A 121,896-nucleotide genomic window follows, 5' to 3' on the forward strand; every position below is an offset into this window, starting at 1 on the left:
CAAGAGCCAAGTATGTGCTTGTAATGCTCATTTAATGTCAAAGTCACTGCAAGCCCCAGCACCTTGCTGATGTAAAAGCTGGGAAGTGAGCTCTCATGTTCACTTGAGTGACTTTATGATGAAATGTAGCAGAAAGTCTTCAGTAAGAGCAAAGCAGATAGAAAGAGAGATGCAATACAAGTGCTGAATGCATCTCCAGTCCCCTCTTTTCCTCCCCATCTGCTATCTTCCATCCACCTACTCTCTTCTCCTGTCCTTTGTCATCTCTCTCCACCCTTCTCTACATACTTCTCAGTTTGGCTTGCTTCCTCTCTGCCCAACACACACTCTCTCTCTCTCTCTCTCTCTCAGATAATAGGGAGGAGGCCTGAGCTCAATCCAAGTCTCATTACAGCAGACAGCCCACACAGCATGGACCGAGTTACCTGTGGCTGCCTCCTGCTCGTTGCTACGCTTATTTTTTTCCCCTCAACTCACATCCTACGTTATTTTCAGTCTTTTCATATACATTACCAGTTTATCCCTTTTGTGATGATGGCGTTACAGCACTACCAACTTCGAACAAATAACCAACTCCACAAGATGTAAACATTTTGATGTTATCCTAATTTTAATTACTTGTAACTTGTTAAGCACTAAATAAATAAACAAACAAACAAACTAAAAGGACACGCTGAACACCCGAAAGGCTACCAAAACTTCATTAGATATTCTTCATGCATATTTACAAGAGAAAAACATGCCAACGAACATAAACCTGGAAAAAAAGAGGCACATCCGAGACGTAAAACTTCCATGCTAGCGAGCAACTGACAGTTTGTTCACAAAAATGGCAGCAAGGTTTGCTTCATTAAAAGTTGAAGATTTAAAGAGAAAGATGTGCTGAACACCCAAAAGGCTACAAAAACTTCACTGGATATTCTTCACACATACGTATTTACAAGAGAAAAACATACCAACAGACATCAAAAAACTGGAAAAGAGACCAATAGCAGAAATATAAAGTTCTACTTGGAGGTGAGGAAAACTGATGGAGACTTTTACAAGAGGACTTCACTCAGCAAAGCCCTTTTATTTTGAACAACTGCAATGGAACTACGACCAAAAGTAACTCTGGACTTGAACTGTCTACCTGTATATAGCTTGTAAACAAGTTGGGTTGTTCAGGCTGTTTAGACTTGTACCATTTTTATTGTTAGAACTTTGACTTTGTACATCCACATTGGATTGACAGAACATTGAATTATATTCGATCAGAATCATCATCATTCAATATTGGTAAGTTACCCCCCTAATCTTAACTTTTTTTTTAAATCTATAATTGATCCATCAAATATGTATAATAATAATAATGGCTTTTTTGTGGTATATCAGATATATTCCATTCAGCTCCTCATCTTCAACTCATTCAATATCATGCTAGCTGAACAGAATACATCTGATATACCATGAAAAAAGCCAGCCAATATTATTTAAATAATCAATACATATAATAAATTATCTAGATAAAGATATCAAATATGGGCGGCACGGTGGTGTAGTGGTTAGCGCTGTCGCCTCACAGCAAGAAGGTCCTGGGTTCGAGCCCCGGGGCCGGCGAGGGCCTTTCCGTGTGGAGTTTGCATGTTCTCCCCGTGTCCGCATGGGTTTCCTCCGGGTGCTCCGGTTTCCCCCACAGTCCAAAGACATGCAGGTTAGGTTAACTGGTGACTCTAAATTGACCATAGGTGTGAATGTGAGTGTGAATGGTTGTCTGTGTCTATGTGTCGGCCCTGTGATGACCTGGCGACTTGTCCAGGGTGTACCCCGCCTTTCGCCCGTAGTCAGCTGGGATAGGCTCCAGCTTGCCTGCGACCCTGTAGAAGGATAAAGCGGCTAGAGATAATGAGATGAGATATCAAATATTTAAATAATATTGGCTGGCACCGAGTGGTATATCGGATACATTTCATTTAGCTAGCATGATACTGAACGAGTCGAAGACGAGTAGCTGAATGGAATATCTCCGATATACCATGCAAAAAGCCAGGCAATATTGCTATTAATAATAATAATAATAATAATAATAATAATAATAAATAAATAAATACACATTCCTTTCGGGTGTTCAGTGTGTCTTTCCCGTTCAGAATTCTCTCAAAAATCTTCCGTATATAACGAAGCAAACCTGGCGGCTATGTTTGTTTACAAATTGTCACAGTCGCTCCACTTGCTAGCACAGAAGTTTTACGTCTCTGATGTGTGACATCATGTTGTCTTGACAACCATGCAATATTGTAAACCATAATTAACGCTCATTTTCCATTGGGTAGCGTGACGTAATACACGTAGGATGCGACATGCTAACAATATCGCATGCTATCAAACCAAATGAATGAAACCCGCAAGAAGGGAATAGAACACATTTTTATTCCATCAAGAGTGTCTTGTATGTATAATAATTAATGATAGGTATGTTAGGTGATAAGATTTTATGAACCATAAATGTGCTGATAATCTGTAATACAAATGCTGTGATGATTAATGCACGCAATATTATGCAATTATGAACATTTTAAAATGTCATTACTATCTATACGTTCCATTTGGATGAAGCGCTCTGGGAAAATTGCATTTTGGGGTAATATTTGTGCACTTCTAGAGGAAAAAAAAAAAAAAAAGATAATCTGTCCCATTCATAATGCTACATGACAGATTTGGGAGGCATTTTAAATCTAATTGCGCATATCCTGCTCAGTTAAGATAATCCAATCATTCTGTTTAGACTTTCCAGAATTCTAGCGAGATAAAAATCATGCTGGACAGAATTGCTGTCAGTAACAGTGATTTAAAAAAAAAAGGATTATGAAGTTGTAAGATGAAAATCTAATATCAGCACATATCCAGGTGAAAGCCTTACACTGTGCGTGCCCTTCCACACTCCGCTAGCTCACTTTGCTCGTGTAATTTAGTTGCCCAGGGAAACAGGGAATTATTTTCCCCACAGGAGCAACTCTACCTCAATCGGAGAGGAAAATGACATTAAGCCTGCAGTGGCTTGTAATGACAGATAGCAGGCAAGGAGAGAGTGATGCACCATCACCCCTCGTTCCTCTCTTCCTCTGGGTTTTATTCACAGTGTTTTGCAGATGGGCCCTGAAGTGTGTGGTGACACAAATCCAATTACACCATGCTGACGTTCTTGTTCTGACGTTTGTGGAAAAAGAAAAAAAAAAAAGACCACCGACTGTGGCATTTGCATCTTCATCAATCAGTCTCTAGCCCAGGCGCTAGAAATACCAACACCCCCCATATCATACCCTAATGTCTGGCCTGGCATTTAGCCAGTAAAGCAGCACTGACTCTGACAATCCCAAATACCAGACAGGGTTCTGGAGTTCTATGAAATAAAACAGCATTTCTATGGAGTAGTTTTGGTTGAAAAATCTTTAACGTATATTAAGTAGTTGCAAATGGTCTTTTAGGATGTTTTCACATATGTAGTGCTGATTCCATTTGAATTCAACCTTCACTACAGTTGATGTGATGCACAAAATTATTTCAACTATCCATCCATCCAGCCATACCACTTATCCGTCAGGGTCGCAGGCAGTGGTAATCGCAAACTCTGGTGGACCCCAGGAAAAGACGGCTCAAATCACTGCCTCAGTCATAAGACTATGCTTGGAAGCCTGCTAAAAAATTTATTTGCCTGTTACACAAGGCGTCTTGCTTGCCAGCGTTTCACCTGCCTCCTGATGGTACCTTCAAAACATGGCTTGATCATAAAAACAGCCAAGGCAAATATATAACTAACAGCATGTTCAATTGTTAGCACATCGTGAGTTCTAATTGCGGTCATGTCATACCAAAGACCATCATAAAAATGCCATCTGCCAAGCCACGCCGTAATACAAATGTGAGTAGGGAGTCAAACTCTCATGGTTACCAGATGATCAACCTCCCTACTCCAACCTCAACTCTGTACAGTCTCAGCATTTAAGTCTAGGCTGAAAACATATCTGTTTAGTCAAGCCTTTTGTTAATGGTGTTTATGAGGTAAAGGAGTAGATCTGGAGGGTCCTCAGACATAGAGTGTTTTGGTAAACTGGGATGTATGGATGCTGTCAGTCCCCACTCGCTTGCTCACTCGAGTTTGTTGACGGTGCAGTGGCTGGCTGCTTTATGTCCCGGGGCTCCCTCATGCCTGTGTTACCTTCTGGCTCTCTCCTTTTAGTTATGCTGTCATAGTTAGTTGCCGGAGTCCCTGCTTGTACTCGGTGCAATATGTATACTGTTCCTACTTATTCAGGTGACATTGGGCATACCTAACCACCTGTGTTTTCTTTCTCTCCCCCCCCCCCCAAATCTGTCCCTCTGAGTTACATGGAGTCAACAGGAAATCTTTTGGTGGAGACGGTGGGGACCTCGACTGGCTATCGTAGCCTGCAGGGAATCGGCCGTCAGACATTCTGTCGCATGTCCCAGACCCGGTGAAATGTAACTGAATTGTCTTGGCCAGGCCTAAGGGTCCCATCTGCATCTCATCATTGCTGAGGAGTGTGCTCCCATCACCCAATCAAGCATCCAGCCAGAGCAGGTCATGATATATTTTTTACCATATTAACATGCCATTGTGCGTCATGCCTGATGTAAAGACTCTCGTCTCTGCGAGCCTACCACACAGATTTAATACTTGTCATTTTTAGGGCATACCTAACAACGTGTTTTCTTTCTCTCTCTCTCCCCCCCCCATCTGTCCCTCTGAGTTACATGTTGATCCTGGGATTGAGATGCTGGCCTCTTCTGCCCCTCGGACCTGCTTGATCCATCCTGGTGCCCTGTGTCTGGTCGGAGTTTTATCGCCCCACTCCTGTGAAGGACGGCCCCATGAGGACAGTTGAGGGTTATACCTGTTAAAACTGTTAATATTATAGTCAGGCTGTCTGTTGTTGCCCAAATGAGGATGGGTTCCCTTTTGAGTCTGGTTCCTCTCGAGGTTTCTTCCTCATGTCGTCTGAGGGAGTTTTTCCTTGCCACCGTCGCCACAGGCTTGCTCATTGGGGATAGATTAGGGATAAAATTAGCTCATGTTTTAAGTCGTTCAAATTCTGTAAAGCTGCTTTGCGACAGTGTTTATTGTTAAAAGCGCTGTACAAATAAACTTGATTTGATTTGATTTGTAATAGGCGAGAGGCTGAGAGGTACTGAAATGGAAATCGTCGCTGCCCGATGTGCCTTGTGGCATAGGAAAGACTTTGATTTGTGTAAAATTGTTAGAATTTTCTCTCAGCCAAGACACTGATTTTGCTAACGCTAGAGCAGAGGTGGAAAGTAACTAAGCACATTTACTTGAGTACTGTACTTACAGTAAGTACACTTTATCTGTATACTATACTTAAGTTGTTTTTTTTTTGGGGGGGGGGACTTATGACCTCGTTATTTGTCACTATGAAGCAGCTTTGAAAGTGGATGCTTTTTTCTTTTCTAAAACATGATTGGCTTTTTCGCAGGGGACACTGAGGCAACCTAGCAGTAATCACTAGGGTCACGTCACATCTACAGACTGTATAAAATCAAGTTCAATGATTTCTCAGCAGTGTTATTTGAACACAATCAGTTAATAGCAGAATGGAAGGAGGCAGTTCTTCTGGGGAATGCACGTACCCATGGCCCATGTTTCAGTTTTCTGAAAGGATTAAAGATTAATTTCGTTTTAAATGTTTGCTTTGTTTGCCGAAAACGAACCACATCAGAGCCTACAAAAACTCGCCGTCCAACCTGAGGAAGCATATTGAGGTATGTAAAGTTTTTATTCCAAGAGAAAGCTTGCAGTGAAGTTGTCGGTGCTTTTAGAGCTAGCGATAACATTGCAAACGTAGCTATGCAGTCTGGTTAGTCAAATGATTTTCTATGGATTTGCCCACCAAGTTGCCATAGCTTTGTCCACAGCTAAAGTTAACACATAGGTAGTTAACTTTGACACTGTCAGTTAGCATGTAAAAACGGAGTTATGCTAACATGAGTAATGTTATATTTCTGAAAGTACTTCAGATAAGTTGTTTTAGCATTTTTATTTTCTGAACAAGTTGCATTTACAGCTATTCCATTGTCTTCCTGATTAACATACACATACATGCACACACTGCCAGAACAACTGTCTCAGAAAACTACCATGCTGCTTTATGGGGGGGGGATAGGAGTGTTAAAATTAATTTAAAAAAAGGGGGGGGCGAGGGGGGGGGGGGGGGGGGGGGCGCTATTTTTTTTTTGTTAATTCAGTTGCATTTCATTTGGTAACATTCTACCAGGCATTTATTCTACTGGTCTTACAAGCTAGTCAGGAAATCCAGTAGGTTGCTTCAGAGGCATTACAACAATGCACTGACAGAAAATGTACTTTTAATACTTAAGTATTTTTTAAAAGCAAAATACTTCAGTACTTCAGCTTAAGTAAAACTTTGACTGCACAACTTTCACTTGTATTGGAGTAACATTTGATCAGTGGTATCTGTACTTTGACTTAAGTAATGACACTGGGTACTCTGTCCACCTCTGTACTAAAGCTAACACTCACCATGACTTCTTGTCCTCTAAACGGGTCTTTTTGCCTCTGTGGACGATGTGCCAAGATGTTGGCTCATCGAGATAAAATTTAAATCAGAAAATATACGTTTGTTGTTTTGGTTTAACTGTGGTTAAGCCTGCTGCCCTTCCTGAAACCACGGTTCAGGTTCTAGCTGCAAGTATATTTTTTGCGAGAGGGCTTTTAGATGCTTAGCGGGAATAGAAAAGTTGAAAAGTGGAAGGCAAACATTTACAAGGTCTTACACAACCAAAGCAACTTTATACAAAATGAGAATTTCAAGAAATAGATGGCAAAGAAATCACAACAATTCACAGGTTCGAAGGCTAAAAGTTTTTGTATTTAGTTTCATTGCGCCTACGGTTACACCTCCGATCCTCCATGAGAGCTTTAGATGCATTTATAGTTGTCATTGCAAAACGTGCCCACTGGGGACCCTTCCCCCCAAATTATTTTGGCTTTATTTTTTTGCTGTCTCTCCTGATGGCATGCCCCTTTCAGCGGAGAAGCTGAAGACAATCACAGCTGACTTTGGGCAAGAGGTGGAGTACACCCTGGACAGGTTGACAACCTACTGCAGGGCTAACACAGAGAAAAACAATCAACATTCATATTCACACCTCTGGGCTTGCCTTGAGAATGCCTTGGAAATATGAATTAGTATAATTTATTACAGTTTTAAGTCATAGTTGATTGAAAGCAGGCTTGGTTTGTTATGCAACAATTGCATCAATCCACAACCAAATTCCAGCTACTTTAATTAAATGCATTTTTGTTGAACATAAATCAAGGTGGTTAGTCAAGTCCGCTGATTTGCTTTGTGAATATCGCAGCTTAAAGTCTGAAAATAGAGACCTCGATATACAGAACATCAACTATACAGTTGCTTAAACTAACCCCAGGCTAGAAGCCTTAAGTTACAATACAACAGAAATATGAAATGCTGACCAGTGGATTAGTACCAGCCAACATCTGAAATTAAATTCAGTAAAATTACCGAGTGATTCTATGCTCAGAAAACATAATCTTCCTGGTTAAAATAGTCTTTTTCATACAATTGAATTTGCATATAGGAGCAGAACTGTGAGTGGGAGGCAATCAGGATTATAGAAACAAAAGGGCAACATATTAATATATTCATCCTTTACGCTTGTCCCTACTGACGGTATACACTGTGCCTTGCAGCACTGAACTTGAACACCTCCTTGAACTTTTGACTTTTTCCACAATTTGTAGTATTACAACCTGGAAATGAAAGATTACATTTGGATTATGTGACGAATCTACACAAAATAGCACATAATCGTGGAAAATTAATGTAGTTTGCAAAATTATTTCCAAATAAATAGCATAAAAAGTTGTGATTACATAAATATTCGTGTCCATTGCTCTGACACCCTTAATGTATTATATCAGTATACAGTATATTTTATATTCATACACAAGTCAGTTGTAAGTCTTAGAATATAGTATCATACATACAGGACACTTTCAATAGAATAAAAACACGCATTCTATTCCCTTCTAGCAGGTTCCATTCATTTGGTTTGATAGCATGCAATATTGCATCGCTTATCCTACATGCATTACATCCCTCTACCCAGTGGAGAAGGAGTGTTGAATATGGTTTATGATATTACATGGTTGTCAAGACATGCCACACACTGGAGCTGATGCGGATATCCAATGAGAAAGTTTTCTGCTGCGCATGCACAATCATTTCTGTGTTCATCGGGAAAGAGAAAGATGTGTTGAACACCCAAAAAGCTACCAAGCCTTCCTTAGATATTTTTCACACACATTTACAAGCAGTGGTGAACCGTTACCATCAGACCTGGGACTTCAGCTCAGCCAAACCTTAGCCAGACACCAAAAAAGCAAAAGGGCAAAGGATTTTGCAAGGGATTAGCAGTAGGCTGCCAGGTAGCTCCGTTGTGTGTAGTTGTCGATGTTGATTTTAAAAGTAACTATGTAATTTACTTAGGGAAATGAATATTTAAAGCAGATACACAGAACCATGGCCTCATTTTGGTTTATCGGTCTTGAGACCTCAAGAATGGCACAGGAATAGTTTTAAGCGTCAACAATTGTTACACACTGATGTAGCAGTGTAACATCTATGACAAAAGTCACAGGGCTCGTTTAAGTCTAGGGGTATTTTATTGTAAAATAATAACAGAACAAACCAAGGGAGAACCAACAAAGAATTAAAGTATATACCAAGGGAAAACCAACCACAAAGGAGAAATAAGCAGGCATCAGATAGGCGTGGAGCCAGCCCCCGAGGAGAGAGAGCGTGTTCAGGCTCCCACCCTAGTATTTATAGGGGAGACATCATTGGCTCTACACCAGCCACCTGTAAAACAATTAGGTGCAGCAACCATACAAAAATGTACTGAGGGCCCCTAGTGGTAGGAGGACATAACACCTCCCCACTAAGTTGGTGACATAGTTCCCAAATTACTAACTCAAAAAAAACAACGTCATACACCACTAAGGCACTCTGGACAAAGCGTCTGCTATAACGTTGTCCGTACCCCGAATGTGTTTAACCTGCAAGTTGAAAGGTTGCAAGATCAAACACCACCGCATGAGCCGTTGATTTGAATTACGCATGCGCCAGATAAACTTCAACGGGTCATGGTCGGTATAGACAACGATGTTCTCTGAGGCACCCAAGTAAACCTCAAAGTGTTGTACAGCCAGGACCAGGGCTAGTGCCTCCTTCTCTATGGTCGAATACGACCGCTGCGGAAGGCTAAATTTCTTAGAGAAATAAGAGACGGGATGTTCAACGTCATCAGCACCGAGCTGGAGGAGGACAGCTCCAACACCATAGTCACATGCATCAACAGCAAGGGAGAAGGGCTTTGAAAAGTCAGGCGCACTCAAAACTGGAGCCGCAACCAAAAGCGACTTCAGATTTTCAAAAGCCCTACTGCATTGCTCCGACCAGGCATACGGGACCTTCGGACTTAACTAAATCAGTTAACGGGGCTACTACAGCAGAGAAGTTCTTGCAAAACGCATGATAGTAGCCCGCCATGCCAAGAAATCTGCAGAGCTCGCGGCGATCAGCAGGGGCAGGAAAATTGCAGATGGCAGAGATTTTTGCATCCAACGGACGCACCTTACCCCCTCCCACCAAGTGGCTAAGATATGTAACAGTAGCCTTTCCAAATTCGCATTTTGCCAAATTAATGGTCAAACTTGCAGACGAGAGACGCCGAAACAGTTCTCGAATTTGGACAAGGTGACTGGACCAATCAGGACTGTGCAATACAACATCGTCAAGCTAGGCCTCACAATTAGACATACCCGACAACACTGTATTGATCAGTCTCTGAAAACTCGCGGGACCGTTACGCATGCCGAACGCCATTACGCGATAAGACAGAAAATTGTCCGGTGTTACAAAGGCAGAAATTTCCTTGGCTCTGGCTGTCAACGGAATTTGCCAGTAACCTTTGAGCAGATCAAATTTGCTCACAAACACAGCTGACCCCACCCTGTCAATGCAGTCATCAAGCCTCGGAAGAGGATAACAGTCAGGTACCGTGACTGCATTGACACGGCGGTAATCAGTACAAAAACGGAACGTGTGATCAGGTTTAGCTACAAGAAGACAAGGAGAACTCCAGGGACTCGAACTAGGCTCAGCAATGCCATTCGCCAACATGTACTCCACCTCCTTCCTCAAAATCGCCCTCTTTGCAGGATTAACGCGGTATGGATGCTGCTTGATGGGAACTGCAGCACCAACATCAATATCATGCTCGAGAACTCGAGTTTGTTTTGGTACATTGCCAAAGAGCTCAGGGAACTGGTTGACTATTTCCACTATGTCAGCCCTCTGCGACGGAGATAGGTGAGGAAGGTGAGAGTCAAGCGCCGAAATCATAGCAGAATTGTTCAAGCACCCCTCTACCACTGCACGACACGGGCTACTCCCAACGTCATCGTCCACCTCTTCCACCGCAGAGATCAGCACCGCACCACTGGACAGCACCGGATCAGCAGTCGGTTGCGGGTCAGGTGGCACAAGAGGAAGAGCAGAGGAGTCACGCTCATGAAACGGCTTCAACATATTCACGTGACATAAGCGCTTCTGACACCTACAATCTGGAGTCGCAATCACATAGTCCCGATCAGACACTCTTTCCAAAACTTCATATGGGCCACTAAATCGAGCCTGCAAAGCAGACCCAGGAACAGGTAGCAACATCAGCACTTTGTCGCCCACTACAAAGTGACGATCGACAGCCTTACGGTCATACCACTGCTTCATTTTACATTGAGTTTGTTTTAGATGTTCACAAGCAAACTCACATGCCCGATGTAAACGATCGCGAAAGTCAGATACATGAGAAAGTATGTTCTTAGTGGGGTCATCACTAAAACACTGGTGTTTCAGGACAGCCAACGGACCTCGTGGTGAGCGCGCAAAAACGAGATCAGCCGGACTAAATCCCAAAGACTCCTGGACAACTTCCCTACATGCAAACAACAACCAGGGAATAGCATCAGCCCAATCCCCACCAGTCTCTAAACAATACTTCCGTAACACACTCTTCAAAGTCTGGTGGAAACGTTCCAGTGCCCCCTGACTCTCAGGGTGAAAAGCACTGGAAATATTGTGCTGAATGCGCAACTGCTGTAACACACGGGCAAAGAGATGAGAGGTCAAATTAGACCCACGGTCGGTCTGCACAACCTTGGGTAGACCGAACAGCGAGAAAAATTTTAACAGCTCCTTAAGTACAGCCTTGGTGGTGATAGTATGCAGAGGGATTGCCTCTGGGAAGCGAGTCGCTGCGCACATCATTGTCAACAGATACTGGTACCCACCTTTTGCACGGTCAAGTGGACCAACAATATTAGCGATGACTGTATCGAATGGCTGGCCTAACACAGGGATAGGATACAACGGCGCAGGTGGAATAGTTTGATTTGGTTTGCCAGCTAACTGGCAAACGTGGCAGCCTTGCAAAAACGAACAACATCTCTCCTAACACTAGGCCAGAAAAAATGCTGAGTAATACGATTTAATGTCTTTGCTATCCCCAAGAGTCCAGCCAAACAATCATGAGCTATACTTAAAACCTTACCTCTATACATCTCAGGCAACACAATTTGACACACTTCTTCCCCAGGTTTGGAGCATGAGGAGGTCTCCACTTCCTCATCAACACTCCGTCTCTGAAAAATAAACACTGCGGTTCTTTTTCTATGTCAACATCTGACACAAGCTGCAACAATGGAGCAAGCGTTGAGTCAGATTTCTGAGCAGAAATCAAATTTTCACGAGACAAGTTCAGTGTGCTTTCAACTTTCGCCAACGGCACAGAAGTAGTAGATGAAGGAACAATACTACCTAAATCATCAAGATTAGCAAAGAACGAATCAGACAAATCGGGCGCATCAACAGCGGAGGAGGACAGTGAGCGCTTACACTCCTCAGAAGCTGCGCGCTTCATCATAGCACGAGTGACGGCACAGACGGAGAACACTTCGGGATGCTCCCGCACATACTCGTGGACAACAGATGGCTCAGGGACAGAAACCTTGGGCAGCACATTTGAATTCGGTTTGGCCCACACATTACCAAATGCGATATCATTCCCAAGAATAAAAGTCACTCCCGGAATTGAGGTTTTTCACCCACGTGACCAAGTCATGTGAGCCTGCCATTTTGGACGGCACGGCTCGAATCAGTTTGAATGCGAGGAAGGCGACAAACGAAAAACATAAAAGAAAAAGGAGCGAGATGCAGAAAACACCTTCACTATCCAGCGACGTAGGGCATTTACAGGGCGAGCAGAGGGAGAGGTATTTGCAAAAATTGAGGTTAGCAGGCTTGGAGAACGACGTTTACCTGCTTCCACCAGGATTGTTCACTGACGTACGGAAGTACACGAAGCCCTCGTCTTTACCTGACTTCGGCCCACATGATCTGTATACCTATGTCATTAAAAACCCATCGCCATACACAGGTATTGATCTGAAAGCGTATAAGAGTTTGGATGCCTACAAATATTTTGTGTCAGGCTGGGTAACATGCCTACATCAGTGGGTCGTCCCTGGAGCCGGTGGTCACCATCTTATTACAGCTAAGGTTTGTTCACATTTTCATTTACTTTCGGTCCTCAGGATAAACAAAATGTTACTAAATGTCATTGAAATAACTTCTTAGTCTGTTGAGACATGGCCCGTTATAAATTTGCTGTTACCAGGCAATGACCAAGAACTGTATTATTAGGGTCGGTGTCTGTGTTGTAGCAGTGTACTAGCAGCTAGCTGTTAGCACTAGCTAATGTCAACAACATAGCTAGTATGTTACTGTAGCAATGTTTATGTTCAGTTGTTTGGATGACTGTTAAAACCTTTCAGTCTCAAGTTTTTCCTTTACTGTATTTACTAGTTTACTGTACAGGGTTTCCGCTATGTACAATTGGCTGCGGCGGGCCGCCGCACCTTCAGGAATTCCATAGCACCCTTAGGTAGTCCTATTTTAAAAAATAGGCTAAACCAATATATTTTGACGTTGAGCGGACTCGAGCCTGGCACGAACCGCTCCGACGCGCTATAATGACACCAATCTATCACCAGCCAATCAGGAGACTTAATCAAACGCATCCCCCGCCCACCAATCTATCACCAGCCAATCAGGAGACTTAAACACATACCCCACCCACCAGTCTATCACCAGCAAATCAGAAGACCTAATCAAACGCATCCCCCGCCCACTTGTGTCCGCGTCCGAGACGTTGAATTTTCACAGAAGGAGGGAAGAAGTTGACTGAGATAAGACTGTGTGATAAATTAATGAACGAATAAGAGAGGAATTTCAACATATAGGGCTTAAGTTTGTTACCGTTAAATAAGCATTGCTTGTACAGTAACGTTATGTCATTACAACGCTGACCCACTTTTAACGTGCCGAGTACCGACTGTAGCCGCTAACATGCTAATTAGCTTGCTGTCAAAAGTGCAAAAACCTTAAATTGCTCTGTGTAAATTAGAAAATGGCGCAACTTCCTCTGTAGCCGTCAACTCAACTTGTCTTGAGTTTTGAGCCGATCACAACAGGGCAGCACTGTGGCCTGAGGTAAAACATGATGGTTTTAGTTTGTTTAAATTACAAAAATGAGTACACCCAATGACTGTCTCATATACTGTTCATATACTCATACTGTTTAAGTAATGCAATAAAACTAATCTATAAAAGTGGAATTTACTCAAACTGTTTGCACAGAATGAACTTTCGGGTTAACAGTGTAATAGCGTTGCAGTGTTCTGCAAATTTGCAATTTAATATTTCAGATCTTGAGACATGAAAGTGCTATTTTAAAAAATAAAAGGTCAGAAATGTTTTCTTTGTCGTCTATTTAGTTCATTTTATTTCCTCAATAATTTTCCTTGATTGAGAAATCGGTCTGGGCTCTTATGGGTTAATCAGTAGCCTGCATGCTAGTATATGTTCCATTTACAGTCAAACATTTTGATGGACTCCAGGCTCAATTTTGATGACTCAAAAATCTGCGTAGTAGTACAGTCTGAAGATGCTCTTGCACATTTGGTGTCAATTGAACAAAAATTATGGGAGGATATAGGTTTAATAAGTTTTTTACAATTTTTGAAGTGAGTGATGGATTGATAAGTTTAGATGTGTTCAATATTTTCTTATCTTCAGACATAATATTGTAGATGTTTCTTTACCTGCTTGATAGTTTTGACCGGGACTCCAATCTTCCTCAGAAGAGTCATTAGTCCTTAAATTAAATTCATTATAGACATGAACTTAAAATCATTGTTTTATTTTATGGCCTTCGTGCCCTCGGCATCAGCAGAGCGTTCGTTTTCCACACTTCGTCGACTGAAATCATACCTCCGATCCACAATGACACCAAAGAGACTGAATGACTTGATGAACTGCCATATTCACCGTGACATTCTGGAACAAACTGACATGACCGCCATCGCAAAGGAGTTTGTGCAGGCCAATGACAGACGCAGGCAGGCCTTTGGGAAGTTTTAAGGGCAAGTCATTGGTTACTTCGATTAGCACCGCCGAGTGCACTGCTTCCTCTGTTTTCAATGTTTCAATACTGCATTGGTACTGATACAAGCAAGTTGTTTAAGTTGAGTTAGCCTACTACCGAGGTGCTTTTGTTGTGTACTGTTGGCTGTTTTAGCATTTTATTCTGCGCAGTTATGTGCTGGCATGTTGTGGGCCAAAGTCATGACCGATGGATTAATCTATGTATAGCCTTCTGTGCTGTTGGCTGTTTTTATCCTCGTATTGGGGTGGGACGTCCGAGCGCAGGTCTTGCCACCGCACCTTCAAACATTTTCTAGGAGAAACACTGCTGTAATTATGATCCGGCAGCTATTTACACCGGATCCAGTGTAAATAGCTGCCGGAGCGCGCTCCGGCTTGCTCCCCCTCAAATTAAAGCAGCGCGCTCCGGCTTACTCCCGGAGTGCTCCGGGAGCAAGCCGGAGCGCGCTGCTTAATTTGAGGGGGAGCAAGCCGGAGCGCTCTCCGGAACCTCGGCCGGAGCACTCCGGGAGCAAGCCGGAGCGCGCTGCTTAATTTGAGGGGGAGCAAGCCGGAGCGCTCTCCGGAACCTCGGCCGGAGCACTCCGGGAGCAAGCCGGAGCGCGCTGCTTAATTTGAGGGGGAGCAAGCCGGAGCACGCTCCGGCAGCTATTTACACTGGATCCGGTGTCTGTAACACATTTTTTTTCAAGCTGGTTCTCCCTCTCTGTCTGCAGCATTAGTATGTAGCTTGACCTTCAAAATGGTGGACACTGGGGTGTCACGTGACCCTGTGACGTCAGGTGAAAAACCTCAATAGGCAGTGAGCCACGAACCCCCACAGCAACAGTACCAGTGACCAAATCAGATTGCAACTCAATTTGGTGAAGTGGAACGGTCACCAACCCCATTTCAAAGCCATACACAAGGACACTAGTCCCCATCTTCGTATTTTCGGACAAAGGCAAGATTCCCCCCAAGATAAATGACAGTGCAGCTCCAGTATCACGCAAGATACGCACTGGCACACAATTTTGATCGCCAGCCAGACACACATAGCCATCACTTAGAAAGGGTTCATAGCCAGTTTTCGACCCAGACACAGCTTGTAAAGCAAAGGAGGAAGGACAAGCTTTAATTAACCCCACACTCTTGGCGTCCAACTTTCCGTGCTTCTTCTTTAACACTACACAGTCAGCCACCAAATGACCGGACCTCTTACAATAATGACAGGTTTGTTCACCACCAGGCAAAGTTTTAGGCAAGTCAGAACGATGTTTGTTTTTAAAAGTCACGCGATGTGTCAGCGCATACTCGTCAGCCAGAACTGCGGCTTGATGTAATGTATTTACCTGACGCTCATGGAGAAAGGTGGCAACAGAAGGAGGGAGGCAATTCTTAAATTCTTCGATCAGCACCAGTTCGCGCAGTTGCGCTTTACTGTGCACCTCACTAGCTGTACACCAACGATTGAACAGTATCTCTTTCTCTCGAGCGAATTCCATATAGGTCTGACTGTCTACCTTTTTTGAGCACCGGAAGCGCTGCCTGTAATCTTCAGGTACTAACTGGTAACCCCGCAGAATTGCGGCTTTAACCACATCATAATCTGCACTTTCCCGGTGAGACAACGAAACGAATATTTGTTGGGCATGTCCTGTCAATACAGATTGAACTAACAGAGGCCACACATCCTTCGGCCAATTCAAGGTGTGAGCAACCTTCTCAAAGTCTGGAAAAAAATTATCCAAGTCCTTTTCTGCAAAGGGAGGTACCAATTTGATGTGTTTCGTAACATCAAACGGCACTGACGCCAAATCAACACCTCCCTGAGCAGCCTCGTTTCCTAGTGCTTTTAGCTGGAACTGATTTTCAGTTTGTCTTAATTTTAACTCCTCCCACCGATTATCTAATTCCTTCTCTCTAATGGAGAGCTCTTTCAACCGGATTGTCTCCGTTAGATCAACGTTAGGCAAGATTCCTTTCTCAATCAAAAAGGGATGGACTACACTCTTGATTGAGGTCTTCAACCGCTTCTCAGAAGCGCTGAGTTGAATGTCAAATAACCCAGCTACTTCAATCAATTGATCTTTCGTGAGACTATGAAAAGCCTCCAACGTCGGATTATCGGCAAAACCTTGTGCCGCATACGTCATGGTGTCAACTCCAAAAGGTACACAAAAAAAAAAAAACCCCACACAAAATCGCACCTGCTGCAATGCGAGACCATAAAAAACTACAAAGTAGTCACTAAAATTCCCCACAAAAGCGACTACAGCTCTCTCCCCATACACAAAAGGGTGGTCCACCACCCAACCACTAGGAGGACACAAGGCTAGACAGACCAAAAGGGCAAAAGACCCACTACAGCAGCCCCGAAGTCCAACCAGAACCCCTAACCACCAGTAGCATGGGAGAGGAAAAAAACCCACGTAAAACACCAAAGTGACAGAGCACACGACCGGAATAATTTGCACTGTACTGCAACCTGAACACTTACCTGTCAAAAAAAACTAACCTGAACTAAACCTTGCCACTAGTCTTCAGTGGTTCCCCTAAAAGGCGTAGTTTAACCGCAAACTCAAGGGGTGAATGATGCCACGCCCCTGAAGCAGGCCGACTAAAGGCTACCACCAAAAACAAATAACTAAAAATAAAAAAGTGGTGGACTCTGTGTCCACCCGGCGGCTTCCTATACACAGTACAGCAGAAACCACTCACAGCCGAACAAAAGTGCTCACCAAAAGTCGCAAACTTTTTTAAAAACAAACAACCCACTTCTCTCAGTACAAAACTATCAAAAAGATCAAAAGGGTGCAAAAACGGACGAGCCCCCAAATGTTACACACTGATGTAGCAGTGTAACATCTATGACAAAAGTCACAGGGCTCGTTTAAGTCTGGGGTATTTTATTGTAAAATAATAACAGAACAAACCAAGGGAGAACCAACAAAGAATTAAAGTATATAATCAACCACAAAGGAGAAATAAGCAGGCATCAGATAGGCGTGGAGCCAGCCCCCAAGGAGAGAGAGCGTGTTCAGGCTCCCACCCTAGTATTTATAGGGGAGACATCATTGGCTCTACACCAGCCACCTGTAAAACAATTAGGTGCAAAAATGTACTGAGGGCCCCTAGTGGTAGGAGGACGTAACAATAAATCTAATATAGTAATTTTTACAATTAAAGTGATTCATATAGGTAGCAGTCTGAGTGAATGACCTCGACATCCGCAATGTCACAGCAGGAAGTCTATCGGTCTCATGGCCATTTCCGCTATACTAAAAACACTGAGCTGACTGCAACTCCGATCCTCCATTTTGAGCTAATTTATTGCCATGCCACATAGATGTGTTGCTGGCAGGTGCAGCAGCATGATAGAAGGTGGATTTATGTTGCATTCATGGCCCAAGAATGTTCAAACTGCAAAGATTTGAACATGTTTTGCAAGAAATTCACAGGCACATTGAGCAGCTGCGACGTGGTCTCTCCTCTGCTCTGCACATTTTACTGAAGACTTGTACGAAACTTCTGATCTGTTGAGGAGCATTGGCTAAAAGCCCATATTGAAAAAGGGTGCAATACCAACAATTAGCCTAAATAAAACAAGAATAGGAATTTATTTATAAAAAGCAAAGCAAGTTCAGTTGCACCAGTTCTCCCGGAGTGTGAGCTGAAGGTTGTTGGTAAAACCTGGGATGGGACGGGACGTATCACTTGGGTAGTGACCTCCCCGCGGTTGCTGCTAAAACTGGTGACGTCCCATCTCGGGTTTTAGTAATTGCCTGAGCTGAGCAGTAATGGCGGAGTACTCAGTATGGAGAAAATGGAGAATGAGTGGAGCAGCCATCTGATTTCCCTGCTGGATATTGCTGCCATCTTGTCCTTACATGGAAGAAGCGAATGAACGGAGAACTGAACGAACTGAAAGTCAGATTGTTTCAAAACAACTGGCCACAAGATCGGCCTTCAAGAAGCGAGAACACAGATGGGTAAGCTCCAACTCTCGTTTGGATACAAAATAAAAATGCCACATTGTTTACCTGCATTTAGATGAATACATGTAACTTGTATTGTGTGTTTAAGTTACCGGTATAAGATTATTTAATTTGCTTCAGAATGTGATCGTCTCAGTTCATCTGATTATTTAATTAGTCTTTTACGTTTTATCAGTGAAAATGCATGCATGTTGCACAAGTTGTAACACCTATCCTGTTTTAATGAGAGTCAACACACAATCAGTGAAGTCAATTCAGTCTTAGTTGAGCAAGTCGGTAATGGTATTTCTTACCTTCACCATAATTTTTTTTTAAATTTATATGACTTTGGGCTATAGCTGTCAAAGACCGTGGCCTTAAAACCGGTTCCCGCTGTGATGTCACGCACTCTGCTGGCTGGCTCTGCGGGGCAGCTCAAATGCCAACTTTGCGGTCCATTTTAACTCAAAAATATATATATATATTTTTTATTCCCATTTATGCAGCATACAAGAGTCAAGGAGGGAGATACTATCAACTCAAAAATGTATTTAAAAATAAAAGGTTCTGTGTATCTATTTAAGTCTGAGTGAAAAATACCGTAGCGAGCATGCATGGAAGAAGAGTCTGGAGACAGAAATCTTAGTTTCTCGATCATTAGCCTGTGCTACTTGCTGTCGAGAGCACTGGCTTGACCACTTTATTAGCATTCACTAACACTACTGATGAATGCAACACAAGCTGGAAGGTAACGTCACTGCTGTGCTGACAGGGTCAACTCATGGGTAAGCTAGCACTAGCCTTCGAGAATGCGGATATGATCGGGCCTTCTCTGAAAGCCGAGAAGGCCCTGATGGTTCCCCTCTGTTTACAAGAGAAAAACATACCAATGGACATCGAAAAACTGGAAGAGTGTATGTATAATAATCGCTTTTTTTTCATGGTACCGGTATATCGGATATATTCCATTCAGCTAGCATGATATTGAATGAGTCAAAGACGAGTGGCATGCTTAATAAATGTGGCATACTTGCATTATATCTCCAAAAGATAGTAAACAACAAAAGTAGGTTATGGTCTACTCTTCAAATAAGGTAGAAACGTGTCATTGAACAGGGGAAAAAAAATCCTAATTTCCTCAAGCTCACTTTGGAGAATGTATCCACTTATGCATCCTTGTTGAAAGGCCTTTGAAATAGCGCACAGTCTAAGGCTACGTTCACACTGCAGGCTGAAGTGACTCAAATCCGATCTTTTCGCCCATATGTGACCTGTACCCGATCTTTTATTGACAATATGAACGACACAGATCCGATTTTTTCAAATCCGACCCAGGCCGTTTGGATATGTGGTCCTAATTCTGATTCCTATCCGCTCTTTTCATATGCGACTTCAGTCTGAACCTCCAGGTCGCATTCATCCGACTTACACGTCATCAGCAAGCCACAAACGTCACTATTCTGCGCTGAAGTAGGCGGCGGGTCTCTCAAAAAAAAGTTACAACAACATGGCGCATGACATCAATGCGAGGGACGCTTCGGGCTGTGAAGGTTCTGAATCTTCTCAATGGAAGGACGCAGAGGTTAGGGAGCTGATTTCCATTTGGGGGGATGCAGCTATTCAAGCTAGACTGGATGGGTCATACCGCAACCGGGCGGTTTTACTTCCGTAAACACTGGCCATGCTCACTGCGTGTGACGTCGTCGTATCCTGCAATGCGCATGCGGAACACTTTTAGGTCGCTTTTCGTTCATATTGAGGATCACATACAAGTCGCATATATTTGTTAATGTGAACGACCTCACAAAAAATCGGATTTCACAAAAAAATCGGAATTGAGCATTAAGCCTTGCAGTGTGAACGTAGCGGCAAACCAGCTTTAGTTAGTTTAATGCAGTACAAACAAAATTACATACAAATCTTTAAACTGAGGACCTTCTAAAGCAGATTGATCAAGGTTCAAACCTAGAGTACACTGAATAGCGAATCCAAGCAAAGGCAGTATTTTTAATCCAGCTCCATCTGGTGCGTGCTGTTTTATGGCACCAATGTGGATCTCTCATGCCATTTTCTATTTGGCATACACAAAAAGAACTCTTTATGAGGCTCAGACTGCAGCATCTTGAGGATAATCACCAATCTGGCTATCAGAGACAGGATAGCGAGGTCCTACTGTCTAACCTGTGTGTCAAATTTTACCCTCGGGTTAATGAACAACAAATGGTCAATAAAACCACGTCTTTTCAGGTTTAAACTATGTCACTAGATGAACATGCAGAAATTGGCCAAGCAAATTATTTCCATTGATGTCATCTAAACTGAAATGATTAATACAGTGCCATGCACAAGTATTCAACACCGCTGAACTTTTATATAGTATGTAGGTGTTACAACCTGGAACTAAAAACGGACATAACTGGAATTTTATTCTATCCACATTCACTAGATAGGAGCACTCGCACACACTGATTGGCTACTCTACTACTAGGATATCAGCTCATATACCATGAGTAGAGAAAAACAAAATGGCGGAGCGTGTTGCTGAACCAACTGAGGACGAAATAAAAACTAGACTCAAACCAACCCCCCCCCAAAAAAAGCAACAAAGTATTTCATAGTAAGAACTCCCCCCGCCCAAGAATCATCACATTTTTCACAAATCACTACTATCATTTTGCTGGGTTGTTTACATTCTAAGCGGAAATGATTTTGTCAGATGTTTTGTACAAAGTTTTTATTTATCGAATTTGCAAAAAATAAAAATGCTTTGTTTCTCAAAATTCAGTGAATGTGGATAGAATAAAACAGTTATTCCACTCAAATCTCGTTGTACATGGCTTATAGCAAACTCGGCACTACACGTCTCTTCGGCTATCAGCTCATGTACGACTCGAGTTCGTGGAATATCTTAATTATGAATACACACACACACACACAAAATCTTCATAAATAGCTAACAAACATTACCATTGTATAGATACTCACCCCGGTTAGTTAGTTCTGGTCCAACCAGTACTTACATGGTGCATGCTCCACAGATTACATAAATATTCACTCTCAATCACAAACGTCTACACTGATTTTTCCCCCCATACTTCTATGTTCTGGCCATTTTATACAGATTTATTAGATACAATCCCAATTACATTTAGTCCAGTTCAAGAAACATGAATAATCGAGAATACTACAGGACCAGTCAAAAGTTTGGACACACCTCCTAATTCAATGTTTTTTCTTTATTTTTATGAATTAAAAGACACTTCATGTCTTAAAGTAAGGATGGAGGTCGTTTCTCTTTACTTACTTGAGCGGTTCTTGACATAATATGAATTACTACAGTTGTCTAATAAGGCTATTTACAGTGGTGCATGAAAGTTTGTGAACCCTTTAGAATTTACTACATTTCTGCATAAATATGACCTAAAACATCAGGATTTTTACACAAGTCCTATAAGTAGATAAAGAGAACCCAGTTAAACAAATGAGACAAAAATATTATACTTGGTCATTTACTTAGTGAGGAAAGTGATCCAATATTACATATCTGTGAGTGGCAAAAGTATGTGAAAAGTTAATTTGAAGGTGAAATTAGAGTCAGGTGTTTTCTATCAGTGGGATGACAATCAGGTGTGAGTGGGCACCCTGTTTTATTTAAAGAACAGGGATCTATCAAAGTCTGATCTTCACAACACATGTTTGTGGAAGTGTATCATGGCACGAACAAAGAACATTTCTGAGGACCTCAGAAAAAGCGTTGTTGATGTTCATCAGGCTGGAAAAAGTTACAAAACAATCTCTAAAGAGTTTGGACTCCACCAATCCACAGTCAGACAGATTGTGTACAAATGGAGGAAATTCAAGACCATTGTTACCCTCCTCAGGAGTGGGCGACCAACAAAGATCACTCCAAGAGCAAGGCGTGTAATAGTCAGCAAGGTCACAAAAGAACCCAGGGTAACTTCTAAGCAACTGAAGGTCTCTCTCACATTGGCTAATATTAAAATGTTCATGAGTCCACCATCAGGAGAACACTGAACAACAATGGTGTGCATGGCAAGATTGCAAGGAGACAGCCACTGCTCTTCAAAAAGAACATTGCTGCTCGTCTGCAGTTTGCTAAAGATCACGTGGACAAGCCAGAAGGCTATTGGAAAAATGTTTTGTGGATGGATGAGACCAAAATAGAACGTTTTGGTTTAAATGAGAAGCATTATGTTTGAAGAAAGGAAAAAAACTGCATTCCAGCATAAGAACTTTATCCCATCTGTGAAACATGGTGGTGGTAGTATCATGGTTTGGGCCTGTTTTGCTGCATCTGGAGCAGGACGGCTTGAACAATGGAACAATTAATTCTGAATTATACCAGCAAATTCTAAAGGAAAATGTCAGGACATCTGTCCATGAACTGAATCTCAAGAGAAGGTGGGTCATGCAGCAAGACAACGACCCTAAGCACACAAGTCATTCTATCAAAGAATGGTTAAAGAAGAATAAAAAGTTAAATGTTTTGGAATGGCCAAGTCAGAGTCCTGACCTGAATCCAATCAAAATGTTGTGGAAGGACCTGAAGCGTGCAGTTCATGTGAGGAAACCCACCAACATCCTAGAGTTGAAGCTGTTCTGTACAGAGGAATGGGCTAAAATTCCTCCAAGCCGGTGTGCAGGACTGAAACATTTAGTTGCAGTTATTGCTGCACAAGAGGGTCATACCAGAGACTGAAAGCAAAAGTTTCACATACTTTTGCCACTCACAGATATGCAATATTGGATCATTTTCCTCAATAAATAAATGACCAAGTATAATATTTTTGTCTCGTTTGTTTAACTGGGTTCTCTTTATCTACTTTTAGGTCACATTTATGCAGAAATATAGAAAATTCTAAAAGGGTTCACAAACTTTTAAGCACCACTGTACTGCATTTTTATTATTTACTGTTTGATCTCTTTCAAGAAACTCATCCACTAATTAACTTTTGATGAGGCATACCTGTTAATTGAAAAGCATTCCAGGTGACTACCTCATGAAGCTGGTTAAGATAATACCAATAGTGTACAAAATCATCATCAAGGTAAATCACTGGATACTTTGAAAATTTTAAAATAAAATGTTTTTTTTAACACTGTTTACGACATAATTCCATGTGTGTTCCATTTTTTATTTCATAATTTTGATGTCTTCAATATTGTTCTACAATGTAGAATACAAAAAACACAGAAAAACCCATGAATGGAGTAGGGGTGTGCAAACTTTAGATTGGTCCTATTGAGAAGTAGGAAAAGAGAGCGAGGATCACAGTATTGAGAAAACCCACAAGTAATTACCCCCCCCCAAAAAAAAAAATCCTTGAGGAACAACCTCAAGAAGGAACAAATTTGAGCCACAATCTTAAGACTTAAGGTTCATCACAGGCTTAAGGTTCATTTTGGGAAATTAGATTTCTCCAGCCATCAGATGATTCATGATGTTAAAAATCACACAGGCCTTCAAAACTAAAATCACAAGGAACAATACGACCAGGTTTAGTAAGACATGAGTCACCTAATTGCACGCATTAGTGTAAAAGTGTAATCATTGCTTGCTGTGAGGGAACTGCTCAAGCCCAGAAGGTCAGACAGCAGCAGGTGGTTGCAAATGAAAGGGTACAACTTTAATACCAAACCCCGATAAGCAACCCTCTGCAGAAAAAAGAAGTCACACGGTCGAGATTATTGCAAAAGGAGTGTGTGGGTGTGCTATAATGGAATAAAAACACTAATTCACATCTGACACCATGCACCAGGACTATGAATGCTGCATCTGCAAATGATTTTAACTTCAGACATGAGCTTCTTGAAAGCAAGTTAGTCATTCATGTAGAAACCACATCAGCACACTTAGTAATTACTTCTGGCTGTGCAGAAAGTCTAATTTCCTCCTATTGTCGTTACCCAACACCCGATCGCCATCATTCCCCCAACACCCAATCGCAGATCACCATCGTTCAACACCCAATCGCCATCGTTCCGCCAACACCCAATAGTTGATCGCCATCACTCCCCCAACACCCGATCGCCATCATTCCCCCAATCTCCATCGTCATCATTCCCAACACCCAATCGCAGATCGCCATCGTTCCTAATCGCCATCGTTCAACACCCGATCACCATCGTTCCCCAACGCCCAATCGCCAACGTTCCCAACATCCAATCGCCGATCGCCATCGTTCCTCCTCCCAACACCTAATCGCCATCATTCCTAATCACCATCGTTCAACACCCAATTGCCTATCGCCATCGTTCCCCCAACACCCAATCGCCGATCGCCATCATTCCCCCAACACCCAATCGCAGATCGCCATCGTTCCTAATCACCATCGTTCAACAGCCACTGTTCCGCCAACACCCAATAGCTGATCGCCAATTCCCCCAACACCCGATCGCCATCATTCCCCAACGCCCAATAGCCATCATTCCCATCATCCAATCGCTGATCACCATTGTTCCTCCCCAACACCTAATCACCATCGTTCCTAATCACCATCGTTCAACACCCAATTGCCTATCGCCATCGTTCCCCCAACCCAATCGCCATCATTCAACACCCAAATCACCATCGTTCCCCAACACCCAATCACCGATTACTGTCGTTCCCAACACCCAATCGCCGATCACCATCGTTCCCCCCAAAGCCCACTTGCTGATCACCGATCATCTTACCCCAACCACCTTTGTTCCCCCAATACCCAGTCACTGATCATCCCTAATCACCATCATTCCCCAAAGCCCAATCACAGATCACCATTGTCCCCAACACCCAATCACCATAGTTCCTAACCACCATTGCTCCCCAACTGCTCCCCAACGCCCACTCGCAGCTCACCATCATTCCCCAGTGCCCAATCGCTGATCATTTCCCAAAAACAATCAGTAATTGCCATTGTTCCAAATGACTCATTTGTGATCAAAATCATTGGTCATACCTGCGCAGTTCTTTCTTCTTCGTCTTCAGAAATTCTTCCTTCTTCATGTAACAGCTTATATTCAAATGACTGATGATTCAGTGAACATGCAAAGTACATGACATCATGCTTAGCTAAGCATGCTTTAGCTACTTTGCCTGAAAAGGACTGGCAACACTGGCTCCAGATAACAGTATAAAGTTAGTCAAATAGAGATGCTTTATCTGCTCACGTGGAATACTCATTTCCATCACTTTGAGACCGTAGACAATATCTTGGTCATTTTTTTTTTTTTGTGGGGTGGGTAATATATATATAAATATGCAATTATAAGGCAGTGTCAGGACCCTTTCATGTTAATATACCCAACAAAACTTCTTGAGAAAGAGAAGGAAAGGGAAGAGAAGATGAGCTTAAATAAAACCACAGCCTTTTAAGCTGGGCATACACAGTGCGATTTTTGGCCTGATTTTGACACGATTTTCACTCGTGCGACTATTTTGGAGATCGGGCCGAGTTTAGGCTCAATCGTGCGTCTCGTATCGTGTAGTATACATGGGGTAACGACAAGTGATCAACACCTCACGACCTCCTCCCGATCGATCGGATGAAAATCAAACCTGTTTGAAATCCTGAGCATTGGATCCAAGCATCGGATCGTATAGTGTGAGAACAGGAACCGTAAGCTGTGTGCTGTTTACCCCTGCGATTCACTCATACAGTGTGAGCAGCAGCTGAATACCGCGATTGAAAAAAATCACACAGTGTATGCCCAGCTTTATAGTGTGCTCTAGAATTTCATTTTTCTCACTTGCCATTTAAGATCTAACTGGTCTTAAAATGTTAAGTTTAGGTATAGCAACCATAAACAGCGAGGGTGTTCGGTGTTAAGATTCACAGCACCTGTCAGAAGGCCGTTACTCCCAGCATGACCTTTTTGACCACTTTTCTGCTGCTGCTGTTGATGCCAGCTATAAACCAGAACCTAATGAATAAATATAATTGACAGTGGCCACAGACAGATGTTCCACATGCCTGCTAAATAGGTTTCATAGCCAGGGCTATATTTGGAACGAGAACTTCCATATGTGCCGAAAACAAATATTAGCCTCCCTCCCTCCCTCTCCAACACACAGACACCCACACTAACTGTTTCTTTCCCATTCAGGGATCCAGAAATTTTAATGACGCAATGAGGACCAATAGTCCAAAGACGATAGTCCAAATCCAAAATAAATAGTATAATAATCATATACACCAACTGTGGTTTGTATCAGTGTACCAAGGCTTGTAAGATTATTCTTTTTACAATTCAGTTAATAATATAATAGCCATCTTTTTCATGGATAAAGCAAAAACTGATTCAGGACATCATTATTAGTGCAGTTAAGTACTGATCAACAGCAGCAAGGAAATCACTGATTCAAAACAGAATGTGCAGCACAGCAGCTCATATCCATCAGTGGAGATCTTCAACTTCAGCCACACTATCCTAAATAGCTGGCTTGCGGTGAGAGGCAGTGTTGTACTCGAGTCATTAAACCTTGAGTCTGAGTCCAGCCTCAAGCCTGAGTCAAGTCCACGTCATTAAAAAAAAAAAAATGAGTAGAGTCCAAGTCGAGTCCACTATTGATCAGAGTCAAGTTGGAGAGCAAGACTGCACCATTTGACCCAAAATAATTAGTTTTCTTTTGTTTCAGACATGTAAAAGCTTTTTACCTTTACCTGACATGTTTCAACAGTGTAACTTCCGTCTTCATCAGAGGGTCACCCGGATGTTGGTGTGTGACGTGCCTTTATAATCAGCTGATGTTATGGAGGTGTGACCTCCCTGTCAATATTGACAGGTCGGTCACACCTCCCGCTGTCAGTGTTGCCCCCTCAGGACGGCGCTCCAGGTGTGGGAGAGCATGTATGCCCCCTCATCCCTGTTTATTGTTCTTGGGCTACGCTTTCTGATTTCTATTGACTCCTTGATCCAACGGTGGTATCTGTTGTTCTCTTGCTGTATGATCTGAGCATTGTCCCAGTCCATTATATGATTTTCCCTTCTGCAGTGGTCCGTTATTGCTGATTTCAGATTCTCTTTCATAGCTTTTTCTTTTATTGCTCGTTTGTCTCTGTTCCGTTTCTTTTTCACATTCCTTTTTATGTTCCTTTTTTCGTGTACTAAAACTCCTTCCTGTCTCCCCAGTGTAGGTTTTATTGCATGACAGGCATGGTATTTCATATATATGACATTACATTTACTGTGTTGGTTGATTTTGTCCTTAGGGTGAACTAGTAGCTGTTGTAGTTTGGTGTGTGGTTTTACGGGTGTTTGTATGTTGTGTTTTTTCATGGCTCTTTGGATTTGTTCTGTAACTCCTCTGACATACGGTAGAGTCACTACTGCTTTACTTTCCTGTTTTTGGGTTGTCTGTTTTCTTCCTTTTTCCTGCGTCCTCCATAACATCAGCTGATTATAAAGGCACGTCACACACCAACATCCGGGTGACCCTCTGATTAAGACGGAAGTTACACCGTCGAAACATGTCAGGTAAAGGTAAAAAGCTTTTACATGTCTGAAACAAAAGAAAACTAATTATTTTGATTTAAGAAGAAGACATAATGAACATAATATATGCACCATTTGACGGTGGCTGTTTCAGTGACATTAGTTTGTTCCTCAACATGACATGAGCAGGTGAATGTGCATTCTCTTTGTCAAGGAGTGCAAAGTATTCTGTCAGAGATGGTTGGGAGACGGATGTAAGCGCAGAAGGTGCGTTTATTAGTACAAGTGAAGACAGGTAAACAATCCAGAATGGCAGACAAAATTGTAAAACGGTGAAAACAAGCAATAGATTGAGCGAGGCACAAAAAGGCTATCGTAGACTCTGCAGAATCAAAGACGAGAAACAGGAAATCAGGGATCAGGAAACCAAACATGGAAATAAGGCATGGTAATGTGTCAGCAACACGACTCAATACTTCGGAAAGTAAGTGTTTTTTCACAGTTTTTATATAGGCACACTGATTGCGCCTTAATCCTGTGCAGGTGCGAGTCATTTACAGCGCGCACCCAACAGTGAGTCTGCTTGGTGCGCGCGCCATCCAGTGTGCGCCCGAGAGTCTATCTGATGCACGCACCAAGGTGCACAGGTGTAACACTCCTTGCACAAAATTAGTACAAAAATTAATCTCGATATAAATATATTTTGCCAAATTATTATGGCATATTGCAAAAAATGAAGAAAAAAAATTCAAGTTCATGTCTCCAATTTACGAGTCCAAATGCAGTTAATGCACGAGTCCAAGTCATCAGTGCTCAAATCCAAGTCAAGTCATGAGTCTATAAAATTAGGGCAGGAGTCAGACTCAAGTACTTCAAGCCTGGTGAGAGTCACCCTGAAAATGGCCCATGTGGGACCCATGGCTCAGACAATGATGGTCATGACTGAATTTGGTTATAATACAAGGATTTTCTCATCTCATTATCTGTAGCCGCTTTATCCTGTTCTACAGGGTCGCAGGCAAGCTAGAGCCTATCCCAGCTGACTATGGGCGAAAGGCAGGGTACACCCTGGACAAGTCACCAGGTCATCACAGGGCTGACACATAGACACAGACAACCATTCACACTCCCATTCACACCTACGGTCAATTTAGAGTCACCAGTTAACCTAACCTGCATGTCTTTGGACTGTGGGGAAACCGGAGCACCCGGAGGAAACCCACGCGGACATTGGGAGAACATGCAAACTCCACACAGAAAGGCCCTCGCCGGTCATGGGGCTCGAACCCGGACCTTCTTGCTGTGAGGCGACAGCGCTAACCACTACACCACCGTGCCACCTACAAGGATTTTATTTAAATTTAAAAAAATAATAAAAAAAAAAATACCCACACAACACAACACAGTTCTCCACTTAATGAAGAAAACAAGTGTTCGAACATCCAAAAGCAAAAGAAAATGTAATAACATGGAAACAAAGCTGATGGTAGAATTGACTTCATCTAGTCTGACATTTTTAATCAGCCTGCTTTCTTTACCTTTTAACTTTCACTCAATTTCTCACTGTTTTTCCTCCTCCCTTGACTCAGCGACATCCTCAAAGCAGCATCTAATGAGTTTTAGTCAACTAGGTGCAACTCCTCCTGTGTGAAACTATATTTTCAAATATAACAGGAGTGACATAAGCTTAGCACAGAAATGACAAACAATATAACTCAAATCTAAAATCAAGGGCAAAAGTAGACAAGGCTTCAAATGGAAACAGTCAATTGTTTCAAGTTGTCAGAGTCGTCTCTACACTGTCTCCAACATCCACTGTAACTTCCAGTCTATTTCACCCATCATGCCTATGCAGCTCTTGCAGGACACTGTCTCATTTTCACCATGCTGTGGCGTGTGACAGATGACAGCAAAGAATACAATACGAAGTAGTCAATCTCCCCAGGGCACAATTCACCCACCATAAAATTATCCATTTTGTTCCCCTTTGTCTCATTATTTACAACTCAAAGTCCCTTGACAACAATTTCCTTTCCCTTCTGTGACCCGAGGTCATTCAGTGCTTCTGTGACCTGTAAACACTCAAAAACACACACACACACGTTTGTCTTACTACCCTTATAAGGACCTTCCACTGAATTACAAAAGTAGCTAATTAATGCAGCTAACCTTAATAACCAAAAGGAAACCTTTTTTCTTTATTTAAAAATAAATAAATAAATAAATAAAAGGGCACCTGTCCAATGTCCCCAGAAGGTCAAAACTGTCTGATATTCCTATATTTGTTGGGACATCTGGTCCCCACTAACATATAGCCAAGAAGCCTTTATTTGTCACACACACACACACACACTCAAGCACACAGTGCAATTTAACCTATTTATTTAACCCATCTGAAGCAGTGAACACACACAAGTGAGCAATAAGCAAACACACATACCCAGAGCAACGGGCAGCTATGCTACAGCGCCTGGGGAGCAGTTAGGGGTTAGGTGCCCTTACTCAAGGGCACTTCAGCTCAACCTCAGGTTATGGCTGCCCCATGTTAACCTAACTGCATGTCTTCGAACTGTGGCGGAAACCCACACAGACATGGGAAGAACATGAAAACGCTACACAATAAGGCTCCCCGTCAGACACTGGGCTCGAACCCAGAACCTTCTTGCTGTGAGGCAACAGTGCTAACCACTACACCACCCAATACAGTGTTTCCCCTAGAAAATGTTTGAAGGTGCGGTGGCAAGACCTGCGCTCGGACGTCCCACCCCAATACGAGGATAAAAACAGCCAACAGCACAGAAGGCTATACATAGATTAATCCATCGGTCATGACTTTGGCCCACAACATGCCAGCACATAACTGCGCAGAATAAAATGCTAAAACAGCCAACAGTACACAACAAAAGCACCTCGGTAGTAGGCTAACTCAACTTAAACAACTTGCTTGTATCAATACCAATGCAGTATTGAAACATTGAAAACAGAGGAAGCAGTGCACTCGGCGGTGCTAATCGAAGTAACCAATGACTTGCCCTTAAAACTTCCCAAAGGCCTGCCTGCATCTGTCATTGGCCTGCACAAACTCCTTTGCGATGGCGGTCATGTCAGTTTGTTCCAGAATGTCACGGTGAATATGGCAGTTCATCAAGTCATTCAGTCTCTTTGGTGTCATTGTGGATCGGAGGTATGATTTCAGTCGACGAAGTGTGGAAAACGAACGCTCTGCTGATGCCGAGGGCACGAAGGCCAAAAGCCAGGGCACCGAGGCCATAAAATAAAACAATGATTTTAAGTTCATGTCTATAATGAATTTAATTTAAGGACTAATGACTCTTCTGAGGAAGATTGGAGTCCCGGTCAAAACTATCAAGCAGGTAAAGAAACATCTACAATATTATGTCTGAAGATAAGAAAATATTGAACACATCTAAACTTATCAATCCATCACTCACTTCAAAAATTGTAAAAAACTTATTAAACCTATATCCTCCCATAATTTTTGTTCAATTGACACCAAATGTGCAAGAGCATCTTCAGACTGTACTACTACGCAGATTTTTGAGTCATCAAAATTGAGCCTGGAGTCCATCAAAATGTTTGACTGTAAATGGAACATATACTAGCATGCAGGCTACTGATTAACCCATAAGAGCCCAGACCGATTTCTCAATCAAGGAAAATTATTGAGGAAATAAAATGAACTAAATAGACGACAAAGAAAACATTTCTGACCTTTTATTTTTTAAAATAGCACTTTCATGTCTCAAGATCTGAAATATTAAATTGCAAATTTGCAGAACACTGCAACGCTATTACACTGTTAACCCGAAAGTTCATTCTGTGCAAACAGTTTGAGTAAATTCCACTTTTAAAGATTAGTTTTATTGCATTACTTAAACAGTATGAGTATATGAACAGTATATGAGACAGTCATTGGGTGTACTCATTTTTGTAATTTAAACAAACTAAAACCATCATGTTTTACCTCAGGCCACAGTGCTGCCCTGTTGTGATCGGCTCAAAACTCAAGACAAGTTGAGTTGACGGCTACAGAGGAAGTTGCGCCATTTTCTAATTTACACAGAGCAATTTAAGGTTTTTGCACTTTTGACAGCAAGCTAATTAGCATGTTAGCGGCTACAGTCGGTACTCGGCACGTTAAAAGTGGGTCAGCGTTGTAACGACATAACGTTACTGTACAAGCAATGCTTATTTAACGGTAACAAACTTAAGCCCTATATGTTGAAATTCCTCTCTTATTCGTTCATTAATTTATCACACAGTCTTACCTCAGTCAACTTCTTCCCTCCTTCTGTGAAAATTCAACGTCTCGGACGCGGACACAAGTGGGCGGGGGATGCGTTTGATTAGGTCTTCTGATTTGCTGGTGATAGACTGGTGGGTGGGGTATGTGTTTAAGTCTCCTGATTGGCTGGTGATAGATTGGTGGGCGGGGGATGCGTTTGATTAAGTCTCCTGATTGGCTGGTGATAGATTGGTGTCATTATAGCACGTCGGAGCGGTTCGTGCCAGGCTCGAGTCCGCTCAACGTCAAAATATATTGGTTTAGCCTATTTTTTAAAATAGGACTACCTAAGGGTGCTACGGAATTCCTGAAGGTGCGGCGGCAAAAATGAAGGTGCGGCGGCCCGCCGCAGCCAATTGTACATAGCGGAAACCCTGCAATATAAAATAGACACAAACAGACAGACACAAAGCACCAAAGCATGTAAAGTCATACTGATTGTAAGAGCCTACACATTACCACCTAATGGACACCCACAAATGCACGGGTGCGCGCGCACACAGGTCTGGAGGAGAAACAAACCTAATAGGATCTGCCCGAAATAGTCAATAACATGAAAACAAACCATAGCCAAGAGGAAAGTTAGTTAGCCTGTCATTTATGCACTATATTATTTAAAAAAAAAAAAAAAAAAAAAGTGGTCAGGTTCCCACAGAGCAGAGTTTGCATTTCCAAAGGCTAGAGGCAGGCCTGTTTCTGCCCCCTGATCAGTGAGACAATACCTCACTTATGGTTGTGATAGTTGTTCAGTCAAACAGAAGTTGAAACAGTCAGTGATTTTCAAACGAGTCGATAACACTGTAGACAGGAGGGAAAAAAACCAAAACACACAAAAACAGAAACTGTATTCCTGGTTGTTGGATTATTTTAGCAGAATAGGATTCCAGCAAACCCAACTGGAGCCCAGTTTCAGTGATTAAGTCCAGCAGTCTGAAGGGGTAGTGCTTTAAATGTGAAATACTAAAATGTAACAGCAAATACATTAAAATTTTTTTTTTTTAAGTGCAAAATGTTTCTGTCTAGACACAGCAGATGGATGGACCAGATGGACTTTACAGTGACTATACATAAAAATCCAAATGTACAAATGTGAATTTTATAGTTAATGTTGGCAGTCTGGGGTGAGAAAGGAAATAAATGCTGCTTATTTGTTCCAATACGTGATACGTTTGAGACTGTCTCAATGCTCTCGATCTTATAGATGGTATTCAAATATGATGGAACAATAATTAATCCAATGTAACTCCAATTTAAGCTGTTTCTCTTATGACTACTATAATTACTACTATTACTCTGGCTACATCATCTACCACAATGACAACAGCAGCTTCAACAACTACTACTAGTAGGCATATCAGGTGAGAATTCAAATTCAGTCCAAATGACTGAATTCAGACTTGAATGCAGAACATCATACTTTGTACAGAATTAAAATGTTTATCCGTTCTTGAGATTACAAATCAAAGATTTGGGGGCGGGGGGAGGCAGCTTAACTTTTAGAAAACAGCCATAATATTCTGTATGAGGATCACATGCTCCAAAATGGGCCTCATTAACGAATGAGATCAAATGTTTTGCTTAATAACTTACCTATTTTTCAAGATATTTACAGGGAAACTGGCAGGTACATAGATGGCTGTATACTGAATACAAAGTCTGAAAAATCAGTAAAAACAAATTATGCAAATTAATATTTGATTAGTATTAATTATGCTAATTTGATAAAATGTTAAATCAGTACACAATTAAAAAAAAGTAATAAAAGATTATTTCTAATACCCTCTTTGTGCTCTGTAGTCCTTTGTATTTCTCAAAAGTAGGGCCTACTACTGCTTATATGAAAGAATATAAATGATTATTTCGATTAATAATCACAGCTTGAGGGGAGCGGGGGTTGGTTTCTCAGCCTGAGGAGCAATAAGGTGACTCCTTCCCACCACAGCCTGGGGGTGGTGCCATGGGAGGCTGGTATCTAGCACCCTCTTAGCCTCCCAAATCTAGCTAGGTATGCGTCTGTTCTGGAATCCAGCAGCTGCTTAGTTGGCAGTACCTCTGTGTCTGCCAATATTTGGTGGCAGATACTGTTGTTGCTGAGTCTTGGGTAGATGGGGCTCGTCAACCTTGGAAGGCAATCCATCTATAGGAAGGAAAACCCTGATCCCAAACCTATGCTGCTTTGCGGCCATGCCTTCTCATGGGAAAGGCTTCGGGAGTCAACCCTGAGGAAAAATCCGGAGCCAGAGTCCCGAAGGCAGTCCATGACTGTGTACAGCCACATTCTGGCAACAGCGCTGGAACCATGGTTTATTGGCATTTGGGTCAAGGACATGACACCTATATTTTCTGCCCAACTGCAATTTCTTCAGTTTAAAAAAAAAAAAAAAAAAAAAAAAAAAAAAAGTGTTTAAATTTCATAATAATTTACCACATGTATGTGGTACATGTGACCTCCATGGAACTAAATCTTTTTTTCAGAAATAATTAGTTAGCATGCAATTTTTTTGTCCTCAAAGTGTTAAAAAGTCATGTGATGCGACCGTCTGACCTTAACTGCTGATTTTTAAACTTTTTAAAAATTACTCTAAATCTAATCAAATTTATTGCCTGTTTTGGCATATTTTCTGAAGTGTTTTGTAGTCCCACATGAAATTTCAGCTTTCTTGAATATACATTTCCCCCATAATATACAAACAAATAATGTCCGAGCCTGTCTATTTTTCCAAATATCATGTGGTGCGACCATCAAGAAATGACCATTTTGGGACTTTTATTTTAAATCCAAGTGAAAGACATGAAGTTGCATCATTCATCAATAGGCAAAGGACACATGGAATCAACAGGCAGGTCTGTAACCCTCTTTCATACATTTCTAAAAGTAATGATTTTAAGTGCTGTGATGCTGTTGCCATATTTGGATGTCATGCGGTATGACCCCAAAAAGAAAACTATAATAAAGTTTTATTTACAAATGTATATTTTGATAATATAGTTCAAGGTGACCTTCTGTCAGAAACCAGCTAGTTTCGTTACAGTGGCTAATGCTAGGTCTGTAAATTTTCACTGAATCTAGAAAACATCATTTGGTGCGACCAATATCATGTGGTGCGACCATTGCAGGATACTTTCAATTACTTGTATACATTGAAGAGTTACATTTATTGTGCTTTAAAAGTTATTTTCATGATTAATACAAACAAAGGATTGATTGTAAAATGTTTTTCCCATTTTTGAGTTTTTTTTGTGCATTTCAGGAACGAGTTATAATTCATATTTCATAGTATAATTAGAAAAAACATAAGTGAGATCTTGTCACTGCGATAACATATTTCCTATTTTATATATATTTATATATTTTAACTGTTTTTAATGTTTTTTTTTCAATCAGATGCCACTGTCCAGCAAAATAAAGACTGCCCACCATAGGGAGCAGGTCAACTCTGACCCAGCAGTATTAGACCTCACCCCGCCATCTATGGAGAGCATTCCACCAGCTCTCCTTAATGTAGCTGTAGCTCCCAACCCATCCAGAAATGTGAATCTAGTGGACCCAATATTGAATGACGATTTTAGTCCACCAGTGGTGTCCACACCAGTGAGAGATGAGAGAAGGGATAAGTCAGGCCAGAAACTTTGCAAAAAATTGCAGCGGGAGAAGATGATGCTTAAAAAGCAAGTCTTGCATCTCAGGAAAAAGCTGATGGAAATGCAAAAAATCAAAAATAAAAGTAGAAAGTGTGAGATGAGAATGATGGAAATGCAAAGGAAAGTGAGAAGTGGAAAGGTCAAACAAAAGGGTCAGAAAAGACTGTCAGCTGAGAGAAAGCAAGCTGTTATACAGTTTTTGTTGAGAGATGAAAACAGTTGCCTTCTACCTGGGAAAAAAGACACAATCACGAAAAATAAACAAAGAGTACAAAGAAGAGTCCTGACAAAGCCTCTCAAAGAGCTCCACACACAGTATCAAACAGAGGTAGAACAGCACCTGTCCATGTCTTACAGACAGTTTACCCGACACAGGCCCTTTTACATTACAGAGCCAAAGTTACGGGACCGAGATACATGTGCATGTTCAGAACATGAGAACATCCGACTGTTGGCGAACAAACTAGCGAAGACAGGGCTGCTGAAGACAACCAGTGCCTCGGAGTTAGTGGGAATGATTGTGTGTGACCCCAAAAACAAAGCATGTATGGATCGTGTGTGTGTCCCGAATGCTGCTTTGATGAAATCGTCTTCCCGGAGACAGACAACTGTGAGACTACATCCTGGGAACAATGGGAGCGGGTGACATCAACTAATGGAGACAAAAACTTTGCACATGTTGTAGACTTGTTGTGCACTGTTGTGAATGAGAAAAAGTGAAAACTGAAATGACAATGTTGTGAAAAGAAGTAGACATGAAATGGAAAAAAAAGATTACATTTTCATTTTCACTGAGTGTTAAAAGGCAATAAAATTTGATTTAATCATACATGTTGCCTGCACTTTATCTGTTACTACTTTATTGCTATTTATTTTGCCAATATGAGGATTTCCTGTCATTTGGTGCAACCATGCATCATATGGCACGACCAAAAATAGCAGTAATTTTCTCAAAATAAGAATATGGCATTTCACTTCTATGGCTGGAATTTTAATAACTGACAAAGTTTACTTGGGTGGATATTGTTCTTCAGGTATTTTTTCTTCATTTTGTACATTTTATAAGGAAAAGTCGTTTTAATTAGACGCAAGCAGGTGACTGCCATATTGGACATCAAAAGAAAATAACAATATGCATTAAAAGTCAAAATAAATGTCAATGGGTTGTTTCTATACACATCATACTACTCAGAACTTAGATTAATATCCAAACCATGTTTTGGAAAATAAAAATTTTAAGGTTATTCTCAGTCGCACCACATGACATTTTTTAAGGTTGTAGCCAATTCGTGTACATAAAAAAACACTAAAAATGCCCAATATGAATATCAAAAATAGATTTATGCATACCTGACATTGTAAATATTTGAACATTCTCAATAGAAATTAATATTTTTTATATTTTAAAATTTGCAAGTTGAAAATCCTTATCCGTCATTGACCCATTTGCCTTTCCATTGAAGCATTTCAGTGACGTGGAGAGGGGGGACCTGCTGCATGGGTAACAGCTTGGCCTCCATATCAACCTACCCATGCTTTGCACACTGGAGAGGACACTCCAGATTTGCTATGCAGCATCAACAAAACACAGGAAGCAGCAATCTAACGGTTATAAAAGTCTCACAGCTTGACTGGCATAGAGCTAGGTGCCAGGGGTTGCTTCTGACAGTGGGAGAGGTCACTGCGCCTCACTGGGCAGCTACCGCCCGCCTCAAGCTGGGCAATCCCCAGCCAATAGGGTGCTGCCTCACCACGGTCCATTAACCTCACTGGGTGCGTGGGGTCTAGGGTGAAAACCAACAAGTGGATTGACAACAGTGCACCAGGCAACAACAAAAAGAAGAAAACATCTGCCCTTAAATTGGGCACCTGGAATGTACTATCAATGACACCGGGTTTCTCTGATGACCTGGAGGAGATAAGCGACGCTCGCAAGACAGCAGTCATCAACATGGAACTGAGCAGACCGCAGATGGACATTGTAGCCCTGCAAGAGACCAGACTTTCAGGGTCAGGATCAGTGAGGGAGAGAGACTTAACCTTCTTCTGGCAGGGGAAACCAGCAGATGAGACTAGGGAGCACAGAGTTGGGTTCACCGTTAGAAACGACCTGTTTGGATCCATCGTCCCACCAACAGAGGGAACACAATGAATCTGGTCATTGCAGCTCAACACCCCAGCTGGGCCAGCTAGACTAATATTAGTGCCTATGCTCCAACCTGGACATCCTCAGCAGAAGACAAGGACAGGTTCTACAACAATCTTAGTACCACCATTAGCAGAATCCCTGAAAGAGAGCTACTGTTCATCCCAGGTGGCTTCAATGCGAGAGTGGGTGCCGACCACGACTCCTGGCCCAGGAGTCCTTTAGGAAAGTTCGGCACCGGGAAGACAAACAAAAATGGTCAACGAGTGCTGAAGCTCTGCTGTCATCATGGTCTGTGTCAGCAACACGTTCTTCAACACCAAGCCCCAACACAGAGTTCCCTGGAGACACCTATGGTCCAAAACACTGGTACCAACTTGACTTGATCCTCACAAGATGCTCCAGTCTACCGAGTGTCAAGCTGATATGAAGCTACCAGAGCGCTGACTGCGACACTGACCATTCCCTGGTGTGTAGCGAGGTGAAACTGCATGCAAAGAAATTGTACCACACATGAAAGGAAGGCAGACCTAGGATTGACACCACCAAGAAACGAGACCAGGGGAAAGTGAAGTTGTTTGCAGGTGCACTAGAAGAATCTCTCCCTGGCTCGTCCAGATGCCTGAGAAAGATGACCGCACTTCCGAGATGCTGTGTACAATGCCGCCATGTCCACCTTTGGCAAGAAGACCAGCAAGTTGGCTGATTGGTTTAAGGCTCACTCCAGAGAAATTACACCAGTCATTGAGGAGAAGAGAAAAACACCCTAGCAGCATACAAAGCCTGTCCTAGTGAACATAACCTGCAGGTCCTCCGGGCTGCACGGAGCAAAGTCCGGCAGAGCGCCAGGCATTGTGCCAACGACTATTGGCTTCAGCAGTGCACCCAGATACAGACTGCAGCTGACACGGGCAACATCAAGGCAATGTACGACGGTATCAAACAGGCACTGGGACCAACACAGAGGGAAAACTGCACCTCTCAAGTCCTCAACAGGTAATGTAATCAAGAACCGGGCAAAATAGATGGAGCACTGGGTAGAGCATTATTCCGAGCTGTACACCAGAGAAAACATAGTTGCTGAAGGTGCCCTGAATGCCATTGAGTTCCTGCTCGAGTTGGAAGAGCTCAATAGAGAATCAATTCTTGAAGAACTCAGTGAAGCCCTGGACTCCACTGCCTCCGGCAAAGCTGCTGGGAAAGATGGAATACCAGCTGACGTCTTGAAATGCTGCAAAAAGGAACCCTCATTAGTGAGCTGCATGAAAGCCTCGGCCTTTGTTGAAGAGAAGGTGCTGTTCCACAAGACATGACGGATGCCAACATTGTCATATTGTACAAAAACAAAGGTGACAGGAGTGACTGCAATAACTACCACAGTATCTCCCTCCTCAACATCGTCAGGAAAGTCTTTGCTCGGGTTGTACTGAAGCGGCTCCAAGTTCTTGCAGAAAGAGTCTACCCAGAATCACAGTGCAGTTTCTGAGCCAACAGATCCACCATTGACATGATCTCCATCAGACAGATGTAGGAGAAATGCAGAGAGCAAAGGCACTCTTCATAGCCTTTATTGATCTCACAAAGGCTTTTGACCTAGTCAACAGGGATGGCCTCTTCAAGATCCTCCCCAAGACTGGATGTCCACCCAGGCTGCTTAGCATCATCAAGTCTTTCCATGAAGACATGACAGGTACAGTGGTCTTTGACAACTCAACTTCAGACACCTTTAACATCTAGAGCGGAGTGAAACAGACCTGTGTGCTGGCACCCACCCTCTTCGGGATCTTCTTTGCTGTACTGCTGAAGCATGCTCTTGGTTCTGCAATAGAAGGTATCTCCCTCCAGACCAGATCAGATGGAAAGCTCTTCAACCTCTCCAGGGTAAGAGCACTGACCAAAGTCCAGCTGAAATGCCTCCATGACTTCCTCTTTGCAGATAATGCAGCAGTCACTGTCCACTCAGCTGATGACCTTCAGCAGCTCATGAACCGCTTCAGCAAAGCTTGTTGAGACTTCAGGCTCACCATTAGCCTGAAGAAAACTCTGGTCATGGCTCAGGATGCTGAACTGCCGCCTACCATCAGTATCTCTGATCATGAACTGGAAGTTGTCCATGACTTTACTTACCTCAGCTCCATGATCTCAGACTCCCTCTCGCTCAACAGTGAGCTCAAAAAGTGGATTGGCAAGGCAGCTACCACCATGTCCAGACTGACAAAGAGAGCATGGAACAATAACAAAATGACCAAGCACACCAAGATCCATATCTACAGTGCATGCGTTGTGAGCACCCTCCTTTATGGCAGCGAGTCCTGGACCCTGCGTGCATGGCAGGAGTGAAAACTCAACACCTTCCACATGCGCTGCTTACAGTGCATCTTGAAGATCACCTGGCAGGACAAAGTCACAAACAATGCTGTACTAGAGAGAGCGGAAGCCCCAGCACATTCACACTGCTGAAGCAGAGACGCATGCACTGGCTTCAGCAGAATCAACACCCAGAGCACAACTCCATAGTCTCTCAAGACTGAAGGATGCCTTATAATTAATTAATTAAAATTCACAGCTTTCAAGGCAAACCTCGAAAAAACTGTGAGAGCCACATCCAAAACAATTCACATTAACTGAATTGAAATTGACACTCACGTTTCTGACTTCCATTTTTTAAATCCCATTCCAACCACTAAGATCTTAATATTTTTCATCAAAACAACTCGTTATATTCTAAAAGTTATTTATTTACATGAATCAGTTTGATTTGAAAAAAATAAACAGATAAAGCTATGAAAACTCATTTCAAAGTCGCCCATGAATAACATGAAAACTAGCGGAGGGAAAATTTTGCTGAATACTTCATCAGAAACCATGAGAGCGAGAGAACATCCCTATAAAAGTTATCTGATTGTTATTCACGAGTAATCCAGTCAGAAACCAATCAGGAAAGCAGTCAGGCTCTCTCTCTTCTGATTGGTTTCTGACTGGATTACTCGTGAATAACAATCAGATAACTCGTTTACGTGGGATTACATCCCACGAGCAGAGAGTGTACTCTGTCATACCAACTTCAACCTGCCGTTACTCCCAAAGTACTGAAAAAATCTTAACGAGATGAATTTCTTTGAAAAACAGAGATTATAAGCTTTTTAACGATAGTATTCACGATAGAAAACATTCAGGAGTTAAGCAATGACAGACCTGGAAACTTAAATGAGAGAGTCTGTATGCACAGCACGGACAGCGAGCATCTGATATGCCTACGACTAGAACATATATTTATTACTACAGTGAATAATAATAATAATAATAATAATAATAATAGATAAGAATAGAACTAGATTAATATAGTCCATGCCATTTATAACATTTCCATCATTCATGATGTTTACATGCCCAATATTCAAATTTTTGACCCCATTTCCAAAAAAGACAAATATTCTTACCAAGCGCTTTGCATGCCTAATGAAAATTAATATTCCACTAATATTCCCATTTACATGCATTTACTTTGCAAACTGTTGCCTGGTTGGTTTGTCCACAACACACAGAGCTGACCATAAACAGGCAAGAAGCCATAAAATCCCAACTGAGACGTGTATTCCGAACGCACTATAATACCCATTCAAAGAATGTTCCTAAAACCCACATAATATCTGCATACCCCACATTTTAATCAGGAAATATTCAGAATCAGTAAAATTCGGAACATACCATTTCCATGACTTGTATCAAATTCTGAATATTATTATATTCGGAAGAATAGTGGAATATCGGGGTGCATGTAAACATACTGAACGACACTACGTTTTTCCATTTAAAAATGAAACAAACATTCACAATTATTTATCTGTGAAGAAACTCAGTCGTCCAGGTACATAGTAATCTGTGGTTGGTTGAAGAGAGCAACTGGACTTGCTTGACGATTTTTGAAAGTAACTAAGTAAATTACAGTGGGAAATTATTATTATTATTATTATTATTATTATTAGGCTTGACTGTGCTAGCATCAGCCTTCGCTAATGCTACGCCGGGTGGCAGCTAACTGGACTGCCGTGCTAACAGCACCGAGTTGCAGGTAAGCTAGTGTTGTCCTTCGAGAATGCTGATATGAAGAGTGTTTATGCATAATAATAATAATAATAATAATAATAATAAAATATTGGTGGCTTTTTTTTAATGATTTGTCAGATATATTCCATTCAGCTTGCATGATATTGATTGAGTCAAAGATGAGTTCAATATCATGCTAGCTGAATGGAATATCTCTGATATACCACTTAATGCCAGTCAAAATTATTTCAATATTAACATCAGTGGCAGCCATTTTGAATGGATAACTCGAAGAGCCTGAAGTAAACAAGGGGTACAATGGGAATGAAAACTGTCTGTGGATTCGGGGTCCAAAACCAATCCTTGCAAAATCATTTATGTAATTAATGCAGGGTGTATAATTAGTGACCATTACTTGTTAGCGAGAATATTTGACCCTCAATGTAATGTTTATTGAATAGTTCTTCAGTTAGGTCAATTTTTAGAAAATGCACGTACTAAACTTTATTTTGATTTACCACTGGATTTGTATCAAGGGTACATCTTTTCTTTCTTTCATCTTGAAAGGACTACAAATGTACCTTCAAAGCCCTCACTCACTGTTTTATCCTGGCCAGTGTCACAATATTGCCTCACAGCAAGCAGGTCCTGGGTTCAACATCAGGAAGGATTGGCTCACAATCCACAATGGACAAGTGATAGAAAATGAATGAATGTCACAGTGGATCTGGAGCCAATCCTGGTAACACCGGGCACAAGACATGAATACACCAACTATACTGACATTCAGTAGCAGTGGCTCAACGGTTAAGGAGGTCAAGGGTTCCAGCCCTAGCACCCCCAAGCTGCCACTATTGGGCCTCTGCTGACCCTGCACTCTGGGATATGTCAAGAAAATAATTTCACTAACAGAGCCACTCTACCTACTGATATGTTTTTAGGAAATGGGAGGAAACCCAAAAACCTAGAAGAAATCCATCGTCCCCTGGAGCTGTCCCCTGTATTACCCAAAGTCTAGATCTCATACCTGAATTAATTTCCTGCTCCAAAAAGTCGTTAGGATATTTCTTAAAAATAAGATTCTCAGATCGCAGCCCACTAATTGAAATAAAAGGCGCAGAGTGTGATCGGAGCCGCGCTTCACACCGGGACCACTTTCCGAATTTATGTTTTCATGCGCATGGCCGCGGGCACCGGAGGAGGTGGGACAGGCAGCAATGCTCAGCAGGTTACAACATCTACCTATACATCGATTGTTGGCTTTCTGAGCCATGACATTTCACGTCCATGGAAACCAGACCAAGAAGATAACGTGTAAAAAGCGTGCGCGTGCAAATCAATCAATCAATCAGATAATAATAACAATAACCACGCGTCTGTCACATCACACGAACTGCATCGTAAACCAGCTCATTTGTTTACAGAGGGTTATAAACAGGTGGTCTGTTTGTTGACAATCAGTTACTTGCATATTTCACAGGCGCGCGCGAGCTTTCGGCTTCAGACTGACACCACTTGCGTTCAACAGCTTGCGCGCAACTTGAGAAAGAGCAACAGATCAATAAAAGTGGCGTGAAATCGTCAAGCTTTTACTTACATGCCTGAGCTCATGCGTGCGGTCCTTCATGCTTTCCAAACTACGTCCTGCGCGCTACCGAGACGACCCTCAGACCCCCAACCAAAATCAGCGCGAGCCCGTTTTCCTAGCGAAATTAATTCTGTGCAAAAGAGCGTAACGAGTGGGAGCGTGCTAGGTGGCGCGCGCATCTCTCGCGTGACGGGAGCGCGTGATTTCCCTCCCCCTCTCTGGTTTCAGCTCTGGTCCTGGAGGAAGGTGGGACTGACAGTACTAACAGCGCATGCCGTACAGGTGGCACATTATTTTTGGTGTGTTATTTAGTGAGGTCACGTGACGACAATATGGCCTGTTGGGACACGCCCAGCACTTTTTCATACGTCATCAGCCGCAGGACTGTTTGATGTTTAGATTCATGGATGAGGTTGTTGTGAATGACACCGTAAGCGCGCGCCGTCGTAAGAATCACCTTCTATGCTAATTGCATTAAGATTGATTTTTAATTATTAATAATTCAAATATAAACTTATGTCTAATGAATAATTTAATAATTAAGATATCTTGTATAATTTTTTAAAATTGATTATAAATAATCCCAATATATCTTCAAAAAAATTAAATAAAATAATTTATTGGTTTATTATAATCCAAATATCACCCAAGTAATCTTATTTTAAATAAATTATCTATCCATTTTTTAAAAAAGTAAACGAAATAGATCTTTCAAGAATTTTTTTCAAAGTGCAGATGAAAACTACATTCAAAGCCAAAACAGTATTTAAAAAAAATAAACCACCATTATTATGCTAATTACCACTAAGTGATATAATTTTGATTTAAACTATTGTTCAGTACAAGAGTACTGTGATTTGCTGCGTGTTGAGCGCGCCCTCTGCTGGACGCCACGAGTAACACTCTTTAATCCAACCATTCATTCGTCTGTCTTCAGTTGCCTGAGGATTTTTCTTGGATCTGGAGCCTATCCTGGGAATACACCCTGAATGGGGCACCAGTCCATCACAGGACACCATGCACCCATGCACTTAAAGTCTCAGGGTCAATTTTGTGTCACCAGTCCACGTATCAGTGGCTTGGGGAGATGAGAAAAAAACAAAGAACCCAAAAGGAGACTCATGAGGGCATGGGGTAAACAGAAACCCAAGCTCAGGATCAAATAGGGATCTATTTGTAAAGGAATAACACAAACAGTTCTCTTTGCAGAATAAACGAGGAAAAAAGACAAATCATAAAACAGTGCCACTCACTCAGAACTGCTACACACATGCTGACACTAGCCAGAAATCATTACCATTCATTAAGCATTTTGCCTTGAATGATCCTTTTAATGGTCTGGCAACATCCTAATACACAAGCGAAGAAGGCTATTTTTATGTAAAAACAGAGTTTCACACCTTCAAAATGAGTAAGAAATATTTTGCTGTCTAAAACCATAGCAGTCATTTCTCCCATTCACTTCAGTCATATTTCATCATACATGTCTGTCTGTTCAGAAAAGAGAAAAGTTCCACAATGCTCAAATCCACGGAAGCGGCCATCTTATTTAGTTCATAAAATCCATGTGAAGAGACAAAGACGAAGCCTGAGGCAGTCCATCCATCGTGACAGTCTTCAGAAGCGAGGCCTCCGGTTGCGGCCTGTGTATTTCGTATCTGCCCTCACCTCCCTGAAACAAGATAATTAATATTAACAGATTGAGAAACAGGCATGAGGAGCACTACCTGAACCATTTATTTTAGAGTAGGCTTAGGAGTTTAATTAAGACAGTGGTGACAAATTAAAAGGGAGAAAAAAATAACATTGTCAGATGTCAAAAGGTGAGGGGCCACATGGAGCCACCTGAACTACTTTAAGGAATCATGGAGCTCTACAGGTGTCTGGAGGGATTTGTTTTGATGATCGCTGTCAGATCTGGAGTTAATCAATAGAACATATAGAACAGATAGAATAGATCGATAGAACAGACAGACAGAAAAGATAGAACAGACAGAATAGTGTGGCAGCAGGGGCGTGGCCAAGTGTCAGTTTGTGAATGGAGGGCAGGGGCAGGGAAGGTGAGTGGCCAAGTCATTACACCTGTAGTCAATTAATGTGTGTGTTTGTTGCAGTGATAGGGGAGCATAAAAGGGAGTAGGAGAGCAGAGAAGAGCGGCTGGGACCAGAACACGATCCTATGTACATGCATGGCCTAAAGTGAAGATGAAAAAGCTGTCAATAAACATGTGTGAACATTATCTCCTGCCTGCCGTACTTCTGTACTCCACCCACATCAGGGAAATTATTACAGTGGTGCCGAAACCTGGGAGTACCGAAGGGAGCCAACCCATGGAGTCCTCAGCATTTAAGGACCTCATCCATGCCCTCGTTACCGCTCAGCAGAACCAGCATCAAGCACTTACCGCCCTCCGGAAGGAGCAGGAACAATGCTTCGAAGCCTTATAGACTGGTACCAAAATCCAGAATTGTGACAGCCAAAGGCATTTTTGAGACAAAGTCAGCAAACAGTCTTATTTTGTCAATTTGGGTGTGCCGAATTCAAATCTGCAATATGCCGAGCTCTATCTGACCTCTGTTGACCTCTAGAGGTCATTGAACTTTGGGCCTGTAAACGTCTCAGCTGAACCCAGTTTCTCAGCTTTCTAAGGAATGAAATGTACTAAAATGATTAATGAAGTTAGCAAATGGCCTTGTTTGTTAAATGTTTGGGTGCTGAATTCATTTTTCATTTGTAAAACGACATATGACCTCTGATAACCTCAAGGTCATTAAACTTGGCCTATAGAGATCTTGCAGTCACGTGACCGGAAAGTACACAGCCGCCATCTTGTCGGTAAAAAACACAGCTGAATACTGCTGCACTCGTGTACAGAATGGATCAATTTCAACCGATAGACTACACGGCTCATTTTTCTAATGAACAGATAACTAGATATATGTCTAAAATAAACGATCTACAGATTAGTGACCCTTATGGCTTACCAGATGGAGTTTTCACAACCGTGTCAGTGGATATTGAACTGCCAGCGGAATACCCAGACGTGTATAATTACCTCATTAACTTTCCCTTGCTGTTCAGTGGTGAAGCACTGCCTGCTTATAAATCTCTGGACAGTTATCTTTACAGAAATTCAGGATTTGTCAGCGACTCAGATGTAGCATCTTGTAAACAAGAAAATAATCCTCATTGGACGGGTAAGTCACTTACTTAAGTGACTTACCCGTCCAATGAGGATTATTTTCTATTCTATAATCAGCTGGTCAGTGCTATACTCAATACTTATTGAGTATAGCACTGACCAGCCGATTATAGAATAGAATAAGGTAATTCCAGCTGTAATTCCAAATCGTCCGTCTTGTTTACCATGGATCCGGCGTTGGATTGATAGAGGCTTGGCAGTGGAGATTTGAGTGGCTGTTTTCTGAGCTTAGTCAACAGGCCGGCTCTGCCTGCAGCTTCGCTTTTGCTTCCGCTCCCGGCGCTACCTCCTTCGCTTTGCTTCCGATAACAATCCATGGCAACCCCGCTGGTCTCGCTATCTCGTCCGGAATGTTGTGTATGCGATGGAAATCGCTACAAACCGTCATTTTCTGCTGGAAACCAATGTCCAGTAAGTCCATACAGTTGTAGTGGATATTGAAGTCCGGTACAGACGAACAACACGCAAAAATACACACAAAAAACGTGCACAGGTAGGGAGAGCTTGTAGCCGCAGCCTTTGTAGTAGAATTGTATATAGTAGGGTTTTCCAGAAGAAAAGGTAGAAGCAGAAGTAGAACTAGAAGTAGAAGGCGGAAATATGGCGTTTGACCGACAAGATGGCGTCTGTCACAATCTGGATCGGCTGTGACGTCACATGCAAGTGCTCCATAGGCCTATGCATTTAACGGCATTTTTAAACTGACTTTACTCCCCCAAAAAGAATATGAACAGACAAAAAACAAATAGAAAGGAACAAATACAACATTAAATGCCAGTCCATGTACATGTGACTTACTTTTCACAATGAGAATGCCTAGGCGATCACCTTACATAACATTGCATTACATTTAGCGGTTATTACATTTAGCGGTTATATACAAAGCTACTGAAAAAAGGACAGATTCAGCAGCATACAAAATGTGGGGGCATACAGGTTAATCAGGGTTAGTATATATGAGAGTTTTTTTTCTTTGTTGTTTGTTTTTTGTTTTGTTTTAAACGGGGTAAAGCCTTTACAAAAAACAAACAACAAAGAAAAAAACTCTCATATATACTAACCCTGATTATGCCCCCACATTTTGTATGCTGCTGAATCGGTCCTTTTTTCAGTAGCTTTGTATAAACAATAACCGCTAAATGTAATGCAATGTTATGTAAGGTGATCGCCTAGGCATTCTCATTGTGAAAAGTAAGTCACATGTACATGGACTGGCATTTAATGTTTTATTTCTTCCTTTCTATTTGTTTTTTGTCTGTTCATATTCCTTTTGGGGGAGTAAAGTCAGTTTAAAAATGCCGTTAAATGCATAGGCCTATAGGCCAAGTTTAATGACCTTGAGGTTATCAGAGGTCATATGTCGTTTTACAAATGAAAAATGAATTCAGCACCCAAACATTTAACAAACAAGGCCATTTGCTAACTTCATTAATAATTTTAGTACATTTCATTCCTTAGAAAGCTGAGAAACTGGGTTCAGCTGAGACATTTACAGGCCCAAAGTTCAATGACCTCTAGAGGTCAACAGAGGTCAGATAGAGCTCGGCATATTGCAGATTTGAATTCGGCATACCCAAATTGACAAAATAAGACTGTTTGCCGACTTTGTCTCAAAAATGCCTTTAACTCCTTAAATAAGCACTTTTTTGAATTTTGGTACCCGTCTATTAGTGCTGGCCCAGCAGGAAGCTCACCAGGCATTCCAGCACCCAGGGATGAGAGTGGCTTGTGATGAAAAAATCTGAAAAAGTAACCGGGGGTCTGGGGGCCATAGGCCCCCAGTGGGGTCCAGGGGCGAAGCCCCAGTGGGGGCCCAGGGGGCGAAGCCCCCGGGAGCGCATGGATTTTAGAGATTTTTTACCCTAAAAACCATTTATTTTGTCATCAAAATTTTACAAATGTTGTTGAAATACCATACCCGGTTTGCTTACAAAATTGACACTTATACAAAAGTAGAACTCTCAAGTACATACATTACTTAAACTTTCATTTGATAAAGATCAACTACACCTATGTAAAGGAAACATTGACATAGGCCTTTTGTGATAAATTTTGCATATACATTCCAGGTGAGCACCAACATGATACTTCAAATTTGCTGCTCTAAATCCAAACTAAGGTAACACATTCACTGCTATATTAAATAATGGTTTATCACTAGTATTTATATAAAATGTGCAAATTTGATAGACGCTGTAGATTCTTACCTCATACGTGTACAAGTCCCAAACTGTTTATATGATTTATGAATACATTTTTCCTTTGGTTCTATAAAGTGTTTGTCTATTTACAATATATACAACTATTTACAGTTTCATGGTGCAGAAAATTTATTTCTTCTTTATTTTGAGCTTTTTAGCAAGAGCTAAAAGCTTGTTCGTCCTCTCCCTCTTTTTAGCCAACTCCTCTTGATTTTTCATATGCTCCAGCCTTGCTTTCTTTTGCTCCCTGTCTAACTCCTCCTTGGCCTTTCTCTTACTTTGTATGCTTCCATCGAAACTTGTTTTTCCAGATACGCATCTATCTCACGCACTTTAGCTTCGTCACGAGTCTCAATAACATTCGGCATTTTGATTGATACAAAACTGCATACACGAGTATTGCTGCAGTACTCCACACGTGCAAAGAACCAATCATGTAGCGCGGGAAGGTGGTTTAAGAAGGTGAATACGGATTGGTTGTCATTCAGCAAATGCCGATACAGGGGCCAATCACAACACATGAGACATTGGTTATACATCAAATACAAACTAACGGCAAACTAACATCTTACGAGAAAGTACGATTATTCTGCCCCGCTCGTGCGTGTGCTTCCCTGGTTGTGTGGCAACGAGCTACGCAGATAGCTAACAACTTCTTCAATAAACTTTCAGAGTCCGTTGGTGGATTTATGAAGAATTTACTGAAGATTTATCTGTAAAACTGACATACAAGACATGCAAAGTGTATCTGGATTAAGCTATGTTTGGATTATAATCACACAACACAAGAAAGAGTAGGCTACGTACAGGACAAATGAAAGATGAGCAGTTAGCTTAAGGCTAACATCTATGGGAAACGTCATTTAGAAGCTAAAGGCCAATTTATGCTGACAACCCAGTCCTCGCAGACGGCGTCACAGATAGTGTCTGCGTAGCCCCCCCCCTTCGCAGACGCTCTGCGCGCACCTCCCAAAAATTGTGACCACCGCAGAAGCCTCGCAGACAGCCTCGCAGACAAGAGGGCTCTGATTGGTCCACTCTACATCCGCTGTACACGCACTTCCGCTTCCCTACTTTCCCAGTTTGTTTTGTTTTCACGACCGCCATTTTTAAAAACACGAGCGAAGATGGGGCAGCACGAAGAGCGGTTGATCGAGGAAGTGAGGAAGTACGTACAGCTATACGACTCCAGTTCTAGTCATTATAAGTAACCGGAGGATAAACACTCCACTAACCACACCCACCAACTACTCCTAGCGATTTCGCGCCCCCTTGTGTTGTGGCGGTGAATAACATCGCGCACGCCTATTACTCCCCGCTCAACGATAAATTACAACTGTCTGCGAAAAGCTATCTGCGAAAGCCTTGTCGCAAGAGCATGCAGAGGCCTTAACGGGTACCATTTGATACATTAACTGTAAAAAAATATTCTCGCTTATGTAGGAAGATTCATGTCAGATAATTTCTTCTTATTGAGAGGCAGATTAACAAATTACTTACAGGCAAATGCTTTCTGGCCATAAACACAGATCACAAAACCATTGGCCGTTCAGCTTCTGAGTAACGTAAATAACTGAATACATCTGAGTACGGCAACACCAAAGGCACAAAAAGCAATAGATAACTGCATTGCTATGGAAAAATATGACCACTAGAGGTCTCCCTTGCCCCGTGGCAATGACAAAACAGCACAACGCAGACCCTACCCTACCCCCCTATAATTTTCTCAATGGATTTGCAACAATATAAAAAAAGGTCCAGTTTGACTGAAAAAAAGCGGAATTCCGCCAAAAAGCGGAAAACTCTCATCCCTGAGCACCTGCTCACGTCGGCACCACCGCAGCGGACCCTCCCCACCTCACCCTAACGAAGATCAGCCCGCATGACGATCCGGAAGCCTTCCTAGCGCTCTTCGAGCAAGCAGCCGAAGCATGAGGGTGGCTGGTCGAGCAGCGCGCCTACTTCCGCTGTTGACTGGCGAGGCGCAGCTTGACAAACTGCAGCTCCCCACCAACAGCCGGCTCATATACGCCGACTTGAAGTGAGCTATCCTACAGCATGTCGGCCGCTCCCCGGAACAACAGCATCAGTGCTTCCGGATGCTGAAGTTGGAGGAGGTTGGCCGGCCGTTCGCATTTGGCCAACAGCTCCGGGACGCCTGCCAGCGGTGGCTGAGGGTGGATGACAGCGATGCCGAGGGAATCATCGACTTGGTGACACTGGAGCAGTTCATTGTGCGACTTCTGGGAGAAACAGTGGTGTGGGTCCAGTGTCATCGCCCGGCCTCGTTGGAACAAGCCATCAAACTGGTGGAGGACCACCTGGCGGCGGTTCCAACAGCAGGAGGATGTGTCGCCTCTTCTTTTTTCTCTCCTTCCCCCCTCCCTCTCTTCTTTCCTTCCCCGTGGAGGCATGGGCCAGCTCCCCCCTCAGCCAGCCCGATGCACCCGTGGTATCCTCCCGTTTTCCCCATCTGTGTCGTCTCGTCTCCCCCCTCAGGTGAGTGACGCCCAGAACACTGGTGCAGAGGAAGACCCTGGATTGGTGCACAGGTGCTGTGGGGAGCCGGGACATCTTCGGAGTCAATGTTCCGCGATGGAGGTGGGAGCAGTGGTCTGGATCCCCGACACGCCAGAGACCGCCCTCGATCAAGGGGATGCGTATCATGCCTTGGTGGATTCCGGCTGTAACCAGACCTCAATCCACCAAAGCCTGGTGCAAGGTGAGGCATTGGGGAGAGGACAAGTGGTGAAGGTGCTGTGTGTACAGGGATGTTCACAACTACCCCTTAGTGTCCGTCCACATTCTATTTCGGGGAGAAAAGTATAGAATAAAGGCAGCAGTTAATCCTCGCCTCACCCACTCGCTGATTTTGGGGACTGATTGGCCAGGGTTTAAAGAACTGATGGAACACATAGTAAGAGGTGGGTCCTGCATTAGTACATCATGGGAAGATCCCAGTGTGGCACTGACTGGGGAAGCAGTCACAGAGCAGTCTAAGTCAGCATCGCATCAGGGCGATACGAGGAGCAGGGATTCCCTTGAGGATTTCCCATTAGAGCAGTTGCAAGACGAGACTCTGCGTCATGCGTTTGAACAAGTGAGAGTAATTGATGGGCAAACTCTCCAGCCAAATGCAACACCAGCCTTCCTATATTTCGCCATTATTAAGGATAGGTGGTACCAAGTGACGCAGGACACTCAAACCGGTGAACAGATAACCCAGTTGTTAATCCCAAAGAGCTGTAGAGAACTCGTATTCCATACGGCTCACTTTAATCCCATGGCCAGACACTTGAGGCAGGATAAAACACTAGGCCGAATAATGGCCCGATTCTACTGGCCAGGGATTCGGGGGGATGTCCGTCAGTGGCGTGTGGTGTGCAGTGTGCCACGAATGCCAATTAGTAAATCCTGCGGCCACTCAAAGTGCCTTTGCACCCTCTCCCTCTAATCAAGACCCCTTTTGAGAGAAGTGGTATGGATCTTGGTGGGCCATTAGATCGGTTAGCACAGAGATATCTGGTGGACTATGCAACGCGATATCCGGAAGTGGTGCCTCTTCACAATATCTCAGCATGCAGTATTGCAGAAGCGCTCTTCCGTATTATCTCCCGGGTCGGGATTCTGAAAGAAATCCTGACAGACCAAGGCACTACATTTGTTAAGCACACTGCGCAAACTGTATGCATGGATTAAAGCAAAAAAAAATTATTTGACTGAAAATTTAGAGGGGGTGGGGGGGTTATGGGTGGATTTCGATGAAATTCTACGGGGGGGGGGGGGGTTATGGGTGGATTTCGATGAAATTCTACAGGGGGGGTTATGGGTGGATTTCGATGAAATTCTGAGAATGGTTAACTTAGAACTGATAACTTTTATCAATTAATTAATGGATTAATATATTCAATTTATTGCACTTTCTTTCTATTGCTTCCATATATTATTTTTTTGTGGCAAACCACACAAATGCAAGCGCCTGGAATGTTTAGTTTTTTGCACCATGAACTAAATGGCTTTCCGTTTTCACCTATTTCGTACAGCCAAGCCCACCTCCACTTGTTTTTTTACACCTTTATCGATGGCAGACACATCAGTGCCTTCTTTCATGTAAAGCGCATCCATGCTGCCGAAACCGAAAGCAGAATGACATGCTCCTCTATGCTCGACGTCAATATAGAAAAAAGTTTGGATCTTCGCTTAAATTAAAATTATAATTTGACCTTATTTTGTGTTGAATACGACTTCAAAAACAATTCAAGATTTTATTAAGAGAAATATTGTGGCCAACATGAGTGTTAAGTTACCTAAAAGATCGCGTTAAGTTGGCTGCTATCTACTTTGCGTTCATTCTCATTTTCCTCCATCATTTCATAGGCCAGAAACAGATGTTTTGACGTAATTTAACTTAGTAAGCTATGATTATTATTTAACCGTAGTCTTCTAGACATTTTGACTGTTTGGGGCATTGAACGCTGGTGTATGATTTTCAGGGAATAAAGTTTAGCGCATGTCGGAACATCATTGCGCTCGCAGCCTCCAGCTCCTCAAACGTCCTTTAAATTGTGATATAACGTAGGCTATAAGGCACGGTTCTAACACACCTTACACATTGGCCTAACGAAAATAATAATTGGTGGGGCGTCTGCTGATTTGTTAGCTATAAATTTAGGTCTAATTACTTCTGACAGTCTGCAAGCATTGCACCGTCGGGTCTTCAAGTCTGGCTGAAGCAGAGGAGCGGGCTTTCTAGGGTTTATTTTTTCGGGTTTTTTTTACATGCTCTATTTCTACATGTCCAGGTTTGAACTAAGTCATTTTGGCAAGATTTAACTTAATACAAAACAGAAATGGTCAGACACAAGCATGCCAAGCACATGGGAATGTATTTTGCCAATTTTGACAGTGCATGTTTTTTTAATGCCGCACCGTAGACAGCGAACGTTTAAACATGATCAAACATAGGAAATGGACGACACAAAGCATGGCTCAAAAACAAAAAAGTTAAATAAACCCTGCTGATAGTTGATGGTGTTGCAACACATCAGTGTTATAACCCAATCTCTACCCAACCACCCGTCATTTTAATTCTCCTCGGATCAGCACCGACCTCACATTTGGCCTTGGGAGAGTTCAGTTGACGGAAATCCGTCACACGACGGAAAACTTTAATCCATGTGTATGGGTTATTGGGAATTAAGTCTATCTGCATCAGTGTCTATCACCCACAAATGGATGGCTTAGTGGAACGGTTTAATCTAAAACACTCAAACTTAATTCGGAAATTTGTAAGTAAGGATGCATGTAATTGAAATAAATGTCTTGAGCCTCTGTCATTTGCAGTATGAGAGGTCCCGCAAGCCTCCACAAGTTTTTCACCGTTTGAGTTATTATATGGGCATAAGCTGTATGGCATTTTGGACGTGCTATGAGAAAATTAGGAGGAGGGACCTTCACCTAGCAAAAACGAAATTCAGTACGTTCTCGACCTGCACAGAAAACTCCACACCCTCATGAACTTAACCCAGGAGAATTTACAGCAGGTGCAAGAATGTCAAATCTGGCTGTATGATGGGCACGCGCCTTAGAGAATTCACACTTAGAGAATTCACACAAAGTGCTCGTATTATTGCCCACATTGCTTTCATTTTTGTACTTTTCACTTTCGCTTTCCTTTTTCCGTTTTTTTTTCCCGTTTTTTTCTCTTTCTTTTTTCGGAAGAACGCCGAGACCGGAAGCTTTCTTTTTCTCTCCTCCTGTGTAAAGTCCACAAGCGGAGGCCATCTGATCTGCTTTAATATCAACAGATCTTCATTTAAGGTACGTGAATCTTTTCATCATGGCACACCTTCAGCCTGTTCAGTGTGCTGAGTGCAGGATGTTTAGTCATTCTTCCTCTGTCACTAGCGATAGCTCTATTAGCTTTACTTGTGATAAGTGCAGATTAGTTAGCTCTCTGACGGAGAAGATTGCAGTGCTAGAAGCGTGTGTCCAGGCTTTAGAGCAGGTTAGTGAGCGTGAGAACAGTGTAGTTTCTGTTAGGGAAAGTCTGGACGCCCTAGGTGGAGTTAGCAATCCCCCAACTCCGGCATTAGAGCCCTTACAGCGGGGCGAATGGGTGACGGCTCGGCGGCATAAGCGTAGAGCCAAAGCTACCGCTGAGGCTCGCCCACGGGAGCACCACTCCTCTCCGCGTCACGTGTCGAACAGGTTTGCTCTCCTTAGTGATGCACCCACTGAGAAACCTGAAAGAGCTCTGGTTATAGGGGACTCTATCATACGGCACGTGAAATTAGCTCAGCCTTTAGGGGCACCAGCAGCTTTAGTCAGGTGTATACCGGGAGCCAGGGCGCCGGACATAGCAGGTAATCTTAGGGTCCTAGGGTTTTAGGGCACAGGTTCTCAAAGATAGTTATCCATGCAGGAGCTAATGATATACGCCTTCATCAGTCTGAGGTTACTAAGAGTAACTTTGTAGAGGTGTTTAAATTAGCGAAGGCGATGTCCGATGCTGTAGTATGCTCTGGCCCCATCCCAATGTGGCGTGGCGATGTAGCTTACAGCAGGTTATGGTCGCTGAACTGCTGGCTGTCCAGGTGGTGCTCTGAAAACAGTGTGGGCTTTATAGATAATTGGGCTAATTTTGAGGGCACTGCTGGCCTGTTAGGGCGGGACGGTATCCATCCCACTCGGGAAGGTGCTGCTCTCATTTCCTGCAGCATAGGTCATAGTCTCAGAACAGGCCTAGTTAATTTCTGACAATCCAGAGCCAAGGCCAGGGAGCAGACGAACAGGCTAAACCGACTGTCTGCTAGCTGCACAGAGTCGTCACTCAGGGCCCACTACATCGAGACTGTGTCTGTTCCCCGAGCTCAACAAAAAGGTAGAAATTTTCAGAGAGTTTGTTCCAGTAACCTAATCAATATAAAATTAGATCAGACTGACTGTACAGCTGCTGCCAGCACCTTTGATGTGAAGGTGGGGCTATTAAATATTAGATCTCTTACATCTAAAGCGCTAATGGTTAATGAACTCATTACTGATCAGGAGTTAAATGTACTGTGTTTAACAGAAACATGGATTAAGCCAAATGAATATATAGCATTAAATGAAGCGAGTCCTCCTGGATACAGTTATATACACCAGCCTCGTCTAACTGGCAGAGGAGGAGGCGTCGCGGTTATTTATAACGATTATCTAGGTGTAACACACAAACCTGGTTATAAATTTAATACATTTGAAGTTCTTCATACTCATATAAATGTATGTAGCCTCGAAAAATAAGTCTACCCAGTTAATTCCATTGCTTATTATTTACAGGCCCCGGGGCCATATTCTGAGTTTCTTTCTGAATTTGCAGATTTTATCTCAGATTTGGTTATTTCCTTAGACAAAGCTTTAGTTGTCAGAGATTTTAATATTCACTTCGATAACCCAGAAGACCCTTTAAAAACAGCGTTTGTGTCCATCTTAGATTCAGTCGGGATTAAGCAGAATGTCATAGGACCGACCCATAATGGTGGTCACACCCTTGATCTAATACTAACATTCAGATTAAACGTAGACAATATAGTCATACTTCCACAGTCTGAAGTTATCTCAGATCATTGTCTCATCTCATTCAAAATATGTCTGAGTAATAATATATGCACCTCACCACGCTACTGTATTAAACGTACTTTCACGTCAACTACTGCACAGAGCTTTATAAATGATCTCCCAGAGCTGTCAACTTTGATTGGGTCACTGTCAGCCCCTGCAGAACTTGATCAGGCAACTGAATGCTTAGAGTCAACATTCCGCCATACTTTAGATAATGTAGCTCCTCTAAAAAGGAAAATGGTCAGAGACAAAAAATTAGCACCCTGGTATAATGATGACACTCGCACATTAAAACAGACCACTCGAAAATTGGAACGTAAATGGCGTCAAACAAAATTGGTAGTGTTCAAATTAGCTTGGAAGGAGAGCTTCCTGAAGTATAGAAAAGCTCTTAGTGCTGCGAGATCAACATATTTCTCCTCCCTAATAGAAGATAACAAAAATAATCCTAGATTCCTATTTAATACTGTAGCAAAATTAACCAGGAATAAGTCCACTATCAACACATGCACACCTGCAGTGTGTAGTAGCAACGACTTCATGAATTTTTTTAATGACAAAATTGAGAATATCCGACAAAAAATGCAAACTACTAATTTAAGGTTAGACAATGAAAGTGACCTTGTAGTTAACAATATAACTGTATCAGATCATCAGTTAGAATGTTTTACTCCCCTAAAAGAAACTGAATTACTTTCATTAATCTCTACATCAAAAGCCTCAACTTGCGTACTAGATCCCTTACCGACACATCTATTCAAACAGATAATGCCTGGAGTAATTGAACCGCTTCTAAAAATAATAAATTCTTCTCTTATGATTGGCTATGTACCCAAATCCTTTAAACTAGCAGTTATCAAACCCCTGATTAAAAAACCTGACCTTGATCCCTGTCAGCTGTCCAATTATCGGCCAATATCAAACCTCCCCTTTATCTCCAAGATCCTTGAAAAAGCTGTGGCACAGCAGTTATGCTCATATTTACATAGGAATAACATCCATGAAATGTATCAGTCAGGATTTAGACCTCATCATAGCACAGAGACAGCACTGGTTAAAGTAGTAAACGACCTACTGTTGGCGTCTGATCAGGGCTGTGTCTCGCTACTTGTGTTGCTTGACCTTAGTGCAGCATTTGATACCATTGATCATTCCATTCTTCTGGATAGACTAGAAAATGTTGTGGGAGTTAAGGGAATGGCCCTCTCCTGGCTCAGGTCTTATCTAACTGATCGTTATCAGTATGTTGATATAAATGGTGATATTTCTAGACGTACCGAGGTAAAGTTTGGTGTTCCACAAGGTTCTGTCTTGGGTCCACTGCTTTTTTCTCTATATATGTTACCTCTGGGCGATATTATTCGTAAACATTGTATTAGTTTCCACTGTTATGCTGATGACACACAGTTGTATGTCTCTGCAAAACCTGATGAGAGACACCAGCTTAATAAAATTGAGGAATGTGTTAAGGACATTAGACACTGGATGCTTATAAATTTCCTTCTGCTTAACTCTGACAAGACTGAAGTACTTGTGCTAGGACCACATACAGCTAGAAGTAAGTTTTCTGATTACACAGTAACTCTGGATGGCCTTTCTGTTTCTTCACGTGCAGCAGTAAAAGACCTCGGAGTGATTATTGACCCCAGTCTTTCATTCGAAACTCACATTGATAACATCACCCGGATAGCTTTCTTTCATCTCAGAAATATTGCAAAGATAAGAAATTTAATGTCATTGCATGATGCAGAAAAACTAGTCCATGCTTTCGTTACCTCCAGGTTGGATTATTGTAATGCCTTACTGTCTGGATGTTCCAATAAGTGCATAAACAAGCTCCAGTTAGTTCAAAATGCCGCAGCAAGAGTCCTTACTAGAACTAGAAAATATGACCACATCACGCCTGTCTTATCCACACTGCATTGGCTCCCAATCAAATTTCGTATTGATTATAAAATACTACTATTGACCTTTAAAGCACTAAATGGTCTCGCACCACAGTACCTGAGTGAACTTCTGCTCCTCTATGACCCGCCACGCCTACTTAGATCAAAAGGTGCAGGCTATCTGCTGGTACCTCGTATAGTGAAGGCTACATCAGGGGGCAGAGCCTTTTCTTACAAAGCCCCACTGTTATGGAACAGCCTTCCAAGTAATGTTCGGGAATCAGACACAGTCTCAGCATTTAAGTCTAGGCTGAAAACATATCTGTTTAGTCAAGCCTTTTGTTAATGGTGTTTATGAGGTAAAGGAGTAGATCTGGAGGGTCCTCAGACATAGAGTGTTTTGGTAAACTGGGATGTATGGATGCTGTCAGTCCCCACTCGCTTGCTCACTCGAGTTTGTTGACGGTGTAGTGGCTGGCTGCTTTATGTCCCGGGGCTCCCTCATGCCTGTGTTACCTTCTGGCTCTCTCCTTTTAGTTATGCTGTCATAGTTAGTTGCCGGAGTCCCTGCTTGTACTCGGTGCAATATGTATACTGTTCCTACTTATTCAGGTGACATTGGGCATACCTAACCACCTGTGTTTTCTTTCTCTCCCCCCCACCCCAAATCTGTCCCTCTGAGTTACATGGAGTCAACAGGAAATCTTTTGGTGGAGACAGTGGGGACCTCGACTGGCTATCGTAGCCTGCAGGGAATCGGCCGTCAGACATTCTGTCGCATGTCCCAGACCCGGTGAAATGTAACTGAATTGTCTTGGCCAGGCCTAAGGGTCCCATCTGCATCTCATCATTGCTGAGGAGTGTGCTCCCATCACCCAATCAAGCATCCAGCCAGAGCAGGTCATGATATATTTTTTACCATATTAACATGCCATTGTGTGTTATGCCTGATGTAAAGACTCTCGTCTCTGCGAGCCTACCACACAGATTTAATACTTGTCATTTTTAGGGCATACCTAACAACGTGTTTTCTTTCTCTCTCTCTCTCTCTTCCCCCCCCCCCATCTGTCCCTCTGGGTTGCATGTTGATCCTGGGATTGGGATGCTGGCCTCTTCTGCCCCTCGGACCTGCTTGGTCCATCCTGGTGCCCTGTGTCTGGTCGGAGTTTTATCGCACCGCTCCTGTGAAGGACGGCCCCATGAGGACAGTTGAGGGTTATACCTGTTAAAACTGTTAATATTATAGTCAGGCTGTCTGTTGTTGCCCAAATGAGGATGGGTTCCCTTTTGAGTCTGGTTCCTCTCGAGGTTTCTTCCTCATGTCGTCTGAGGGAGTTTTTCCTTGCCACCGTCGCCACAGGCTTGCTCATTGGGGATAGATTAGGGATAAAATTAGCTCATGTTTTAAGTCGTTCAAATTCTGTAAAGCTGCTTTGCGACAATGTTTATTGTTAAAAGCGCTGTACAAATAAACTTGATTTGATTTGACATTGAGCTCCAAATTAATCGCCAAGTGGCAAGGGCCTTTCGAGGCCGCACGGCGAGTCTGGGACGTCAACTAAGAGGTGAGGAGAACAGATAGAGGTAGGGCATTGCAAATTTATCACCTCAACCTGTTAATGTTGGAACAAGGGGGTCCCCGTGACATTGGCGTCAGTAGTCCCACAGAAGGCGGAGCTGGGGCCGGAGGTTTAAAAAAAAAAAAAAAAAAGGTGGTTTGGGATGAACTCGAGGCCATGCTTAAAATGGGCATAGTCAAGGAGTCCCACAATGACTGGAGCAGCCTGGTGGTCCTGGTTCCCAAGACTGACGGGTCAGTCTAGTTCTGTGTGGATTATAGAAAGGTCAATGCAGTGTCTAAATTTGACGCATACCCAATGCATTGATGTGTTGCTCGATTGGTTAGGAGCTGCTTGCTTTTATTCAACACTGGATCTAACAAAGGGATACTGGCAGATCCCCTTGACTTCTCTATCCTGAGAGAAAACAGCCTTTTTCACACTGTTTGGGTTACACCAATTTGTCATGCTTCCTTTTGGGTTATCTGGGGCTCCCGCTACGTTCCAGCAGCTCATGAACAAGATCCCCCGCTCTCACGCTGCCTACATGGCAGCGTACCTCGACGATATCATTAGCAATGACTGGCTGCAGCACCTGGAACACCTTAAAAAAAAAATGGGCAGGTGGAAGTACGGTATCTGGGTTTCCACTTGGGTCATGGGCAGGTGCGTCCCCAAATTAACAAGACTGCAGCAGTTGAGGCCTGCCTGAGGCCCAAGACCAAAAAGGGGGTGAGACAGTTCCTGGGGTTGGCTGGCTACTATCGTAGGTTCATACCCAATTACTTGGACGTCACCAGTCTGCTGACTGATCTCACTAAAAAGGAAGCACCAGATCCGGTCCAGTGGATGGAGCAGTGCCAAAAGGCTTTGTCCAAGGTAAAAGCTGCACTGTGTGGGGGGCCACTTTTACAACCCCCTGACTTCTCTCTCCCCTTTGTTTTACAGTTGGACGCATTGGACAGGGGGACGTTCTGTCCTAGAAGGTGGAGGGCAAGGAACATCCCATGCTGTACATTAGCCGCAAGCTCTCGATGCATGAAAGCAAGTACAGCAATATCGAAAAGGAGTGTCTGGCCATCAAGTGGGTGATCCTCGACCTCCGATACTACCTGTTGAAAACAGACCACGCACCCCTCCAGTGGCTCCACCACATGAAGGATGCCAACGCACGGATCACCTGTTGGTATCTCGCCCTCCAACCATTTAAATTCAAGGTAGTCCACAGGTCAGGGGTGCAGATGGTGGTGAAGGACTTCCTGTTCCATCAGGTGGGTCCACTACAGGCTGGACACCTCCCCGGCCTGAGTCGGGCGGTGGGGGTATGTGGCAGCGGGGGCATGGCCAAGCGTCAGTTTGTGAATGGAGGGCAGGGTCGAGGAAGGTGAGTGGCCACGTCGTTACACCTGTTGTCAATTAATGTGTGTGTGTGTGTGTGTGTGTGTGTGTGTGTGTATGTATGTATGTTTGTTGCAGTGATGGAGGAGCATAAAAGGAAGTAGGAGAGCAGGGAAGAGTGCCTGGGACCAGAACACGACTCTGTGTGTGTGTGTGTGTGTGTGTGTGTGTGTGTCTCTCTCTCTCTCCATCCTAGAGTGAAGCTGAAAAGCTGTCAATAAACGTGTGTGAACATTATCTCCCACCTGCTGTACTTCTGAACTCCACCCACATCAGGGAAATTACTAATAGAACAGACAGACCAGATATGTAGAATACAGACAGAGAATAGATAGAATACAGGGAGTGCAGAATTATTAGGCAAATGAGTATGTTGACCACATTACCCTCTCTATGCATGTTGGCCTACTCCAAGCTGCATAGGCTTGAAAGCCTCCTACCAATTAAGCATACCTGGTGATGTGCATCTCTGTAATGAAAAGGGGTGTGGTCTAATGACATCAACACCCTATATCAGGTGTGCAAAATTATTAGGCAACTTCCTTTCCTTTGGCAAAATGGGTCAGAAGAGGGATTTGACGGACTCAGAAAAGTCAAAAATAGTGACATATATTGCAAAGGGATGGAGCACTCTTAAAATTGCCCAGCTTTTGAAGCGTGACCATCGAACAATCAAGCGCTTCATTCAAAATAGTCAACAGGGTCGCAAGAAGCGCGTTGAAAAAAAAAGGCGCAAACTAACTGCCCGTGAACTGAGGAAAGTCAAGCGTGAAGCTGCCAAGATGCCACTCGCCACCAGTTTTGCCATATTTCAGAGCTGCAACATCACTGGAGTGTCAAAAAGCACAAGGTGTGCAATACTCAGGGACACGGCCAAGGTAACAAAGGCTGAAAAACGACCACCACTGAACAAGACACACAAGATGAAACGTCAAGACTGGGCCAAGAAGTATCACAAGACTGATTTTTCTAAGGTCTTATGGACAGATGAAATGAGAGTGAGTCTTGATGGGCCAGATGGATGGGCTCGTGGCTGGATCAGCAAAGGGCAGAAAGCTCCAGTCCGACTCAGACGCCAGCAAGGTGGAGGTGGGGTACTGGTATGGGCTGGTATCATCAAAGATGAGCTTGTGGGACCTTTTCGGGTTGAGGATGGCATCAAGCTCAACTCCCAGTCCTATTGTCAGTTTTTGGAAGACACCTTCTTCAAGCAGTGGTACAGGAAGAAGTCAGCATCCTTCAAGAAAAACATGATTTTCATGCAGGACAATGCTCCATCACACGCATCCAAGTACTCCACAGCATGGCTGGCCAGAAAGGGTCTAAAGGAAGAAAGATTAATGACGTGGCCTCCTTGTTCACCTGATCTGAACCCCATAGAAAACCTGTGGTCCCTCATCAAATGTGAGATCTACAAGGAGGGAAAACAGTACACATCTCTGAACAGTGTCTGGGAGGCTGTGGTTGCTGCTGCACGCAATGTTGATCGCAAACAGATCAAAACACTGACCGAATCCATGGATGGCAGGCTTTTGAGTGTCCTTGTAAAGAAAGGCGGCTATATTAGTCACTGATTTGTTTTTTTTTGTTTGTTTGTTTCTGAATGCCAGCAATGTATATTAGTGAATGTTGAGTTGTTATATTGGTTTCCCTGGTGAAAATAAATGAGTGAAATGGGTATATGTTTGTTTTTTGTTAAGTTGCCTAATAATTATGCACAGTTATAGTCACCTGCACACACAGATATCCTCCTAAGATAGCTAAAACTAAGAAAGCCCTACTCCAACTTCCAAAAATACTCAGCTTTGATATTTATGAGTCTTTTGGGTTCATCAAGAACATAGTTGTTTTTCAATAATAAAACTAATCCTCAAAAATACAACTTGCCTAATAATTCTGCACTCCCTGTAGACCAACAAAGACAGACAGGCTCGATAGATAGAACAGACAGCCAGAATAGACAGACAAATATACAGTGATGCTTGAAAGTTTGTGAACCCTTTAGAATTTTCTATATTTCTGCATAAATATGACCTAAAACATCATCAGATTTTCACACAAGTCCTAAAAGTAGATAAAGAGAACCCAGTTAAACAAATGAGACAAAAATATTATACTTGGTCATTTATTTATTGAGGAAACTGATCCAATATTACATATCTGTGAGTGGCAAAAGTATGTGAACCTTTGCTTTCAGTATCTGGTGTGACCCCCTTGTGCAGCAATAACTGCAGCTAAACGTTTGCGGTAACTGTTGATCAGTCCTGCACACCGACTTGGAGGAAGTTTAGCCTATTCCTCCGTACAGAACAGCTTCAACTCTGGGATGTTGGTGGGTTTCCTCACATGAACTGCTCGCTTCAGGTCCTTCCACAACATTTCCATTGGATTAAGGTCAGGACTTTGACTTGGCCATTCCAAAACATTAACTTTATTCTTCTTTAACCATTCTTTGGTAGAACGACTTGTGTGCTTAGGGTCGTTGTCTTGCTGCATGACCCACCTTCTCTTGAGATTCAGTTCATGGACAGATGTCCTGACATTTTCCTTTAGAATTCGCTGGTATAATTCAGAATTCATTGTTCCATCAATGACAGCAAGCCATCCTGGCCCAGATGCAGCAAAACAGGCCCAAACCATGATACTACCACCACCATGTTTCACAGATGGGATAAGGTTCTTATGCTGGAATGCAGTGTTTTCCTTTCTCCAAACATAACGCTTCTCATTTAAGACAAAAAAGTTCTATTTTGGTCTCATCCGTCCACAAAACATTTTTCTGATAGGCTTCTGGCTTGTCCACGTGATCTTTAGCAAACTGCAGACGAGCAACAATGTTCTTTTTGGAGAGCAGTGGCTTTCTCCTTGCAACTCTGCCATGCACACCATTGTTGTTCAGTGTTCTCCTTCTGGTGGACTCATGAACATTAACATTAGCCAATGTGAGAGAGGCCTTCAGTTGCTTAGAAGTTACCCTGGGGTCCTTTGTGACCTCACTGACTATTACACGCCTTGCTCTTGGAGTGATCTTTGTTGGTTGACCACTCCTGGGGAGGGTAACAATGGTCTTGAATTTCCTCCATTTGTACACAATCTGACTGTGGATTGGTGGAGTCCAAACTCTTTAGAGATGGTTTTGTAACCTTTTTCAGCCTGATAAGCATCAACAACGCTTTTTCTGAGGTCCTCAGAAATGTTCTTTGTTCGTGCCATGATACACTTCCACAAACATGTGTTGTGAAGATCAGATTTTGATAGAGCCCTGTTCTTTAAATAAAACAGGGTGCCCACTCACACCTGATTGTCGTCCCATTGATTGAAAACACCTGACTCTAATTTCACCTTCAAATTAACTGCTAATCCTAGAGGTTCACATACTTTTGTGACTCACAGATATGTAATATTGGATCATTTTCCTCAATAAATAAATGACCAAGTATAATATTTTTGTCTCATTTGTTTAACTGGGTTCTCTTTATCTACTTTTAGGACTTGTGTGAAAATCTGATGATGTTTTAGGTTATATTTATGCAGAAATATAGAAAATTCTAAAGGGTTCACAAACTTTCAAGCACCACTGTATAAACTAGACAGACAGCCAGAATAGATAGAACAGACAAAACACAGAGATTGACAGGCTAGACAGACAGACTGACAGGCTAGATAGACAGATGAATAGAGACAAACAGACAGAATAGATAGATAGAACAGACAGGCAATAGACAGAAGAACAGAGACAGACTAGATATTTCAAACAGACAGATGAACAGACTAGATAGATAGAACAGACAGATACAACAGACAGACTAGATATATAGAACACCCAGACGAACAGAGATAGACAGACAAACTAAATATATAGAAGACAGACTAGATAAATAGAATAGACAGATGAACAGAGACAGACTAGATAGATAGAACAGACAGATGCAACAGACAGATACAACAGACAAGATAAATGAACAGAGACAGACTAGATATATAGAACAGACAGACGAACAGAGACAGACAAACTAAATATATAGGACAGACAGACTAGATAAATAGAATAGACAGACGAACAGAGACAGAGAGAATAGATAGAACAGAGATAGACAGACCAGTTAGAACAGACAGATACGACAGACAGATGAACAGAGACAGACAGGGGTATAAAAACAAGAGTAATATTGTAGAAAATAACTATACATTGTATGAAGAAAAATCTTTTCAGCTGAGATTTGAAAGAAGTTTCATTTATGCTCCTCCAAGTGCAGAACAGACACTTTTTTTTCTTCTTCATAACCTATAGTGTGTTTCCACAGACATTTTAACCATCACTGCAAAACGCATGGAAGGTTCCAGAGATACGTACTTGCCCTGCCTTCGCCTCCTCTCCTTCTTCTCCTTGATCCAGTCCTTGCTCTTTTTCAGGGACTTCCCTTTCAAGTTTTTGAAGCGAGATCTTTGGTTTGACAAAAGGACACATAACACGGAGTAACTTTAATTCAACAATCAAAACTCCATCACAAGTAGTGCTGTTTGACACGTTAAGAGTTGAGGAAACAATGTGTGTGTGAGAGAATGTCAGAGGGAGGAAAAACTGTCATGACGAGGCTCGACTCAAACAGAACAACTGCCCTCTGTCTCTGTTGGTCCATATCCGTTCAGGACAGGAGAGAACTGAAACCTGCTCTGAGCCATGGACAAGACCTCTGATTAATGGGGTGCCGATAATAAATCATCTTGTTTACAACAAGGTCCTAAACTCAAACAGTTCATGTTAATGCATGCTTATTATTTTATATACACTGACATACGAGGTGGTTATATATAGTTATCATTACTCCTTTACACTGCAAGTAATATACAGCAAATGTACAGGATAATTTAATATAAAATAAATATATATTAAACATAAAAATTGCTTATTATGCACATGAAATTATTTTAAAAAATAAATAATTTGTCCCAAAATTTAAGCCACTATAAATTAAGTCCAGGGGGGAAAAATAAATAAATCCTCCAACACACTAAACATTTAAAAAAATTTTTGAAAATTTGACAAATTTTCCCTCATTTTTTAATTAAAAAATTAACAATTTATCATACTAAACATAGCACTTAATACATAAATAATTTCAGTAGTAATGAAATATAAAAAGTGCTGAAAACAAACTTAACCTCATTTAAATGCAAGGAACAATAAAACAGAATTATTAAATAATTCACAGAAACCAAGTTAAAGGCGTCACGCAGTGGCGATAAAAGTCGCATTATTCTGCACCAGAATGCTTTCGAGATTCGAAATAAATTGACCGTCGATTTTTCAAAAGCTTCCCGCGGTTGTAATCGGTCCTTATTTGATCATGCCCATCACTTGAAATTTTCCGCGTTCGCAGCGCCCCCTCTCGGTCAATGGAACAGCTGCGTGACGTCATACCAGTAACCACTCGGTGCAGTTGCAATGACGGACACACCAGAAAATAGGAGCGATGCTGAGGAAATTAGCTTTGATTTTACCGATACAGAAGAAGAAAATGGCCCACAAGTAGAGATTTTGACAGCTGAATGTCTTGGTGGTATCCAGCCTTACAGATTTGAACCTGAGCGCTCATCTTCAGAAGAAAATGAGGACAGTTCTGAAGACGACAGAAACGAAGACGAGAATGAAGACCGGCGACTTGAAGACTTGTTTTGGTTGGTTTCTCTGACTAAATCACTACTTATGTGTATTTTTAAAGACCATTTTCACTTGAATTAGAATGCTGTGTGATTAATCTATGATTATGTGTAATACTGATAGCTGTAGGGGGTGAAAGTATAGCTAGAAAGATTGAATTCTAGCAATTGACAGCTTGCGATCTCGCGAAATGCAGTGGGCCTTCTGATACAGTAGACCCCTTGATATTCCAGTTTTCATCATTTTCCTTTTATTGTGGTTGATTTTAACTTGATATTCAGTATGTTATAGGCTGGGAGTATTGAGTTTTGTATTGTATTGTTTAGTAAACGTACAATCGTCAGTAATAAGTGATAATTATTAGTTAAAGGCAGCTCTGTGGCATAAATCTATCAATTAATCTTGTGTCATCCATTTGCTAAAATTATGTGCCACATGTGTTATCAAGACAACACTTCATGTGACAAAGAAAGATATGACAAATACATAAATGTATGAAAATCATTTTGTACAATTAATGATTGATACATAGAAACACTTAAAACATGTGTGTGGCAGCGGGGGCGTGGTCAAGCACCGGTCTGTGACAGGAAGGCGGAGCCAGGGAAGGTGAGTGGCAGAATCATTACACCTGACGGTAATTAACCTGTGTTTTGTGTGTTTTCCCAGTCACCGCGCCCTATTTAAGGAGGCAGAGGGAGAGCAGAGAAGAGCTCATCCCGGGACAAGAACACAGTGTGTGTGTGTGTTTCGCTATCAGATTAAAACTGGCGGTTATACTGAAAAGTCTGGCAATAAAAAGCCTATTTGCATCTGAAGCGTTGTCCTGCCGTCCTCTGTGCTCCACTCACACTTCAGAGAGCTCTACAGTGGTGCCAAAACCCGGGACAAGGTGGAGCACCAACCTCGCAGCCCCATGGAATCCTCCTCGTTCGCGGACCTGGTCCACGCCCTCGCCACGGCTCAGCAAAGCCAGCACCAGGCGCTCGTCACGCTCCGAAAGGAGCAAGAGCGGCGCTTCGAAGCCCTGGTGCTGGCCCAGCAGGAAGATCGCGAGGCGTTCCGGCATCTCCTCGCGTCGGCGGGGTCCACCAGCGCCCCGGCCGCGGGCCTGTCTCCCCTCACCGTGACCAAGATGGGCCCGCAGGACGACCCCGAGGCGTTTCTCACATTGTTCGAGCAGGTCGCCGAAGCCTCGGGGTGGCCGATGGAGCAGCGCGCGGCGCGCCTCCTCCCCCTCCTGACGGGAGAGGCGCAGCTGGCCGCGCTATAACTCCCCGCCGGCTGGCCTACGCGGACCTTCGCCGGGCCGTCCTCGCGATCTTCCTGCTGGGCCAGCACCAGGGCTTCGAAGCGCCGCTCTTGCTCCTTTCGGAGCGTGACGAGCGCCTGGTGCTGGCTTTGCTGAGCCGTGGCGAGGGCGTGGACCAGGTCCGCGAACGGGGAGGATTCCATGGGGCTGGCGAGGTTGGTGCTCCACCTTGTCCCGGGTTTTGGCACCACTGTAGAGCTCTCTGAAGTGTGGGTGGAGCACAGAGGACGGCAGGACAACGCTTCAGATGCAAATAGGCTTTTTATTGCCAGACTTTTCAGTATAACCGCCAGTTTTAATCTGATAGCGAAACACACACACACTGTGTTCTTGTCCCGGGATGAGCTCTTCTCTGCTCTCCCTCTGCCTCCTTAAATAGGGCGCGGTGACTGGGAAAACACACAAAACACAGGTTAATTACCGTCAGGTGTAATGATTCTGCCACTCACCTTCCCTGGCTCCGCCCTCCTGTCACAGACCGGCGCTTGACCACGCCCCTGCTGCCACAATGTGTTTTAAAAAATTTTTTTTTTTCTATCAATACCTAGCCATGACCTTGAAATCAGATCCATTGATAACAACAGTCACAAATAGTGTTCAGTGTTCGTTGTTACAGCCAAACACAATACACCGATTAGGCATATTAATACATCATTTCATAGTGTTTTGAGTGTTCAAAACTATCCACAAACTGAATAAATCCACAAAATCCGCAATGTAAACAACTCTGGTAAACGCACGCTATAGAGAAAACATGGGGATAGGCCAGCATCACCCAAGGGAGGTTACTGCTATGACGTCACACATAAGTTGACCTAGTTAACGGCTGGCTGCCTAAATTTGGCTGTGCGCATCAACTTTAAATGCTTGTCCGCTACAAGCATTTAAAGTTGACGCGCATCGTGACACTGAGATCGCAGGAAACCGAGGGGCTTGAATAACCCACCAAACCCGACATTTTGGCTACGTTCACACTGCAGGCTGAAGTGACTCAAATCCGATCTTTTCGCCCATATGTGACCTGTATCCGATCTTTTATTGACAATATGAACGACACAGATCCGATTTTTTCAAATCCGACCCAGGCCGTTTGGATATGTGGTCCTAATTCTGATTCCTATCCGCTCTTTTCATATGCGACTTCAGTCTGAACCGCCAGGTCGCATTCATCCGCCTTGCACGTCATCAACAAGCCACAAACGTCACTATTCTGCGCTGAAGTAGGCGGCGGGTCTCTCAAAAAAAGTTACAACAACATGGCGCATGACCACGGGCGCAGATAGAGGGTGGGACTCGTCCCACCCAGATTTAAATTCACCTCGCTCGGTCCCCCCCACTTATAGGGAGGAAAAAACGTCTATGCTGTCTTTCTTTGCATAAGGCAAACCTCACGGAAAAATCAAAAGACTAATTACCATTCGGTTTATTGAGGTGCACAGCAGTATATACATAGTTGCAACAACTCCCATAAAACAAAACAAAGACTGATATTCGGTTGGTTGAGCTGCGCAGACTGCACAGGTTGCGAGCTCGAGCTTGGTTGCTATGGTTACTAACAACAAGTTTGACAGGCATATCGGGGTTGGGGTTGGTTTGCTGGCAGCTTTGTCCCCCCCAGTTTTTTGTCCCCCCCAGTTCAAAAAACGTATCTGCGCCCCTGCGCATGACATCAATGCGAGGGACGCTTCGGGCTGTGAAGGTTCTGAATCTTCTCAATGGAAGGACGCAGAGGTTAGGGAGCTGATTTCCATTTGGGGGGATGCAGCTATTCAAGCTAGATTGGATGAGTCATACCGCAACTGGGCGGTTTTACTTCCGTAAACACTGGCCATGCTCACTGCATGTGACGTCGTCGTATCCTGCAATGCGCATGCGGAACACTTTTAGGTCGCTTTTCGTTCATACTGAGGATCACATACAAGTCGCATATATTTGTTAATGTGAACGACCTCACAAAAAAATCGGATTTCACAAAAAAATCGGAATTGAGCATTAAGCCTTGCAGTGTGAACGTAGCGTTTGACACATGATATAGCCTGATTGCTGAAATTACCGCACGACGCCTTTAAAAGAAAATACTTAAAACCAAAAATTCAGCACTTGGTTTTTGGTTTCAACAAATAACTTTAATGTTGGTGCAGCACATAATTTGCATTTATGATACCAAAAACCTTCGCTTCACATAAATAATTAATTTAAAACAACTCCTTTATGGTCTGGGATCCATGCTGATTTAAGCAGCTTTAGTGTGAACAGCCTCGCTTTAAAATCCAGTGCTACTTTGTATCTTGGTACATTTGTGTCAGTAACAAAGTAAGTGTGTTTCTACCTCAGCACTAAACAGCAAATTTAATTTTAACCTGTAGAAAGACGACCATCTTCTTACCTCTGTCCTGTAAACTGTGCTTGATTTGAAACATTCCTGTCAACAGTCTCCGTCCCTAAACCCTAAATACATAAAAATGAGTGCTTAATATTTACAGCAAAATCTTTGCTCAATCTTTGAATAATTAGGCTACATACCTTGGGCAAGACACCAGATACACCAGCGAACAGGCAGAGGAAGAACCTTCCAGAAGTGTGCAGGTCATGATGAGGTTATTAGGGGGGAAAAAAAACACCACCACACTGATACAAAAGAACAAGCAAATGTGTAATGTAGTATGTTGTAAAAAAAAAAAATTTTTTAAAAAATTAAAAAGGGGCACATACTTTTTGGCTTTGCTGCTGTTGGGGTAGTCGACTACTATGCCTCCGGTAAAGCCTGCCCTCATGGCCTGGGCTGTGATCAGCTCCAGCTGGAACGAGATACCAAAGTTAACACAGCGTTAATAACGCATCCTTGTTCACTTAGTGTCTCATGACTACGATGATTTCTCTGACTGCATCACATACATTTTGTTCAGTCCTTCTAATGTTACTAATTCATGGGGACAGGGTGAAGTTTTCTCTCAGGAGAAAACTTGTTGAGCATTTTTAGAGTCTCCAGTGTTGGCATTGTGTAACAGTCAGAGGAAAAAAAAAGTTTCGATTCTTCAGGATGGAGGGCTTAAATCTATTAAATATACTGTAACTATAAATGGATAAAATACACCGTGTTGCTCTTTAACCAATTTGAAACGTGCCAGGGCTCAACAGTAACAGTCATCCGACTGTCCGGGACAACTACACATTTGGTCTGGACAAGTCAAATCCAGGTTTGTAGTACTCCAGTCCAAGACTTGGACTTGAGTCCGACCCGTGCCCTAATTTTAAGGACTCGTGACTCAACTCGGACTTGAGCATTAACTGCATCAGTACTCGGAAAATGGAGATGAGGACTCAGATTTTTTTTCTTTAGTTTCTGTAACATGCCGTAATAATTTGGCATATTTATATCTACATTAATTTTGTACTAATTTCATGTAAGAGTGTCACACCTGAGTGCCTTGGTGCATGCATCAGATAGCCTCTCAGGCGCGCTCCGGATAGCGTGTGTGTCAAGCGGATTCTTGCACACGCGCAGTAAATGACTCGCACCTGCACAAGTGCAATCAGCACGCCTATATAAAAACTTTGAAAACATACTTACTTTGCGAAATATTGAGTTGTGTTGCTGACACATTACCGAGCCTTATTTCCTTGTTTGGTTTCCTGATCCCTGATTTCCTGTTTCTCATCTTTGATTCTGCAGAGTCTACGATAGCCTGTTTATGCCTCGCTCAACCTATTGCCTGTTTCACTGTTTTACTATTTTGCCTGCTGTTCTAGATTGTTTACCTGTCTTCACTTGTATTAATAAACACACCTTCTGCACTTACATCTGTCTCCCAACCATCTCTGACCGAATACTTCATGCTCCCTGACAAAGAGAATGCACATTCACTTGTTCATACGTCACATTCAGGAACAAGCTAATGTTAATGGCGTTAAAACAGCCACCGTCAAACGGTGTGGTTGGAGTGTTGGACTTGACTCACACTCGACTCGGACTTGAACACTGGGGACTCGAGACTGGACTCGGAGTTTAGTGACTCAATTACAACACTGGTCAAACCCACATCTGCCTGTCCGACGGGACAAGCTGAATTATTCCCAACTCTCCCAGAAGTCTCCCGCATATTGATAGCGACTCCCTGACGCCCGCAAATTAGATACAATATCCCAGAATCTAGAACGACCAAGCGAGCAAGAGCGCGCGCGCGAGCGAGAGAGAACATCCTGATTGTTCCATCTTGTTAAGTAGACCAATCAGTGTTCTGTGGGGGCGGATTTTACATCTTCCTTCCCAGACCTAGAGTCCATCAGTTCAGTGTATCCAGGAGCATCATGACAGAGTGCCCCAAAAAAATAAAATAAAATAAATAAATAAAAAAACACCACACCTCACCTCAGACTACACGAAAGTGTCCCCTTGCCTAATACGGGTAAAAAATAAATAATGCTTGTGTTGCACGCTGTACTGTTTGTAACAGTGACTTTAGCATTGCCCATGGTGGGGTAAACAATTATAATCGACATGTTGAGGTGAGTTCATGTGTTCACGTGCAGATTATTTACACTTGCTGGTTTGCTGCCCAGGATACACGATAAGGCCAAACTACTTGAAGACTCATTAAAAGTAGCAATCGAATATAAAAAATGAGTTAAATAATAGTAATAAGCAGTTTACATAAATAGTATAAGTCAGTCTACATATTTTGTCACATTTTCTATATATAGGCCGATCTCATTTGGTTTACAGATGAGAGGAAATAGCCCCCAAGCATAACTACGTCATCACTTGTTTATCACAATGCATTATGGGGGCTAGCCAAGGTTGGTAGCTGTGCAATATAGCAAATGTTAGATTAATTTTATGTGAGAGCGATGTGAGATGAGTGATTTTGCCGTGCTCTGTCATGGAGGACAATGAAACTGGTGATTTAGACTTAGACTTCTTTATTGTCCATTAAACTTGCATGAAATGGAAATTTCTCTTTAGTAGTAGCATAAAAGACACACAGAGACAAACACATCACAGTCAGCATAATACTCAATAAATAAATAAATGGGGAAGAAAAAGTGTTCTTAAGGAACAGTTACTCTGTCCATTTCACTCAGTTAAATATTAAAAAGTTAAAAGATATTAAAAGATGTAAAAACACCATATTAATACTAAAAACTTTTAAAATGCACAACCTAACTAACTATAATGTGTCACTATCGCTTAGGTAATTCTTTGTTGAGAATGGTCACAGCTGATGGAATAAATGACCGCTTGTAACCATTCTTCCTAGTCATTAGGACTTTAAGTCTCCGTCCTGATGGCAGCATCTGGAAAGCACAGTGTAGAAGGTGAGTGGGGTCCTGGTAGACTTGAAATGCTTTTTTTGTTAGAGCCTGTGTGTATAGATGTGAAAGTTGCAATTGTTTGTGTCCAATAATTTTTCCAGCCTGGTTGACGATCTGTGCCAGTGTGTTTTTTTGTTTGACAGGGAGGTGCCCATACCATGACACGATGTTAAATGTCAGCACACTCTCTGTCAGTGATTTTTAGACCATGGTCATTGTCCGCTGACTGGTGTTCAGGTTCCTGAGTTTCCTCAGAAGAGCCAGGCGCTGTCTCCCTTTTTTGAATGTATAGTCCACATGTTCTTGAAATTGTAACTGACTGTCTATTATTGTTCCAAGGTATTTGAAATGAGTGACCTGCTCCACTTCCTGACCCTTCATGCTGATTGGCCTGAAGGTGTGCCCAGAATCTTTGTTGCCTCCCTTCTTGCTGCTTCCCAGCCACATCTCCTTGGTCTTGGTGACGTTGAGATCCAGAAAGCTGCTATCAAACCATGCAGCCAGGGTGTTGATGTACTGCAGGTAGGGGGAGCTGTCTGTGTCCCGCAGGCAAGCAATTAGAGCCATGTCATCTGCATACTTGATGAGGGAGAGGTCATCACTGTTGCATTGTATCTCGTTTGTGTATATGGAGAAGAGCAGGGGTGATAATACACATCCTTGAGGAACACCGGTGTTGAGGACTAGAGAGTCAGAGAGGCGGTTGTTAAATACACACACGCTGGGGCCGGTTTCTCAGAAAGTCCCTGATGAGAAGGACTAGGCCACTACTGACTTTCAGGTCACAAAGGCACTGTAAGAGGAGGTGTGGCTGCACAGTATTAAAAGCTGAGGAGAAATCCATGAAGAGAATGCGGGCATGAGTTTTTGGTTTATCCAGGTGACTATGTATGTTGTATAGGAGGGTGAGTGTGGCGTCCTCCACCCCTCTGTTGGTACGATAGGCAAATTGCATAGGGTCCAGTGATCTTGCTACCTGACGGGTCAGATCATTGCGAATTAGACGCTCCATGCATTTGCTGAGGATGAGTGTGAGAGCAATGGGTCTGAAGTCATTATTTGTTTTAGCATGGGGAGTTTTAAGTACAGGGATGATAGTCGCTGTCTTCCAAGCTTGAGGATAGAAGTTGCAGTCCAGGAACAGCTGGAATACTTTGGTGATAATTGGACCTAGTTGGGCCGCACATTCCTTTAACACCCTCCCCTTGAGTCCATCTGGGCCTGGGGCTTTGTGAGGGTTAAGCCTCTAGAGTATGGAAGTTACTGTGTGTTCTTGAATAATCATTGGGTCAGAGGTCAGACCAGTGCAGACAGCGTCACACTCTTTTTGAAAATCATGTATATCGAATCTAGAATAGAATCTGTTTAGATTGTTTGCTAGCTGGACAGGGTCCTCGTCACACTGGCAGATGTGTTTTTTCTCCCTACCCATCATTTTATTCAACCCTCTCCATGCATCTCTAGCATTACCAGTCCTCAGTTTTCCTTCAACCTTATCCTTGTAATCCAATTGGGCCTTTTTTATTAGCCGTCTGACTTCCTTGGTCAGTTCTTTTGTTTTTTCTAGGTTACCCTCCATGAAGGCTATTTTCTTCAGATTTAAATGGTGTTTCAGTTCTTTACTGACCCATGGTTTATTATTGGAATAGATTTTGATTTATTTTGTTCCAACTACTGAGTCCACACAAAAATTAATATAGCTGGTTATAGTGTCAATTAAAAGTTCATTATTGTTCTCACAGTCATTAAAAAACAGTTCCCATTCTGTTGCCTCAAAACAACCCCTCAGTGTGTCTACCGAGCTCTCTGTCCAGGCCTGACAATGAATTACAATGGGTTTGATCCTCTTTAGTGACTGACGGTACTTTGGAAGAAGGTGAATGACGTTGTGATCTGACAGCCCCCCAGAGGTGGAGAACATGTCGAGGGTTTACACCACGGTGGTGTAAGTGGTTCCTCATGGTCGCCTCACAGCAAGAAGGTTCTGGGTTCGAGCCCAGCGGCCAGCGGGGGCCTTTCTGTGTGGAGTTTGCATGTTCTCTCCATGTCTGCGTGGGTTTCCTCCGGGTGCTCCGGTTTCCCCCACAGTTCAAAGACATGCAGTTAGGTTAATATGGGACGGTCTTGGGCTGAGGTGCCCTTGAGCGAGGCACCTAACTCCCAACTGCTCCCCAGGCACTGTTAGCATGGCTGCCCACTGCTCTGGGTATGTGTGTGTTCACTGCTTCAGATGGGTTAAATGCAGAGAGGAATTTCACAAGGTGCATGATGAACAAAGTTGTGCTTTCTTTCTTTCTTTCTTTCTTTCTTTTCCTTTCTTACAGCAGGGAAATCGGAATCCAAATAAAGCTTGGTGAGAAGGTAAGAGTCTAGACCGAGTCTACCACACTGTACAACAACATCCAATCTCAGAATTATAAATGGAGCGATTAGTTAAATAAAACTTATCAGGAAACATAAAAAAAAAAAATCTTTGGAAATCCGCTGATCTGCCGAGTCATGTTCAGTGTAAATGTATTTACTTCAGTAAATGCCACTAGTGAGGTACACTGAACATTATACATACCCGAAAGAGAACCCTTCATGGTTTGGGAAGTTTTATTGGTCCAACAGGCTCGTTCGGCTGCTGAGTGCTTCAGTACATTGAGCGGCAAAGGCCAAAGAATGCTTTTGTTTTACAGGCTTTGGAATATCACTAGTTTCATATGATGAACAGTGTTGAGTGTTATAATCTTCAATAACCAAAAGGCCATTCCGCAGGCCATGGAAATATTGCTGGGTCACAGTTTAAGTACGTCTTTTTCCCACCAGAGAAACGTAAACAAACACTTGTCCATTTCGATTCAGTTCGAAGGTTTTCGTTGCGGATTAAACTTATCCATTTCTTTCTTCTCAACTTGCAGCTGATAAAAGCTCAAATTAGGTGTTCTCTTTGTTGTGGAGAGACAGTAAGACACACAGCAATTCACTTTAGGCATGGTTAAAACCAGTTAGACAGAACAATGCAGCAGGGCCAGTTCTAGGCAGGCACTTATGAGGGGGCAGTCAGAAATGTGAAGTGGGCATCATGCGTACACATCAGGCTCCAGCACTTTTTTTTTTCCTGTCCTTATAGTAACAGTGTTTTCTTCATGGATTAGGTTGTTAGCTGTGTCCAACCCCAACCTGGAGAAGTGGATTGCACTTTGTCAGGCCTCTAACTTCAGACCTGTCCAACTTGGGTGTCCCGCCTGAAGACTAAGCTCCTGCTGGTATAGCTCTTAAGGTCACCGAGGCATGCAAACCCCCTGACCACAGTAAGGTGGCAATCCCTCAGGGGGGGAAACTGAAAAATAAAAAAATCCTTCATCCAGATTTTAACAACCAACAACATAACATTTATCTTAACTGGATGGCCTAATTCTCAAATAAATTTGAACCTAGAATAAAGTCACTATAGTCAGTATTTACAAAACTGAAAGGTAGTCTATTAAATAATAAAATCACTTCTCATACTAATTTATAAAAAAACACAACAGATATAGAGCAAAACATTTTACAACCATTTTCTCTCTTTTTTCGGCTTGTTTTTTTTGTTAGCAACTTAACAGCTCAAAAATATCCTTTCTCTCCACTCCTCTCTCTTTTCTCTCCACAACAACAGTCTCCTATTTCCCTTTGCAAAAATTCTCACAAATTCATCCATGTCCAAGTTATTTGTTATGAACTTCTCATAGGCCAAGATCACCAAATTCCTCTTTCTCTTGTGTAACATGGTGCAATGATAGGGGGTTAAGACCGGTGACAATGTGGAGAAGGAACTCTCACATGCTGCTGAAGGCACACCAATTACCAGGGCTGTTGCATACTGTGGCAGTGGGGGCGTGGTCAAGCATCGGTCTGTGACTGGAGGGCGGAGTCAGGGAAGGTAAGTGGCAGAATCACTACACCTGATGTGAATTAACCTGTGTTTGTGTGTCCTCCCAGCAACCACGCCCTATATAAGGAGAGCAAGGGCAGAGGAAGGGCTCTCTCCCGAACCAGATGTCTTATGTATGTGTGTATGCGTGTGGCTGGGAAAGTGTACGTGTGTGTCACTGAAAAGTGCAAGAATAAAGGAGTTTTTGGAACTTGGTTCTGGCCTGCCGCCCTTCTGTGCTCCACCCACCCGCTCTGAAGTCTACAGTGGTGCCGAAACCCGGGATCCGAGCACAGAAGAGAACAGCCCCATGGAGTCCTCCCCCTTCGCAGACCTGATCCACACCCTCACCATGGCCCAACAGAGCCAGCACCAGGCGCTGCTTGCCCTCCAAAAGGAGCAAGAACAACGGTTCGAGGCCCTGGTGCTGGCGCAACAGGAGGATCGTCAGGCGTTCCGGCACCTCCTCGCGTCGGCGGGGTCCACCATCTCCACCGCTGCGGACCCCCTCCACCTCACCCCAACGAAGATGGGCCCGCACGATGACCCCAAGGCCTTCCTCACGCTATTTGAACAAGCAGCAGAAGCCTCGGGGTGGCCGGTGGAACAGCATGCGGCGTGCCTCCTCCCCCTGCTAACGGGCGAGGCACAGCTGGCCGCGCTACAGCTCCCTGCCGACAGCCGGCTGGTCTACGCGGACCTGCGCCGGGCTGTCCTCCAGCGTGTGGGGCGCACCCCCGAACAACATCGTCAGCGCTTCCACGCTCTGCACCTAGAGGAGGGCGGCCGCCCATTCACGTTTGGCCAGCAACTCCGGGACGCCTGCAGGCGGTCGATGAGGACTGACAACCGCGACGCTGAGGGAGTCGTCGACCTGGTGGCGCTGGAGCAGTTGATCGCGCAACTTCCCAAAGGAACGGCGGAGTGGGTCCAGTGCCATCGCCCGGCATTGCTGGATCAGGCCATCGAGTTGGCGGAGGATCATTTGGCGGCTGTTCCCGCAGCAGGATCGCAGATCTCCTCTCGCCTCTCTCTCCCTCCCCTTCTGTGTCTCGTCCTCGCCCCGTTCCCCCACCACGGAGGCGGGGGCCAGCTCCCTCACAGCCGGTCCGCCGCACCCGCGGTGTCCTCCTGTTTCCCACTTCCGTGTCTGTCTCTCCCCCCCTCAGGTGAGTGAGCCCCAGAGTACCGGTGCAGAGAGAAAGCTCAGGCCGGTTTGCTGGCGCTGCGGGGGGCCTGGCCTCTTCCAACAGCAGTGCTCGGTGATGGAAGGGGGCGCGGTGGTTTGGATCCCCGGTGGTTCAGATCCCCGACGCGCCAGGAGCCGCCCTCGATGGGGCCGGAGCGTATCGCATACCGGTGAGTATCCAAGCGGATACATATCAGGCTTTGGTGGACTCTGGCTGTAATCAGACCTCAATCCACCAAAGCCTGGTGCAAGATGAGGCATTGGGGGGAGCACAATTGGTGAAGGTGTTGTGTGTGCAAGGGGATGTTCATAGCTACCCTTTAGTGTCAGTCCACATTTTTTTTCAGAGGGGAAAAATTTAGTGTAAAAGGCGGCGGTTAATCCTCACCTCACCCACGCCGAGACCGGAAGCTTTCTTTTTCTCTCCTCCTGTGTAAAGACCACAAGTGGAGGCCATCCACATCGGATCTGCTTTAATATCAACAGATCTTCATTTAAGGTACGTGAATATTTTCATCATGGCACACCTTCTGCCTGGTCAGTGTGCTGAGTGCAGGATGTTTAGTCATTCTTCCTCCGTCGCTAGCGATAGCTTTATTAGCTTTATTTGTGATAAATGCAGATTAGTTAGCTCTCTGACGGAGAAGATTACAGTGCTAGAAGCGCGTGTCCAGGCTTTAGAGCAGGTTAGTGAGTGTGAGAACAGTGTAGTTTCTGTAGGGGAAAGTCTGGATGCCCTAGGTGGAGTTAGTAATCCCCCAACTCCGGCATTAGAGCCCTTACAGCGGGGCGAATGGGTGACGGCTCGGCGGCATAAGTGTAGAGCCAAAGCTACCGCTGAGGCTCGCCCAAGGGAGCACCACTCCTCTCCGCGTCACGTGCCGAACAGGTTTGCTCTCCTTAGTGATGCACCCGCTGAGAAACCTGAAAGAGCTCTGGATATATGGGACTCTATCATACGGCAGGTGAAATTAGCTCAGCCTTTAGGGGCACCAGCAGCTTTAGTCAGGTGTATACCGGGAGCCAGGGTGCCGGACATAGCAGGTAATCTTAGGGTCCTAGGCAAGCACAGGTTCTCAAAGATAGTTATCCATGCAGGAGCTAATGATATACGCCTTCGTCAGTCTGAGGTTACTAAGAGTAACTTTGTAGAGGTGTTTAAATTAGCGAAGGCGATGTCCGATGCTGTAGTATGCTCTGGCCCCATCCCAATGCGGCATGGCGATGTAGCTTACAGCAGGTTATGGTCGCTGAACTGCTGGCTGTCCAGGTGGTGCTCTGAAAACAGTGTGGGCTTTATAGATAATTGGGCTAATTTTGAGGGCACTGCTGGCCTGTTAGGGCGGGACGGTATCCATCCCACTCGGGAAGGTGCTGCTCTCATTTCCTGCAGCATAGGTCATAGTCTCAGAACAGGCCTAGTTAATTTCTGACAATCCAGAGCCAAGGCCAGGGAGCAGACGAACAGGCTAAACCGACTGTCTGCTAGCTGCACAGAGTCGTCACTCAGGGTCCACTACATCAAGACTGTGTCTGTTCCCCGAGCTCAACAAAAAGGTAGAAATTTTCAGAGAGTTTGTTCCAGTAACCTAATCAATATAAAATTAGATCATACTGACTGTACAGCTGCTGCCAGCACCTTTGATCTAAAGGTGGGGCTATTAAATATTAGATCTCTTACATCTAAAGCGCTAATGGTTAATGAACTCATTACTGATCAGGAGTTTAATGTACTTTGTTTAACTGAAACATGGATTAAGCCAAATGAATATATAGCATTAAATGAAGCGAGTCCTCCTGGATACAGTTATGTACACCAGCCTCGTCTAACTGGCAGAGGAGGAGGCGTTGCGGTTATTCATAACAATTATCTAGGTGTAACACAAAAACCTGGTTATAAATTTAATACATTTGAAGTTCTTCATACTCATATAAATGTATGTAGCCTCGAAAAATAAGTCTACCCAGTTAATTCCATTGCTTATTATTTACAGGCCCCCGGGGCCATATGAGTTTCTTTCTGAATTTGCAGATTTTATCTCAGATCTGGTTATTTCCTTAGACAAAGCTTTAGTTGGAGATTTTAATATTCACTTCAATAACCCAGAAGACCCTTTAAAAACAGTGTTTGTGTCCATCTTAGATTCAGTCGGGATTAAGCAGAATGTCATAGGACCGACCCATAATGGCGGTCACACCCTTAACCTAATACGAACATTCAGGTTAAACGTAGACAATAGTCAAACTTCCACAGTCTGAAGTTATCTGAGATCATTATCTCATCTCATTCAAACTATGAGTAACAATAAATGCACCTCACCACGTTACTGTATTAAACGTACTTTCACATCAACTACTGCACAGAGCTTTATAAATGATCTCCCAGAGTTGTCAACTTTGATTGGGTCACTGTCAGCCCCTGCAGAACTTGATCAGGCAACTGAATGCTTAGAGTCAACATTCCGCAGTACTTTAGATAATGTAGCTCCTCTAAAAAGGAAAATGGTCAGAGACAAAAAATTAGCACCCTGGTATAATGATGACACTCGCACATTAAAACAGACCACTCGAAAATTGGAACGTAAATGGCGTCAAACAAAATTGGTAGTGTTCAAATTAGCTTGGAAGGAGAGCTTCCTGAAGTATAGAAAAGCTCTTAGTGCTGCGAGATCAACATATTTCTCCTCCCTAATAGAAGATAACAAAAATAATCCTAGATTCCTATTTAATACTGTAGCAAAATTAACCAGGAATAAGTCCACTATCGACACATGCACACCTGCAGTATGTAGTAGCAACGACTTCATGAATTTTTTTTAAAGACAAAATTGAGAATATCCGACAAAAAATTCAAACTACTAATTTAAGGTCAGACAATGAAAGTGACCTTGTAGTTAACTATATAACTATCAGATCATCAGTTAGAATGTTTTACTCCCCTAAAAGAAACTGAATTACTTTCATTAATCTCTACATCAAAAGCCTCAACTTGCATACTAGATCCCTTACCGACACATCTATTCAAACAGATAATGCCTGGAGTAATTGAACCGCTTCTAAAAATAATAAATTCTTCTCTTATGATTGGCTATGTACCCAAATCCTTTAAACTAGCAGTTATCAAACCCCTGATTAAAAAACCTGACCTTGATCCCTGTCAGCTGTCCAATTATCGGCCAATATCAAACCTCCCCTTTATCTCCAAGATCCTTGAAAAAGCTGTGGCACAGCAGTTATGCTCATATTTACATAGGAATAACATCCATGAAATGTATCAGTCAGGATTTAGACCTCATCATAGCACAGAGACAGCACTGGTTAAAGTAGTAAATGACCTACTGTTGGCGTCTGATCAGGGCTGTGTCTCGCTGCTTGTGTTGCTTGACCTTAGTGCAGCATTTGATACCATTGATCATTCCATTCTTCTGGATAGACTAGAAAATGTTGTGGGAGTTAAGGGAATGGCCCTCTCCTGGCTCAGGTCTTATCTAACTGATCGTTATCAGTATGTTGATATAAAAGGTGATATTTCTAGACGTACCGAGGTAAAGTTTGGTGTTCCACAAGGTTCTGTCTTGGGTCCACTGCTTTTTTCTCTATATACGTTACCTCTGGGTGATATTATTCGTAAACATTGTATTAGTTTCCACTGTTATGCTGATGATACACAGTTGTATGTCTCTGCAAAACCTGATGAGAGACACCAGCTTAATAGAATTGAGGAATGTGTTAAGGACATTAGACACTGGATGCTTACTAATTTCCTTCTGCTTAACTCTGACAAGACTGAAGTACTTGTACTAGGACCACATACAGCTAGAAGTAAGTTTTCTGATTACACAGTAACTCTGGATGGCCTTTCTGTTTCTTCACGTGCAGCAGTAAAAGACCTCGGAGTGATTATTGACCCCAGTCTTTCATTCGAAACTCACATTGATAACGTCACCCTTTCATCTCAGAAATATTGCAAAGATAAAAAATTTAATGTCATTGCGTGACGCAGAAAAACTAGTCCATGCTTTCGTTACCTCCAGGTTGGATCATTGTAATGCCTTACTGTCTGGATGTTCCAATAAGTGCATAAATAAGCTCCAGTTAGTTCAAAATGCAGCAGCAAGAGTCCTTACTAGAACTAGAAAATATGACCACATCACCCCTGTCTTATCCACACTGCACTGGCTCCCAATCAAATTTCGTATTGACTATAAAATACTACTATTGACCTTTAAAGCACTAAATGGTCTCGCACCACAGTACCTGAGTGAACTTCTGCTCCTCTATGACCCACCGCACTTTACTTAGATCAAAAAGGTGCAGGCTATCTGCTGGTACCTCGTATGTACCCTGATGAAGGCTACATCAGGGGGCAGAGCCTTTTCTTACAAAGCCCCACTGTTATGGAACAGCCTTCCAAGTAATGTTCGGGAATCAGACACAGTCTCAGCATTTAAGTCTAGGCTGAAAACATATCTGTTTAGTCAAGCCTTTTGTTAATGGTGTTTATGAGGTAAAGGAGTAGATCTGGAGGGTCCTCAGACAGAGTGTTTTGGTAAACTGGGATGTATGGATGCTGTCAGTCCCCACTCGCTTGCTCACTCGAGTTTGTTGACGGTGTAGTGGCTGGCTGCTTTATGTCCCGGGGCTCCCTCATGCCTGTGTTACCTTCTGGCTCTCTCCTTTTAGTTATGCTGTCATAGTTAGTTGCCGGAGTCCCTGCTTGTACTCGGTGCAATATGTATACTGTTCCTACTTATTCAGGTGACATTGGGCATACCTAACCACCTGTGTTTTCTTTCTCTCCCCCCCACCCCAAATCTGTCCCTCTGAGTTACATGGAGTCAACAGGAAATCTTTTGGTGGAGAGGGTGGAGACCTCGACTGGCTATCGTAGCCTGCAGGGAATCGGCCGTCAGACTTTCTGTCGCATGTCCCAGACCCGGTGAAATGTAACTGAATTGTCTTGGCCAGGCCTAAGGGTCCCATCTGCATCTCATCATTGCTGAGGAGTGTGCTCCCATCACCCACTCAAGCATCCAGCCAGAACAGGTCATGATATATTTTTTACCATATTAACATGCCATTGTTGTGTGTTATGCCTCTCGTCTCTGCGAGCCTACCACACAGATTTAATACTTGTCATTTTTAGGGCATACCTAACATGTGTTTTCTTTCTCTCCCCCCCCCCCCCCCCAATCTGTCCCTCGGAGTTACATGTTGGTCCTGGGATTGAGATGCTGGCCTCTTCTGCCCCTCGGACCTGCTTGGTCCATCCTGGTGCCCTGTGTCTGGTCGGAGTTTTATCGCACCACTCCTGTGAAGGACGGCCCCATGAGGACAGTTGAGGGTTATACCTGGAGGATGCTCTGGACTCTTACAGTAATGCTTTTATGGCTGAGGACTACAGTTGTCTCGCTAACTTTAGGACTGCAGTTATCATGAACAGTTTTGCACTCAAGTTTCCATCAATGAAGAGTTATAACATCAACGAAACTGTCCTCATGTTAAAACTGTTAATATTATAGTCAGGCTGTCTGTTGTTGCCCAAATGAGGATGGGTTCCCTTTTGAGTCTGGTTCCTCTCAAGGTTTCTTCCTCATGTCGTCTGAGGGAGTTTTTCCTTGCCACCGTCGCCACAGGCTTGCTCATCGGGGATAGATTAGGGATAAAATTAGCTCATGTTTTAAGTCGTTCAAATTCTGTAGAGCTGCTTTGCGACAATGTTTATTGTTAAAAGCGCCATACAAATAAACTTGACTTGACCCGCTCGATAATTCTGGGGACTGATTGGCCGGGATTTGGGGAATTAATGAGGCATTTAGTGAAGAGTGGGTCCTGCCGTATTTCAGCAATGGGAGGTCCCGGTGTCGCTTTGGCGGGAGCAGCTGTCACAGAGCCGTCTACGTCATCTCCGCGTCAGAGTGAGGAGCCGCCGGCTCCTCCTCCTCTCTTGGGGAATCCCTTGCGGATTTCCCGTTAGAGCAGTTGCAAGACGAGACTCTGCGGCATGCGTTTGACCAAGTGAGAGTAATCGATGGTCAAACGCTCCAGCCAAACGCCACCTCGTCCTTCCCCTATTTTTCTATTATGAAGGATAGATTATACCAAGTGACGCAGAACACTCAAACTAAAGAACAAATCACGCAGCTCTTGATTCCAAAAATCCACTGGGAATTGGTATTCCAGGCGGCTCACTTTAATCCCATGGCTGGACACTTAGGGCAGGATAAAACACTAGCCCGAATAATGGCCCGGTTCTATTGGCCAGGGATTCGAGGCGATGTCCGTAGGTGGTGTACGGCGTGCCGCGAATGCCAGTTAGTAAATCCAGCGACCATTCCAAAAGTGCCTTTGCGCCCTCTACCATTAATCAAGACCCTGTTCGAAAGAATTGGGATGGATCTCGTCGGGCCATTAGATCGGTCTGCACGAGGGTATCGCTTTATATTAGTTCTAGTGGACTATGCAACGTGATACCCGGAAGCAGTGCCTCTTCGCAATATCTCAGCACGCAGTATTGCGGAAGCGCTCTTCCGCGTCATCTCCCGAGTTGGAATCCCGAAAGAGATTCTGACTGATCAAGGCACTGCGTTTATGTTACGAACACTGAACGAACTTTATGGGTTATTAGGTATTAAGCCGATCCGCACCAGCGTTTATCACCCACAAACGGACAGTTTAGTCAAACGATTTAATCGCACCCTCAAAAATATAATTAAGAAATTCGTGAGCGAGGACGCACGTAATTGGGATAAATGGCTCGAACCCTTGTTGTTTGCAGTGCGAGAGGTCCCACAAGCCTCCACGGGGTTCTCCCCGTTCGAATTGTTATATGGGCGTAAGCCGTGCAGCATTTTAGACGTGCTGCGAGAAAATTGGGAGGAGGGACCTTCACCAAGTAAAAATGAAATTCAATACGTTATGGACCTGCGCGCAAAAAACTCTACACACTCATGCACCTAACCCAGGAGAATTTGCGGCAGGCCCAAGAACGGCAAACCCGCCTGTACGACAAGGGTACGAACCTTAGGGAGTTCACACCGGGAGATAAAGTACTCGTACTGTTGCCCACATCGAGCTCCAAGTGGCAAGGACACACGGTCCTTTGAGGTCACACGGTGAGTCGGGGACGTCGACTACGAGGTGAGGCGAACAGACAGGGGTGGGGCGCTACAGATTTATCACCTCACGCCGGAGGTTCAAAAGGGAGCATTGGCATCGCATACCTCTCCGGTCCCCTGTGGAGACCACATCTCACCGACGCAACTTGCGGAGGTTGCCCAGTTGCAGACCGAATTTTCGGACGTATTCTTGCCCCTGCCTGGCCGCGCCGACCTCATAGAGCACCACATTGAGACGCCCCCGGGGGTGGTAGTGCGTAGCCACCCTTACAGGCTACCCGAACACAAGAAAAAAGTGGTTTGGGAAGAACTCGAGGCCATGCTCGAAATGGGCATCGTCGAGGAGTCCCACAGCGACTGGAGCAGCCCGGTGGTCTTGGTACCCAAGGCCGACGGATTGGTCCGGTTCTGTGTAGACTATAGAAAAGTCAACACGGTGTCTAAATTCGACGTTCCTGGTTTACGCACTTCCTGTTTCCTGAGTTGTTCGCGCCGAGTCCTTTTTCCCGCGAGTGCCGGCATTAATTACTAATCCTTTTTTGACTTTTTTTCTATAAATAAATTTCCAGTATCCTCTTCATTTTTATTATACTGTCGCTTTCATTTTTGTACTTTTCACTTTTGCTTTCCTTTTTCCGTTTTTTTCTCTTTCTTTTTTCGGAAGAACGCCGAGACCGGAAGCTTTCTTTTTCTCTCCTCCTGTGTAAAGTCCACAAGCGGAGGCCATCTGATCTGCTTTAATATCAACAGATCTTCATTTAAGGTACATGAATCTTTTCATCATGGCACACCTTCAGCCTGTTCAGTGTGCTGAGTGCAGGATGTTTAGTCATTCTTCCTCCGTCACTAGCGATAGCTCTATTAGCTTTACTTGTGATAAGTGCAGATTAGTTAGCTCTCTGACGGAGAAGATTGCAGTGCTAGAAGTGCGTGTCCAGGCTTTAGAGCAGGTTAGTGAGCGTGAGAACAGTGTAGTTTCTGTTAGGGAAAGTCTGGACGCCCTAGGTGGAGTTAGCAATCCCCCAACTCCGGCATTAGAGCCCTTACAGCGGGGCGAATGGGTGACGGCTCGGCGGCATAAGCGTAGAGCCAAAGCTACCGCTGAGGCTCGCCCACGGGAGCACCACTCCTCTCCGCGTCACGTGTCGAACAGGTTTGCTCTCCTTAGTGATGCACCCACTGAGAAACCTGAAAGAGCTCTGGTTATAGGGGACTCTATCATACGGCACGTGAAATTAGCTCAGCCTTTGGGGGCACCAGCAGCTTTAGTCAGGTGTATACCGGGAGCCAGGGCGCCGGACATAGCAGGTAATCTTAGGGTCCTAGGGTCTTAGGGCACAGGTTCTCAAAGATAGTTATCCATGCAGGAGCTAATGATATACGCCTTCGTCAGTCTGAGGTTACTAAGAGTAACTTTGTAGAGGTGTTTAAATTAGCGAAGGCGATGTCCGATGCTGTAGTATGCTCTGGCCCCATCCCAATGCGGCGTGGCGATGTAGCTTACAGCAGGTTATGGTCGCTGAACTGCTGGCTGTCCAGGTGGTGCTCTGAAAACAGTGTGGGCTTTATAGATAATTGGGCTAATTTTGAGGGCACTGCTGGCCTGTTAGGGCGGGACGGTATCCATCCCACTTGGGAAGGTGCTGCTCTCATTTCCTGCAGCATAGGTCATAGTCTCAGAACAGGCCTAGTTAATTTCTGACAATCCAGAGCCAAGGCCAGGGAGCAGACGAACAGGCTAAACCGACTGTCTGCTAGCTGCACAGAGTCGTCACTCAGGGCCCACTACATCGAGACTGTGTCTGTTCCCCGAGCTCAACAAAAAGGTAGAAATTTTCAGAGAGTTTGTTCCAGTAACCTAATCAATATAAAATTAAATCAGACTGACTGTACAGCTGCTGCCAGCACCTTTGATCTAAAGGTGGGGCTATTAAATATTAGATCTCTTACATCTAAAGCGCTAATGGTTAATGAACTCATTACTGATCAGGAGTTTAATGTACTGTGTTTAACAGAAACATGGATTAAGCCAAATGAATATATAGCATTAAATGAAGCGAGTCCTCCTGGATACAGTTATATACACCAGCCTCGTCTAACTGGCAGAGGAGGAGGCGTCGCGGTTATTTATAACGATTATCTAGGTGTAACACACAAACCTGGTTATAAATTTAATACATTTGAAGTTCTTCATACTCATATAAATGTATGTAGCCTCGAAAAATAAGTCTACCCAGTTAATTCCATTGCTTATTATTTACAGGCCCCCGGGGCCATATTCTGAGTTTCTTTCTGAATTTGCAGATTTTATCTCAGATTTGGTTATTTCCTTAGACAAAGCTTTAGTTGTCGGAGATTTTAATATTCACTTCAATAACCCAGAAGACCCTTTAAAAACAGCGTTTGTGTCCATCTTAGATTCAGTCGGGATTAAGCAGAATGTCATAGGACCGACCCATAATGGTGGTCACACCCTTGATCTAATACTAACATTCAGATTAAACGTAGACAATATAGTCATACTTCCACAGTCTGAAGTTATCTCAGATCATTGTCTCATCTCATTCAAAATATGTCTGAGTAATAATATATGCACCTCACCACGCTACTGTATTAAACGTACTTTCACGTCAACTACTGCACAGAGCTTTATAAATGATCTCCCAGAGCTGTCAACTTTGATTGGGTCACTGTCAGCCCCTGCAGAACTTGATCAGGCAACTGAATGCTTAGAGTCAACATTCCGCCATACTTTAGATAATGTAGCTCCTCTAAAAAGGAAAATGGTCAGAGACAAAAAATTAGCACCCTGGTATAATGATGACACTCGCACATTAAAACAGACCACTCGAAAAGTGGAACGTAAATGGCGTCAAACAAAATTGATAGTGTTCAAATTAGCTTGGAAGGAGAGCTTCCTGAAGTATAGAAAAGCTCTTAGTGCTGCGAGATCAACATATTTCTCCTCCCTAATAGAAGATAACAAAAATAATCCTAGATTCCTATTTAATACTGTAGCAAAATTAACCAGGAATAAGTCCACTATCAACACGTGCACACCTGCAGTATGTAGTAGCAACGACTTCATGAATTTTTTTAATGACAAAATTGAGAATATCCGACAAAAAATTCAAACTACTAATTTAAGGTTAGACAATGAAAGTGACCTTGTAGTTAACAATATAACTGTATCAGATCATCAGTTAGAATGTTTTACTCCCCTAAAAGAAACTGAATTACTTTCATTAATCTCTACATCAAAAGCCTCAACTTGCGTACTAGATCCCTTACCGACACATCTATTCAAACAGATAATGCCTGGAGTAATTGAACCGCTTCTAAAAATAATAAATTCTTCTCTTATGGTTGGCTATGTACCCAAATCCTTTAAACTAGCAGTTATCAAACCCCTGATTAAAAAACCTGACCTTGATCCCTGTCAGCTGTCCAGTTATCGGCCAATATCAAACCTCCCCTTTATCTCCAAGATCCTTGAAAAAGCTGTGGCACAGCAGTTATGCTCATATTTACATAGGAATAACATCCATGAAATGTATCAGTCAGGATTTAGACCTCATCACAGCACAGAGACAGCACTGGTTAAAGTAGTAAACGACCTACTGTTGGCGTCTGATCAGGGCTGTGTCTCGCTACTTGTGTTGCTTGACCTTAGTGCAGCATTTGATACCATTGATCATTCCATTCTTCTGGATAGACTAGAAAATGTTGTGGGAGTTAAGGGAATGGCCCTCTCCTGGCTCAGGTCTTATCTAACTGATCGTTATCAGTATGTTGATATAAATGGTGATATTTCTAGACGTACCAAGGTAAAGTGTGGTGTTCCACAAGGTTCTGTCTTGGGTCCACTGCTTTTTTCTCTATATATGTTACCTCTGGGCGATATTATTCGTAAACATTGTATTAGTTTCCACTGTTATGCTGATGACACACAGTTGTATGTCTCTGCAAAACCTGATGAGAGACACCAGCTTAATAAAATTGAGGAATGTGTTAAGGACATTAGACACTGGATGCTTATAAATTTCCTTCTGCTTAACTCTGACAAGACTGAAGTACTTGTGCTTCCTAGCACTTGTGCTTCCTTGCATGAGAAATATTGCAAAGATAAGAAATTTAATGTCATTGCATTAAATCAGAAAACTTACTTCTAGCTGTATGTGGTCCTCCACATACAGCTAGAAGTAAGTTTTCTGATTACACAGTAACTCTGGATGGCCTTTCTGTTTCTTCACGTGCAGCAGTAAAAGACCTCGGAGTGATTATTGACCCCAGTCTTTCATTCGAAACTCACATTGATAACATCACCCGGATAGCATTCTTTCATCTCAGAAATATTGCAAAGATAAGAAATTTAATGTCATTGCATGATGCAGAAAAACTAGTCCATGCTTTCGTTACCTCCAGGTTGGATTATTGTAATGCCTTACTGTCTGGATGTTCCAATAAGTGCATAAACAAGCTTCAGTTAGTTCAAAATGCCGCAGCAAGAGTCCTTACTAGAACTAGAAAATATGACCACATCACGCCTGTCTTATCCACACTGCATTGGCTCCCAATCAAATTTCGTATTGATTATAAAATACTACTATTGACCTTTAAAGCACTAAATGGTCTCGCACCACAGTACCTGAGTGAACTTCTGCTCCTCTATGACCCGCCACGCCTACTTAGATCAAAAGGTGCAGGCTATCTGCTGGTACCTCGTATAGTGAAGGCTACATCAGGGGGCAGAGCCTTTTCTTACAAAGCCCCACTGTTATGGAACAGCCTTCCAAGTAATGTTCGGGAATCAGACACAGTCTCAGCATTTAAGTCTAGGCTGAAAACATATCTGTTTAGTCAAGCCTTTTGTTAATGGTGTTTATGAGGTAAAGGAGTAGATCTGGAGGGTCCTCAGACATAGAGTGTTTTGGTAAACTGGGATGTATGGATGCTGTCAGTCCCCACTCGCTTGCTCACTCGAGTTTGTTGACGGTGTAGTGGCTGGCTGCTTTATGTCCCGGGGCTCCCTCATGCCTGTGTTACCTTCTGGCTCTCTCCTTTTAGTTATGCTGTCATAGTTAGTTGCCAGAGTCCCTGCTTGTACTCGGTGCAATATGTATACTGTTCCTACTTATTCAGGTGACATTGGGCATACCTAACCACCTGTGTTTTCTTTCTCTCCCCCCCACCCCAAATCTGTCCCTCTGAGTTACATGGAGTCAACAGGAAATCTTTTGGTGGAGATGGTGGAGACCTCGACTGGCTATCGTAGCCTGCAGGGAATCGGCCGTCAGACATTCTGTCGCATGTCCCAGACCCGGTGAAATGTAACTGAATTGTCTTGGCCAGGCCTAAGGGTCCCATCTGCATCTCATCATTGCTGAGGAGTGTGCTCCCATCACCCAATCAAGCATCCAGCCAGAGCAGGTCATGATATATTTTTTACCATATTAACATGCCATTGTGTGTTATGCCTGATGTAAAGACTCTCGTCTCTGCGAGCCTACCACACAGATTTAATACTTGTCATTTTTAGGGCATACCTAACAACGTGTTTTCTTTCTCTCTCTCTCTCTCTCTCTCTTCCCCCCCCCCCCATCTGTCCCTCTGAGTTACATGTTGATCCTGGGATTGAGATGCTGGCCTCTTCTGCCCCTCGAACCTGCTTGATCCATCCTGGTGCCCTGTGTCTGGTCGGAGTTTTATCGCCCCACTCCTGTGAAGGACGGCCCCATGAGGACAGTTGAGGGTTATACCTGTTAAAACTGTTAATATTATAGTCAGGCTGTCTGTTGTTGCCCAAATGAGGATGGGTTCCCTTTTGAGTCTGGTTCCTCTCGAGGTTTCTTCCTCATGTCGTCTGAGGGAGTTTTCCCTTGCCACCGTCGCCACAGGCTTGCTCATTGGGGATAGATTAGGGATAAAATTAGCTCATGTTTTAAGTCGTTCAAATTCTGTAAAGCTGCTTTGCGACAATGTTTATTGTTAAAAGCGCTGTACAAATAAACTTGATTTGATTTGACGTGTACCCAATGCCTCGTATTGATGAGTTGCTCGATCGACTAGGCACGGCTCGCTTTTACTCGACACTGGACACTAAGGGTTATTGGCAGATCCCCTTGACTCCATTATCCCGAGAAAAAACGGCCTTTTCCACACCGTTCGGCTTACACCAGTTTGTCACACTTCCTTTTGGGCTGTTTGGGGCACCTGCTACGTTTCAGCGGCTGATGGATAGGGTCCTCCGCCCCCACGCCACCTATGCTGCCGCATACCTTGATGACATCATTATTTATAGTAATGACTGGCCGCGGCACCTACAACACCTGAGGGCCGTCCTTAGGTCGCTGAGGCGGGCGGGTCTCACAGCCAACCCGAAGAAGTGTGCGATTGGGCGGGTGGAAGTACGGTATCTGAGCTTCCACTTGGGCAATGGGCAGTGCGTCCCCAAATTAACAAGACGGAAGCGATTGCAGCCTGCCCGAGGCCCAAGACCAAAAAGGGGGTGAGACAGTTCCTGGGGCTGGCTGGCTATTATCGTAGGTTTATACCTAATTATTCGGACGTAACCAGCCCACTGACTGATCTCACTAAAAAGGGGGCACCAGATCCGGTCCAGTGGATGGAGCAATGGTGAATTTCTGAGGTAAAGGCTGCACTGTGTGGGGGGGCCACTGTTACACTCCCCTGACTTTTCTCTCCCTTTTATATTGCAGACGGACGCGTCGGACAGAGGGCTGGGGGCTGTTTTGTCTCAGGAGGTGGAGGATCGCCCGGTGCTGTATATAAGTTGAAAGCTGTCAGTACGTGAGGGGTGCTACAGCACCATAGAGAAGGAGTGCCTGGCCATCAAGTGGGCGGTCCTCGCCCTCCGTTACTACCTGCTGGGACGCCCTTTCACCCTCTGTTCGGACCACGCGCCCCTCCAGTGGTTCCACCGCATGAAGGATGCCAACGCGCGGATCACCCGTTGGTATCTGGCACTCCAACCCTTTAACTTCAAGGTGGTCCACCGGCCGGGGGCGCAGATGGTTGTGGCGGACTTCCTCTCCCGTCGTTTGGGGGAGTCGGCTGCGGGCCGGACAGCTGCCCTGCCTAAGTCGGGCAGTGGGGTATGTGGCAGTGGGGGCGTGGTCAAGCGTCGGTCTGTGACTGGAGGGCGGAGTCAGGGAAGGTAAGTGGTAGAATCACTACACCTGATGTGAATTAACCTGTGTTTGTGTGTCTTCCCAGCAACCACGCCCTATATAAGGAGAGCAAGGGCAGAGGAAGGGCTCTCTCCCGAACCAGATGTCTTATGTATGTGTGTGTGTGTGGCTGGGAGAGTGTACGTGTGTGTCACTGAAAAGTGCAAGAATAAAGTGTTTTTGGAACTTAGTTCTGGCCTGCCGCCCTTCTGTGCTCCACCCACCCGCTCTGAAGTCTACACATACAATTTATGCAACTCAGGAAAGGCTTCCTTGTACTCCTGCAGGTGTTTACACACAGTGGACAGGTCAGTTTCATTTGGACATTTCTTGAGCAACATCCGTTTTGCCACAAGGATTTCATTTTTCAGACTTGCATTGTCTGCCACCGTGCCAGCCAGCACAGCCAGAGGGTGCAACTGGGTTGAATCTAGATCTGGGTGCAAGACTAGATATGGCTTTCATCAGGTCAACATTCCTCTGTGAAAATCTAGTTTCCATTTCTGAAATGGCCCTGTCAAGGATGTTGAGCAGAGATCTTTTCAGAGACTGATGGGAATTAAGAGTCTGTATGGCCCACAGTTGAGAGCACAACACTTTGACCAAGGTGTTTGCTCATTGACTACGTTTACATGCACATCCAAATCGAGCTGCTGTCGGTAATCAAGCTGAAGGTCCCAGCAGGGTGCCAGAGAAATCCAATCGTACATGCACACAATGAAATCGAGCTATTGTGTGAAGTGCATTGTGCACCCGAGCCACAGGTGGAGCTACACGCCCCATTGTGTTGGTACACTTCCCGTTGTCGTCATGAAGAAGAGCTATTCAAGAGTATAAACAAAGTTATCAGCAGTGTTGCCAGATACTGCTGATGTTTTCCAGCCCAAAACATGTTCAAAACCGCCCAATCTGGCAACACTGGCAGTTCTGTCAAGTCAAGTTTATTTGTATAGCGCTTTTAACAATAAACATGGTCACAAAGCAGCTTTACAGAATTTTAACGACTTAAAACATGAGCTAATTTTATCCCTAATCTATCCCCAATGAGCAAGCGTGTGGCGACAGTGGCAAGGAAAAACTCCCTCAGACGACATGAGGAAGAAACCTCGAGAGGAACCAGACTCAAAAGGGAACCCATCCTCATTTGGGCAACAACAGACAGCCTGACTATAATATTAACAGTTTTAACATGTTCTGTGTTCACAAGTTCCGTGCTCAAGCTGTTAGGCTTGCTCTAACAGACTGTATGGCTACAAACTGTCCTGCGCAGACCACTGTTTTGTAAGACAACTTATTTTGCACAATTGTATATTTTTCTAAAGTCCATTTTTTGCTTACAATTTAACTTATGTCTTAATAAACACACAAAGTTCAATTGTTTTGTTTTTATTGACATTCTTCAGATGTTGGACATACATACACACACATATATACACACATATATATATACACGTGTGTGTGTGTGTGTGTGTGTGTGTGTGTGTGTGTATATATATATATATATATATATATATATATATATATATATACACACACACACACGTACGTGTGTGTGTGTGTGTGTGTGTGTGTATGTATGTATATATATATATATATATATATATATATATATATATATATATATATATATATATATACATATATATATATACACACACACACACGTACGTGTGTGTGTGTGTGTGTGTGTGTGTGTGTGTGTGTGTGTATATATATATATATATATATATATATATATATATATATATATATATATATATATATACACACACACACACAGTGACTTGTTTATGTACACAATTCACAGCTATGCAACAGCTGTACAGATGTATTTGGTGATACAGTAAGTGAGCTAAATTTTAACAGTGCAAACAATGCCACAAAAACAAAAGATTCATGCCGTTGTCATGTCAACCGAGGCTGTTGTGTTTCCCGCTTGTGGTCTCGTCACTCGTCACTTCCGGAAGGGGCAGTGCTGAAGTAAGTAGCTCGAATACGTAGCTCAATAGGGTATACATGCACTAAGTAGCTCGGCAGAAATTGCATAATCTAGGTCGTGTAGCTCGATTCCGAGAAATCAAGTTCGGTTCAATTTCAGCCGAATTAAGGTGTATACATGGCATTTTGAACTTCGATTTCAGTCGAGCAACGGCAGAAATTCGATTTTCTCTATGTGCATGTAAACGCACTGACTGTTCTCCTCTTCGGAGGATGTGATCATCTCCAGCAGCCATCTGAGATAACTCTGCCCAATACTCATCTTCACGGATGTTGTTTAGGGACTCCAGTGATGCACCAACAACCTCAGAAGCACTGCACATATCCACAGACTGAGACTGTAGAATTGCATTTGCTGGTTTCAAGACACCAAGCACCCACACTAGAAACTTTCCAGTCTCAAAGAAGTGATGCCTCTTAATTTGGCATAGCAGGCCTGATGCCTCGGTGCACAGGTCAACTGCAGCATCATCATCCTCTATCATCTCAGATAGGATACTGAGAATATGGTCTTGATTTTCAACAATGCACCTTGTCACCTCATCGTGGCTTGTCCATCGGATGTCAAGCAGCCTTTTAAGATTAGATGCATCATATTTCTCAGACACATGGTGGTGCTGAAAAAACTTGAGTGAACTAGAGAGGTCAAAAAATCTTTTTGCACATGGTTCACTCTGCATGGCATGCACAACTACTAGGTGCAGTTGGTGGTTGTAGCAGTGGATATATGGGACATATCTAGCAAGCTTCTTTTGGAGCAGAGCTTGTACACCACCTCTTACCCCACTCATCACAGAAGCCCCATCATAACACTGGCTAAGTATGTTGTCAGCACTGTAGCCAGCATCAGAAAGGTGTGTCAATATCTCAGAGGTGATGTACTCTGCATCAAGTTGATGCAAGTCAAGCAACCCAATAATGGCCCTTTTCCACTACCCTTTTTCAGCTCACTTCAGCTCGCTTCAGCCCGACACGGCTCGTGTTTCGACTACCAAAAAACAGCACGACTCAGCTCGCTTCAGCCCTGCTTAGCCCCTAAAACTCGCACCGTTTTGGAGTGGGGCTGAAGCGAGCCAAACCGTGCCGAGTGAGGCTGGGGGCGTGAGGAGACACTCCCCTGTGCACTGATTGGTGAGGAGGAGTGTCCTCACATGCCCACACACGCCCCACAAGCACGCTGGGATCTGTAAACACCGTAAACCCGGAAGGAGAAGAATTACGAATTACGAGAATTATGAAGCCTTATGCGCCTCGCCTCATCTATACGCTCTTGCCAGTATCTGTTGGCGTTGTCGGTGACAACAAGCCACAGCACCAAGACCAGCAACACTAACGACTCCATGTCCTCCATGTTTATTGTTTACTATCCAGGTCGTGAGACTACCGCTTAAAAGCTCACTGATGTCACTGTTTGCGCTGCTTAACGACATCACGTGACGTCCACCCACTTTCGCTAACTCCACCCAATGTGTCCACCCACTTCCAGCCAGCACGGTTCAGCGCGGTTGTAGTCGAAATGCAACTCCAACAGCCCCACTCAGCTCGACTCAGCACGGCACGGCTCAGCCCGACTCAGCCGCGTTTGTAGTGGAAAAGCAGCACAAGATGCTCCTCTGGCATGGAATTGCTGACAAAGCGAATCATCACAGACAAATTTTCCACATTGCACCTGTCCCTGGTCCCATCACTTTTGAGGCAGAACCCCACAGAATTGGCATTTTCATATTTTTTCCTGACCTCTCCAAGCACCATGTCTGCCAGTGTTTCAATAATTTCATTTTGGATATCCTTAGATGTGTATTTTGCATTCTTTGGGATACCCTTAGCAATGCTTGCTAGCTTCTCATCCTTCTCTAAGGTATACTCCATCAGTTTCAGAAAGAGACCTGAAGCAACGTCATCATTACCAGCTGAATCATACCTCAAAGTTTCTGCAGTCCCACAGAGCCCCAACTCATTCACACACAGAAACTTAACAGCACTGCCCACACTCTTGACATGTTTTTTTTCCAAGTTGTGTTTTACCAACCAACAGGGAGTCAACAGTTCACCCTGTAGCCTCTCTGCTTTTGTGCGGGATCCAGACAGTTGATGCATGCACATGGTTGTGGCTGTACATATGCCTCTGTAGCCCCTTGTCTCGATCAAGTGCTGCTTTCCAGTTGTTAAAACCAGTTAAGGTAAAAACAACATCCCTCTCATTAACAGTGCTACCATATTTCCGACAGGGGAAACAGAAGCAAGCATCTTGTACAACAGAATACTCTAACCATGGTCGTGTGCGGTACCAGGCAGGATTGAATGATCTTAATGTTGTTGTACCAAATGCACGCTTTGGGTAGCTACCCAGTATTGGCTGAGATGGTGCATTGCCATTTAAGTCACTGGGTAGCTGAGCAGGCTGCTTTGGGGCAGCACTTATTGGGGGAGGTACAGAAGCAGTGCTTGCTGATGGTAAAGGTGTAGCTGATGTCTCTGATGTACTAGCAGCATCATCATTGCTACTATTATTAGTACAAGCAGGAGCAGCACTACACTTCTTAAAAGCTCTGAAAAACGGATGCATCACACAGCATTAACTTTCTCTTTGTGAGCTGCTGGAAGCTGGAGTGGAAAATAAGCAAGCTGGCTTTGTAAAAACCGCTGTGATTATATGAAACAAAACAGTGCAGAACTACAGCCTGGGGTGGGGCTTTACGTACAGTAGGGGTCTGTCAGACACAGGTCATTTGTCCTCAGTCTGTTACATGCAGTGGACATGGACACTCATCTCTGTGCTTGTGTGACTGAGAAAACACCCCCCCGAATTTGGCAGTGTTTCGCTGCTTCTTCAAAGTCTTACCACTCCGTGCTGAAACCTGACACTAGACACAGTTATGCTACGTCTTGGCTCATTTGCATACTATCAGTGACTGGATGTTTACTGGGTGCTGAGGGGGAAGGGGTGTGTGTGTGCTGCGGAGCCTGTGAAGATACACACAGCGGAGGGACAGAGAGGTGAGAGGTAGCCGATACTGTATCTTGTCCGTTTTTCGGCAGATTTTTCAGCTACTGCAGTTACTTTTGTCAACTTGTAATATATTAATTTTGTGGTTATATTAAAATGTGCTTTCTCAACTTCCAAAAATGTTGATTTGAGGGGGCAATGCCCCCTCATGCCCCTGCGTACAGCCGGCCTCGCAATGCAGTGTTTAACAAAGGTGAAAGTAAACAATATAGTGGAGCAGACCCCAAGTATTGGCCATAATACATCGCTTACCGCCATGACGTAGTCATGCAAGCAATGACGTACAAGCAATGACGTAGTCATGGGTTAGGGTTATTACTTAACAGTGTGTTACATATAACCGCCCCAGACAATACCATAATGACACCTTATGTGTTTGTATATTTTAGGGATTGCTGAAAATCACCATTTTTATAGTAATTATTCAAGAGTTACACCAATAACGTTCCAACAAAACCAGTTCAATCCCCTCAGTGATCCGGCCGCATTATTGTTTATGAAATTCCAGGGAAGCAGAGAAGCAAGAGAGGGTGTGTGTGTAAAAATAACCATGTCGTATTCCAATTATAGATTATTAGACTCCTCAAAATTGGAGAAATAGTGATCAAACACTTCAATTAAAAATATCTGTGGTGAATCTTCATTCATTGTATTTTTCTTTTGTATGGTCCACATTAACCATTACAAAATGTCATAAAATATTTCAGGGGAATTTTACGACAGTGTCAAACTCCCTTACGGTTTGTTTTCATTCACGTCGTCATTAATCTGTCTCCCTTATATCCAACTTGTTTTCGGTTTCATTTCTTTAAATTAATTTAGACTTCAAGTTTAACTGGATTAATCAAGATATACCTTTATTTCCTGCAGAAGCTTTGAATTTGGGTGAGTCCGAGTCTTAAAACTGCAGATCAGGTAATAGGTTAGAATAACACCACATGCACCATAATGGGGCTTTGGATAATTTCTGCTTATTGCTACAATTAAAGTTTGAATTTGTGTCAGAAAACAGAATCCAGGGACACGTCAGCCCGGGGGCATTTTGAGTTATTGGCAGATTCAGAAAGTACAGTTTCTAAGCTTTCCAATGATGCCTTCCATGTGGAGATCTGACAATATTGGAAGAATGTGTGGCCTTTTGAAAGTGTATACCTCTTAAAACAGAAAAGGGAGAAAATCGCCCTCAAAGTTTTCCATCTCAGCTACTCTGGGTGGAGGGCGGGCACATAATGCTGCTCATTTGCATGATATTAAGGAAAGCCCTACCCCCTACGAGCTAGCACGATGCTACTTTCATGTAAACAAAAGATCACCACGTCAATTTTCCTTCCATGCAAAGTATGCCCAAAACAATTATGAAGTACAAAAATAAGTCCTAAAGTATACTTTAACGTTTTGTGGTTGAAAAATTACTCACACCGTAAGAAAGATCGGATAAAGGGGCAGATGATTATCAAGGATATTCCGGAGTAAACGGTTTTCTCATCGAGCCCCCAAGACGAGAAACTGCCGGTTCACTCAGTTCACGACAGTGTCACACACCACCAGCCAGAGAGAATTGGAAACACAGATTGGCTTGTGGATTTTTATTGTAAGCTGGCCACTGCTAAATATAGGGAAAATATTTGCATGTACGGTGGTGCTTGAAAGTTTGTGAACCCTTTAGAATTTTCTATATTTCTGCATAAATATGACCAAAAATATCAAATTTTCACACAAGTCCTAAAAGTAGATAAAGAGAACCCAGTTAAACAAATAAGACAAAAATATTATACTTGGTCATTTATTTATTGAGAAAAATGATCCAATATTACATATCTGTGAGTGGCAAAAGTATGTGAACCTCTAGGATTAGCAGTTAATTTGAAGATGAAATTAGAGTCAGGTGGTTTCAATCAATGGGATGACAATCAGGTGTGAGTGGGCACCCTGTATTAGTTAAAGAACAGGGATCTATCAAAGTCTGATCTTCACAACACGTTTGTGGAAGTGTATCATGGGACGAACAAAGGAGGTTTCTGAGGACCTCAGAAAAAAAAAAAAAGGAGTTGTTGATGCTCATCAGGCTGGAAAAAGTTACAAAACCATCTCTAAAGAGTTTGGACTCCACCAATCCACAGTCAGACAGCTTGTGTACAAATGGAGGAAATTCAAGACCACTGTTACCCTCCCCAGGAGTGGTCCACCAACAAAGATCACTCCAAGAGCAAGGCATGCAATAGTCGGCAAGGTCAAAAAGGACCCCAGGGTAACTTCTAAGCAACTGAAGGCCTCTCTCACATTGGCTAGTGTTCATGAGTCCACCAGAAGGAGAACACTGAACAACAATGGTGTTGCATGGCAGGGTTGCAAGGAGAAAGCCACTGCTCTCCAAAAAGAACATTGCTGCTCGTCTGCAGTTTGCTAAAGATCACGTGGACAAGCCAGAAGGCTATTGGAAAAATGTTTTGTGGATGGAGGAGACCAAAATAGAACTTTTGGGTTTAAATGAGAAACGTTAGGTTTGGAGAAAGGAAAAGACTGCATTCCAGCATAAAAACCTTATCCCATCTGTGAAACATGGTGGTGGTAGTATCATGGTTTGGGCCTGTTTTGCTGCATCTGGGCGAGGATGGCTGGAATTATACCAGCGAATTCTAAAAGAAAATGTCAGGACATCTGTCCATGAACTGAATCTCAGGGGGGGTCATGCAGCAAGACAACGACCCTAAGCACACAAGTCGTTCTACCAAAGAATGATTAAAGAAGAATAAAAGTTAATGTTTTGGAATGCCCAAGTCAAAGTCCTGACCTTCATCCAATCGAAATGTTGTGGAAGGACCTGAAACGAGCAGTTCATGTGAGGAAACGCACCAACATCCCAGAGTTGAAGCTGTTCTGTACGGAGGAATGGGCTAAAATTCCTCCAAGCCAGTGTGCAGGACTGATCAACAGTTACCGGAAATGTTTAGTTGCAGTTACTGCTGTACAAGGGGGTCACACCAGATACTGAAAGCAAAGGTTCACATACTTTTGTCACTCACAGATATGTAATATTGAATCTTTTTCCTCAATAAATAAATGACCAAGTATAATATTTTTTTGTCTCATTTGTTTAACTAGGTTCTCTATTTGTGTGAAAATCTGATGTTGTTTTAGGTCATATTTATGCAGAAATATAGAAAATTCTAAAGGGTTCACATACTTTCAAGCACCACTGTACTTCAATAAATGCATAAATGTAATCTTTAAAACATACACTTATTCAGTGTAATTACTGAAAGAAAATATGAAGTGGGCGATAATAGGTGAATCATCAAACTGTCCAAATGTCAGATCAAATGTCATTTATTACATCGATGGGTTTCTTTTTTGCGCCAATAATTCCCATGTGGTCATTCTGGTGGTGGTGAACACTTGATGAATCAGATTTATTATTAGTCGGCGACACGAAATCTGCCTGCTTCGTTTTTGCACAAACCTCACCCACTCTCGCTTTAGATTAGTGTCATTTCTCGGAAATTCGTGAACTGAATGGACTGTTGCATATGGATTTGAACATCCAAACACAACGCAGCGCTTTCCCATTGTTATTTTTCTAAGATTTCAACAACAATATCCAATTTCAGCGAGTAAACAAGCACAGAGTCAGATGAACCAAAATGACCCAGATAACCAGGGTTCCACGTGTGACATCAAGTGAGATTAGCCCTAGGGCAAGGCTGCCTTTTTCCGGGATCCAGAAACCACAATTTATCGATAGTTTTGTGCTTGATAGTAAAATAACAATGAATATTATTTTTCCCCTTGCTTTTAATTTTGGTCATTACTAATGATATATATTTATTTTTAAAGCATTATAAAAAAGCATTACATACACTTTAAAGCATAACAATTATCATAACTATACCTGCTTTTTGAGAAACTTTGTTAATCACTTCCCTTTCACTGAACTAGTAAATACATAGGAATAAAAAGATTATGATCAGGACAAGTGTAAAATCTTACTGCTTGTTCGACTGGATTAAAAAGTTCATGTCGAGCCATATGTGCATCATCATTAGTTTGAAACATGATGGTGGTATAAGGAAAAATAAGTCACAACATACATCCAAATAGGCTCGATGTAACCTGTAGATATGGGGTTACCTTACCTGTTCAGAATTTTCCGGATAAATCTGGAAGACCGCACGAGCACCTCTTGCCTAAAAAAAAAAAAAAAAAAAAAAAAAAAAACACGAATAAACAGATTTTTTTTTTTTTGGTTCCAAATCAAGAATGAATCTCTGTATTGTGTTAGCTGTGAGAAAGTCCTACCAGAGAGGAGTACAGTGTGCTGAAAAACCTAGAGAGTCTCTTGGGTGGACTGTGTGTCTTCTTATCCGCATTACACAGCCATTGCAGGGCAGAGATGCTGAGGATCACAATTTCACTTAGTTCATTTATAAATAAAGACTTTTGAACCCCCTCAATTAACATTTCTGCTTGCACTTTAAGGTACAGGACCAGTTGAAAGTTTGGACACACCTTCAACACATTCATTGTTTTTTCTTTATTTTTATGAATTAAAAGACACTTCATGTCTTAAAGTAACAATGGATGTCGTTTCTCTTTACTTAGTTGAGCGATTCTTGACACAATATGTACGGATTACTACAGTTGGTGTGGAATAGGGCTATTTACTATTTTTTTATTATTTACTATTTGATCTCAAACACATTAAGGCAAGAAACTCATCCACTAATTAACTTTTGACGAGATACACCTGTGAATTGAAAAGCATTATTTCGCGCCACAACTTATAAATTTGTCTCGTGCCCATTGTCATAAGGAAAAACAAACTACTGCCGCTATACTCGATCTAAAATACTTAACGCTCCTTATGAAACAGCTTTTCTTTCAGCGTGACCGCAACGCATGATGGTATATATTGCTTGGTTAGTGACCATCGGTTGTACACTACTTTTCACGGTGCATTGTGGGATACAATGAGTCCATTATAGGGTGTAATAATTCTTATTATACATTCGGACAGTAGTACAAAACGGCGAACTCACTATATAGGGAGTGATTTCGGAGGCAGCTCAGGTATGTTCCAGATGTTATTTCATAGTTTTGATGTCTTCAATTTTGTTCTACAATGTAGAAAATCCTACGAATTATTAGAGTATGGGTATACAAACTTTTGACTGGTATTATAACTGCTCTAGAATATGAAATTCTAACTATGAAATAATTAGAAGTGGACTGATAAATGTTTGAGTTTCTATTTTACTGGACCAAAAAAAAAAAATTTAGATCTAACTAGACGCAGCAAATATGGATCATTCTAATGAGACACTTGTAACACAGAACATAGTTTCAGCTAAAAGACAAATTGAACATTTAACAATTATTCACTGAAGGTGACATGAATATTGGTGAATAATAATCAAGACGAAGTTGAGGTTATTATTCACCGATATTCACTGAGCCTGAGGCGGATAACTGTCTTAGCATAAATACACAGGTGATTATTTTTTAAAAATCGTATTAAAAAAATCATTAATTTCAATCTTCAAAAGCGACATGCAAACGTAATAAAGGCGCAGCGCAGACTTGTCACTTATCTACGTCGACGCACATAAAATACTTTGTTTTTGAAATCGGTAAAATAAATCACAGTTCCACCTTACCTTTGAATAGTTTTAGACCAAACTTCGGAGCATCTTTAGTGCTGTTAGGAACAGCATTTTCTTTCATAATCTGTAATTCTTCCTCACTTACAGTGACAAAGCACTCAGACACTATTTTGCTGAGTCACTCGAGGCGATTATAAAGAAATAGTCAGAGTCTTTCAACCAATCAGTGCATGCAATTTCCTGTAATCACCTATGTATTTACACTAACGTGTAATATTAAAAGGTAAACTGCCTTTCAGATTTTTCAAGTGTAGGTCATAAAAATAATTTTCCCCGACACCCAATTATTTTTGTTTAGTGGAATGAAAGTTACTGAATTCGAATCACAGACTTCTAATTTTTAAGGTTTTTTTAATCGAATAATTAATGAATTTAAGGCCGCTTAGCCCTAAATTCTCCGCTATTTTTTCCTGCTTCACCATGACCCAATTCAAGACACTACGTCATGCATCACGTGGTGGGCTTTCCCCGTTCGCACAAGACATTTGCGGGATACAAATTTGAAACAGAAGAGAAAAATGGAGGATGCAAGTGTGCAAATGAAACGTGAAAGACCGACTACAGTAACAGAAAGCGAGAAGAAAAGACGTTGCTATATACGAAGGTAAGGAAACGCAGGACCAAACTAATAAATGTACATTCACGTCAACTACTGCACAGAGTTTTATAAATGATCTCCCAGAGTTACTGTATCAACTTTGATTGGGTCACTGTCAGCCCCTGCAGAACTTGATCAGGCAACTGAATGCTTAGTCAACATTCCACCATACCTTAGATAATGTAGCTCCTCTTAAAAGGAAAATAGTCAGAGACAAAAAATTAGCACCCTGGTATAATGACACTTGCACATTAAAACAGACCACTCGAAAATTGGAACGTAAATGGCGTCAAACAAAGTTGGTAGCGTTCAAATCAGAGTGGAAGGAGAGCTTCCTGAAGTATAAAAAAAAAGCTCTTAGTGCTGCTAGATCAACATATCTCTCCTCCCTAATGGAAGATAACAAAAATAATCCTAGATTCCTATTTAATACTGTAGCAAAATTAACCAGGAAGAAGTCCACTATAGACACATGCACACCTGTAGTATGTAGTAGCAACGACTTCATGAATTTTTTTTTAATGACAAAATTGAGAATGTCCGACAAAAAATTCAAACTACTAATTTAAGGTCAGACAATGTAAGTGACCCTGAAATTAAAAATATAACTGTATCAGATCATCAATTAGAATGTTTTACTCCCCTAAAAGAAACTGAATTACTTTCGTTAAACTTGGCATCAAAAGCCTCAACTTGTGTACTAGATCCCTTACCTACACATCTATTCAAACAGATAATACCTGAAGTGATTGAACCGCTTCTAAAAATAATAAATTCTTCTCTTACGATTGGCTATGTACCCAAATCCTTTAAACTAGCAGTTATCAAACCCCTGATTAAAAAAACCTGACCTTGATCCCTGTCAGCTGTCCAATTATCGGCCAATATCAAACCTCCCCTTTATCTCCAAAATCCTTGAAAAAGCTGTGGCACAGCAGTTATGCTCATATTTACATAGGAATAACATCCATGAAATGTATCAGTCAGGATTTAGACCTCATCATAGCACAGAGACAGCACTGGTTAAAGCAGCCCTCTCAATATATTTCTGAGAAAGGGGCAAGTAAGAAAGAGTAGTAGGCAGAGGTTAAGCCAGGGATCCCAGCAGTAATTGAAAAAAATAGAGGAATGTAAGAAACTATCAGCATGGGTCAAGGGGGCTGCAAGCTCTTTGCGAAGTGCAGGGGCAGTGCCCCTGCTGGGGGTACAGGGGGCGAAGCCCCCTGAAGCTGTTGAGATTTTAACATTTAAAGATGCTATAGAACACATTTTTTACATAGATTTAACATAGAAAAGCAACAGAATTTAACAATAATGTGTATCTATTTGATGCCATATTTTGTTATCTATGACATCAGTGGCAAAAAAAAATTTGAAAAATTAGACGAAAATGTAGCTTTGTAGAATATACTTGCCTAAATATTCCACTGATTTTGTTATAACAGTATCCATAGTTCATCTCATTTGTTTTTTTTTTGTTTAGAGTTAATGTCAATACTAGTCTAATATAAGCCACATTCATGTTTCAAAAATCATGAATATGAGCAGAAATCAATGATTTAGTAATATTAGATATATACATATGTACAGCAAATACTGGAGATATTTGATTTAAACCTCTCTTTTTGAAAGGTTTCACTGCAGAGGAATTTAATGCTCTTTTCTGGGGTGCATTCTGCGATCTTTCCTCCAGTTTTCTCTGCTTTTTTTTCTCTGATCTTTCCTTCTGCTTTTTCTGATGTTCCTGCAGTGCTCTTTTGGATAGTTTCTTGGCTACTCTGTTCGCATGAGCTTTTGTTTCAAGTTCTGTCTTCACCACATTCATTAATCTCTTCTTGGATTCAACTTCCTCTCTGGCTAAGCGCAACTACGCTTTCCACGACATATTGAATTAAGTTCAACGCATTAGAAACAAAAGCACGAACGGAGTTAAAACACGTTTTCTAGCAAATGGGCGCAGCCATATTGTTTTCTTGTTCTATCGCGTACAGTCTTGCAGTATTTACATCAATTTAACTTCAGAGTGTTCCCGAATGTCAACGAGAACAAACGAAGCCGACGAAAACATTGCTAAACAAGCAAACCAAATCAGAACGTATTCTGCTGGTCATTTTACTTAAACATATTTTTAACGGATATACAAGAGATTTTTAAAAAAAAAAACACTTTGGCTAGAAAATTAGTGGAATTCTGCTAAATAGCGGATGTCTGGGATCCATGTTAAGCATAAGCTGAGCAGAGGCTGCGTTAGCCGCCGCTGCGATGTATAAAAAAGAGGGGGATCTGGGGGTCCTCCCCTGGAAAATTTTGAAAATGTAGATGTTAAATGGTGAATTCTGAGTGATCCTGAATGCAAAATTTTATTTTTATGAAGTATAAACTATTAAATAAAAACTTGTGAATTTCAATTCTTTGAAAAACCACTGTGAGTAGCCAGCAATGGGGCGTTTGTAGGCGGCAAAATCACCGGTTGCCGGCAGTTATTGAGAGGACTGTTAAAGTAGTGAACGACCTACTGTTGGCGTCTGATCAGGGCTGTGTCTCACTGCTTGTGTTGCTTGACCTTAGTGCAGCATTTGATACCACTGATCATTCCATTCTTCTGGATAGACTAGAAAATGTTGTGGGAGTTAAGGGAACAGCCCTCTCCTGGCTCAGGTCTTATTTTACTGATCGCTATCAGTATGTTGATGTAAATGGTGATATTTCTAGATGTACTGAGGTAAAGTTTGGTGTTCCACAAGGTTCTGTCTTGGGTCCACTGCTTTTTTCTTTATATATGTTACCTCTGGGTGATAATTGTATTGTATTAATTGTATTGTATTATTGTAACATTGTATTAGTTTCCACTATTATGTTGATGACACGCAGTTGTTTGTTTCTGCAAAACCAGATGAGAGACACCAGCTTAATAGAATTGAGGAATGTGTAAAGGACATTAGACACTGGATGCTTATTAACTTCCTTCTGCTTAACTCTGACAAGACTGAAGTACTTGTACTAGGACCACATGCAGCTAGAAGTAAGTTTTCTGATTACATAGTAACTCTGGATGGCCTTTGTTTCTTCATGTGCAGCAGTAAAAGTCCTCGGAGTGATTATTGACCCCAGTCTTTCATTTGAAACTCACAATGATCACATTACCCAGGTAGCTTTCTTTCATCTCAGAAATATTGCTAAGATAAGAAATTTAATGTCACTACATGACGTGGAAAAACTAGTTCATGCTTTCGTTACCTCCAGGTTGGATTACTGTAATGCCTTACTGTCTGGATGTTCCAATAAGTGCATAAACATGCTTCAGTTAGTTCAAAATGCAGCAGCAAGAGTCCTTACTTGAACTAGAAAATATGACCACATCACCCCTGTCTTATCCACACTGCATTGGCTCACAATCAAATTTCGTATTGATTATAAAGTACTACTATTGACCTTTAAAGCACTGAATGGTCTCGCACCACAGTACCTGAGTGAACTTCTGCTCCTCCATGACCCGCCACCCCTACTTAGATCAAAAGGTGCAAGCTATCTGCTGGTACCTCGTATAGTGAAGGCTACATCAGGGGGCAGAGCCTTTTCTTACAAAGACCCACAGTTATGGAACAGCCTTCCAAGTAGTGTCCAGGAATCAGACACAGTCTCAGCATTTAAGTCTAGGCTGAAAACATATCTGTTTAGTCAAGCCTTTTGTTAATGGTGTTTATGAGGTAACGGTGTAGATCTGGAGGGTCCTCAGACAGAGTGTTTTGGTAAACTGGGATGTATGGATGCTGTCAGTCCCCACTCGCTTGCTCACTCGAGTTTGTTGACGGTGTAGTGGCTGGCTGCTTTATGTCCTGGGGCTCCCTCATGCCTGTGTTACCTTCTGGCTCTCCCCTTTTAGTTATGCTGTCATAGTTAGTTGCCAGAGTCCCTGCTTGTACTCAGTGCAATATGTATACTATTCCTACTTATCCAGGTGACATTGGGCATACCTAACAACCTGTGTTTTCTCTCTCTTCTTTCTCCCCCCATCCCCCCCCAAATCTGTCCCTCTGAGTTACATGTTGGTCCTGGGATCGAGATGCTGACCTCTTCTGCTCCTCGGACCTGCCTGATCCATCCTGGTGCCCTGTGTCAAGTTGGAGTCTCATCGCATCACTCCTGTGGAGGGCAGTCCCATGTGGACAGTTGGGGGTCACGCCTGGAGGACACTCTGGACTCTTGCAGTGGTGCTTTTGTGGCTGGGGACTGCTGTTGACTTTAGGACTGCAGTTGATTTGCTGACTTTAGGACTGCAGTTGTCATGAACGGTTTTGCGCTCGGGTTTCCGTCGGTGGGGGGTTTATAGCATCAACAAAGCTGACTTTGTTAGGACTGTTAATGTTATAGTCATGTTGTCTGTTGTTGCCCGGATGGGGATGGGTTCCCTTTTGAGTCTGGTTCCTCTCAAGGTTTCTTCCTCATGTCATCTGAAGCCTAGGTCACAACCGGACGTACGATTTTTTGGCCGTGCGATTTTTGGCGTTTCCCAAATCGCTTCGGTTTTTTTGTTCATGGAGAAAGACACATGTTGGCCGTAAGTTTGTCTTGCAAGCTGAAAAAAACGTAAGCGCCCGTAGAGTTTGTTTGGCATGACAAAGAACCTCTGCGGCCAGTCTACGGCTCGAAAATCAGCATGTCACACACGCGCCCTCCGTGCGTTTCTTGCGTTTTTTCCACATAGACCGGCCGTAGGAGCATGTACGGCCAGTTGTGACCTAGGCTTGAGGGAGTTTTTCCTTGCCACCGTCGCCACAGGCGTGCTCGTTGGGGATAGATTAGGGACAAAATTAGCTCATATTTTAAGTCGTTCAAATTCTGTAAAACTAATTTGCGACAATGTTTATTGTTAAAAGTGCTATACAAATAAACTTGACTAATAAATATCAGCGGTCAGCGAGCACCTCGGTGTGATCAGCTGTTCATTTCGTGACAGAATGATGGAACTGTCAGTACACGGTCAAGGTAAACCTGCGTATGCACACACGAACTTCCTCTGTCTGCTTGACTGCGTGAAACGAGCGATTTCATGCACATTTGCACAAGAATCCCTTCAAATTAAACTAGACAGGGACACTCTAACGAGTGCAAACCCCGCCTTTTCCCTATTAAAATACATTGGGCGAAAATTTCGAAGTTCTGCCATGACCTTGACCTTTGACCTCCAAAATTTAATGGTTTCCTTCCTGGGTGATTGGCAACACATGTACAAAATTTGGTCCAAATCGATCCATTGGTTCTTGAGATATCTTGCAGACACACAGACAGACAGACAGACAGATACACACACACACACACACACACACACACACACACACACACAGACTGACGCAGGTGAAAATAATAACCCCTCCGACTACTGTCGGCGGGGTTAATAACTTCCCAGCCACAGAATGGCCTGATATTTTGTGAGATATTATAGAAATAAACATATATATCACAATGACCAAATTTCAGAGGGAACTAAATTTCATCGATTTTATGAAATCAAAAGGCCATCTAGCTTTAACTCCAAGATAAATCTAGGCAGAGAGTAAATTAGTCTTGCACTAAGTGCTTGACTGAAGAAGTGCACTTTAATAAAACACTCTTTTAAAAAGAGTCACATTTTCCAGATTCTGATGTTCTTGTGAACACTAACTGAAGCTCTTGGCCTCCATCTGCCCCACGACTGGCTGACGAGATAAGTGCATGAATGTGTAAGCGCGTACATCAGCTTAGTGTTTGTTTGTTCTCCCCCCCCCCCCCCCCCTTTACCTGATACAGCCGTCAAAAGTCCCTGGTCTGAAAGGCATTCCTTGTCCCATGTCTCCTAGTACGAGATCTCCATCCACCTCCCTGTCCAAGGCAACATCTTACAGAGGAAAAGAGCAAACAATATTTATATGTTCATGTCATGAAGGAGAAGTAAAAGAAGAAGTTGTTACTATGTTATTATATTGCAGTTATGTTCCTTTATTGTGTACATGTCAGATAATGTGGAGTGTCTGATCCAAGTCTTATAATAATAATAATAATAATAATAATAATAATAACAACAACAACAACTAAGTGTAATATCACTGTAGTGAAAATGTGGATATGAACACTCGCACTCACTTAACATGGCAGTGCTGATGTCCACACCAACCCAGTAATGGCTTTCTTCTGATAAATAATCTCCACTGAGTCCAGAGCCACAGCTGAAGACAGACAACAACATGCAAACAGATGACATCTAACAGACACAGCTAATCTCTGTACCTGCTAATTACAGTACAGAAATTTTCATATTTTCTATCATTATCCAGTCAAATATCAGTATTTTTCTAGAAAAAAACTGATCTAGGGAAAAAAAACTGGCAAATTAAATAAGAACAGAGCAAATTAAAAAAAGTTGAAATATTAATCTAGTTTTAGTACCTTTATTTAAAGCGAGACAGCCTTCCAATTTCATAAAATCTGTGAAATTTAGTTCCCTCCGAAATGTGGTCATTGTGATGTTTATTTCTGTAATATCTCAAAAAAACCAGGCCATTCTGTGGCTAGGAAGTTATTTGAGGGGATTCCCTTGCAAATAATGTGCATGAACTCGCTCGCTTCACAGAATCAAGCAGACAGAGGAAGTCCGTGTGTGCACGTGCAGGTTTACCTTGACCATGCACTGACAGTTCCATCATTCTGTCGCTAAACAAACAGCTGATCACACAGAGGTGCTCGCTGACTGCCGATAATTATTAGTTTGGTCCTGCATTTCCTTTCCTTCATATATAACATAACATCTTTTCTTCTCGTTTTCCGTTACTGTAGTCCTCTTTCACGTTTCATTCACACACTTGCATCCTCCATTTTTCTCTCCCGTTTCAAATTTGTATCTCACAATGCCTTGTGCAAACAGGGAAAGCACACCACATGATGCAGGACATAGTATCTTGAATTGGGTCATGGTGAAGCAGGAAAAAATAGCAGAGAATTTGGGGCCAAGTGGCCCTAAATTCATTAATTGTTCCATTTAAAAAAATAATAATAAAATTAGAAGTCTGTGATTTGAATTCAGTAGCTTTCGGGCCACTAAACAAAAATAATTGGGTGTCGGGGAAAATTCTTTTTTGACCTAAACTTGAAAAATCTGAAAGGCAGTCTACCTTTAAATCGCCCCAAACACATACCCTACATCCAGCAAATAGCAAGGCTGATCATCTGGCAAGTTCAGCAGCTCCACTGCTCTCTCCGACATCTGGGTCTGGATCTCGATTATCCGAGAGCTTTATGGAACACAGCAAGCAACAATTACAGCAAGCAATTCATCATTGGCAACTTTACAGAAACACAAAACTGCTGATCTTAAAAAGCTACCTTACAAAGACATGGGAGGTGTATCAGACTGTCAAAGACACTTACTTTTGAGAATATTTCTTTGCCTCTTCCTCATTGTAGAACTGGAAATATAATAAGTAAACATTAGGCGGGGCAGCATTCAACAGATTTTAGACCAGATTAGAGAGATGACTTTACTTTTAACTAGCACTTTGCTATTAAAGCAAGCATGCAACATTACTGTCAGATGCTTCTAAAGCACAGAAAAATGTTTTACATTTTGTCACTTTGTTGATATTTAAGAGACATTACCTAATGTAATAAGTAAAGAATAAATAAGTAGGAAAATAATCAGTGCAGCCTGATATGAAATGGAGTCATTTATCGCACTGACATTAACTTCTCAAAAAACATTTTACTCTCCTTATACCACAGCAATTTGCCAACAATTACAATTTTTCATCTCATCTCATTATCTCTAGCTGCTTTATCCTGTTCTACAGGGTCGCAGGCAAGCTGGAGCCTATCCCAGCTGACTACGGGCGAAAGGCGGGGTACACCCTGGACAACTCGCCAGGTCATCACAGGGCTGACACAGACAACCATTCACACTCACATTCACACCTATGGTCAATTTAGAGTCACCAGTTAATCTAACCTGCATGTATTTGGACTGTGGGGGAAACTTTATTAATAAAGAAATTATCCTTTTTAGGATTTATATTTACAGCTGATATTGTGGAACATGAAACAAATTAATTTCTTTCAATCACTTACACACGTCTAGTGCCTTATTCCTTTTATACCACAGCAAAAAATTTTCTTATTCTCTAAAGAAATCAGAAAAATAATTAAAGTCAGCTGCTTTTATTACTTATAGTACGTAATATAGCATTGATTAACGGCCATTTCTCGCCAGGCTCTTTTTTTTTTCTCCCTTGAAATTAAGATGACAAAAAATTGCAGCCTGTGATGTTACCAAGAAACCAAAAAGCCAGAAAGATGTTCATGTGGTGGAAAAAGTATTGACCTGTTACTAGAGACTCCTTCCATAAACGTTAATGAAACATCTCCTCATGGAAAGCTTCATAAGGTTTATAATGATGTACTTTTCTTTGTTAACAGCACTTTTTATTTTTAAATAAAGCATTTATTAATATATAAACATCTAAACTGTTAGTCTATGATTTGAATGGATTTGCTACTGACATAAAACTGAATTTCAAATGTGTCTTTACTCCCTATGCAGTATATGTTCACTGCATAGTATCTAAAATAATGGTATCTACACAGTACATGTTACAACAAGTCCAACATGGAGCTGTTTGGGTTCCAGACCCACTCTGACTCTGATTACTCACCACCTCAGGAGGTGCCATGTGCTCGGGTCTGCGACAACTAGCAGCCATGTTTGTTATGTCTGAGAACTACAATATCACACTAAACACAGAAAAATATAAACCAGCGCGGTGTCTATCGCTCTTGAAAAAAAAAACAAGCATGAGCACTATATACACATGGCGGGTCAATATTACGTCACTTTTAAGCGACGCTGACAGAATTTCTTAAAGAGACAGGCGTTAGAAAAACATCTGAATGGTGGCGGTGAAAAATGACAACGGTTTTCATTTTTGAGATATCCATTTATTTCTCATCTCATCTCATTATCTCTAGCCGCTTTATCCTTCTACAGGGTCGCAGGCAAGCTGGAGCCTATCCCAGCTGACTACGGGCGAAAAGGCGGGGTACACCCTGGACAAGTCGCCAGGTCATCACAGGGCTGACACATAGACACACAACCATTCACACTCACATTCACACCTACGGTCAATTTTAGAGTCACCAGTTAACCTAACCTGCATGTCTTTGGACTGTGGGGGAAACCGGAGCACCCGGAGGAAACCCACGCGGACACGGGGAGAACATGCAAACTCCGCACAGAAAGGCCCTCGCCGGCCCCGGGGCTCGAACCCAGGACCTTCTTGCTGTGAGGCGACAGCGCTAACCACTACACCACCGTGCCGCCTATCCATTTATTTTATTTTTATTAATAAATACTATATGAAAAGTAAAAGGAAAAGTATAAAAATATTATTTTAAACCCACATGCTTTATCAACTGTTAATTTTATTACCAAGAAAAGCCAAAAACACACCACATATTCTGCTTTAACATGCATCAAAAGTGCAAAATAATGAGAACATTAAAGGTAGACTGCCTTTCAGATTTTTCAAGTGTAGGTCATTAAAAGAATTTTCCCTGGCACCCAATTATTTTTGTTTAGTGGAACAAAAGCTACTGAATTCGAATCACAGACTTCCAATTTTATTAGTTTTTTTAATAGAACAATTAATGAATTTGGGGTGGCACGGTGGTGTAGTGGTTAGCGCTGTCGCCTCACAGCAAGAAGGTCCTGGGTTCGAGCCCCGGGGCCGGCGAGGGCCTTTCTGTGTGGAGTTTGCATGTTCTCCCCGTGTCCGCGTGGGTTTCCTCCGGGTGCTCCAGTTTCCCCCACAGTCCAAAGACATGCAGGTTAGGTTAACTGGTGACTCTAAATTGACCGTAGGTGTGAATGGTTGTCTGTGTCTATGTGTCAGCCCTGTGATGACCTGGCGACTTGTCCAGGGTGTACCCCGCCTTTCGCCCGTAGTCAGCTGGGATAGGCTCCAGCTTGCCTGCGACCTTGTAGAAGGATAAAGCGGCTAGAGATAATGAGATGAGATGAATTAATGAATTTAGGGCCACATGGAGCTAAGTTCTTGACTATTTTTTCCTGCTTTATTTATATTTAAAGACTTATTTATTGCACATTACTTTTTTTCTCCACATATGGAGTTTCAGAGGCAGTGTTTGTATTTAATTTATTATTGTAATGTCTTTATTAGGCTATTCAATTCATATTTATGAATGAACATGTACTTTCTTTGGTGTAGATAAATAATTTTGATTATTCTAAGTGCTTTCTGAAGTCATTATAAAGCAGTCAGGGTATTTCAGATTCAAAGAGTAAATTCCTGTAACTTCCACAGGATAAAATGAAAAATGCCTCGGTGAGGAAAAAAATTAGCTTTAGAGAGAGAGAGATAGCTTTATTAAGAACAAGATCCACTCAGCTGACACTGGTTTCCATTGGAGATGTGTATAAACTTATGCTAATAATCTATATCTACTTTATTAAATTCATAAAATATATAATATAACTAATATAAAATAAGTAATATATAATATGAATACAATTTGCATTCCATTTATAAAAATATATCTAAAAACTAGAAGTGCTTCCAGAAGTTAATTCTAAATTTCTTAGTAGTCTCAGAATTTTGAACATAGTCGGGCAGAGAATTATATAACATGACAGCTTAAAAAAAAAAAGCAAAAGTCCCATGTCCTGATTTTGAGTTTATTAAACATTATGCTATTAAAGGTAGACTGCCTTTCAGATTTTAAGTGTAGGTCATAAAAATAATTTCCTTGACACCCAATTATTTTTGTTTAGTGGACCGAAAGCTACTGAATTCAAATCACAGACTTCCAATTTTATTAGATCTTTTTTTTTAATAGAACAATTAATGAATTTATTTTTTCCTGCTTCACCATGACCCAATTCAAGATACTATGTCATGCATCACGTGGTGGGCTTTCCCCGTTCATGCAAGGCATTGTGGAATACAAATTTGAAACAGGAGAGGAAAATGGAAGACACGAGTGTGCGAATGAAAAGTGAAAGACAGACTACAGTAACAGAAAGCGAGAAGAAAAGAAGTTATGTTGCGATGGAAAGGAAACGCAAGACCAAACTAATACATATCGGCGGTCAGCAAGCACCTCGGTGTGATCAGCTGTTCGTTTAGTGACAGAATGATGTAAATGTCAGTGCATGGTCAAAGGTAAACCTGCACATGCGCATACAGACTTCCTCTGTCTGCCTGACTGTGTAAAGCAAGCGATTTCATGCACATTATTTGCTCAGGAATCCTCTCAAATTAAATAACTTCCCAGCCACAGAATGGCCTGATTTTTTGTGAGATATTACAGAAATAAACATTTATATCACGATGACCACATTTTAGAGGGAACTAATTTTCACCGATTTTATGAAATCGAAAGGCAGTCTTGCTTTAAATGAACATTGCCAACAACTTAAAAAAAGTATACTGATGTATGTAAGATGTAAGGTTTACAGAACAATTATATATACTCACACTAACTCAAAGAGTAAATATCTTCATAGGTTTAAACAAACGATCCAAATTTTGGGTAATACTACGCGTGTACTATGTTTTTTGTTGACCTTTTTTAATTAATAAAATTAATGAAATTGAATATAAAAGCGTAGTCAGAACTACTTCCGGTGTCAGCTCGCTCTGATTGGCTGGCTGTCTCTACCGGAAGTTCACGTTCCGTAATGGCTGAGGTGAGATGGAAAGTGGGAACCGGTGTGTACAAACTTTGTCCTTTTAAAAACAACAAACCGTGTCTTCTCGTTAACTAATAGTCGTTCTGTTGGTGTATTTGGGGCATGTTTTAGTTTGGGGATATTTGAAAATAACAATGATAATGAGAAAGCAGCTCCTCAGGACTTCCTGCTCTCTCCTGCGCGTGACTGAGACACGGTGTCCTGCTGTTGTGAGTCTGATCATCACCCGGTCTCACAGTAACAACACAAACTCTTCACTTCACACCACTAAAACGGCCTATTACGACATTCTGAGGGTCTCCCCAAACGCCACGCAGGCGCAGATCAAGACAGCGTACTACCGTCAGAGCTTCCGCTTCCATCCGGACCGGAACGCAGGCAGCGATGAGGCCGTGCGCCGCTTCACCGAGATCAGTGAAGCCTACATAGTACTGGGGAACGTTAGCCTCAGGAGAAAGTATGATCACAGTGTCCTGAGCTTGGCGGATGTCCAAAACGCCGGGAGACCCTCTCGGAAAGACACGGCACGTCCTCTGAGCCCGGATCAGCAGCTGCGGCACTCCCGGTCCGTCCCGAGCTCAGGAGGGAAGTCCATGTTCGACTTCGACGCTTTTTATCGAGCGCATTACGGCGAGCAGCTGGAGAGAGAGCAGAGCCTGCGCCGGTGGAGAGCGCTGAGAGAACAGGCACAACAAGAGGACTTCCGGAAATGGAAACTGGAGAAAGGGACTGAGATGGCAGTCGGTGCGCTGCTGGGTTTCGGAGTTGTCCTTCTGTTCAGTCTCAAATCATAAAATATAACCTGGTGCGTATATGCAGAAAAAAAGGAGCGTCACTGAATTATTCGACTCCCCGCTTCTACCTGTGGGCTTAGCACCTTTTGTAAAGGTGTATTCGGTAAGATGATGACTCAGTTGGCTGTTAAAGACCCGCCCACGTTCATGAAGCTCCGCCCCCATGATCTTCAGTGGTCCCACAAGCATCAGTACAGTGATTGACAAGAGGCTCATCAAAACAAAAGAGAGCATTCTGGAACAGAATTCAGTTTTCTAAATGGGTTTTCTCAGCAACTTAATACACTTTTGCTAATGTCACGGCTTAATTTTATTTTTTACTTAACCGTGTCTTTCAGAGGGTGGCCTGGTAGTGTAGTGGTTAACACTGTCGCCTCACAGCAAGAAGGTTCTGGGTTCAAACCTCATGGCTGATGGGGGCCTTTCTGTGTGGTGTTTGCATGTTCTCCCCCGTGTCTGTGGGAGTTTTTATACCACTTATCCATTGCAGGTCATGGTTTCCTCCAGGTGCTCCAGTTTCCCCCACAGTTCAAAGAAATGCAGATGAGGTAAAATACCCAGCTGCTGGGGTTGTACAAGACAGTGCATACTTGGTGCCAGTCCCAAGCCTGGATAGACTGGGGAGGGTTGTGTCAGGAAGGGCATCCGGTGCCAAATCAAATATACGGAACAGATCCACTGTGACAATCCCGCATGTACAAAAGTAGCTGAAAGATGATGATGATGATGATTTAATCACGTCTCTCAGGGGGTGGCCCGGTGGTGCAGCGGTTGATACTGTCTCCTCACAGCAAGCAGGTTCTGGATTCGAACTTGCTAATCAACTGGGGTCTTTCTGTGTGGAGGTTGCATGTTCTCCCCACGCGTTTTATGGATTTCCTTCGACAGTCTGAAGGCATGCGGATTAAGTTAACCAGGAGTGAAAATGGCTGGCTGTCTCTCTGTGTTTGTCCCATGATAGACTAGCAACCTGTCAAGGATGTACAGTACCTCATCTCTCAGCTGTCACCTAGTGTCAGCTGGGATTGGCTCCAGCTTGACTGCGACCCACTATGGATAAGTGGTATGAATGAATTAATGTTTTCCAGGTTATTTATACAAGCAAGGATTGAGAGAAAAAACAACTATTACACCTTTAAATGGCTGAGAAACCCGATTTGGAAAACTGACTTCTGGTGTGGAACACTTGTTTGTATTGAGATCAGTCATTTTATGTTATTATGCAAATGATGTAGACAGTTGACAGGCCAGTGTTAATCCAGAGGGCGGAGCTGAGAGGGCATGAGTAATAAAATAGCAGCATGAGTTAAAAAAAAATTCACATTTCATACTCACCTACTTAACTGTTCGAGATTCCATCTTGGAAAAGAAAATATGAGCTAATGCACTTTTTTAAGGACCATTATTATACCTTTAGATTAGATTTTAGAGTCAGGAAGCACAGGAAACCAACTCTGGTCCTGAAGTCGCTCCCATTTCCTGTACATTTTACAGTTTTCTGTGCTCTTCAGTACAAGAATTCAGTTGATATGTAGCTGATTAGCTGAATCTTGTGTGTTGAGAGAAGGGAAAACATTAACGTTCAGTAGGGACAACACCACGATGAACAGGATTGAGAACCTTTATTTTACACTACGTTCAATTCTCCAGGTACAAGATGTATATTAAAATTTGCATAAACAGCAACCAGTCAATTAAGTGTATTTCTGGAATTAATAAATTAATAAACATTTATGTCATGTCATACAAAGAAAGTTGAAACTGGGAAGGTCTCACAGGACTTGTTTTGCCTTTAAACCATACTGTATTGTCCTTCAGTTGATGAAGAAACTAAAGGATCCAATCGTACTCATGTTTCAGCAGTTTTATGGTTCGGTCCTTGAATGCAGCCAAAAATGTTTCTTCTGTTTTAAGCTTTGCAGTTTACCTGGATCAGGTGTAGCATCTAATTATTTTGTCCCTGGAGTTTTTTTAAACTACTGTTTTAACAGACTGATTTTAATATCCTGTTTAAAGCTGTTCCCAACTGCATAATTTGCACATTAATAAATTTCTTAGACTAATCAGTCAACTCTAATAGTTATATGATAAACCAAATCTAACCTTATGATCTTTACAGGAAGAATACCTCAGGGTGATGAATAAAAGCTATGGTGAAGTAAATTTGTGAAACTTGTGTTGTCAAGATTGAATACAAATCATACACTGCAATCACAGACTTGCATTCCAAAAAAGTTGGGACACTGTAAAACATAAATAAAAACAGAATATTACAATTCACAAATCATGGAAACCCAATATTTCTTTGAAAATGTTACAGAGACAACATATCAAATGTTGAAACTAAGAATTTTTGTTTTGTTTTTTTTAATATATGCTCATTTTGAATTTGATGTCAGTAACGTTTCAAAAAAGTTGGGACAGGGCAACAAAAGAACGAAAAAGTTGTGTAATTCTAAAAAAATAAAATAATTTGGTTAATTGGCAACAGGTCAGTAACATGATTGGGTATAAAAAGAGCATCACGGAGAGGCGGAGTCTCTCAGAAGTAAAGATGGGGAGGGGTTCACCGCTCTGTGAAAGACTACATGGGCAAACAGTGCAACAATTTAAGAATAACATTCCTCAATGTAAAACTGCAAAGAACTTGGGGATCACATCATCTATGGTACATAATATCATTAAAAGATTCAGAGAATCTGGAGAAATCTCTATACAAGAGACAAGGCTGAAAACTGACAATGGATGCCTGTGATCTTCAGGCCCTCAGGTGACACTGCATTAAAAGCAGACACATGTCTGTGGTGGAAATCACTGTATGGGCTCAGGAACACTTCAGAAAACAATCATCTGTGAAAACAGTTCATTACTGCATCCACAAATGCAAGTTAAAACCAGATATAAACAATATCCAGAAACACTGCCACCTTCTCTGGGGCCCGAGCTCTTTTACGATGGACTGAGGGGAAGTGGAAAATTGTCCCAAGGTCTGACAAATCAAAAGTAGAAATTCTTTTTAGAAATCATAGACACCGTGCCCTCCAGGCTAAAGAGGAGAGGGACTATCAGGCTTATCAGTGCAAACTGTGAGTAAAAGAGTCCAGGTGCTAAACTGGCCTGCCTGCAGTCCAGACTCGCAGTTCCCATTTAAAACATCTGGCGCATAAAGACTACGTTCAGACTGCACCCTGAAACGACCCATATCCGATTTTTTTGCCCATATGCGACCTGTATCCGATTTGTTATTGACAATCTGAACAACACAGATCCGATTTTTTCACATGCGACCCAGGCCGCTTGGATATGTGGTCCTAAATCCGATGCATATCCGATATTTTCACATGCGACTGCAGTCTGACCGGACAGGTCGCATTCATGTGACCTACACGTCATCAACAAGAGACAAACATCACTATTCTGCGTTGGCTAATCCCGCCTCTTTGGTGAAAAACAACAACATTTGTACAGTTTTCAGAATTTAAATAGACTTTTATAGAATTGATCAAGCTAATGGTGGATTTGGTAGGGACGTGGATGTTTATCTGTTAGCCTGATTAAATAAAACAGTTTCTATAACCGATTTATAACTTAAACCATCCTGTATTACAAGATTATAAGATTGTTCTGGAAATTTCCAGTAATTTGACACCTTCGGTCTCATTACTCTGCTGCCCACATTAATCAGATTATTGTGTGAGTTCCACCGCCGCCAAAAAAACCACATCGCCAGGTCTCACCTCATCTCCATAGCAAACTGCACTGGTGTTTATGCACCTTGAGCCAGCGCTGAGAGAAGTTGCAGAATTCATCTGGCTATAAACAATCTAAATAAATATTTATAAAAATGTAGAAAAAGTTTATTAATATGACGAAATAAGGGCGGCACGGTGGTGTAGTGGTTAGCGCTGTCGCCTCACAGCAAGAAGGTCCTGGGTTCGAGCCCCAGGGCCGGCGAGGGCCTTTCTGTGTGGAGTTTGCATGTTCTCCCCGTGTCCACGTGGGTTTCCTCTGGGTGCTCCGGTTTCCCCCACAGTCCAAAGACATGCAGGTTAGGTTAACTGGTGACTCTAAATTGACCGTAGGTGTGAATGTGAGTGTGAATGGTTGTCTGTGTCTATGTGTCAGCCCTGTGATGACCTGGCGACTTGTCCAGGGTGTACCCCGCCTTTCGCCCATAGTCAGCTGGGATAGGCTCCAGCTTGCCTGCGACCCTGTAGAAGGATAAAGCGGCTAGAGATAATGAGATGAATATGACGAAATAAATATGTGCAAATTATTAAGCCTAAATTAAGAGTTTGGTAATACAGCGGCCGTATCCCAAATGACTGCCTACTGAAGCTCGAGTCCACTATATGGAGTTTAAAAATCCATTACTTCCTAGTAACATGTAGTGCACTTATATAGAAATTAGAGAGACATTTAGGAGTCAACCCTCGTTACCAGGCTACACGTTTTCATTTCAGTTCAGAAACAAAAACACACACGAGACCTCACACTTTAACACTAACCAGATAATTAAACAAACAAAAAAAGAAAATCATTAAACTTGAAGAGTGCGCTTTTTTTTTTGTTTACGTATTAGGTAGATGTGCTTATTACATGTCAATTTGCGCATGCGGGACACTTTTGGGTCGTTTTCCGTTCATATTGGAGATCGCATACAAGTCTCATGTAATTGGTAATGTGAGGCGATGCAACACAGTGGTAAACATACCCGTCCCAACTTTTCTGAAACATGTTGCTGACATCAAATTCAAAATGAGCATATATTTTTCAAAACACAAAATTTCTCAGTTTCAACATTTGATATGTTGTCTTTGTACTATT

The 121,896-nt window shown here is 42.7% G+C and overlaps 3 protein-coding genes across 3 annotated transcripts in view; 1 reads left to right on the plus strand and 2 right to left on the minus strand.

Annotated features, from left to right (window-relative positions):
• LOC132871269 (syntaxin-1A-like) overlaps window positions 1-43,901 on the minus strand; it is a 422,244-nt gene extending 378,343 nt beyond the window's left edge. The window contains exon 1 of the mRNA XM_060905390.1: window positions 43,757-43,901. Coding sequence (XP_060761373.1) covers window positions 43,757-43,786 — 30 coding nt within the window. The 5' untranslated portion in view covers window positions 43,787-43,901. The remainder of the gene's footprint in view (window positions 1-43,756) is intronic.
• Window positions 43,902-45,057: 1,156 nt separating this feature from the next.
• bud23 (BUD23 rRNA methyltransferase and ribosome maturation factor) lies at window positions 45,058-113,404 on the minus strand. The gene is made up of 12 exons (XM_060905882.1): window positions 113,220-113,404; window positions 111,943-111,980; window positions 111,711-111,806; window positions 110,662-110,744; window positions 110,320-110,416; window positions 102,580-102,676; window positions 102,417-102,467; window positions 71,283-71,368; window positions 71,094-71,139; window positions 70,957-71,018; window positions 65,951-66,040; window positions 45,058-45,419 (listed from the first exon to the last, which is right to left on the minus strand). The coding sequence occupies exons 1-12, from the start codon at window positions 113,265-113,267 to the stop codon at window positions 45,365-45,367; spliced, it is 849 nt and encodes a 282-aa protein (XP_060761865.1). The 5' UTR covers window positions 113,268-113,404; the 3' UTR covers window positions 45,058-45,364.
• Window positions 113,405-116,229: 2,825 nt separating this feature from the next.
• dnajc30b (DnaJ (Hsp40) homolog, subfamily C, member 30b) lies at window positions 116,230-119,232 on the plus strand. Its single transcript, XM_060905884.1, has one exon. It carries the CDS (start codon window positions 116,410-116,412, stop codon window positions 117,067-117,069), a length of 660 nt encoding a protein of 219 aa, XP_060761867.1. The 5' UTR covers window positions 116,230-116,409; the 3' UTR covers window positions 117,070-119,232.
• Window positions 119,233-121,896: the final 2,664 nt, after the last annotated feature.

This window comes from Neoarius graeffei, chromosome 23, assembly GCF_027579695.1.
Source record: "Neoarius graeffei isolate fNeoGra1 chromosome 23, fNeoGra1.pri, whole genome shotgun sequence".
In the NCBI taxonomy this organism is placed as follows: domain Eukaryota; kingdom Metazoa; phylum Chordata; class Actinopteri; order Siluriformes; family Ariidae; genus Neoarius; species Neoarius graeffei.

Bases quoted from the DNA above. Each gene is read 5' to 3' on its own strand.
- bud23 (XM_060905882.1), bottom strand. From the start codon at position 113,267: ATGGCTGCTAGTTGTCGCAGACCCGAGCACATGGCACCTCCTGAGGTG. The intron at 110,417-110,661 runs GTGAGTGCGAGT...TTCCTCTGTAAG, and splicing joins CATCAGCACTGCCATGTTAA to ATGTTGCCTTGGACAGGGAG. The intron at 71,019-71,093 runs GTATGTAGCCTA...TTATGTATTTAG, and splicing joins TATCTGGTGTCTTGCCCAAG to GGTTTAGGGACGGAGACTGT.
- dnajc30b (XM_060905884.1), top strand. From the start codon at position 116,410: ATGATAATGAGAAAGCAGCTCCTCAGGACTTCCTGCTCTCTCCTGCGC.